The sequence below is a fragment of the Sorghum bicolor genome, chromosome 9 (assembly GCF_000003195.3).
Source record: "Sorghum bicolor cultivar BTx623 chromosome 9, Sorghum_bicolor_NCBIv3, whole genome shotgun sequence".
NCBI classification, from domain to species: domain Eukaryota; kingdom Viridiplantae; phylum Streptophyta; class Magnoliopsida; order Poales; family Poaceae; genus Sorghum; species Sorghum bicolor.
The window spans coordinates 6335571-6479749 of NC_012878.2; the positions used below are offsets into that span (position 1 = coordinate 6335571).

Here is a 144179-nt window from a genome sequence, read left to right on the forward strand (position 1 = left end):
GCAATAAAAGCCAACATTTCTTAATAAACTCATTGTTAAAACCATCTGGATCAGGAGATTTGTCATTTGGTAAGTCTTTTTGACCACTTTGTCAATTTCTTCCTTGGAGAAATTTGATTCTAGTTCATCAAGATTCTCATGTTGAATCAACGATGACAGGGCACAGACATGTGAGCAGGAGGCCGCCTGACGCCATCGCCGTAGAGCTCCTCCCTGTGTCCGGTGATCCCTGTGTCCGTAGAGCATTCAGGCAGCCAACGGCGTCCTAATCCTGCCACAAGTCCTCTACCCTCGCTGTGAATTCACAAGTTTCTGTTGGGCCTGCCTGAGTGCTCACTGACCTATGTTGTTGCGCATTGTCCTCCATGAAGGAAATAAGCAGAACGCAAGTTACTGTTATTTACAGTTGGAGAATTCAGGAAACAGCACTCGAAACTTGTGAATTCACAAAACACCACTGGTTTGGCCAAATGATGTATCAAACGACACTTGAGCTACCTTTTTTTTTCCATTTTTCTTCACAATAGAAATGGACCAAACTGTCTTGATGTTTCGGTTAGTTGGACTACCCAGTGACACCCTTTTGGAATCTGATCCACTGGTGTCAATGAATGAGGCTAGCTGAAGAGTTCATTCAAGGTAATGATTCTAGGACACAAAACCCTTGTTTTCTGAATCCATAACAATCTACTGATTGATAGAGTTCAGTGCATCATAAGCAAACCAAAACTTGTTTCCCAACCAGGAACCAGAGATACCAAATTGAGAAAAAAGAACACCAAAATCTTCTGTGTCCATTTTATTCTTTTCTTCCTTGCTGCTTGCTCCAATTCCATGCATTCACTCTGATCAGTTTATAGCGGACAGGCGCTGAACAAGCAGGTTGAACACATTGTCCCTGTCCAGCATGTTGATCCTGACGCACCGCGCGTCTCCTCCGAACTGCTCCCCGCCGCGAGCCACGATCTTGTGGCCGGCGAGCAGCTTGGCGCAGTCCTCCACGCCTTCCTTCTCACATCGCAGCCACGCGAACGCTACAAAACAAGCCAAAATCCAAGAAGAATTCAGAGTTTCACACCTTGGTTGCAGCCATCGATCTGTTGAATTATGCAGTGGCAAACTGGCTACGGTAGTTTGTTATTACCAGGACAAGCTGTCAGGTTTTGCTTGGCGAAGTTGCAGTAGCCGGAGGTCTCCTCCGGTAGGCTGAAGGTGCCGGAGGCCGCAACGGTGGCGCGCAGGATGCGCCAGCGCTCCTCCATGCGCCGCCGCGCGAAGTCAAAGAGGCGGGGCACGGCGACGGCGCTGCCGTCGCCGGCCGGCGGCGGCGGGACGACCTCGTAGGCGTCGGAGACGACCCCGAGGATCTTGGTGGCGCGCAGCTGCGACTCTTTGGACACGCCGATGGTGCTGCGGTCGACGAAGTAGACCATCTTCCTGGCCACTTCGCGGTCCTTCACCAGTGCCCACCTGAAGAACCATCGGCCATCGCCGTCGTTGTCACAAATGCTGCTGCTGGCGTTCCGGGAATTGGGCATCTTTTACGTTGCATACGTACCCGAGCCTCGTGCCGGCGTGGCCGGTGATCTTGGACAATGTGAAGAGCATGATGTCGTGGGCGGCGCGGCCGGTGATGGGCGTGTGCTGCGGCCAGTAGTACACCAGGTCATGGATCGCCTTGGCGCCGGCGGAGCGCACGACGGCCTCGCGGATGGCGCCGTCGGGGTTGTTCGGCGAGCAGACCAGCTCGATGCATTCATCGCCGGTGAACTTGTTGGCATCGCCGGCCCAGCGGTACAAGTCCGAGAGCAGGAGGTCCGTCTGGGGCGGATACGACTGGCATGGATGGATAGAGAACAACAAAAACAACAAAAGTTTCGCATCGCATGCATCACGATAGAATTGGAGCAAGACTGACACTCTTGCGTGCGTCGTGTGATCTTACGGAGTAGTACGGCGCCGGCGAGACGACGGGGACGGGCTGGCGCTGGTCCCCGCGCGCCGACGAGCTGAGCGCGTACATGGCGGCCTGGTAGAGCTGGGTGGCGCCGGTGCCGACCACGAGGTGGTAGCCGTCGTCCACGGCGTTTCCGACGACGCGGTGGAGTCGTCGCACCTCGCGCTCCAGCTCTGGCTCGAGGAACCAGCAGAGCGCGGCGGCGTCGGAGAAGTAGCTCATCACCTGCCACCCGCGGATCACGGTGGCGCCGCGGTCCCCGACCTCTCGCCAGAACGCCTCGTACATCGTCGGATCGCCGCTGCACACGACGCAGGCCGAGCTTAACTTCAGTTCTGTCCAAGATTGAGTTACCTTTTTTTTTTTGCTTCGAGCCTGCGGCGCGGCGAGCCGGCGAGAAGATGAACATGAGTGGTGGGTGGGCGGGGGCACGCACAGCTCGAGGTTGAGGACGGCGTCCGGCGCGAGCGCGACGTCGCGGTCCAGCGCCTCCCCATCCTCCTCGCCCTCCTCCACCCACTGCGCCGCGACGCCGCCCGCGCCCAACCTCGCCGCAAACCGGCGCGGCCGCCGCCCGTCGACGCGGCCGCCGCGGAGGAAGAACACGACGCAGGCGACGTTGCACGCCAGCGTCGCGCACGCTGCGAGCCCGGCCAGCGCCCCCGCCCCCGCCCCCGCCCCCGCCCCCGATCCGCTTCCGGCCATCGGCGCAGCCTCCGCGCTCGCAACGGGAGCCTTGTTGGAAGGGAACACGAGGACCCGACACTGACGACGACGACAACGAGGACGACGACGGCTGGCGAACAAGAGCCAAGAGCAGGAGGCGGCCCGCGGATTTAAAGCCACGGCGGGCGTTAACGACACGTCGGCCGCGCATCTCATGCGGCCGGTGGCGTGCGCGTGCGGCGCGCTGCCGCCGGTCGATGATGACGAGGAGAGACGCGACGAGGTTTCTTGCGGCCGGGCAACTAACTTTGGATAGGTCGATGGTGCACAAGCACAAGCGCAAGGCCGGCATGGCTCGTGCTCGTGCAGAGCAGAGCTGGGGGCTCGTGCTGTGTGGTCCTGGAAGCTCTATCCAAAAATCCAAGTACCACCTGCTTTGCAAAAGGGTCTCTGATCCGGTGGTAACTGGTAAGTCAGGGACTCAGGGTTCAAATCTTGGTGTTGTATTTTTTTTTTCTGGATTTTTTCGCTGGCTGATGTGGCGCTGAGAAAGAGTAAAAAAACAAGCTTGCTGATGTCACGCTGACTAGGGATGAAAACGGTACGGATATTTTCCGATCGTATCTGAGACAGAATTCATTTAGAGAGGTTCAGATCTGTCCGTATTTGAGTCCGAATATTCAACATCTGATACTGTATCCGTATCCAAATACTTAAATCATATATTTATGATATCGTCATACAATCGTATCTAACATAATTGATATTATCTGTATTCGAATCCGAATCCGACCAGAAATATAAAAACAAATATGATATCGATAATATCCGTCTGTATGCTATCTGTTTTCATCTCTAACGGTGAGAAAGAGTAAAAAAATAAAAAAAAAATGTTTGTAGCATTTGTAGGCTCTATGTATTAAAGTTTGGAATAGATGAGACTGTAAGCTTTTTGAGCAAGCGAGCCTAGTAATTTCTCTATGGCTAGTGAGTTGCTTTTCAGCAATATCTTTTCTCAACATTAGACGCACGGTGATGTGAGTCATGATTTTTCTATTGCTAGCGAGTTTTTTTCAGCAACATCTTTCCTCTACGTCGCTAATCTGTTAAGGATGGCCTAAGGTACACACGCATACGTGTTTGAAAACACACTAGAGCCTAGAGAGTCCTCTCAATATCTCCTTTAGGCCTTGTTTGGATGTAGTCGGATTCGCATCAATCCACATGTGTTGGGGTGGATTGGAGTAGAATTTGAAATAAATTCCACCTCAATCCACTCCAACACATGTGGATTGAGATGAATCCGACAACATCCAAACAAGGTCTTACGCGTGGATACATACGCGCACGTGTGTGCATGTGGTCATTGGAGATTAGAGTCGCTCAATCTCTTCCGTGTGTGTGGCGTGAGTGTGGAGTGTGTCTATTTTTATTCAATGTATATGGACATGTACACATATGTGTGCATGTGGTCAGTGGAGGTTAAAGTCTCCCAATCTCCTCTTTACGTATGGACGCGCACGCGTGTGTGAGTGTGCAGTGTACGGGTTGCTTACGTCCAATTGTACCGATTAAAAGTACCATCTATTTTGGTAAAATAGCTTTTGGTCTGCAAACTGATGCTGACAAAGCTATCCAAATCCAAGTACCACACATTTGGAAAAATGGCTTGGTCCAGGGGCAATGTAGTTCAATGGGACGCTACCTATCACGGTTCAAATTCTCACGTTGCATCACCAAGGGCGGATCCACAGGGGACTGGGTGGGCTGCAACCCCCCTATAAGCATGATTTTCTACCTTAATCACTATTACCTAGCTTTAAAATCATCACTAATCTCTAACTTTAGCACTAAATCTTTATTGTCTAGCCCCCGTTTTTCCTTATCCTAGATCCGCTCCTGTGCATCACTAGAGGTTAGAGAGTCTTCCAATCTCTTCTACGTGTGGAGTGTGTGCGTGTTTCCCGCTCACTAGAGACATGCGTGTGTGTGTGTGCGCGCGCGCTTGTGGTCCACACGCATGCGGTGTGAGTATGTCATTCATTTTGATTCATGGCACAAGGAGATCCAAAACTTACTGTTTAGTGAAAATTAGGTATTAACAAATAATAATATTTAGTTGCATATAATAGCAGTTCTACTTAGTGATGTACAAGCTACCCTCTCTTGTGATAGTAATCCCACCACGTCAATTCTAGATGTGAATACTGCGATGCTACTTATGTCACCTTTAGTGAAAATTATGTATTAACAAATAATGATATTTAGTTGCATATATTAGTAGTTTCACTTACTAACGTATATTTAGTTGTGGTGCCTCTCTCGTGATAGTAATCCCACCATGCCAGATCTAGGTGTCAATATCAACATAGTAATACTCATGTCTTCGCCCTTGGTTTGCACGTGTGGTCATTAGAGACTAGAGAGTCTTCCAATCTCTTCTACGGTTGGAGTGTGTGCGTGTTTCACGTGCACCAGAGGTTAGAGAGTTTTCAATCTCTTTTGTGTGTGTGCGTTGTGTGCACGTGTTTCTTGTGTACTGGAGGCACTCGTGTGTGTGCCTATGGTCTGCATGCCTGTGGAGTGAGTATGTGGATTGTGTGCGTCCTATTGTACCCGATAAAAAAGTACCACCCATTTTGATTTGTGGCACAAGGAGATCCAAAAGTTACTATTTTAATGAAAAATAGGTATTAGTAAATAATGATATTAGTTGCATATATTAGTTGTTTTACTTACTAACGTACGACCTACTCCTTTAATACCACCACATCAAATCTAGGTGTGAATGTCGACGTAGCGCTACTTATATCTCCTTTAATGAAAATTATGTATTAATAAATAATGATATTTAATTGTATATATTAGCAATTTCACTTACTAATGTACAAGCTAGGCTCTCTCATGATAGTAATCCCGCCATGTCAAATCTAGGGGTGAATACCGACACACTGATATCCATGTCTCCACTCTCAGTTTGCACGTGTGGTTACTAGAGATTGGAGAGTCTTTTAATCTCTTCTGCATGTGGAGTGTGTGCGTGTTTCACGCGCACTGGAGGCTAGAGAGTTTTCTAAATCTTTTCTACATGTGAAGTGTGTGTGTGTGATCTGCACGCGTGTGATGTGTGTGTGATATGCACGCGTGTGATGTGAGTGTGTGGGTTATGTGCGTCCAATTGTACCTAATAAAACATTACCACCCGTTTTGATTCATGGAACAAGTATAGATCCAAAACTTTTTAGTGAAAATTAGGTATTAACAAATAATGCTAGCCACGCGCTCCTCTTCTTCCTCCCACCCGCACGCTTGCATATTCTTCCTCTCGTGGTCCCACTGCCCTGCCATGGGCGAGCTAAGGTTTCACCAGAGCTCCGCGACCACGGCTAGCACGACCGCTACGCCCCTGCTCCGACCTGGCCCTCGTCTCAACCACCGCCAAGGTGGCAAGGCTCCTAACCACCCTCCAGCCATCCCCACTGCATTGTTGGCTTCCTGCCCTAAACCTTTCTTTTCTAAGCCCGCCAGAGTTGAGGAAGTTGAGAGGAGGAGCTCGCTAGAACCCTATCTCGTAGATCCAAGAGGAGGAAGCCACACCTCACCGGTCCTTGCCATCAGAACCCGTTGTTACCGGCACCAGAGGGAGAGAGAGGGAGGAGCCGCATCATACACATAGGGAGGAGACACCACCAGAGGGTGTGGGGAGGGAGATAAGCGCGTGGGGAGAGAGGAGCCACAATGCGTGAGTGAGTGTGCATGCGGCTGGATGAAATACCCATTGTGCGTATTAAAGTCATTACCAAATTAATATTATGTTAGGTACAAATTTAGCTAATAACAAAAGGACTCTCCATGTTAACTCTCAAAATACCTAGAAATTACCATATTAATCGGAATAAAATCAAAGTATCCATAAATATGTTGATAATTTAACTATCACTATCATTATGCAAAAGATAGCCTAAAATACCCCTAACATATTCCTCTATTACATATTGATGTCGTCATATTAAGAAAAATACGAAGCTGATAAAAAAGAAACAAAAACATAAAGCCAGCCACATATGTATGTCTTACTTAATACATTTGCATTTAATTTTGAAATTCAAATGTCATAATATATATTAAAATACAAACGTGATTGAATATAGTTTTTAAATACACAATTCATCCTAAATTATAAGACGTTTGACTTTTATGTCACCAAGTTTGACCACTCGTCTTATTCAAAAATTTGTGTGAAATATTATTTCATTTATCGTCGCTTGGTTTATTAATAAAAGTTCTTCAAGAATAACTTAAATTTAACTATATTTGCACAATTTTTTTGAATAAAATAAGCGATCGAACTTGGGATCAAAAAAGTTAAATATCTTATAATTTATGATGGAGAGAGTATAAAATATAGTAAACAAATAAAAAAAGATAAAATCCTGTAGAAGAGAATACTGATCTCTCTTATTATGAAAAATTTTAACAGTTCACATTTGTCGATCTAGCCAAGGTCATTGTCCTCTTACAATAGAAAAAAAGGGAATGACTCATTTGGAGGTCAATACGCATTGACACTTATGCTACAGAGTTTATCCTAGCAAAAATTAAGACATATTCATGTACTCATATTACAATTGGCATTAATGAAACCACAATCAGGAGTTGTTTCGTTTTCATACTATATTTGAGCCTATAACTCGTGGCCACGGCATTAGTCAGGGCAAAAATAAATAAATAAATAAATAAATGAGACAAACAAATACTCTGTCCCACAATTACATAAAATTCTTGTGCCAAACTATCTTAGGTCTAATCAAGTTTGCATAAAAATTATCAAAAACTTACGATAGCAAATAAGTATAGTTATTTTTTATATAAAATATAGGTTATGGTAATATCTATATAGTGTCATAAATATTACTATTTTTCTCTATAAACTTGGTAAAACTTAAAACAGTTAGAACTGTTTGCAGAACGAAGGTAACTAATCCACATAGGTAACGGTGGCATCGTAATTCGTAATGAAGCTCAGCTGCTCAAGGCAAGCTTGCAAATCATTGAGATCTTGTTTGGATGTAGTTGGATTTACATCAATCCACATGTGTTGAGGTGGATTATAGTGGAATTTAAACTAAATTCCACCTCAACCCACACTAACACACATGGATTGAAATGAATTTGACAACATCCAAACAAGACCTGATGGTGGAACATCTACCTCAATAAAAACACTGGTAAAAACATTTTGCTAGATTTGTTCTTGATTTTGCAAGGATTGCAACAGTCACATCCTCACTGTAAATCTAAGAACCTAATGACAGGAATAACTCGGTTGGCAAGCATCCACGCGGGGTAATGGAATCATGTTGATCTCTGACGTGACCTGGATCGATTGCACGCGATCCATTGATGGTGGATCGATTATCACAAAAGCAAAGCTCTGCTCTCGACAGCAATACTGGAGCTGTCAGGTCAATACGTTTCGCAACGGAAGCGAGGGACACTCAGAAAGTCAGGCTAGGCTGCAGCGCAGGCTATCTTGCCACACCACAGACAACAAAGGCCGCCAGATTCGTCGTCGCAAGCAGTGACACGCGTCAAGTAAGCAGGCAAAGTACAGAACACGCGAGCTGGGGGCCCAGGAGCCAAGTGTCCTGGCATAACATTCCGTTCAGATCAGAAAATGAAACATGGCTATTCCTGCTCCTAACACGATTGAAATAAACAGCAGTGAACTTTTTGTGAACTCAAAGCAGAATGCAAAAGAATGGTTGTCCCATGGTGCTTCGACGATATACACAGGTTGCAGCACTCTGTTCAGGGAACTCACCGCCAGCCACGGACGGCCCAGAACAGCTCTGCTCACCGCCCATACCAGCTCCTCTGGGGCTGAGCATCGGTATCATTCATCAGCTTGTCAAGCACCACGTTCAGATCCACATTCTGCCCGTTCTCAGTCAGCTTGCGGACTGTCGCCCTGACCTGCTCTTTCGAGAACCCCATCGTGGCCACCTTCTCAATCACGTCGTCGATGGGCACTCTGGCTCCAGAAGAGCCACTGCTTGGAGTGGACCTGACTGGCGCAGCCTGGGGTAGCACCTGAGCTGTGGGCAGCCTGCCATAGCTGCCGCTGCTTCCGCCAGGAAGAGCAAAGGGTGAAGGTGGCTTCATTCCAGCGTTTCCATGGTGGGATGGAGATCCGGCGTAACCATATGATTCGGAGAAACCACCTGCAGCCGGTGGTTTGTATCCAGCATTGTAGGGCAGCGGTGGCCCAGAATTAGGCCTGGCAGCTGACACATCAAACATGCCAGGGTTCGGTCCATAGAATGGAGCGGCAGGTCCACTTGGGGGTGGCATATAAGGGGGTGGTGCGCGGACATTTGGTGGATAGCCCTGAGAAGGTGGGCCATAAGGTGCTGGTTCTTCAGGCTGCTGGGGCACTGGTGGTGGAAGCGCAGCTGTGGGGTTGACACTTGCAGATGGGGGAGGTTGAGAATATTGAGCATACTGAGGCAAGGTTTGGTAATGCTGCGGTGGTGCTGGCTGTGGCGCCTGAGGCTGCTGCGGAGCTGGTGGAGCCTGGTACTGCTGGTGGGTGGCCTCAGTCGGCTGAGCTGATGGAGGGTAATAGGATTCCTGTGGTATGGTTGTCACTGAAGGAGCCGGCAGAGCGGGTGGCATTGATGGAACCTGGGGATGTGGAACATGGCCAGGGAAGTGTGTTGGAGGTTGGTTTTGAGCTGGAGGTGGAGGTGGCGCAGTTGGAGCAGGAAGGGCAGGCAGTGGTACTGGTGGTTGGGAAGGGGGAGGGGCATGGTTTTGAGATTGAATGGTTGGCTGGGATGGAGCGGGCTGCTGCATTGTGTCCACCTGCCCAGCTTCTGACTGAACATCCTCTGCTTTCGGCATTTGGAGCTTTGCAAGTTGGATCTGGGTCTCCACAATTTCCTGCTTATCACGCAAAATCTGCACACCTGCTTGAACCTGCATGTAGCGAATAAAGAGTTAAAACTTGCAACTAACACTCACAATATGGTTATGGACATGCCCCATGAACGCCAATCATGCACATAGAATGATAGAATCATCAGATGGAGCCTATGTCTGACCAAGGGTAAAAGGGAAACACAAAGCAGAACAGTATGTAAAAGTGATATTCATACAATAAAAAATGTATGCCTGCAATAAAATTGAAGTCCATACATCCACATGCTGTTTATTGGGGTTGGGGCTGAAAGAAACCTTGTACTAATACAGAAACACAGATGATTTACATATTACCAATCCACCTTAAAATCGGCCAAATACAGCATGTCACATTCCTAGAACAGGCAAAAGTTTGCAATGTAAACAATGATGAGTGTGTGAACCAGCTGGAACCTATGAACCCCATATAAGCAAGATAAGTTCAAAACAGAGAACATATCAAAGTAAACACATAGATAAAAGCTCACCCATAATACAGATGACAGAACTAGTATTTCATTATGACAGCATGGTCCATTCTACTTGCACCTATAAAAGACAAAGGTAGAGAGGAGGAGGGGTTACATCCACAGAAGCTTACCTCACGCAGTGTGTTCTCAAATTGCCTCAGTTTTCCATCAGTACTCCCATTGTTGTTACCAATTGTCAACTTCAGCTCACCAACAGAATTCTCGAGATGGTATGTTCTGTCCTCCAACTGTGAAAGCCTTGAGCTTACACTTTCGAGTGCATGTAGAAGATTATCAGCATATTTCTTCATGGTACGATCAATATCCGCTATAGTGACTGCACTGAAGTTGCTCCTCTCTTCTTCATGATTAACTTTCTTTAGCACATGAGGCTCCAATACACCAGCACCCTGAGTGGTAAGAGAAGTTGAGCACAGGGAAAGATAAAAACAGGGCACAATACGAAGTGTGATAATGTGAAGTGATAAACAATAATGTATCTTGTGAAGAAGACAATTTAGCTGGGTTGATTATTGTAAATTACAGCTACAGATGGAATGAGTGGAGTTGGATTCTGTGTTGTGTCCGTAATCAAACTGTGGTCAATAAATTATGTGAACAGAACTATTTGTATTCAAGTTGCACAAATACATAAACTGCCTATAATGATAGTATAATGCTGACTTTGCAGGATCATGAATGCCGTATTGGAAGTTGGAATTTGGAACCTATATTCATTGAAAGTTCAACAATGCTGGAAGCATAGGCATAACTGCATAAGAAAGTTAATACACTTTGAAAATGGATATGGTTTTCCTAGAAGGTATAGCACATAATAATAGCTAAAAGAAAGAAAGAAATGTGCAACCAATCCTGACAAAGTCATATAAAATGCCATCCACATGAACTTCACAGAAAACAAAAGTCCCATTTGATAGCTAGTAAGGATAGCCATGGGCAGCACAAAGCCAGAACAAATTTTGAGTAGTTTTCAAGGACACAAATACATAGAGCACTGTTTTCAAGACAAGAATACAAATTCCAATCACAAATATGAGTGCAATAACAGGACATCAACACAGTCTTTAACATGACATTTTTCTTAAAGATAGACACAAAGAGAAGAGTTATATATGACGATATTTTTCATAATGAATAATGACAAAGCTAGATGGGCCTATATTTACAATCGTGTGTGTGTGTGTGTGTGGGGGGGGGGGGGGGGGGGGGGCGTTTAAACTATTCTAAAAGGAGTTATTAGAGAAAATAAATTAGTATATCAGATTAGTAATGTTGCAAATTCTGTCAAGGGCTTAGGGCTTTGTCAACAGAACAAGCAACAACCAATTCCTTACAAGAAATTAAAGTAATGTATCCATGATAAAGGAAAATACGCATCACAACTGGTTGACAAATCTGTAGGGTTCGACTTTACAAACAAGGGAGCCAAAAAGGCTACTAGTTATCCAGTAGCTGACGGGACTGACCAACAGTGCCAAATACGACATCAGCAACTACTAAATTCTCAACTCGAACAGATCTATCAGCGGAGTCATCAGCGTGTGAGAGATGAGTAGGATAGTACCTGGAGGTTGGGGGAGGCGGCTTTAGAGTCGAGCGAACCCCAGGCGCCCGTCGCGGGGGCCGAGCCGACGGGGACAGCGCTGGCGGCGGCGGCAGAAGGGCGGATGGGCTGGAAGTCGTAGCTGGGCAACACCTCGTCGGCGCCGTTGCCGGTGCCGTTTGCGCCGCCGTGGAGGGACCGGTGCCCGGGGCCGTGGCCGTGGCTGACCGCCTCCTCCTGCGGGTCGGGGCTCATCAGATCGACTAGCCCGCCGGATGCCGGCGGCGAGGACGCGGCGGCGGCGGAGGCGGAGGCGGAGGCGGCGAGGCCCTGGATCTGCTTGTCCATGAACTGCGACGCGTTCATCGCGGCGAGTCCGCGAGACGAGCAGACTGCGGGCGGCGGATGAGCCGATCGAAGCTGTTGCGGGGCGGAAGCGGAGAGCTTATGCTTGCGGAGGGAGGCAAGCAATTGATTAGTAATGAAATTAAATTAATTTTTTTTTTTAAAAGAGGATTGACCTCTGCTTTTTAGAAAGCACAACAGTACGATACAAGACTGAAAACAGGTTCCACATGAAAGAACATCCAAAATAACAAGCCTAATCCAACTAGAGCAAACTAGATCTCAATAACATCTGAAATGGAAATTGCATTAGGCTTGAACATCTTCATCCAGTCCATAATCATCCTTCGGACTCCTTCCATACGCTCCTGGTCTTCCTCCTTCAACAGCACAGCCCACTTCTGCAGATAGGATAAGGCAAGATACATAATGTCAGAAGGCGACTTTGGAAACTTGTGTTCAATTGACATCTTGTTCCTGGTTGTCCACAGAGCCCACGAGAATCCTGCAAATATAAACATGATCAACATCTTCGGCAAAGGCCCTTTCCCCCATAGCCAAGTCTCAGATAACGATTTCAACGAGTTCGGCATAGAGTCCCAGTTAAAGATCTTCCCAAGAAAGTTCCAGCACAGGCGGGCTAAAAAACAGTGGAAAAAAATATGATCTACAGTTTCTAACTCATCACTCAAGATACATTTCCCACTGCCTTTCCAACCTCGTTTAATCAGACTCCCTCCCACTAGGAGCTTGTTGTTAAACATCTGCCACAAAAAGAACTTAATTTTTAAGGGAATTTTGCATTTCCAAATGTAACCAGCCATCCGATTGGGGAAGCCACCATTTGATAGAAATCTGTAAAGCGATTTGGTATTAAACATACCTTTCTGATCTAACTCCAACCTTACAGAATCTATGGTAACACCGTTTAAAGGAACAGTTTGTAATTGGTTTAGAAGAATATTCCAGTTTCCAAACTCGCTCACAGATAAAGGTCTCTTAAAGTCCACAAACCATTCTCCCCCATCAAAACAATCAGATATTGAAACATCAGGCTCCCTTGCCATCTTATACAAATCATCATAAGCAATCTTTAGAGGTACATTCAGAAGCCAACAGTCTTGCCAAAACCTACAATTATCTCCATTTCCCACTTTGAAAGAAGCCCCCCATTTAAAAAGATGTTTGATTTTGTGCAACCCTTGCCAAAACTGAGAGCTCCCTTTAACCTTCGAGGAAAAAAAGGAACAACCATCCAGGTATTTAGCTTTTAAAATTCTAAACCAGAGAGTATCAGGTTCCTGGAAGATCTTCCAAATCCACTTAACTAGTAGACAATCATTCATGAGTCTAGTGTTAATAATACCCAGGCCCCCCAGATCTTTAGGTCTACTCACCATTTCCCATTTGGCCATATGGTATTTGAATTTCTACTCAGTCCCTTGCCAAAGAAAACTAGCTCTAATACTATCCATCTTCTTATGGATACCATCATGCAACCAATAAAAACCCATGCAATAAAGAGGAATACTAGAAAGACAAGCATTAGTCAGAATTTGTCTACCCCCAAAAGTTAAATGCTTGCCTCTCCAGGGATCTAATCTCCTTATCATCTTCTCAGAAATAGGATAGAAGGCACTCATATGGAGATGCTTATCACTAATAGGAATACCCAAGTATTTAAGCGGTAAATCCCCCAAGACACAGTTTAGCATGTTAGCTTTTCTTTCTCTCTCCCTTTGTTCAACCCCAAACACAAAGACTTCACTTTTATGGAAATTAATCTTTAACCCAGTGAGCCACTCAAAGCAATACAAAACAAGTTTCAGGTTGATAATAGATCTATCAGAACCATCGATCATAATAACCGTATCATCAGCATATTGAATATGAGTTATACCCCCTGGAATCAGATCACCCAAAATCCCTTTAATGTGTCCCTTGCTATTTGCCTTATGTAACATGACCCCCAGAGCATCAGCAACGAGATTAAAGAGCAAGGGGGAAAGGGGATCCCCTGTCTTAAGCCTCTATGAGTGCTAAAGAAATTACTTCTCTCCCCATTTACATTAATACATACCTTACCCCCTTTCACAGTACTCATAATCCAGGCAATCCACTGATCTGGAAAACCTCTCCCTTTCATAACTTGTTCGAGAAAATTCCAATTTACCCTATCATAGGCTTTTTCGAAATCTATCTTTAACACTAAACCCTGTTTTCTAGAAGTCCTAAGTTCATGTAGAACTTCATGAAGGACTAAAACCCCCTCAAGAATGTTTCTTCCTTTGATAAAACCAGTTTGATTCTCACCAATGATGTTCTGAGCCACTGGCATTAGTCTGTTAGTTAGCAGCTTAGTAAAGCACTTATAATCCACATTCAAAAGGCATATAGGTCTGTACTGCTTTATGGTATTTACTTCTTTAAGCTTAGGAACAAGAGTAATCACCCCAAAATTTAGCCTTTTAATATCCAAAACCCCCTTATGAAAATCTTGGAACATGGAGTATAATTCTTGACAATATATGTCCCAACTCCCAACTCTTCTTAAAGAATCCCGGCCCAAAACCATTTGGTCCAGGTGCCGAATTCTCTTTTAAGTTCATAATCACCTGTTTAACTTCCTCATATCCAAACTCCTTCACTAAGTCTCTCTTCATATTCTCAGACAATTTATAACATTCAGGCCAAAAAATTTCTCCCAAAACCAAAGTGCCAACATTGTTAGGCCCAAAAAGCTTCTTGTAAAACCCTACAATATGAGCAGTAATCTCCTGCTGTCCTCTTATCTCCCCATCATCAGAGTTTAGAACAGTAATTGTGTTTTTCCTTCTTCTCCCATTAGCAAACTGATGATAAAAATGAGAATTAGTATCTCCCTATAGAACCCATTTAGTCCTCGCTCGCTGTCTCCAGTATATATCATCATTAATAGTGATTTTTTCCAGTTTATCCTCTAAATCTGTTCTTTCTTCCCATTCTAAGACAGAGAGAAGCCTTGTCTCTGCTATAGTGTCTAAGTCCTGAACCCTCTTTGACAAGTTAGATTTAATGTTTCTTTGGTCCCCCATCAACTTAAGATTCCAACCTCTTAAGTATTTTCTCAAATTCTGTAAGCAGCCATGCTAGACATCCAAAGAATAACTTGTCTCCTTATAATTGTTTCTGGAATGATTCCACTTTTCTTGAAGCAATTGATAGAAAGTCTCTCCCTGAAACCACATATCCTCAAAAAAGAAGTACCTCGGTCGAAGCTAACCATTCTCCCCAGAATTCAGTATAATTGGACAATGGTCTGAACCAATCCTAGCTTTTGTCCAAGAAAAACAGGTAGGAAACTTAGATTCCCATTCTTCCGAAGCAAGAATTCTGTCCAATTTTACCATAATTGGATTTTTCTGTTTGTTGGACCAGGTGAAACGAGAACCACTAGTGAAGATCTCCCTCAAATGAAATTTGCCAATAAACTCATTGAAAAGATCCATCAATCTCTGATCCCCCTGACCTTGGTTTCTGTCTCTATTGCTCCTAATCAGATTAAAGTCACCTCCCATTACAATAGGTAAAGTTTCCCTGCTGCAAAAGGTAGATATTTCCTGGATAAAGTCATAAGAGTGCTCATGTTGTGCAGGGCCATAAACATTCACAATTCAATACCTAACATTAGTAGACCTGTGTCTTACCAAAATAGCCATGTAGAACTCTTCAAGAACTGAATCCTCAACTTCAAAAGTCTCCCATTTCACCCCTGTCAATAAGTCCCCTGAATGCCCCTTGGCAGGTATCCAATACCATACAAAATCTTTATTACCAGCCATTTCTTTCAACTCCCAATCCACAAAATCTGTCTTAATGGTTTCTTGCACAGCAACAACATCCAACTCCTCTTGGATCACATGACTTTTCACCAGGGATCTTCTATATGCCTTTCCTAATCCCCTAACATTCCAAAACATGATCTTCATGATGTAACTTGTCCCCCAGTCCTCTCAATCCCAGGCTCAAGAATACTACAGTCCTCATCCCCCATCGAGGTACTAGTATTCACTTTTCTATTATTGTTTGATATCACTCCCAAAGAAAAATCTTGTAACTCATCACTATTTTGAGGAGCAGTTTTATCCTTCTGTTTTTCCAAATAAATTTTATATTGGGCTTCAGCAATCGCAGCACGAGCTAATTCTTCAGCCCTAAACGCCCCTACTTGCTCCTCTATATCAGTGCACTCTATATCTAGATCTAGCATAACAGAATGTATAGTCCCAGAAGAAATAGAATTAAAAACAGCAAAAGGATTTTGAGAAATATTACCTGAGATATTGTCCCGCTCCTGCGCTCTCTTAATTGCCTTGGTAACTATTGGTACCCCATCTCTTGCCAATCTTGAGCTCATTCGAGTCGCCCCAATAACTTGTCTTTTTTTGGTCTTGTTCCTTTTTTTAGGCCGAGACAGCTGCCACCCCTGGTCTTCATTAGACATATCAGAGTCTTTACTCAGATTAGAAATGTTATCCATGAGATCTTCCTCTACTGATCTCATATCTCCTCCCTTTCTCACATCCTGATCCTCTTCTGCATCCAGACTATTTAGCTCCAGGGATGAATGAGCAGCTTGTTTCCTGCTATAGCAGTTTCCTGGGTTAAATCTCCCAAACTCTCTTCCTCCTGTGAAAGCTGCTCTTTGGGTAGTGTTAGAGTAGGCCATTTACACTTGTCCATTAAGTACCTCCCTTCTGTACTATGGATCAAGAATTGAGATTTAGATGGGATGGGATCTGATTCCAACTCCCTTGTTATAGCCAACTTTCTGGGATCCTCACTCTCATTGGTTTGTTTTTTCTTTTCCACAGCAATGTCAATCTCAGATGGCATATTCTTCCCATCCTCCATAGAAAGGCACGTAATTAAATTAAATTGATTTCTTAATGACGACAGGCCATGTGTTTTTGTTTTTGTTTTTATGAAGGCCGTGCCACTTGGGCTGGGCCGTTCTGGGTCGCGTGTCGACACTGCACGTTTTTTTTCTCTTTCCTTTACTTTATTTTTCTTTATTTATCTATATCTATCTATTTATTTATTAGAGTGGTCTGAAGAGTGCGAGTCGTTCGTGAAATTTTAGCAAAAAAAAATCTATAATAACATGTCCAGAACTATTTTTTTAAAAAATTAACACTTTTAGGCACATAATAAGCTTTTGGCGCGTGTCATATGGGTTAACGCGGCTCAAGTGCCATAGTGACAAGGAATGATTGACCGGGCCACGTCGCAATTGACGTGAAAGCCGAGTCACACCATCGATCCACGTGAAGTCACACGGAACATTAGGTCTTGTTTAGATATGAAAAAATTTAGGTCTTGTTTAGTTCACAAAAAATTTTGCAAAATTTTTCAGATTTTCCGTCACATCAAATCTTTAGACGCATGCATAAAGTATTAAATATAGACGAAAATGAAAACTAATTGCACATTTTGGTCGGAATTGACGAGGCGAATCTTTTGAGTCTAGTTAGTATATGATTGATAATATTTGTCAAATACAAACGAAAGTGGTACTATTCATATTTTGCAAAAATTTTTTGGAACTAAACAAGACCTTGGATTTCGCTACTGTAGCACTTTCGTTTGTTTGTGCTAAATATTGTCCAATCATAGACTAACTAGGGTCAAAAGATTCATCTCGCGATTTACAGTCAAACTGTGTGATTAGTTTTTGTTTTCGTCTATATTTAATGCTTCATACATGTGTCGCAAGATTCGATGTGACAGGAAATCTTGAAAACTTTTTAGATTTCAGAGTGAACTAAACAAGGCCTTAATTTGACTGAGAGCATGTCTTCAAAACTCTAAAAGTTTATAAATTTTTTTATCACATCGAACCTTTAAATACATGTATGAAATATTAAATATAGATTAAAAAATAAGTAATTTATCTATAAATTAAGAGAAAAATTCTAGATTAAATACTAATTATTAAATACAAACAAAAGTGTTACGGTATCTAAATAAAAAAAATCTAAACACGTCCTTAAGTGATTAACCACATCACAACACATGGCGCAACCGAGTTGTTATGTCACGTGGGATATGGCACAACTCGATATTTGTTGTGATCCAAAACAATTATTTTCAAATAATACTTGGTGCGATAAAGATTATCCCCTCATCCCAAAATAAGTATAGTTCTCGCTTCTTAAAAATAAGTTTAACTAAATATATTATAAAAAATATTAGTATTTATATTACATAATTAATATTATCGAAAAGATCTTTGAATTTAGTTTTTTAACAATTTTATATAAAGATACAAATATTTCGCGTATTTTTTTAAATTGAGTTAAACTTCTGGCACAAAAATCGAAAAAAATAGTTAATTTAGAACAGAGGAAGTACAACCGATGCCATTAAGCATGGTATGACTTGTCCAATCTATTGCGCTAAGTATAATTCATAATAGTTTTGAACCAAATTAAGGCTAAGTTCATCGTTTTGAGCCACTTGAGTATTGAGACATGTCATCGCCTTGGCGCGAATGAGTTGCTCACGTCAAGCGCGGCTTAACTTAACTTTGTCATCGAAACTGTTTTCCGAACAACATTTCGTGTAACACACATTTGTTAGGCCTTGTTTAGTTCTAAAAAACTTTGCAAAATTTTTCAGATTCTCCATCACATCGAACCATGCAATTTAGCACAAACTGGGCACCTGAGTCACGTTTAAGCACCTCACGTGATTCAAGCGGCCAATCGTGCCAAAAGTGCATTGTGTAACTCTATGTGGACAGTTCTTTGTAGTTTATGTTGTTTCTATTCTTCTTAAAACATTTCAAGTACCCATTGGAGTTATGCAATTTGTGCAAAGTCACATTTTTCATGTGGAGTGTTTCAACTTATACCTAAGTTGTTTATTTGGAGATGTTGCATATGCAATTAATTTACAATTCAATCGAATTTTAACCAAACAGGGTATCGTGCCATGCAAATTTGTTGTAAGAGCAGTAATCGGATCCGAGTTGCAAAGAAAGATTAGGGCTTGTCTTGATACTAGTGTGTTTTAACTTTAATCCACATGTGCTGAGCTCGAGGTGGATTAAAGTATAAGTTTCAGTTTACTCTAATTCATTCTAACACATATGCATTGAGACGGATATGAATGTATCTAAATAAGGTCTTAGTTTTTTTAGCAAAAATAAGGCCCTAGTGGCAACCAGTGGCGGAGCCACGTGTAGACCATAGTGGGCCGTGCCTCCCGTTGGAAATTAAATTTTCTTATAGATGGCAAAAGCTTATACTTAGCAAGTAATAGAGATTTTCACATTAGATTAGAGAAAAGCTTCACAGTGTTTGCCCTTGAATTCCCTTCACGCTCGCGCACTAGTGTCAACTACCGTACCAAGTCTCACATCCCATGTGACACATGATCAACAATCTAAACCCTACATTCAACTCAGTGACTCGACCCGGTTAAATTTTGAATCGACACATTTCTAGCTAACCCTGTGACTCAATAATATACGAGTTTTATTATGAGTTGTATATATATGATCCTAACAATTCGCGTAGACAAGGATTAAGGAATCATTTTGAGGCTTTGACATGTATACCATTATAAAAATTGGTACTCCCTCCATACCCATAATTGTTGACGTTTAAGACATGATTGTGGTAACCAAGGAGTGATTAATTAGAGGTTAGTTTTCCATGTCTACCCTTAATAAATACGGTTACGAGTGTTCTCTATACATAAAAACAAACTAGTTCAGCTGGTTAGTGCATAGACCCCAGAGTATTGGGTCGCGAGTTAGGAACCTTATGTGGCCAGAACGTCAAACTTTATGAAAACACTTAAGTTGTCCAGAACGTCAACTAAAACAGGTATGGAGGGAGTAATTATCTATAAGCCATTAAAAAAGTTGAGCTCTCACAGGTGCCACTGCTCTAAACTCTTTTACTCTCTACGCCACTTCCATAAGATTTGACTTAAAATGCAGGTATGAAAAGTCAAAAATACCATCATGTCTAAATATCTAATTAATTTTTTGAGCATCTTAACGATCTCAAATGCAAAAACTCAAAACTAGAAAGTCGTAGATCTCGTCAAGATCTACAATATTTATATAAAAAATATATTTATTTGATTTTGTATACAAATTTTTTTCTAAGACATATTAATCATATCAAATCATATATTTTTTTATGGAATTCAATGAAGATAATTTTTATACAAAACTTACAGATATTGTCGAGATCTATAACTTTATAGTTCTGAGTTTTTTTATTTGAGGTCATTAAGATGCTTAAAAAATTAATTACATATTCAACCTTGAGGGTATTTTTGACTTTTCACACTCGCGGCTTGACACCGTTAGAGCCAAATATGACAGAAATGACATAAAGGGCAAAAGAGTTTAGATTAGTGGCACCTGTGAAAGCCCAACTTTTTAATGACTTATAGATAATTACCAACTTTTATAATAACATACATGCAAAAGCCTTAATCCTTTTCTTCAGCATTAATAACATGGGGTTGGGTTGGGCTGTCAGCCCTGGTCCTTGATAGGCTTTGACCATTGGGCCGGCCCTGAAAGATGGGCCTATGGATGGAGCGGTCCAATCTTTTTTTTTTTTTTTTTTTTTTGTGACTGATGGAGCGGTCCAATCGAAAAGGGCGAAAGGCCTCTCGACTCAACTCTGTCGCCGACGGGCACGAACAGCGAGCCGCGCCGGCCGGTTCGTCTCCTCTTGCCTCGGCTCGGTTCGGCGGCGGCCGGACCGTCGCGCGGCCGTGAATCCAGCCGGTCCTTGTGCGGCGCAATTGGGAGGTATGTGATCTCAAGTCCCTACCCATCATCTTCTTGCGGTTTATGTGTGCAATCGCTTCGCGCTGCTATACAAATCGAAGACAAGAAACTCTGAATTGCAAGATTTCATTTGGTTGTCGACTAATTCTGCTAGTTTCGTTCGTTCTCATGAAAAAAATAAAATAAAAATACCGCTACTGTTCTTATCTTTGTGTTTTGGAGTGTGCTTTAAGTTTAAGGTGTCTGTCATCATGCACACCTTCATGATTCACCAATTCATTTCATCATACCTAATCTGGTCCTTTTTTGACTGTGCAATGGCAGCAAGCATCCTAGGATGACGCGCCCGGCATATATGTATGTATAGATAGATAGAGGAGCTGCATGGACCGCAGGTGCCATTTCAGTAGACACGGCTATCCGGCCCCCAATTTACTAGTGATTTTACACCAACGGTGAGTGTGAGTCGGTGACCATGTGCTGCAGTATTCAGTGCAAAATGCATAGTTCAGCATGCTTTCAAGGTTTATCGGAGGTTCTTGACGCGTGAGTCCTTGGTTCTGGTTTTCATTCCTTGAATCACTGCCTACTTATACTGCTGTTGGCTGTTGGTCATACAAAGTTGCAATTTTCAGAGTATCGAATATTGGTGGTTTTCGTTTTGGTTCTATGATCATTTGGTTCTATGATCATTTCTGCTTCTCGTTTTGTTTACTTTGATGAATTGTCTGTTGCTCTGTTCAATGCTAGTCAAGGAGTGGAGAGGATTGCAGTAAGGGACATATTGAATGGTGAATTGGTGATACATAATCCTGCAGTGCTCATGGTGACGTGGCTAGCAGAGAGATGAGAAAAAAAATGTGGAAGCCGTCTATTTAAGGTATATATATAGACTTCCCAAGTTCACATTCTTGCAGAAGATATACAAGTTCTAGTTAAAAAGAAAAGATATACAAGTCCTCAAATTTCTCGAAAAGATATACAGATTGTCTCAGGGTGGAAGGGCAGGAATCTTGGGCACCGGGGTCGCAGAGCACGACCTTAACAAATTCCATGGGGCCATTAGCTGCTAAAAAATTCGTTGTGTCCCATGATCAACGGTGGTCAAAGGACCCTGATGGATTCCTCTAGCTCCACCCTTGGATTATCTTGCTATATGATACAGGATCCGTGACTTAAACTTGTATTAATTCGTAGGCACATCAATGCCTATACGTACCTATAATTGCAGTCAGTGTGCATTTTCAAATATACAACATTATGAGTAGTAATGATGATATAAGGTAATTTCTAATCAACTCATGATATAAGACCACATGAAGTTGTTCGAGTCTTCTTGCTAATGCTATGTTATGGCTTATAAGTTATAACTGCATGGTTACACAGTAGTTGTTCACCATTGTGGTGTACCATACACTCAAGTAGGTACTTGGCTCTAATACGCTTGGTCAAGATTCATGACAGAAGACTCTAAACTGGTGGAGTAAGGGCCATGCTGTGAGCTGGAGGAAACAACTTTCTCATCATGTAGCATTTAGACAAATAAAAGTTCAACATGACATCAGTTTTTTCTGTCTTTTGGGCCTGGAATACTGCCTGCTTCTATCTTTCTGCTTTGCAAAAAGGTAACTTGACTAAAATTTTGTCTTATTTTTTGGATCATGGGGTCCTGCCATAGTTTTTAGTTTTGACACTGTCCAAGTTAAGTCCACCTGTACTTTTGAGGCCTTCCTCTTTAGTTGTTACACAATTACAACAATTAGGCAGGTCCCTTAATTTCAGGAAGCACTAAGAGGTGATGCGATACATCCTGCCAATTGTTACATCCCACGCATAATAATACAGTTTATATATGGTATATGTTACCAGAGTCGGTTTGTGCTGCACAGAATTGCTTCACATGAAGCGTTCAACTGTAAATATATAATTGATCATATCAACTCGTTCTGTACCTTGCCTGTTTTGTTCTTCATTTCATTCACCTGTCATTAAGATAAAGTCACTCCACTAACTGTTCCCTTTACTGGTTTTAGACTCTATGCTTGTGTTATGGCGTCCTATCAAGCATGCATGCTTTTGTACTTGCCTATCCTTAGTTTTTTTTGTTTATTTTATTGTAGAACAATTCTCTTTCGACGTCAATGCAAGAATTCCGACCTCTGTTTTGGACGTGGTATACCTCAGATTTTAGTTTCCTGTAGCATGGCATCATTTGACCATGGAACCTCACAATTACATCAAGAAACTAACAGAGGGCCATGTTGAAGACTTGAGCCAACTTAGTATGATGAATGATGATTGTTGGTGTCGAAATTTAGAAATTTCTGGAAGAACAGCGGAACCTTTGATTTTGAACAAGATCAGTGCAAAGTTTTGGAACCACCACGATTAGACATTCTAATATTCTATATATATTTCTCCAAACATGCATGTCCCATTTAATCTCGTACCTAATCTGTGCCGTCATCAATCCAATGGCATAGACATGCAGTGGAAAGCAAAGCTACTCTTTCTTGGGAATAGTTAACAACCTCCTAATTTCAGGTGAAGATTGGAGCTGACGGTGAACAAGCAACGAATATACTGCATAATTGCACTCCCTATCAGTGCAAAATGCACACAGCCAACCTCAAAAACAAAAATCAAGTGCATATGATAAAAGCTGATTAGGTCACAAATAAAGTAGAGAAAGATGTTTATAGCTGTATTATATGAATACTTTTGGTTCAATTGCTGCTTAGAGCCGAAAGAGATCAAAGGACTCCATTCCACTACCCACAGAACCCGGGCACTGCTCTCGAGATGTTCTCTAAAGAACAATTATCTTGGCTAATTAAATAATGACTAAATATGCATAGCTCGGTGTGAATTGACCACTCGCTAATTTTATATTTGAGTTTCTAATCATTCCATAGTGTGCACCAAGGAACCAATTGAATTGTATGGTCTACAGCTCTATATCTGTGTTTCTTGACTTAGCAGGTTTACAATGGAAAGCTTTGAAAGGACAGGGGCAACTGTTTTTTGCAAGCTGGTTATATATGCTGATTCACAGTACATGTCAGTGCACTGTTGCTATCTGTTATATGGTTTGTGCTTCTGAATGATACTATTGTAATGTTGTTGATAAATTCTTGTATGCATATCTTGATGAAGCAATGTTGATTGGTGTTCCCTCTATTCATATTAAAGATTTGGGGTTTTTTCTGTATAGATTAATTCTACAAAATTTGGGCTTAATCCACCATTAATGAGATTTGTATTTTTTGTTCCTCTGCATACAAGTTGAGTTTCAAGTTCCAAATTTCTGGGGTGATAGAGGACATGACATCCTATGTAAGAAGATTACTTTTAAAAAATTCATCATGATTTTTCATGCAATTTGTATCTCTGTTATTAATTTAGTAAATAAATACACTTATATGAAAGTAATTATGAAAATGCATAATATTTTTAATATATATTATGATGTCTTTTGTCACCCCACATAATCTGAGTTTAAAACAAAGCGGAGAAAGCAAAAAGGCGAATCTTTTTTCAAGAACAAAAAAGACAAATATTGTTTCGTAGATTGGAGCAATAGAAATAGTTAGGGAGTGAATCAGGATGACTTTTTTCAGGGGGTTAAGCGGACAAAGTGGACTGTTTGCAGTAGTAAAATGGATTTCTTCCTTTGTTAATTAGACATCTGAAGCTCAGCTGCTCTGAAGACTGAAGTTTATTTTATTTTCTGGAACTTCTTCTCGTAAAATGAGGAGGATTTACCTGATTAATTGATTATAGCTCCTTGAGTTTGCAGTTGAGAACGCTTCTATTGTTTTCTCAAACATGTCAAGGCTGCAAATCTGAAGAAAAAGTATGTAGTAACCTTCTACCTTTATATTGAACGGCAGGTACATATATTTTCTCTCAGTCATGCTCGATTTCATTTATTTGTACTGTATTCTTTTTCGAAGCAACCTCTGAAAAGGGCAAGGAGTTCCTGCAATTCACTATAGAAAAGAATTGACCCAGTTTGTAAGGGAAACCGAGCTTGAAAATCGTACAGCAATTCACTATACATTCTTGAAGAACTTGTGTTTGCAGTGGTAGATGGGTTCATCTGTGTTTGACAACACCACAAGCCTGGAATTTTGTTTCCTTTCTGTGAAAAAAACCCAGTAACCAATGGTCCGAATGATCCAATTTATCCTGTCTGTATCTCCCTTTGAAATGTGGAAATACTGCCGAGTAGGCAATTCTGTTTGTCTTCCTTGGCCTAGGCATCACCAATCTGACCTATTTTCTTCTATTATTTTCAGAAAGAAAAAAAATTGGAGATTATATGCCCGACTCACTCCGTGGCTCCTTTTGTTCATTGCTCTTCACCGGTTAAGGTACGTAGTGCCTTTACTTGTTTATTATTGCTATAATCCATGTCTACCCTGCCCTTAATTGCTTGGGATTAAACAAATGCCCACCTCCTCCAATGATATACTCCGTATGTGTTTATCTGTTCCACCATCACCTTCTCACATGATAACTACCCTTGTCCTTGGGTGTTGTATTCTCCGTGCCTTTAACCTCTCCATGTGTCCTACACTCCTACCCTACCACCTCCCCACCCGTCATGGCTAGATTCTCTCCTTGTCAATGTCTTATGTACGTCATCTTCATTCTTACTGTTACTTGCAAGCTAGCTTTTGAATATTTCAGTTTTTTATTCATATTCCGCCCCTTTCAGTTTGAATTTTGTCGACCTTTGCTTCTCCTTACATAAAACTCGCTTTGGCTTTTGGTTTTTAGGATTAAGAAAATTTAGCTACTCCCCAAACAAAAGATGGAGCACATGATTACCAATAGCCACACCATGTCTACAAGGGCCTAAAAAATGGAATATTGTTGGGTGGATGCAGTCACGCGGCAAGTATCTTCGCTCTCCAGTAGTCCACTGCCTCACGTGATCGCTTGATCGCTTTTGCTTAACAAAATCAAAGATAAATAGTATGTCATATGGAGATGCCTTTCAACGACTGGTCGATTTAATTACCTCTATGCGTAGCATGCACAAGCACCACGCAAAGAACAGATACATTGACATTTTGCCAACAAACCTGCCAATGCCATATGCATCAAGGAACAAACTGGAGCAGGTGAACAAGTTTGGGTCGGTAGATCTAGATCACGATGTGGTGAAAGCCTTGGAAATTGTGCATTGTGCAAATGATTGTACTTTCTTAAAATTAGCTCCACTGTCAGTATTCAGCAAGCATAACTTCCTCGCTTCATTCTGCTTCCCTTGCATGTAAAAATTGTTAGCCTTTCAGTTTGTGCCAGCTTTAAGGTTCCCTGCTGCTGCATTTTGATGCTGAGATCTCATAGATTGGTTCATGAGCACTATTACGTACTTCCGTGTTTCGAGATTTTATCAGTAGTAGTAAGTAATTTCTAGTGTACTGTACTTTGTCAGGTTCATCCATCAATCAGTGAGTGTTGTTCCTGAGCCTAGTCAGTCAGAGTTTGTAATAACTCATTGATCTCATGGACTACAAGATTGTTCTACTTCGACTTTAATCTCTGTATATGTATGCTATCAGAGCTCAGGGCACTTATCTCTGTACATCTATTCTTTTTTACTGTAAACACCGAGCAGGAGTTTGTACCATAACCTTTTCAGGTAAAACAACCAGCACTGCAACAGAAGTTCTACTTCCAATGTAAATCCCCTGCAAGTTCCATTATCTTCTACATGATCGGGATCAGTAACGCTGCAGTGCTTACTCAGAACAGCTCATTTACCAATGGGAATTTGGAATGCAGGAAGGTAGATCTAGATGCGTGTGCCTGCAAAATTTCCTGCCCTTTTGCCAGTATATATATTTGATCTGCTGGATGGCGGCTTCCTCTACATTAACACCAAGTACAAGGGGGCAGTAATTAACAAAGTACTTGACAGTGGAAAGGCAAGATTAGATCTAACCCAGGGCATGTGACAGCAACTCCATTGAGGGGTTTGGATCCAATCCTGGCTGTTTAATCTGCCAAGGAACAGGCTCTGGCATTGGGGTTTATATAATTGTTACTGCATGGAATGAACTGGTTCTTATTCACTTGTGCCATGTGTTACCACTGGGTCACCAGCTGTGATGTCCCCTTTTATTCTTCTTTTTAACTTTCAACTTTGGAGATTCTTTCTTACTATAACAACTGTTCAATTGTCACCCTGTAATGATTGTAATTACAGTGCAGAGCATACTGGTTGTTTACCCATGACTTTAAGCAATAGCCATATTTGATATGGTAGTAAACATGCATTCAGAATTCCCAATTATTCTGAAATGATCAACAAAGTCGACTCAAGAGAAATTGTTTTCACATGCATTCAATTTTTCAAATAAAATTATAACATGAATGAAAATTGCCTGTACCTGCCTCCTTGTTCAGCTGAAAGATGTTCCCTACCGTTTCAGCAAATTTTCCTGACTATTCTGAAGTGTAACTTCTAAAGCTTGCAGATATACTCAAGATATGTTGCAGGGAACGAATGACAACTTTTATGGCCCTGATGGATGTATCCTTTTGTTTCATCTCGATTTATTCCAAGTTTCAGCTCTAGTCATTCTTCTGTTCTTGGACTTCAATTGTGACCCTGCAAAGCTCAAAACTGCAACCAAGCCCTTGCTTGCTGTCAAAAAACGCTGCTCTAACTGCATGTTAATTTATCTTATCCCCCGTGACACACAGGCTTTCCATGAAGTTACTTAACTGTCTGCCTGATCGGATGCCGCCGGTGCGGTGTGGCTCTGAGGAGGTGAGGCACACTATCTTTTCCTCTGAGCATCAAAGCTGTTGCAGCCATTAAAAAACTCCCCAGCAAAGCAAATTAGTCGTTGGTGTGATCCCTCCCTACCCAAGTTTTTTTTCAAAACCTAACCTTCCAATGCTAACAGTAACCTAGCATTTAGCACCAGTAATTACCCTGCACTAGAGTCCACAAAGATGGACAGAGGTGTATGCAGTGTGCAGCACTGACCTTGGATCCTGAGATTCTGCAGGCACAAGCTGCACAGCCTCCATGGCTCCATGACCTCATCAAACTCTATACTCTTTCACCACCTCCTCCTAAGTCCTACCCTCTCAAACATAGCCTATTTAGACCCTACTCCACTTTCTTGTTCTTACTGCTATCTTTGTCCTCCCTGTAACTACTACGAGGCGAGCATATAAAAAACCTTGCACCGTCTCCCATGGCCTCTCTTTCTCTCTCTTCGTCTTCTTCCTCTGTTTCTACTAGTCTTGAGACATAAGCAAGACCAAGATTTGGGTGGGGGCGCAATTAGAAGTAGTACATTACAATTCTACCGAATTATCGTGTTCTTGGACATATACTTACAATTCAGTACAAGTGTTAGTATGAGTCTTGGTGTTATGATGAGTAGGAGAAGCAAATGGCGGGCGGCAGCGCCGGTCATGGCGTGCGCGGTGCTGGTGCTGTGCGTGGGCTGTGCCGTCGCCGTGGACGAGCAGGGGGCGGCGCTGCTGGCGTGGAAGGCCACGCTGCGGGGCGGCGACGCGCTGGCCGACTGGAAGCCGACCGACGCGTCGCCGTGCCGGTGGACGGGCGTGACGTGCAACGCGGACGGGGGCGTCACGGAGCTGAACCTGCAGTACGTCGACCTGTTCGGCGGCGTGCCGGCGAACCTGACCGCCCTGGGCTCCACGCTGACCCGGCTCGTCCTCACCGGCGCGAACCTGACGGGGCCCATCCCGCCGGAGCTCGCCGGCGAGCTGCCGGCGCTGGCACACCTCGATCTCAGCAACAATGCGCTCACGGGGCCGATACCGGCGGGGCTGTGCCGGCCGGGGAGCAAGCTCGAGACGCTGTACCTCAACTCCAACCGCCTGGAGGGCGCGCTGCCGGACGCCATCGGCAACCTCACCTCTCTCCGGGAGCTCATCATCTACGACAACCAGCTCGCCGGCAGGATACCGGCGGCCATCGGCCGGATGGGCAGCCTTGAGGTGCTCCGTGGCGGCGGGAACAAGAACCTCCAGGGCGCGCTCCCTACCGAGATCGGCAATTGCTCCCAGCTCACCATGATCGGCCTCGCCGAGACCAGCATCACCGGGCCGCTGCCGGCGAGCCTCGGCCGGCTCAAGAACCTCACCACGCTGGCCATTTACACGGCGCTGCTCTCCGGCCCGATACCGCCGGAGCTCGGCCAGTGCACCAGCCTGGAGAACATCTACCTCTACGAGAACGCGCTGTCCGGGTCCATCCCGGCGCAGCTCGGCAGGCTTAAGAGGCTCACCAACCTGCTGCTGTGGCAGAACCAGCTCGTCGGCATCATCCCGCCGGAGCTCGGGTCGTGCCCCGGGCTCACCGTCGTCGACCTGTCGCTCAACGGGCTCACCGGCCACATCCCGGCGTCGTTCGGCAACCTTCCGTCGCTGCAGCAGCTGCAGCTTAGCGTGAACAAGCTCTCCGGCACGGTGCCGCCTGAGCTCGCCCGGTGCAGCAACCTCACTGACCTCGAGCTCGACAACAACCAGCTCACCGGCAGCATTCCTGCCGTGCTCGGTGACCTCCCGTCGCTGCGCATGCTCTACCTCTGGGCCAACCAGCTGACGGGCACGATCCCGCCGGAGCTCGGCCGGTGCACGAGCCTCGAGGCGCTCGACCTGTCGAACAACGCGCTGACCGGCCCCATGCCGCGGTCCCTCTTTGCGCTGCCGCGGCTTTCCAAGCTACTGCTCATCAACAACAACTTGTCCGGCGAGTTGCCGCCGGAGATTGGCAACTGTACGTCCCTTGTCCGGTTCCGAGCGAGCGGCAACCACATCGCCGGCGCGATACCGACCGAGATCGGAAAGCTTGGCAACCTCAGCTTCCTTGACCTCGGTTCGAACCGGCTGTCCGGCTCTCTGCCAGCAGAGATTTCTGGGTGCCGGAATCTCACGTTCGTCGACCTGCACGACAACGCTATCTCCGGCGAGCTGCCACCGGGGCTGTTCCAGGACTTGCTCTCTCTCCAGTACCTCGACCTCTCCTACAACGTGATCGGAGGAACTCTCCCGTCGGACATGGGCATGCTGACCTCGCTGACGAAGCTCATCCTCAGCGGCAACCGGCTGTCAGGGTCGGTACCACCGGAGATTGGTTCGTGCTCCCGGCTCCAGCTCCTCGACGTCGGCGGCAACTCACTTTCCGGCAAGATTCCGGGGAGCATAGGCAAGATTCCGGGGCTGGAGATTGCTCTCAACCTCAGCTGCAACAGCTTCACCGGCACGATCCCGGCAGAGTTCGCCGGGCTTGTGAGGCTCGGCGTGCTCGACGTGTCGCACAACCAGCTCTCCGGTGATCTCCAGACGCTGTCCGCGCTCCAGAACCTCGTGGCCCTCAACGTCTCCTTCAACGGCTTCACCGGCCGGCTGCCGGAGACGGCGTTCTTCGCGAGGCTGCCGACGAGCGACGTGGAGGGCAACCCGGCGCTGTGCCTGTCCCGGTGCGCGGGCGACGCTGGCGACCGCGAGCGCGACGCGCGCCACGCCGCGCGCGTGGCGATGGCCGTGCTGCTCTCCGCGCTCGTCGTCCTCCTCGTGTCCGCGGCGCTCGTTCTCGTCGGTCGGCACCGGCGCGCCGCGCGCGCCGGCGGCGGAGGGGACAAGGACGGCGAGATGTCTCCGCCGTGGAACGTGACGCTGTACCAGAAGCTGGAGATCGGCGTGGCGGACGTGGCGCGCAGCCTGACGCCCGCGAACGTGATCGGGCAAGGGTGGTCCGGCTCGGTGTACCGCGCGAGCCTCCCGTCGAGCGGCGTGACCGTCGCCGTGAAGAAGTTCCGGTCGTGCGACGAGGCGTCCGCCGAGGCGTTCGCGTGCGAGGTGAGCGTGCTCCCCAGGGTGCGCCACCGCAACGTCGTCCGGCTGCTGGGGTGGGCGGCCAACCGCCGCACCCGCCTCCTGTTCTACGACTACCTCCCGAACGGCACCCTCGGCGACCTGCTCCACGGGCACGGTGGCGTCAGCGGCACGGCCGGCGCCGCCGTGGTGGAGTGGGAGGTGCGGCTCGCGATCGCCGTCGGCGTGGCGGAGGGCCTCGCGTACCTCCACCACGACTGCGTGCCGGGGATCATCCACCGCGACGTCAAGGCCGACAACATCCTCCTCGGGGAGCGCTACGAGGCGTGCGTCGCCGACTTCGGGCTGGCCAGGTTCGCCGACGAGGGCGCCACCTCGTCGCCTCCGCCGTTCGCCGGATCCTACGGCTACATCGCTCCCGGTAAGCCGTTGCCGTTGCCGTTGCCTGATCTGAAGTCGATCCTGACATGACTTTGATCAAATCGTCGCAGAGTACGGGTGCATGACGAAGATCACGACGAAGAGCGACGTGTACAGCTTCGGCGTGGTGCTGCTGGAGATGATCACGGGGCGGCGGCCGCTGGACCAGTCGTTCGGCGAGGGGCAGAGCGTGGTGGAGTGGGTGCGCGACCACCTGTGCCGGAAGCGGGAGGCGATGGAGGTCATCGACGCGAGGCTGCAGGGGCGGCCGGACACGCAGGTCCAGGAGATGCTGCAGGCGCTCGGGATCGCGCTGCTCTGCGCCAGCCCGCGCCCGGAGGACCGGCCGATGATGAAGGACGTGGCGGCGCTGCTGCGTGGCATCCAACACGACGACGGCAGCATCGAGGCGCGGAAAGCTGGAGGCGGCGGAGCCGGAGCCGGAGAAGGAGCCGAGGCCGGGGCGAGGAAGTGGGCCGAACCGAAGCAGCCCATTTCACCGACCAAATTGATGGCCCTCGCGCAACCAGCCCAGGCCCAGGTCCAGGCCCGGGCAAATTCAGGGTCTCAAAGCCTGCTCAAGAATCTTGAGTGACCGGGCCCACTACCACTGTGTGGTGTACCTTTTTGGGGGACCCGTAGCAGAGATGGATGGCACCACGGTCATACGGAGTAGGTGTGCAGTGTTGGGAACGAGAAAGTAGAGGGGGTGCGTCGTTTTGCTAGGTGCAACCTTGTGATTGTGGGTACAAAAATGGAATCTTTTAGGAATTTGTTAGTGATGATGATGGTGATAGGAGAATGATCAATAGAGGGGTCTCGCGAGTCATGAAAGCCTAATAATGTTTTGTACCATAAATCCGGCATAGTGCAATGGAGGTTAGTGTACATTGTTATATGATTTGATGATAATAATGCATATGTGGTCAATGAATATGTTTGCAAAAGGGAGTGCATGAACCCTGTGTCCCTACCGTCTCGTTTCTTTTGTTCTTGCCGGTGGTCCATGCGTGATTTGTGCAACGTACTGTAGTGCTCTTTATCGATTTGAGCTTTTAGAGTTGCGGATTCATTTGTAATAAAGTTCGTAATGGTATATTTAGCATAATTGAGTTATAGATTTATCTCATATCAAGCTTAATTAATAAATTAATGAAACTTTATTATTTTGACCTGATATTTTTAGCAGAGTCATGATTTGGTGATGTACGCAATCTATGATTTTTCCAAAATTTTGTGTCCTACAAATACATGAACAAATTAACCATAGTTAACTTTGTTTATTTATGAAAAGAGGCAACATAGTCATTTTCAGTGCAAAATAATATGTTACTGCGTGGTTCTTATCATGCAGAATATAGAAGATTTTATGGTATAATTTTGGGGCACTTATATGATTTTATATCTATTTTTATAATAGTGTTTTGTCAGACACGGTGTCCACCAACCAATTTGTCAAGAACTAGAGTATCTTTCAGAAATCGCTCAAAATAGATGTCATCACTTGTCATGTCCAGCAACAAATTTTGTCTACATATAATATAATGGGACCTGCATTTTGAGTTTGAGCAAATTAAGGCCTAGTGCTCTTTTAGCCTGCAATATGGGGTAGAAGCAATGATCAACCCACTTGGGGAAGAAGATACGGATAGTCCACTTTTAGCCTCTCAACTATTGGTCAAGTTTAATTTTAGCCCTCAACTATAAAACAATATGTTTTTCACCCTCAACTATCAAAACCGGTCACTTTTAGCACCTGGAGAGAGGACAGGGCGGTTTTGAGCCACTTTGAGCGGTTTTTCTTTTTTCTTTTCTATGGTTAAACCTGTAAATTTCATAGTGAATTGTTTGAGTATGGTAAATTCATCAAATTTTTTGGGTAGCCTTGCCATGATGTTCTCTATGCAGAAAAAATGTGAAACTATGAAAGTAAGTATTTTTTGGATGCTACAAAATTAGCTCTTTTAATTAATAAATACATGTTCTATGATTTTTGTAGGATAATATATATATATATATATATATATATATATATATATATATATATATATATATATATATATATATATATATTATCCTACAAAAAATCAGAACATACATTTATTAATTAAAAGAGCTAATTTTTAGCATAAAAACACTATTTATTTTTATAGTTTCATATTTTTCCTTCATAGAAAACATCATGACAAGGCTACCCAAAAAATTATAAATTTACCATGCTCAAACAATTCACTATGAAATTCACAGGTTTAACCATAGAAAAGAAAAAGGAAAAACCGCTCAAAGTGGCTCAAAACCGCCCCGTCCTCTCTCCGGATGCTAAAAGTGACCGGTTTTGACAGCTGAGGGTAAAAAACAGACGGTTTTGTAGTTGATGGCTAAAATTAAACTCGGTCAATAGTTGAGGGGCTAAAAGTGGACTTAATCCTTTTTAAAATCCAAATCATCATTTTGATAGGACATAGTATGATCAGAACCGAACATAATTTGAATTTCTATCAAATTTTGCAATTTGCTGATACTAATGCTGATATGTTACAAGAGAAAAACATTATTGGCTGTTCATAAAACTTTGGCTGATAAGTTCGAGCGAACAAGGCCGTCCCCAATGGTAGCAGTGCTACCCATTCCTTGCACCTGCCTCCCACCTCTATCGAGGCCATCGGTGGCAAGGAGAGAAGGAGAGGGGACACACTTTTTTTTTACAATTAAGCAGTCCTTTAGATATCAACAAATTATCGCTAAAAGTTAAAAAAACAAATTATCGCTAATATTTGACCAGGAGCTTGTTACCTATGACAGCTTCTAACATGGACATGATGACAAGATCGCCATTACGGGAGGAGGTCAGTTTGAGGTTACTTTATGCAAGGGCGATAGATGCTCCTAGCTACTCGCGTGACGATACTTAGGCTTTGTTTAGTTCCAAACTTTTTAGATTTTCCGTCACATTGAATTTTAGATACATGCATGGAGTACTAAATATAGACGAAAATAAAAACTAATTGCACAGTTTAGTCGGAATTGAAGAGATGAATCTTTTGAGCCTAGTTAGTCCATGATTGGACAATATTTATCAAATACAAACGAAAGTGCTACCGTGTCGATTTTCTAAAATTTTTTAGAACTAAACAAGGCCTTAAATATGGGCGTTGACCATATCGCGATGTCAAATCAGCCGTTCAAACTTGAAGGACCAACAGCTGAATTTGCAACCTGTGTAGTACCAGACCATTCAAACACCGATGTTTCTTCATCGATTGAAATGCATTTTGGTCTGGTGTAGGGACGATATTGCGGCTTCAGTATTTGATGATGGAGATATTTTTTTTTGACAAAAAAAAATACATCTCTCGTAATTTATCAACCAATGGGCCTATGGCATTTCAGGTTTTGAGCTTGGACCTTGGAGCAGTACGTGTGTGTCTCAGACTTTTCATTGGCGTTCGCGGAGTGCCAAAACGCACTCAGCAGGGCCCAGCACAGACGCGCTAAGGCCCATGTTTCTGTTTTAATTCAAGGAAAAAGTCCACTTTAGAACTCTCAATTTTTATCGAAGTCTTATTTTTATCCCTAAACTCTAAAATTAGATAAAATACATCTCTCAACTTTTAATTCAATCTGTAAAGCCCAAGTTTACCTTGTAATTCATTCGCAAAACTAGGCCCAGCACAGTACGAGTGAAAGTCTCTCCAAAGTGATTTTTTTTTTGTGAATTAAACATAAACATGCAGGTAGACTAAAATACAAGTAATCAGGTCTCGAAAGTGGTGAAGCCAAAATTTGAACATTTTGGGGGCATGCCGAAATACATATACAGTCAAAGTATACATAACCGAATAAATATTGTGTTATAATAAAAAAGAAAATCTAAAACCTAAAAACGAACACAAAATATTTTAGAGAAGAAAGGGAACAAACTTAATTAGCCCTAAGTCTCTAACATTCATATGACAATGGTCAATCTAATTCTCGTGCTAGAAAAAAGAATAATGATAATAACAAGAAGACTAATAATCCCAAATAATATAGGTATTATTGGAGATCAGTTCAAAAGTAAAGTGAACAAGAAAGCACTAATTATATAGCTAATTAGAGGGTTACTGTGAGAAAAAAGAGATAGAGAAAATAATAGGAAGACTTACTTCTTAATATAGGAAGAGGACAAGAAATCAAAGCACAAATAACATCATTAACTACTTAATATAAATATTGAGTAAAAACGAAGCTAGTACATATCATTGTATTAGAATAGAAATGTTTTGTATATAAGAGTGCCGCTCCCGGCTGCTAGTTTTTCTTTAACGCGCTACATTTTTCTCAGACAACACAAGCAGCACGCTGAATGTGGTTTCTATTTGTACTTCCATGGAAATAGGAGTTTCAGAGGAATTTTTGAAACTGTATATTTGTCTCGGCTAACCATTCAAATTGTTACTCTTTCTCTCCAACCGGAGCTTTTATCTCGTTGTGCACTGGGATTCGCTCTACTGGTTATGGCAAAAATACTAGAGGGGACCAGCAGAAACAAAAAAAAAAGACCTTTTTTTTTGAAAAAAATCTTGACTAGTATTTGAGAATCTGAATAAATCTCATTTGAATAGAAAATGAAATTATAGGTATATACATTTACATAAAGTCGCTCGAGCTTATCTGTCGAATCTGACAGCCATTCAGTAGTGGTTTTCTCTCATAATAAATCAGCAAACAATACTTTTAGCTATAACTTTTCTGCCAAGCAAATAAGCTAGATAGAATTGAAAATCGTGAAATTCAGTTGAAATTCCGAACCTTTGTACCAAACTCATCGGTACAAGGGCACAAACAATGAAACAAATCAGAGAAAGCTAAATTAACAAAAATTGTTAGATGATCACAACTGCATCAAATTTACATGGAGAGATTTTTTTTTAAAAAAAAAACGGAAAGCTTTCATTAGTAGTAATATAGCAATCAGCCTCTGCTATAGGTGTGCTTGAGTGAGCACGTATGTAACACACGCACAACACCCATTCCGGCGTTCCGTCGTTCCTACGGGCACCGTGCGTTCCTGCCGGGCCCACCGTAATAGAAGTAGGTGCCCCATGCGCCGCCGCTGCCGCCGGCGATGTCATAGCACCCCGGTCGGTCGGCGAGCAGCCGGAGCCCAGCCGCCGGGACGAGGCTATTATCCCAGTCGACGACCTGGACGTTGCGGAAGTAGGCGGCGCGGGCGTACCCTTCGGCGGGGAACCTGCCGGACCCCATCTGCGTGGGCGTGTGCGGCGCGCCGGCGGGGCGCGCGTTGACGACCTCGCCGCCGAACTGCACCATGTCGGCGCGGGAGCCGAGGTGCGTGAAGAGCGCGGAGGGCCAGTACCCGACGAGCCCGCCGGCGGATCCGCCGGAGCCGAGCTGCAGCCACCAGTGGCCCCTGCGCGGGTCCTTCCAGATGAGCACCGTGATGTCGAACTGGCGGCCGGCGTAGGTGGAGATGGGCGAGATGGCGGCGCCGATCGCCACGCGGCTGCTCGTCTGCACGAACCCCGAGCAGTGCAGGTTGTAGCACCCCGTCTCCTTGTACGCGTCGTCCTGCATATATATATATAACATTGCATTTATTTGATTGACCACAACATTGATCCGTCGAATCTGTCAACCATTCTCGGTAGTGTGTTTTCGGTATGACTTTTATGCCAAGCGAACAGAGGTAATGGAGTGACGATGGAGAGGTGCATGCATGCTTACAGTCCAGTAGGTGAAGAACCTGGGGCTGTTATCGCCGTAGAGCTGAGGGCTGACCTGCCAGCCGGCCTCGATGGTGTTGAGGTCGTGGCCGAAGGCGCCGGAGATGACCCAGATCTGCGACAGGCTGAACTCCGCCGGCGACGCCACCTGCGCCGGCCACACGTTCAGGCTCGCCTTGGCGCCGTAGAACTGCCCGCCGGTCACGTACCCCACCGCGTGCTGCGGCAATAAACACAAACAGAAACAGCCGCTGCTCCATCAGTGACGTTCTTCCGGCCATTGTTAACTAACGATGCATGCAGCTAGTCGAGTCTCGATCGACGACAGCATGTGCATGTGGCATGTTTACTACTGCTGCTAGTAACTTTGTACTACTAAGGGCGTCCGCAATGGTGTTCAAATTGCTAGATTTCTAGGAAGAATGTTATTGGCTCTCAATGGCAATTTGCAAATAGCTAGCTTAAGAAGTCACTACTATTAGGAAGTTGCTAGCTATTATGAAGGGTATTGTGAGAGAGTTATTTCTAGAAGATCGTGCTAGATTAGCTATTTATGAGTCGCTAGCTATTAGGAAGTCGCTAGCTATTTGATCTCTCTCCTCGATAGCCAATGAGAGTGCTACTTTTTTATTATTTTTATACATCATTTCGCTAGCTATTTGTAAAGTGCTATTGAGAGCCAATAAAATTCTTCCTAGCTAGCTATTTGATAACCATTGCGGATGACCTAAATAATTGTGTGGGCTGGAAATCAACAAGCAGGAGCGCAGTGTACGTGAGGCCTGTACCGTGTGTGCCTGTCACCTGTGCCGGATGGATTAGGCTCTCGAGCACACACACACCCCAAATAATCACGCAATTATTGGTGCCACTTCTACTTTTCCGATGCATAGTTTCTTGCATGGCCAATGGTAAATCATTGGAGTGGTGGCCGGCGCGGCAGCCGTACGTCACTGCGGCGGTGACTGACTGACTGACACTGACCTCGTGGCCGCCGCCGGTGGAGTCGCGCCGCGCGAACACGCCGCCACGGGCCTTCATCCCGAAGCGGGTGGCGGAGGAAGAGCTGGCCCTGAGCACGTCGTCCTCCGTCGTCCGCCGCACCGGCACCGTCCCATCCGGGCACGACTCGCCGGACCGCCGCCACGCCTGCGGCAACGGGTCGTCGTCATCGTCGTCCTCGCCTCGATCAGCAGCGTTGGAGAAACTGCCACTGCTGCTCCTCGGCCTCTCCGCAGGCTCGCTCTGCACGCAGAGGCATCGCACATTTCAGACACGGATCGATCGGTAGCGAACTGCTCAAAGCTCATGCTCATGCCATGAGTCGCCTTACCTACCTCTGGCTTCTGGCCCCTCAGCTTGGGATGCTCGAACGCCGGCTGCAGGTGCGCCGGCACGCAGTCGATGACATCGCCGTCGGGACTCTGCCAAAAAAACCCAAAAGTGCAAGCGAGATCGGTCACACTCAGTCTATGATGATCACCGCATTTGGAGTCGCCGGCCGCGGGGGAAAAAAAAAAAAAGGAACGAAGCATATATACGTGCCTGGATCGTCTTGACGGACGCGTCCCTGAGCCTGGCAAGCCTGGCCGTGATGCTCCGGAACCCGCGGAGCTCCTCCTCCGAGCTGAACGCCGGCCGCCGCGTGCCATTATTGCCGCGCCGCTCCGTCGTCGTCAAGGCCGAGGCCGAGGCGAGGAGGAGGAGGAGGAAGGGAACAAAGCAGGAGCAAGAAGCGGCCATCCGGGGGGGAGGAGATGGAGCAGTGGATCTCTCTTTTGGAGGCGCCTGGCCGCTTCTGATCCTGCGGCGGCGGCGATGGCGGCTTGCGGCTCTAGCTAGCTAGCTTCTAGAGGATGAGAGCTGTCTCTAGTGCCTGTGCGCACACCGCCCTTCTTGTCTGGTTGCTCTGCAGCTCACTCTTTTCCCTTGTTTCCTTCAACACGAGGCGTCGAAGGCCGGCCACCTGAAGAACCTCGACCAAAGCAGGTTAAATACACATTCTAATCTACCATGGCAGTATATGTGTGTGTATGCGCTACTGCCAAAGCCAGCAAGAAGAAGAAGAAGAAGAAGCAGCAGCAGCAGTGAAGCACGGCCGGCCCAGCCCCAGCCTGACCTCACTCGGCTTCTCTCCCTGCTTGTGTGGTGGTTGGTGAAGCACTGAAGAAGCTACGCTACGCTAAGCTAAGCACTAGCTCGTGGCCAGTGGCCTGGATCGTCTCGTCAGCTCTCGAAATACGCACCCTGCGCGCAAATTAAAACCAATTCCGGCCATGCCGAGCCGAGGTGCAGCCTTTCGATTTGAAGGTCGCTGCCACTGCCCTGCCTTCCATGTTCCGTGGAAATTCATAAGGGTGTCCGAATTCTTCGCTTGACCTTATCAACCGACTGTCTATTCAGCAGTGCTTTTATCTCACAAGAAATTAGTTAATAATATTTTCTATCATAACTTAAGCCTTGTTTAGTTTCAAAATTTTTTGCAAAATAGGAATAGTAGCACTTTCGTTTGTATTTGACAAATATTGTCTAATTGTGGACTAACTAGATTTAAAATATTCGTCTCGTCAATTTCGACCAAACTGTGTAATTAGTTTTTATTTTCATCTATATTTAATACTTTATACATACATCTAAAGATTCGATGTGACGAAAAATCTGAAAATTTTTGCAAAGTTCTTGAGGAACTAAACAAGGCCTTATCAGACAAACGAACAACAGAGTTTAGCCTCCCTGGACCCAATGGCCAATGCTTGGATTCGTGCACTGCAGTTTTGACCAAGAAACACTGCGCTGCTTCTTGCACCACTACACAATTTCAGGGGGCTTTTACCTGACAAATGTCGTTCACGGCTGTAGCGGAAAAGGGGCGAGGTGACCGAGCTCGCTGGACGTGCATCCTTCTGTAGTTCTTGTTGTTCGTTTCCTGACGACCAGTCAGGCTCAGGCGAAATGAATCCTTTTTTCTTTTTCACCGCCAGCTTTTGCTGATTGGAAGCAACACGACGCCCTGCACAGAGAGAGACTCTCCCTGCTCTGGAAGCAGCAACGTTCGCCACATGATTTCGGTTAGTTTAATTAACATCCACAGCGTGGGAAGAATGCTACTCTACTCTACTCTACTAATTAATTGGTTGGGTTTGGGGTAAGCAGAGCACTACTACCAGTGCTATCGCTGTGCAGACAGACAGTAAGCATATTACTAGCCAAAAACGCACATGTTGCCCATGCCTCTGTGTCTGTCTATTCTATCTTTAACAGTACTGTATCTTTCTTTTTTGTCGAAAAATGCTTTCTTCCCTTGTTTCTTGTTTCTTTTCTGCTCCACTTTTCAATCCTCATAGGCAAGATCCACATTGCTAGAACCATGCAGCCTCACATAGTCTTTATTGTTAGTTGACTCGGTGAAAGACAGTTCAGAATGTTCAAGGCCACCATCATTAGCGCCTTGAGTACACATCTTGATTGGACAACCTCAGCTGCAAAAAGCGCAAACGGGGAGAGGCGGAGAGCTAGACCAATCTTGCTATCAGCCAAGCAAGATCATGCATGGATGAGGGCGCTCCAGTCTTCTCTCTCAGTCGTCTTGACCACCTCTCAAGCAAAGGCACTGCTGCAGTGCATCCTGCTCTTTCGGCTGCTCTCCTGCACTACTGCACTAGTACACAGATGCTGATGGGCCACAAGACACAGGACAGTGTTGCTGCTCCCTGCTGCTGAAGGCATCCAGAGGCCCACGGAACAGCTGCCATGGCAGTGCCTGCGTTGCATGTGCAGTGCTGGTCTACCTTTTTGGTCCTGATTATCCTTGTTTGGTTTCCTCTTTTAAAGTTTATCATGCATGAGTATTTAGAAATATGCATAGAGTACTAATAATACAACTGGAGGGTAGTTTGAGAGACGAATCTTTTTAAGCTTAATTAGTCCATAATTGGATAATAATTGTCAAATAAGACGAAACTGCTATAGTACATGTTAACCTTTAACACCCCAAATCAAACACCTCCTTAGAGCAAGACTAATATAGCCAACTACTAGTTGTAAGGTTTTTTTTTGCAGAGCTCATTCATATAGTGGTCAGCTCATCACGATTAATATATGGTCCACTTGTCTCTCTCGTAAACTTATTTGGTTCTGGTAAGCTTACAACGTTTCTACACTCTTCTTTTCTTTTCTTCATTTTAGTGTTTAGCCGGCTCAGTGGCGGAGGGAAGGGGGGCGGAGGGGGGCTTGGCACCCCCAAGCTTCCCATAACTCCCTTAATACACCTCATAGATTAGATGTTTAATTATCTAATTAGCTAGTTAATGATATTATCTGTACTAAGATTTTTATTCTTATTTTACATTAATCTCTAATAGTTTCTTATACAAATAGATATTTCTAATATTTTCTTCATATCTTTTATTTTTATTATTGCCTATCAAACATCGGTTTGTCTCCTACCACACACTCTAATTAGCTAGTTAATTGAAAATCAGCGTTTTTCTTGTTTAATCCTTCTGAATTGATCTCCAACAATGGGATCTATATTATTTAGCATTAGTCTTCCTATTATCTTTCTTATCTCCTATGTTTCTATCATTATTCGTCTAAACCCTAAACAATCATTTAGCCCGTTGTACTCAACTTTTAAACACTAACAGTGGTATGGTGTTTCTGTTTAACCTTCTATTTAAATGACCATTTTTACCTGTTTAAGTAATCGTTTTGTCTAAGACTAATCGATATGTAACTGATTGTTTGTCATTTGATGTTAGGATCTAGTACTAATTAATTTTGCCCCCGTTTAACTACTTGTTTTTATTGTGATTCTTTTCTTGGGCAAAGAAATAGAATGATCAAGTGAAGGTTAAAGGCCTGAGACTAGTTAAATTTCTCTTTTTTTTTATTTTTTCTACTTTTTTATATCGCAACGCAAACGTTTATTTTGGTGCTATGTACACATTTGTTATATAATATTTTGATACACATGATTGTTTTTTGTTTACACGGCCCCCCTATGTTTAAATTCTGGCTCCGCCCGTAAGCCGGCTTACAGCATGTTATTATACTTACTCTTAGTGGGAGCATGCAGTAATTGTTGGCGTGGTCTGTGGAGCGGTAGTATATGTGAAAGACGTACAGTTCAAACAAAGATTCTGTACACGATGGATGAGGCCTTTGTTTAGTTCTAAATTTTTTTTTAGCGAAATAAGCACTATAACACTTTTATTTGTATTTGATAAATATTGTCCAAATATAAACTAACTAGGCTCAAAAGATTCGTATCGCAAATTACAGACAAATTGTGTAATTAGTTATTATTTTTATCTATATTTGATGCTCTATGCATGTGCCGTAAGATTCGATGCGACAAGAAATCTAAAAAAATTTAGAATTTTTTAGAACTAATAAACAAGGCCTGAGTTACATTTGCAAGTCTAGCCTACTACGGCCTTGTTTACTTCCAAAAAATTTTGCAAAATAGGAATAGTAGCATTTTTGTTTGTATTTGACAAATATTGTCCAATTATGCATTAACTAGTCTCAAAAGATTCGTCTCGTCAATTTCGACCAAACTGTGCAATTAGTTTTTATTTTCATCTATATTTAATACTCCATGCATACATCTAAAGATTCGATGTGACGGGGAATCTCGAAAATTTTGCAAAATTTTTGGGGAACTAAACAAGGCCTACATCTACGTACATGCTACTACATCCAATTCATTCTTTCCTTGGTCCTTTGAAAAAGACTACGGGCAGGCACTTCGTTTCATGATCCATCGGCTTGCCTGTTGCTTCCTTGCCGGCATGGCGTGCTGTACCTTCAATTGACTTCAGTATATTCCTGTCTCTTAACAAACTACTAACAGCGTACTACGAGCTACCCATTTGAAAACTCAAAGAGCATGAAATGGCATTACTCGTGTAGTATTTCAAAATATCCCCTCGATCTCCTCTCGATGAAACACGTACAGTATGTATGTTCTCGAAGAAGAAAAAGAAAAGAAACAGCCTGCTTATTAGCCACTACCTAGAGTTGTGTTGCCCAGAAACAATGGAGTATAGAACTTGGAGCCGGTAAGGCTCCATCAGTTGAGTTGATAGCTTGCAAATCATGCTGTCAAGGCAGATCGATCCCCCCCACCACCATGTTTTCTCACTTCCATGTCAGAAATACCACTAGCAAAAGTCGGAAAAGCCTTTTCTGCACTTTATGCGCCACATTTCACAAAGGGACAACTACCATCAGATCGATGTAGTACAGTACACTGGCAAGCGTCAACAATACACTACGGAGTAGTACGTACATTGCAGCTTTGACGGCCTGCTCGGCTGCTCGTGCTCGTAAAGTTCTGCAATTCCCAAGGCCAGAGTACAATGGAACAAAAGCTTGCGAAATGATTGAACAGGCAGCCACAAACCACAGTTATACGTATATGTCTCAAAATTCTCAATTAATTTGAGCAATTGGTTTCAGCAATCAGCATTTGATGCTGTAGATGTTGACATCCTGACCAGTAACAGTAAGCAACTGAAAGTGACCAAGCAACGCTTGAGGGCTTATCCAACGCTGTGACATGGCGTCCTGCCTCAGAGTTCACCTAGATATTGATAATATGTGTCATTCAAGATAGTAGCCCCGCAGACTGATATAGGCTCTTGCAGAGGCGTCTATTGCCTCGCCTGACAAAAAGTTAGGGCAGCACACCACGCAACGAGAATCTGGCGATCGTGTCCTTCGACCATCTTCCGGGTAATGCCATTCACTTCCCTGTAGTGGATGAAGTACTTAGAGAATTTTTTGCGGAAAGAAGGGTTCACATCACTGATATTCAACCCACCACTCTAGGGCAAGCTTTGGTTAGATTTGGTCATTTCATTGATAGGGACAACCTAGTGGCTCTTGGGCCGATCCAGTTTGGGGATGTCAGATTAACCTTCACTGAACATAACAAAGGAAGAAACTGGAGAAGGGCTTACTTTAACACTGAATGTTGGTTAATGCTGCTAGACTTTCTAGCAGATTATTGGGAAGATAAATATATTCAGAATGCCTTGGCTAGTTTTGGGAAGCTGCTGCACTGGCGTAATGATGGGGGCCGATTGGTAAGGCTGATTCTAAAGGCCATGGTTGTGGACTTGCAATCTGTACCTCAGTTTATTGTTTTCTCGGAAACCCAAAGCCTTGAGAGCGATTCATGGACAGTGCAGTGTGAAATCCTGCAGAGCAAGTTGTTGGGTGCTGGACCTCAGGATGAAGCCCCATTCCCTCAGGCACCAATCCCAGTTGGGTCTCCCTTTGATTTTTTTTGGTTTGGGACAGCCAGGCGCTGGGCCAGTTCAGAATGAAGAAGAGCATGAGCAAGATGAAGGTCAACTTCAAGCCCAGGAAGGTGGAAATGAAAATGGGCACATGCAAGCCCAAGGACAGCAACAGGAGGTGGACCTTGATGCCTGGGCTTTATGGCCTGAGCCACAGAACCAAGTCATTCTGGATCAGGAACCAGAAATAGAGAATGAGGTAGTAATTGATTTAAATCAGCCGGGGCACCACACTGAGGAGGACCCAATGGAAGTTATTGTCAATCCTGTCCATCCCCATGGTCAGGAGGGCTTTGTTGAGCTCAATGACTTAATCCTCCCCCTCGATGAGGATGGTGCCATCCAAGTTCAGAATTAGCAGCAACAAATAGGCATCCAGGTCGATCTGAATTTACTGGTAGCAGAGAACATGTTGGTCATAGCTGATCAGGAAATGCAGAATATTTGAGGGCCCGATGCTGATGATGGGCAACATTTTCAAGGGGTTCAGGTTCAACAGGGGTTACATGAGTTTGCACTGGCTAATCTGGTCAATAATGCTGAACTTGTGATGGATAATGATTTTAATAATGAGAATGATGGAATGATCAACATTGATGACATGAATCTTAATGAACTAGTTGGCCTTGGGGAACCTGGATTTCCAGAGCAACCTTTTGCTTTAGAGGAAAATCCTTTTGGGCCACAGAATGAAGAAGAAATACCTAAAAATGAGCATGGTCAGCAAGGAGCCAATGGGGAAATAGTGGATGAGGCACCGGGTCAGCAGATTGGGATGGAAATTGATGAAGGCCCAGAACAGCCACAGGACCAAGGCCAAAATCTCAATGTGGGCTTTGACATGATCTTAGGCCCACAGGAAGATCCAGTGTGGGCAGAGAGGCACAGGAATGCTGAAGCCACAAGACTTTGGGCCCAATTCTTTGCTATAGGTAATCAGGGAAACTCTCATGCATCAATACCTTCCCAATGGGCAAATTTCTTTACTGTCATGTTGTTGAATCCTGAAAAGTTGGATTGGGCCAAAGAGTTCCTATCCTCCAATATCTCTTCTACCTTGGGAAATGTGAATGGGGTCATTGATTTCTTTATCCCACGAAGTTGCCCTTCGCAAATTAAATGTATTACCTCTTCAGCAACCTCTGCAGAACTGGGAAAAGAGAGAGGAGAAAACATCAAGAAGTCCAACATCTCCCAGGAAGTTCAGCAGGAGCCAGAGATACAGAAAGACAGCACACCTATGAAGACAGCAGGAAAAAGAGTTGTCCCAGTGGTGGACACTGGGCTCAGAAGGAGCAGCAGAATAAAGCAGGTGAGTGGGGGATACAAAACTGTCACTTGCTCTGATAGGAGATGTTTGCACTACACTCCTAATCCACCCGCACTCTCGACTCAGGCATCAGGAAGCTGGGAACTAAGTTTGCAAACCTGAAGGAAGAACAACTCTCTGACAAAGTCCTCACAACAAAAAGAAGCAAGATAACACCGGTGGGAAGAAACTCTGTAGCCCAAAGTAAGAAGAGCAAGCCGACTGACAAAGGAACAGAAAGCAAGGAGAACGAAAGTGGAAAGGATGCTGATGATCAGGAGAAGGAAGGTGAAGATGATAGCATCAACTAAGAATAGCTATAGGCATCTGGACTGCAGAAAGTGCAGTAACCTAATCTTTTGTAATAGTTACCCTCTAAGTATGGGCAAGACTTTGAGTTTTTGTTGCTTTTGCTGGATTTCTATCAGGCTGCAACCTCTCTCAAACTCTTTGTTATATGTGATCAGCTATGTCGTGCTATTTTGTGTGTTTACTGGCCCATTTGAAGTGTCCCCGGATTTTAATCATTCTGGGACTCTAGATTCAGTTCTTGTGGTTATTAATGGATAGACAACAAAACAGAAAGTGGAAGGTGCTGAGTTGGAACATGAGGGGCATAAACTCGAGAGAAAAATGGAATGCTATTAAAAATAAGGTTGTGGATCTGTCCTGTGACATCGTTTGCTTTCAGGAAACAAAGAAGGAAACTTTTGATACAACATTTCTGAAAAATGTTTGCCCGGCTGACTTTGACATATTTGAATTTCTGCCATCAGTTGGAGCATCGGGGGGCATTGTAACTGCGTGGAAAAGCAGATTGTTTAGTGGCCAACTAATATTCTCAAATGAGTTTGCTATCTCGGTTCAACTCAACTCTATGCTCAATGATGAGAATTTGGTCCTAACCAACATTTATGCTCCTTGTAATGATGAAGAAAAAAGAGCCTTCATCAATTGGTTCAAACACATCCAAATGCCTGATGAAATTGATTGGCTAGTGCTTGGGGATTTTAACCTAATGAGAAAACCAGAAGACAAAAACAGAGAGGGTGGAGATCTTAATGAAATGTTTATGTTCAACAATGCTATCAGTATGTTGGGGCTAAATGAGATAGTTTTGCAGGGAAGAAAATTCACCTGGTCAAACAAGCAACCCAACCCTTTGCTGCAAAAAATTGACTGGATCTTCACCTCTAGTTCATGGAATATCAGATATCCTGATACCAGTGCAAAAGGCTTTGAAATGACACCATCTGATCATTGTCCTTGCCTAGTCACTATCTCTACAGAGATCCCAAAGCCTAAAGTCTTCAGATTTGAAAACTACTGGTTGCACATGCCAGGGTTCCAACAAACTCTGAATGAAGTTTGGACTGCCATTATACCACAAATGGATCATGCCAAGACTATAACTGCAAAATTCAAGAGTTTGAGAAAAGCTCTAAGAGAGAAGCAAGCTTCCATGGTCAACTTAAAATCTATGATTTCAAACATTAAGTTGATCATACTCTTTTTGGACTTGATTGAGGAAAGCAGGGATTTGAGCTTACAGGAGTGGAACTTCAGAACCATTATCAGAAATAAGTTGCTAATGCTGCTAGAGCAACAGAAAACCTACTGGAGGCAAAGAGGAACAATCAAATGGGTCAGTTTAGGGGATGCAACCACTAAATTCTTTCATGCAAATGCAACAATAAGAATGAGGAATAATCTTATCAAGCAACTAGAGAATAAGGATGGCCAAATCATAACAGCTCACAAGGACAAAGAGCAGCTTATCTGGGAAGAATTCAAGGAACGACTTGGTAAATCAGAATTCACAAGATTTGGAATTGATCCTGCTACCATACTGGAAAGGAGGGAAGATCTTGATTTTCTTGAAGAGTCATTCTCAGTCATGGAAATTGACACAGTGGTGAAGAACCTACCAAATGACAAATCTCTTGGACCAGATGGCTTCAGTAATGAGTTCCTCAAAGCTTCTTGGCCAGTAATAAAAAATGATATATATGAGTTATGCAAAGCCTTTCATGAAGGTAATGTCTGCCTCAGAAGCATCAATACCTCTCTCATCACCCTGATCCCAAAGACTCAGGAGGCAAGAACTCTAAATGACTTTAGACCAATCTCTTTGTTGAATAGCTCAGTGAAACTTCTTACAAAGCTGTTATCCAATAGATTACAATCAATCATCACAAAGCTAGTGCACAAGAATCAATATGGTTTCATCAAAAATAGAACTATTCAAGATTGCTTGGCATTGTCCTTTGAGTATCTTCACATGTGTCATCACTCAAAGAAGGAGATTATTGTCCTGAAACTATACTTTGAAAAAGCATTTGATAAAATGGAACATCAATCAATGCTGACTATAATGAGGGAGAAAGGCTTTGGGCAGAAATGGTTAGCCTAGATGAATCAGATCTTTTCTTCTGCTACCTCATCGGTTCTCCTGAATGGAACTTTTGGGAAAACCTTTCACTGCCTTAGAGGAGTTAGGCAAGGAGATCCTCTATCACCTCTTCTCTTTGTGCTAGCTGCTGATTTCCTTCAGACTCTGATCAACAAAGGGAAAGATCTGGGCTTATTAAATCTTCCTATTCCACTGGAAACAAATAAGGACTTCCCAATCATTCAGTATGCAGATGATACCCTAATTGTTTTGGAGGGAAACACCAGGCAGCTGCTATTCCTAAAATCGGTTATGAATACCTTTTCTGAAGCAACTGGGCTAAGAGTAAATCTAAAAAAAATCTATGATGCTGCCAATTAACATCTATGAAGCAAGGCTGGATTTCTTGGCAAGAACATTTGGATGCTCCAAGGGAACCTTCCCCTTCACCTATCTGGGATTACCCCTGAGTCTGACCAAGCCATCATTACAGGAATTCCTACCTCTAATTAACAAATGTGAAGCAAGGTTGGGCAGTATCTCAAGTTTTCTATCACAGGCTGGGAGACTGGAGCTAACAAATGCTGTGTTCTCAGCTCTCCCAACTTATTATATGTGCACTCTAGCTCTGCCAAAGACGGTAATCCAGAGAATCGACAAATTCAGAAAACATTGCCTATGGAGAGGAAATGATATCAATGCTAGAAAGCCACCCAAAGCTGCATGGAAGATGGTTTGCAAGACTAAAGAAGAAAGGGGACTAGGGGTAATTGACATTGAACAGCAGAACAAGGCTCTGTTGATGAAGAATTTAGACATTTTATAACAAAAATGACATACCTTGGGTTCTAATGATCTGGGAAAAATATTACAGAAACTAGGACAAGTCAGGAGAGGATCTTTTTGGTGGAGGGATAATCTGAAAAATCTTGAGCAGTTCAAAGAGCTAGCAGTCCTTCAAATGCAGTGTGGAGACACAGTTTTCTTTTGGCAAGACAAATGGAATGGGTATGAACTTAAATCAGAAATGCCTGAGCTATTTTCATTTGCAAAAAACAAGTTCATATCAGGCAAAAAGGTTCTAGGACAGGAAGATCAGACTCAACTTTTTCATTTGCCGGTCACTGAAGCTGCTTACTCACAGATGGAGCATCTTATGCAGACATTAGAAAATCTTCCACAATCAGATAACAAGGACTTTTGGAAGTACAGGTGGGGTGATAGGTTCAGCTCTTCAAGGGCGTACAAGCTTATGAAGGGACATCAACAGATCCATGACATTCACAGTTGGCTGTGGAGCTCTTATTGTCAACCCAAACATAAGGTCTTCTTTTGGTTACTAATCAAGGATAGATTGAGCACAAGGAACATTCTCAGAAGGAAAAATATGCTGCTACCTTCTTATCAATGTGTGTTATGCTTACAAAACACTGAAGAGACAAGTTATCATCTTTTTCTGCAATGCCCATTTGCAGCCCAATGCTGGCAATTGCTAAATATAAACTCACCCATTCTGCTACCATTCCCAGAAATTGCAGATCTTTTCAAGGATAGGATCAATTCTCAGTTCTTCATGGAGGCTGTTATTTTAATGTGTTGGGCAATATGGATGTCTAGGAGTGACCTAATTTTTAAGGGGATTCAACCTTCTCTTGATGAAGCCAAAGCAATCTTCAGTTTAGAGCTACTCTTGCTTAAGCATAGAGTAAAGAGAGGGATCAGTGCTCGGTTCTCTCAATGGACCAATTCCATCTTGTAATTCTTGATTCTTTCTTTTCTTGTTGTTTTCTGTTTTTTGTTTTTTTCTTTGTCCCCTGACCTCTCTTCCCTCAAAACTAGAACTCTGCTGAAACTCTTTGTACCCTTTAGTCTTTCTTGCAATATATTTTATCTGTAGGGGCCCCGGCCCCTCTAGTTCCTTCAAAAAAAATGAGGAGCACAGAATGGTGTCACTTTTCTTACTGTGCTCCTGCACACCTGACATCTTTTTGAACTGCTGGATAAAAGAGAAGAGTATGCTTGGGTTGAGAGAATGAAGGTCTTGTTCTATCAACACTTACGTGGCCTACAACTTTATATTGGGGCTAATACTCGGTACTGCCTGCGTTGGCCATGCCCTGAAGGAGACTCAGCATATGCAACCAGCATGCGTCAAGCATTCTCGTCCATCATCATTCTTTTTTCTTTGGTACCACAGGATCCTCATGATTCTTTTTTCTTTGGTAGGTATAGCACAGGATCCACAAATCTCGTGCAAGATCCATTCAGAAAATCCGAACCCAAAAAGGGGGAAAAAATGCTTCACGACGTGATGTGGTGGGACCAAGGATCACACATGTCCATATGAGAAGCAAAATAGCAGGTAGATGGAATTGGTGCAGGAACCAGTTCTTCTACAGTTTGCAAGGTGCAACAGAATCGGGCACTTCCCCATGTATCAAAGGATTTGATGATCTCTTCGAGTTCAGAAAAAGCGTGTCTTGTTGCTTGATCTTATATGTCGAATTTGACGGTCACTCTTATAATAAATCAATAAATAATATTTTTAGCCACGTCCTTTCAGCCGTGTTTCCTTATTGGATTGTGGCACCAATACGCAAAAATCTGCATAGCAAACCCTGTTTTCGTTATCTGCTAAATTATATGCTACTACTTGTAAGGCTAATGGTACAATCAGTCAATCACAACACCATTTCTGCTGGATTCTAAGTCAATTGTACGTAGTAGTACGTACGTATCAATCAAACCGGCACCATGATGAGCTCTGCCAACGCATTAAATTGGCTAAATGACCTCTGCTAATCCAGACAAAACAATCACTATAGACTGGGAGTCTTGAGACCATCAAAGTCAAAAAAAAAAGGCGCCGACCATCTTTCTGATGGAACAGAATATGGTGTTGTGATTGTACCATCATTTCTGATCGAACATAATTCTGATTTCTGAACATGCATCTATGAATCGTACGTTTGATTCAGTCACCACAACACACTGCAATGTGTACAGTAAAATGAATATGAACAGTAGTATGAGACAACATTTCTTCATAGTTCTAGTTTTGCCGACAAATTTTCTCAGGACTCCACAGCCAACCGGTGGACTGGTGTTACAATGATGAGTAATGTGTTAATCAACGTGCTATCCTCCTAGTAGGCAATAAAAGAAACGAAGATATTTCTTTACAACATGTATCGTGCCTTTCTATGAAGCAACAAAATAATATGATACCACACGCTGAACCAAAAAAGAAAAAGTCTGCTGTTAATTTTTGTCTCCCCCGTGGTCCCGCACCTTCCTTTACATTTGTGTGAACTGAAATATTCTTGTAAGGGTAAAACAATCTAAAGGCAGTTGCCCCTGCCACTATATTCATCACTTTGAAGCTATCAGTGACTGCACATCAACAAAATTGAAATTACTGTAAGCAAAGGATTTTTCTTTTATTTTATACTAAGCCAACACACAGCAAGAACTGAAAAAGAAATGACATGGACTTACTGAATCAAGAAGCTTGAGACCAGCTCCACGTGTAAACTTCCTAGCAAAAAGGAAGCAGGGTGCTGGCTTTCCATTACTTGTACACCACTCCCTCCTATTTTCAGTCTCGTAATATATATTATCGATATCCTAAAAATGAGAAGAATAGATCCTTAGCAAACAGTAGGGAACTATCATGCACACTTCTTAGTGGAAGCTTATTTTGGTATAAAATTGGCACATCAAGAATCAAAGCTGACCCTGTTACAAAAGCATCAGCCTTCGAAACAGACATTTGTTCAAGACATCGGTTATTCGATTGATGCAGTATTTACCAACACAGGTGTTACAGGTTAAAGACATTCACCTCCTTTTCCTATAAAAGGTGCTTGTTGCTTTATTCATTATATCAAATTATATGATTGAATTACTTGTCAAATTAAGGCAAACCAAAACTAAATTCAAATGGTGATGGACCCTTTGGTTTCCCCTTTAATTAAGCATAAAACAAGTCTACCCCAACTTGCTTGCGCTAAAAGCGTTGTCATTGTTGATGTTGTTTTAGCAAATATATATGTCCTAAAGGAAACAAACGTGTCCAGATTTGAAGAATCTTTATACCTTTATAGATTTTATAAGTCTAGGAGTAGCATCGGAGACTTTATATGTTACAGGATGCCACCCACGTCTTTCACGATCTTTAGAAGCTGAAAGATCCCATGCACTATGTGTTACTGATCGTCGTGTAAGTTCTTCTTCTAGACCATTTTGCTGCATTGCAGAAGAGCTCAATGATCAGCAAACTTAGTGCAGAAAAAAATTATGCAAACAATATTGCTATGATCGAGATCATTGACTTACTGCAAGCAACGTCTGAACATAGTGCTCATCTGGTATGCAGTTATGGGCTTTCCATGCCTCTGCAGGCTGCAAAAACAGAAGGATAAATGGCATTTAAACAAACATAATTATCAACTGAGCTTCCCTTGTAAAATACTAAAATGTAAACACAAATAGATGCAAATATAGAGTTTGGAAACTTGGAAAGTATTCTGATGCACAAGAATAATACTATCTCTTTATTTTATTTTGGAACTTCAAAAACAAAATTCTATAATACTTAGGAAGTTTAAATCAGCACTCATACTGTGATCCAGAAAAGTAACCATATAAAAATCTAAAAAAAAATTTAATGCAATTATTTTGGACTACTTCATATTTTGGTTCTTATGGACCTACAATTGTCCCTTCTACTTTCCTATCTCAGATAACAATTTGCATTGTCATCTAAAAAAGATTTAATAGTTTTCTTTACTTTATTTTACCAGAACCCCATTTACTCTGTCTATGTTGTTTCAACATAGCCAGTCCAAGGTGCTGGTGATTTAGTTTTTAACATAATCAGCGCACATGCCCCTCAAGTAAATCACAATGCAAGTCACCGAGCCAATCTGGGGTAGACCTAGATGACATGGTTAGAAGTGTACCTACCAGGGAGACGATTTTCATAAGAAATCTCAGTGGTAATGTAGGCACATCTAATGTAGGTTGAGGTAGCATATGGGGGTTTTGGGTATGTCTGTAGGAATCAGGAAGGACAGGATATCTTAGATAGAAGCATGCAGAAAGTACCTGAACTATAAACTAGTGTTAAGATTCCCTACTCCCTAGTATCACTAATTCACTATTATTGTCATTAATGCCCTTTTGTATTTTATTATGTTTGATTGGGATTTTTTTCCCATGTTGGTGGCTCATGCTAGGTTCCATCCGAAGCCCACTAAAACTTGTTTGGGATTAACAGGTTGTCAGGCTCTGTTGTTGATGACAATGGGATTTGATGTATTCATTTTTACAAGTAAAAACTGCTAAAATGGCAATCCATAAGTGATGTCATGCATAAGAAAGGGGGTTGTTCGGTAAGATACTGAAATGTTTCCACTTACAATGGGACGATCCCAATCCCGCCAGAACTCTGGCAAGGGTCTCCTCTGCAGTATACAGAAATATATGATTGGTCAATATTAGAAACTGAATAGATGTAAGAGCTTAATGTAAATTAAGATGAGGATTCATAATTTGAGAAATGATGCTATAACAAAATTGGATTGATTGTCACCATAAAAGGAGAGCTACAAATAATTTTATAATAGACGTTATTACATGCTGATGGTGCCACATACAGCAGTTGCCACACTAACTTTACTAGTTCTTTTGAGACTGTTGGCAAGTTATTAGCAGCTCAACCCCTGTGACCTATGCATGTTTACATAACATGCAAAAAACTACAAAAAATAATAGAAAGTTTTGAATATCTAATATCTACTCTCTTGACTGACAAATTAAGAGGTATTAGTAAACAATGTAACCTTACTACTGTTCTCAAACTTATCTTCATACAAAATTAAGATTACCCTGCAATGCTTCTGGAATTCCGGTAACACCACTTCATCATCAACCACAACCTCAGCATGCCTTTTAATTAGCACAGCCCACTGGAAACAATGTATGAATAGAAGTTCAGTGGTACTGTGGTAGAGGCATCAGAATTAACTATCAATACAATGTTCAGTACTTCAGTCTTTATTTATAATGGTGAAAGGACCACCTGTGAGCCTTTTCTCCAATTCTCCACTGGAATAACTGGGTCCATTCTTGGGTTGTATCTCCCTGCCTTTGTATCAGCAAAACTGCAACCAGCATAATACAGGGCAAAAATAAATAGAAAAAAAAAAGAATTGACCCTTCAGCTGCAAGCCTGTAGCATGCTGTGCAACTCATCTACGGGATCAAGGTACAACAAAGGAAAGGTATATCATAATTCATAAAGGGGAAAGAGCCAAAATGAATTTCCAATGACATCATAAAAGACTGGTATAACCAAGACCAGGAAATGTAGCACAGTATTTGGATATTTATACCTGTCTACAAAGCTGGTTGATGATGACATTATGTAGTCGTAAGTGTAGCTGAAATTGTACAATGGTACACAGCTGCCACAGAGAGAAGATCCTAGTAAGCATGAATCAAAATTAAGATCCAAAATTTACCAGCGATAAATAAATAAAAGAAAGTCAAAATAGGATCGAAAAAAGGTGTGGAACTGTTGACAGCAGCATACATAGGAATCAGCAAATGGATATTAGTATAGATGAAATATTTCTCTACTATCTGCAGATTTAATACAAAGTGGAGTACTATACAATATATAACAATGCAACTGAAAGTCATATAGGGTGTAGCTTATTCCACATAAGCTTTGTGGTTGTAAGACAATATTTCAAGATAATGGCATAAACATTCCAATAACTCTGGTATTACAAGTGTAAAGCTAATTACCATGAAACTTCCTCGATATTTTCAACAGTAATTTGTACTTACAAAGCACCACTAGTTTATCGATAATATTCAATATGATCTTGAATGACAAATCTTGAAATTTGCCAGTTGACATTTAGTTCCTCATTTGTACATGCAAAAAAGTTTGTGAAACTCGAAACACATCAAATGCTCAACCGCCTCTGGAACAAACAGAAATTTGGAAGGAAATGTTAATGTTGTATCCAGGTCCGTTAGCATTTTATCTTGCAACTCAGTCGTAGATAAACGGTAGGCTGTCAGGCAACAAGAAAAGGTTTGTTCCCATTTGCTCCCTAGTTTTCGCCTATTAGTGTCAGTATCAAAACTAAATATCTTCTCCAAGATGGTTCAAACTGCTTTATCAACTTTATTGCTTTTCGTGTTACTGAAAACTGGATACGAGATTCATACTGATTCAATGAGTGCATGCCCATAACAAACTAAACATGGGCAAGATACAAAAAAGTAGACCTTGCTTTAAATTAGAATTTTTTACTGTACAGCCTTAACAGATCTTGATCTATTTTTATAAGAAGATGAAGTCATTTTACTACATTAACGTCATTTTCATCCCCATTTTCATCACCATAGCATATTAGCATACAACAAATCGCAGGCTAAAAAAGAAAGACTAGTTTTAATGCTTGTCTAAAGGACTATCTTACAACCAAATCTAGAACCCAATATCACACATGCTTGATAATAGATGCAAAAGAACACTACAACTTGAAAAGTTATTGCCTTCAAGTTCAATCCCAGATAATATCCTCTAAACAAATCCTATGGCAGATTTGAGCATGGCAATCTCAAAAACGTGTTTGAAGAGCGTACCTGTCGGAGACAAAAACAAAGCGGTCATTGAGCGGATCCTTAAGAGCATGGCTGAGCAGAATGCGCTCCGCCGTGATCATGCTCGCCTCCCCCCAATCCACCTGCAGCAAAGCACGCAAGCCACCTCAGCAAGAGCACGCGTACTGACGACACCAATTGCGTTTCACCATTCATCATATTTTATGGTGCAAATGTGCCAACCTGGATGCTGTCATTGACCTGACGGTTGTAGAAGAATCGGGACCGGGTGGTGGCTCGGGTGAGCACGAAGCCCGGCCGCGAGTGCACGAGGATGGAGAACCTCCCATCCTTGTCACCCTGATCAGCACAACAAGGATACGATACATCAGCCATCGGCAGTTAGGATCCGCACAGGCATTCGGCGGCATTGTGCGGCAATGTGGGGGAAGGCAATGGCGATAGAAACAGGAGTGAAATTTTGAGTGGGGATTCGGATCCGTACGCGGAAGAAGGCATCCCAGACGAGTTCGAGCGGGAGGCGGTTGCGCGCGATGAAGAGGAAAGCGACCTTGGAGTTCCCCGGCGGTAGCGGCGCCTCCTCCACCTCCGCCTGCGGCTCGGTCACTCCCGCCGCCTTCTGCTCCGCCGCGGGCTCCAGCGGCGCGGAGGAGCCATGGAGAAGCAGGAGGAAAAGGCTGCTGAGGCAGAGGCAGAACAGCAGCAGGAGCAGCGCCGCCGCGCGCCTGCCCCGGCCGTAGCCGTAGCCGAACTTCCGCGGCTTCATCCCGACGACCGAGGAGGCTGGCCGTGGCCACCGCCGGCGTAGGCCGGCCCGTACCTGTCCCCCGCCCGCCCGCGCGCTGCGGACTCTACCTCAGCGGCATGAGCAGAGCGGAGTAAGCTCGGGTAAGCAAGCGCAGTGCGGCTGCGTAGCGCAGCCGCGCAGATCTCTCGGCTCACGGGAATCTTGCGAGTGGCGTTGCCTCGTGATCCGGGAGGGGAAGAGGAGGTGGGTGAGCAGCGGAGTCGCCGTGAGGTGGTGGTGGTGGCGGGGGATGGAGATGGATGGATCGAATCTTGGGCTTGCTTGCCGAGGGGACGAAGGCGCGCGGCACGCGGCACGCGCCGGAGTGGCGAGCACTGTCCCAGTCCCAGTGTGGTGCGGCTCGCCGACGTGCCAACTAACCACCGGCCACCGGTCCACGGGCACGGGCACGCGCACGAGCATCCGGATCTGCTGCAGGCAGGCCTTTGCTTGCTGCTCCCTCAGTCCAAAAAGGATAGAAATCTAGATCATGAACAGGTAGGCGCATCATCAACGGTATAAGCATGAATGCTGTTTTATTATAAACAAAATCTGAAATGGTACACTGTTACTACTTAGGGCTTGTTTGGCACAGCTCAACTTCACCAGTAAAGCTGTTTTTTTAGAAAATAGCTTCATGAGTGACTTTCTAGATGAAGCTGAGCTATTTTGAAAAAAGTGTTTGGCAAAATAGCTTCACCAACTACTTCATGCATAATAGTTGAGAGAGAGAAATGAGGGAGAAGCTGCAATAAGCTACTTTTTTTCAGCTTCATCCAACTTATGTCTTTGTGAGAGGAGAGGAAAAACAGCTTCACCCATGAAACTGTTTTGGAAATAAGTGTTTGGCAAAAAAAAACAGCTCACAACAGCTCATGAAGCTGCTGTGAGCTGTACCAAACAAGCCTTTACTAGTACAAGTGCCACAGTGTTTCATTCTAGAAGCCAAAACAAAATGGGCTTGGGAATGGAATTTAGGCCTTGTTTAGTTCACCCTGAAAACCAAAAAGTTTTCAACATTCCCTGTCACATCGAATCTTGTGGCACATGCATGAAATATTAAATATATACGAAAACAAAAACTAATTACACAGTTTAGCTGTAAATCACGAGACGAATCTTTTGATCCTAGTTAGTCCATGATTGGATAATATTTGTCACAAACAAACGAAAGTGCTACAGTACCGAAAACTTTTCACTTTTCGAAACTAAACAAGGCCTTACAAATATCAAGGGCCTATTTGACATAGCTCACAAGCTGTTTTTTTACCAAATACTTTTTTCTATTTTTCTCACAAAGACATGAGTTGGGATGAAGCTGGAAAAAAGGTAGTTTATCCTAGCTCTCTCCATTTCTTTCTTTCATCAATGCATGAAGTTGTTGGTGAAACTGTTTTGTCAAACAACTTTTCCAAAACCGTTCAACTTTACCTATAAAATTGTTCATGAAGCTCTTTCTAAAAAACAGCTTTACTAGTGAAGCTAAGTTGTGTCAAATAAGACCCAAGTTCAAGATTAAGAGGGGAAAAAAAATTATCGGGTCAAAATATAGGCTCGAGTCTGACTCGATACACTAGTGGGTTGGGTTAATTTTTATATTTTCTTCTTTTTGTGTTGGTTTTTTTTTCAAGTTAGGTTGGATGACCATGGGTCAAAATTATTACCCAATGCACCGGTGGGTCAGTTCAAATCAGGGTTTTTTAGTTGAGCTAGGTAGTGTTAGTTGGGTGAGGTAGTCCATGATAAGATCTATTTACAACTATGCAAAAAGTAGAGCAATGAAAAGGTGCACCGATGCGAGACTTGATAGTAGCCTAAGTAGATGATGGCAGTGGGAGACATGAGTTAGTGCCTATTTGAGATAGCTTAGTTTAGCCATGCTTTGATTTGAAGCTGGTTTACTAGGTAACCTAGATTTTATATGAAGCATGAAGAATCATACGGTTTTGCAATCCCCTGTTAAGTGAGGAGGTGTGCATGGGCCAGGGTTCGAGGAGGCACAGGAGAGGGATGGTTGTCGATGCTCGAGCGGGCACCAGCGTGTTAGGGAAGGAGAGCGAGGAGGAGCTTGATAGCACGAAGGAGCGCAACAACGTGAAGGACCTTAGCGGTGCGAGCTTGGGGAGGTGCAAAGGTACGATGCTAGAGGAGGAGGGGACGAGGAGCTTGGTGCATGGAGGAGGAGGCCACTGGCACAATGGATGTGGGAAAGAGCGGTTACTTGGAGGAGGGGAGAAGAAGCAAAGGAGTGACGAGGAAAGCTAGAATCATGCTATGATGAGGAAAAAACTCCTTTCATGCAGGCCCCGCCCTAGACGCAGGCGGCCGCCCTGGCCCCCCAGTTAGGCAGGGCCCACCCCAAGTATGCAACACACAGTAGTATTAGTATTTGGCGGTGGTTCAGGTTTCAGAGATTGAGTTATACATATAGAAGCTGAATATGCAGTTGTACACATTAGTGCAACCAGTGTTTATTTTAGCAAGTGTTTACTATGCCTGTGATCGTAGTATCAGCTAAAAGAAACTTCTCAAAACTAAAATTATTGTATGAATAAAGGGACCCATATTTTTGTTTCGCCTCGGGCCTCCAAAAAATTGAAGGGCGGTGTTGTTTCCATGTTCTATCTAAGAATCACCTCTTATGCGTGGTCATGGGAAGCGACTTAGGCCCCGTCTAGTTCTCTTGCTAAATTTTAGCTAGCTAAAATTATTTTAACTACTTTTGGATGACTAATAGAACTAAACTATTTTAACTCGTTTTAGTCGATGTGTTTGAAACTAACTAAAGTTTAGCTAGCTTAAATTTAGCAAGGGGAACCAAACAGAGTCTTAGAATCATAATAACGTTTGGTTTCACTGAGTCATAATAACGTTTGGTTTCACTGGATCGAAGTGCGCGTGCGGAAGTTGCCTAGCAGAGGAGCAAACGCATGAAGACGAGAAAAAGGGGCAGCAACAAAGGTATTGAAGTGATTTATACCTAATAAAATATATATATTGGTCTACAGTAAAATGAATTTCAATTCACTCGGCAATAATAAAACAGACGTTTTTTTATATGAGATATATTATTAGACACAAGAAGATACTATAAGTCATGATATATAATAGACCTCTATGCATGTAACTTTTTCTTTTTTTTGCAAAAAAGAGCATCCGAAAGTAGTTATGCGTCTACGACGACGACGACGTCCGTGGCAAGCCCTGCAACAAATTAAATCCTCAACCGGTAGATCCTGGATTATTATTAGCTTGCTCCTGATGATAGACGGTCTCCTTCCGGCACGGAGCCGGACCTCCTCCGATCTTGGCCTGGCTGCAGACGAACACCGTGTCGCCGCGGAAGTAGTCCATGGCCGGCGTGGTCACCTTGACGTCGAAGGCCGCCTCCCCCGCGGCGAGCTCGCCGGCGAGCTGGTCCCGCAGGAACGGCGGCAGGTCCACGCGCCGGCCCCACGCCGTGGCGCGGCGCTCCCTCACCTTGCCGTCCTTGGCGCAGAACCGCGGCACGGATCCCCCGGCGGCGGCGAGGACCGCGTCCCCGTACGACACCGCCACGGTCGACAGCCTCTCGATGCACGCCGCGTCCGACAGCCGCCCGCGGCCGTTGTCGATGCGGACCGTGACGTTGAACACCGGCGACAGTAACGACGACGACGACGCCGCCGCTGCCGCGTCCAGGCCGGCGACGCCGGTGACGGTGACCGAGTACACGGGGTCCTTGGAGATGCAGCTGAGAACGATGAGGGTGACGATCGTGGCGATCACGGCTGGGAGGAGGACACAGCAGAGCATGCACGCGAGCCACGTGCCGGAATCGCAGCCGGGATTTTCTTGCTCCTGTGCAGCTGCCATGCTTCTACTGAAGCAGCTGCTGCTGCCAGTCGAGCTGCTTTTTGCCGACGATCGATCGGCGTGCCAACGTATACGTACCCAAGTCGCGTATCGATCGAGATCGTGTGTATCTCCTCTTGTCTTTTCGTTTTTGTCAGCTACATACACGCAAAAGCCCTAACCTGATGAAAGCCCACGGCACCCTACCGAGATCTGCTATATATGGGATTGGGGTCGCCTAGGTCGACTTCGACAGCGACTTGGTGTCGTACGGACGTAACGTTTGAAGGAGTAGGAGTCGTAGGAAAGGAAAACATATCCTACCTCCGTCTTTTAAATTATATAAGATATTTAATTTTTTTCTATTTTAAATTTAATCACTTGTTTTATTAAAAAAATGTACAATTTTTTTTACAATCAAATTTAAGTCTTTTTTAAAACTTTTATTAATAAACCAAATTACGACAAAAGAAGTGATATTTTATAGAGAGATTTACTTGTATGGCTCTCAAAAAAATGTCTCTTCCTTGTATGGTAAAAAGACTATAATGCCTCTAGCATGTTTTTTTTTTCACAAAGTTTGATTTGTTTCTTGTATAAATGAAATTTTTGAGCACATATTGTATTGTACTATAATGCTGTCCAAATATTTATTATGATCCAAATATGCACTGTTATAGTATCTAAATTGTCAATTTATTTGTTTACTATTACTCAAAATATACAAGAAACAAATTAAACTTTGCAAAAAATTTTGACGCCAGGGGCATTTGGTCTTTTTACTCTCCACTTAACACCATTAAGTGCTGAAAACGAACGGAATGTCATAGAAGGAATGAAAGTTCGTTTGAGGGTTAAAAAAAAATGAGGCCATCCAAGGAAGAGATATTTTTTTTAGGACCATACAAGTAAATCTCTCTATTTTATATACATTTTTAATCATGGTTTTTTAAACCAGTGAATGGACTCTATAATTTAGAATGGATTTTTTTGACAAATATTTAGAATGGATTGAGTAGGTAGGAAACATAACAAAATGAGTCGGGACCTCAGGCCTTGTTTAGTTCCCAAAAAATTTCAAGATTTCCCGTCACATCGAATCTTGTGGCACATGCATGAAGTATTAAACATAGACAAAAACAAATATTGATTACACAGTTTACCTGTAATTCGCGAGCCGAATCTTTTGAGTCTAGTTAGTCCATAATTGGATAATATTTGTCACAAACAAACGAAAGTGCTACAGTAGCCAAAACCAAAAATTTCCCTCAACTGAACAAGGCCTCAAGAGTGGGCCGGCCTGCGCGCATTGGGCCCATTGGCCAGCCTACATGTGTGAGAACACATCTCCAAATTACTCCTTCCCGCGTCCCGACGGCTCCTTTCTTAGGTTTTTTTTTTGTTTCTTGTATGTAAAGATATTTTCTCGTGGGAAGAGATTTAAAAATATATATTTTATGCCTCCAGGATCTAAAATAAATATATTGTCAGCCGCCCGGTAGAGCAGCTTTGGAAATCGTTCGACCGTCGAAATTTTTTGCTAAAAAGGTCAGTACCGGTAAAACTGAATTAATAATTTTGTTTCACACGAAAAACAATTTTATTTTAGCAGAAGCAAAATATGATTTGTCTTTAAAATCATTTTATTGTTATAAGCTATTCTCAAAGTTGAGTATTTTAGGAGTTTGGTATAATTTTACTTGCTAAACTAATAGATCTAACAAGTTAATAAAAGAAATAGTAACTATAAATTTTATTCTTCTCTAACAGTAATTTATAATGTTAGCTTTCTAAAATTTAAAAATTTATAGTAGAGTCCATATCTATTTTTTTGTTTACTAGAGCCGATTATATCTTTTACTAGAGGAATATGAAGTTCTCTTCATTTTGTAAACTTATGAGTTGAGAAGGGTATATTTGATAACTTTTTATTTTTAAGTGTACCTCGGCAAATTCTCCTTCTTTCTTGATATTTATGTGTGCCTGGAATAGGCTTGACATTCTACATGAGAGCGCTTTTAGCAAGCTGACAATCTGATGCTTCTTCGTTGATCTCCGGAACCAGTAGAATTTTTTTTGCCAAGTCAAAATTGCCAAACACTTGAAGATGCCCTTTTTGTTCCCTCTCTATATCGTTTTGAGATTTGGTAAATAATAATATTTACCAAACAAAATTTGCAAAAGTGTTGGAGTTGCGAAGCCGCACATTCCTATCGCCGCTGCCAGCCCTCTTGCTGCCGGTTGATACCGACGGTAATCACCATTGTAATCCTAGGTGCAACTTTGATAAATGTTTTCTCATGGAATATAGCGGTGACATGCATGCATGCATGCAGTAGTTTGTACGGTATTCCAAAATTACTTTTGAAGGAGAATCTATGCGTGTGTTTTTTTATGTATATATAATTAAAGTAAATGTACCGATAAATACTGACAAATTAAACTTCAAAAAGCATTGGTAACCGGTGGGGAGTCAGGAGTGTAATAATTCATGTAAACAGATTCAGATTATCCGTAACCACTTGGCAAATTAATAGAAGTCGCTTCTTCCAAAAACCCGTTTGTTTGTCGAAGTCACCACATAGCAGCATGCGACGACGATCTCTCATCGCTGAAAGCTAACAAATATGCACCGTAGTTTAATCAGTAAAGCAATATAGCATACTGCGAGTAATAACAATTACCAGATACCAGCACTAGTACACAAATGTACTATAAAAGCGGTTCGCAACCCCTTTCTACAGGCGGATTGATGAACTGCCTGCTTTGGTGGCTTGTGAAAATAAACTTTTTCACAGTCAGGTAACTGAGAACCGTATGTAGAAATTTATTTCTACAGACAGTTCATATAACTGAACCGCCTGAAATTTATTTCTACAAGCGGTTCGGTTCAGTGTAAAAATTAAATTCCACCGCCAACGTAAAGCTTCTCTGTACTAGTTCTTCTCTCAGCAGTCACTGCAAGAATTGTTTAAGCTAGCTCTCTGATGAGGCCTTTTAACTTAAAACTGTTCCAGAATTCACAAATGAGTATGTTTTAAATGATCAGCAAGATATGTGGTCCTCTGAATGGGGAAATTTCTCAACCTCAAAATCTTACAGATTTCTAATGGGCCACAAACAAATTAACTCCTCGAGTTTTTAAGTGGTTAGGGAAAACTTTTATCAACCCAACCATAAAGTTTTCTTTTGACTGTTATCGAAGGATAGACTGGAGTACAAGGAACATTATAAGAAGAAGGAACATGCAGCAGGATTCATTTCAATGTGCTCTTTGCATGGATGCAATTGAAGAAACTATATGGAGCCTCTTTTCCTTGCATGCCCATTTGCCACCCAGTGCTGGAACAAGACTGGGGTCACGATCCATGCAAGAAATAATATCTTTTTGGCAATTCAGCAGATCAGAAACCAAACTCGGTTACAATTTTAATGTGCTAGTCCACCTGGACAGCTAAGGAATCACATCATCTTCAAGGGTATACAACAAAATCCAGAAATGGCCAAAGCTCTGTTCATGAAAGAGATGAAGATCATTACCCTAAAGGTTAGGTCTAGATTTGTTGCAACTTTTGATTTATGGATCGAAAATTTGCTATAATCCACTTAATTTTCTTTGTTTCTTTCTCTGTCTCTTGAAGTACCTTCTTCTTTCTTTCCCTCTTGTTTAACCATTTGTAAAAACTTCACTTCTTTCAATAAGGCCTTGTTTAGGCTTTGTTTAGTTCATCCTAAAAACCAAAAACTTTTCAAGATTTCTCGTCACATCGAATCTTACGGTATATGCATGGAGCATTAAATATAGATGAAAACAAAAACTAATTGCACTGTAAATCACGAGATGAATCTTTTGAGCCTAGTTACTCCATGATTGGACAATGTTTGTCAAATAAAAACGAAAGTGCTACAGTGTCAAGATCAAAAAAAATTTGGATCTAAACAAGGCCTTAGTTCACCCCGAAATCCAAAAAGTTTTCAAGATTCCCCGTCACATCGAATCTTGCGGCACATGCATGAAGTATTAAATATAGACGAAAACAAAAACTAATTACACAGTTTGTCTGTAAATCGCGAGACGAATCTTTTGACCTAGTCAGTTTATGATTGGACAATATTTGTCAAATAAAAACGAAAGTGCTACAATAGTGAAATCCGAAATTTTTTCGGAACTAAACAAGGCCTTAGTTGGAGAGGGAAAAAATTTTAGGTGTCACATCGGATATTTCGTAGGATGTCGGAAAGGGTGTTTAGTCTATCATTAGCACATGTACTGTAGCACTTAAGGCTAATCATACACTAACTAGGCTTAAAAGATCCGTCTAGTAATTTTCAACTAAACTGTATAATTAATTTATTTTTTATTTATATTTAATATTCCATACATACGTCTAAATATTCGATGCGAATGAAATTTTTTTAATTGGGACTTAACAAGGCCTAAATTTCTGTAGGCCCCCTACAGGCTCCAGTTGCGTCAAAAAAAAAAAACACACACACACACTTCGAGTAGTACACACGCATAGTGCAGAATCCAATTCCTCCCGTCTTTAGATTGCGGCCACTTTTTGCGCAACGCTCAGCTCATCCTACTCCGCAATCCCGCTGGCGCTGAGATCGGCGAACCGCGTCGCCGCGGGATCCGACTAGAAACGCCGGTAAGGAATCGGAATCCGGCCGGCAAGTGGCGTGGCGACGGTCGGAATGGGGAAGGAATCCTGAAAGACTGATCGATGAAGCACACAAACAAGGCACTTTGAATTTGTTGAGGCTCCCTCCTGAGCCGTCTATATATATACGATCTGATGATCGCCTTGGTAGTTCTCTTCTCGAAGCTGAAGTGGAACAAGCTATAGTATAGCTAGCCTAGCTAGGTTGGCCACTTGGATCGTCATCGGCATGGCCATGGCCATGGCCGGGACCGGAAGCGGAAGGAACATCGGCGTTGCGGTGGACTTCTCGTCGTGCAGCAAGAACGCGCTGCGGTGGGCGGCGGCGAACCTTGCGGCGCCCGGCGACCGGCTCATCCTCATCCACGTCAAGACCTCGTACCAGTACGAGCAAGGCGTGGCGCATCTCTGGGAGCACGACGGATCACGTACGTTATCAATATCATATATACATCCATATATACGCCACCATCAGTCACCACAATTATATTATCTCTCCGTCATCATCTGCCTCTGCCCTGTTATATATATGATCATCAATTCATCATCATCAATCAATCAGTTCATGTCTATGTCGTGTCGTCAGCGCTGATCCCTCTGGTGGAGCTGTCGGACCCGCGGGTGGGAAACATCTACGGCGTGGCGCCGGACGGGGAGACGATGGAGGTCCTGGCGCGGGCCGCCGCCGAGAGAGGCGTCCACGTCTTGGCCAAGGTGATGTGGGGCGACCCCGGCAGGAAGCTCACGGAGGCCGTCCACAAGGTGCCCCTGCAGTGGCTGGTCGTCGGCAACAGAGGCCTCAGCACGGTTAAGAGGGTTCTCATGGGAAGCGTCAGCACCTACGTGGTCAACCACGCCGCCTGCCCCGTCACCGTCGTCAGGGAGAACAAGCAGAACATGCTGCCCCTGCCCTCAGCACTCACCATGCCCACCACCTAGCTAAGATGTGTGTCTTCGATCTGTCTTCTAGCCTGCCACAGGCTCTCGATCGTCAGTCTTTGAGAACATATGGTATATCTGTTAATCTGTATCTTGTGTGTATACGTACGTGTGTCGTCTTATTTGTATATATATATGGCCGCGGGAAATGAAATGTCTCTCACTCTCTCTTCGGTTTTTCTCTTTGTATAAACATACATGTATGGAGAGGAGGTAAATAAAATACATGCTCCGATGTAGTAGATGTTGATAACAAAAGGCTGGTGCTCGATTTTTTTTTCTTTTTTTTTATGTAAGTTACAAAGATTCTAATCGAGACGGCTAGATTTTATAATGAGGTGAGCACATAAGATAAATCTAGATCTAAATCTAAAGAGGCCCAAAATGGGAAGAAGTAGAGGAAATAATATTCGAAAAGTATGTTCTAACCTTCTAATGTGTTCTCCTTAAACAAATCAAGACACCCCCCCAAAAAAATTTTTTTGCTTAATTTTTAAGGTTTTGGATCTCAAAACCCAACAAATTGGAGGAGTCACGAGGAGGAAGAAAGAGTCGCTGGTTATGCATTTAGAGCTGTAGGAACAATGGAGACGGGCAATGCAACAGAGGCCGCCTCGGTTAATAACACATTAACTGAGGTGGTCAAGTTACAGTGCCCGCCTCCAGTAAAGTATTAATGGAGACGGTTAATAACATATATATTTGCTAGTAAAATAGACACTCAAATCTTTTTTAAGAGAATCTCAAATCTTTTTTTTTAAAAAAGAGACCTTTTTTTTTGAGAATCTCAAACTTTATTAACCAGTCTGAGAATAAGAAGTACACACGCCTTTCGGCGGACTGATAAGCCAAACATGTCTACCAATTGTCTCATACAGGGAGTCTCTTGCTAGCCTATAAGCATCCCCATTAGACATCCGACCTTCATGAACAAACTCAACTGAAGTGAAACTGTCTCCTCGTGCCTTGATCTCTTGAATTACATGGCCATAAGATCCAAAGCCTTTGCCTTGGATATTTCTAACAACTGTGATATTATCACAAGCCACCCTAATTTTTTTAGCAACAAATCTGATGCGAGTGCAAGGCTCTCTCTACGCTACTGCCTCCATGATTTCACGATCAGAAATACCTTCAGTTACTACAACTGAAGCCCCAACAAACATGCCTGAGGAGTCTCTTGCCACTGCCGAAGCTGATGCCTTGCTGGTGTTGATGACTTGCCCCTGGAGGAGCTGTCTGTTTCATAAGTTCTAGATCCAACATGAAATTCTTAACAAAACAGTGCGTGGACAGAGATCTCTTAAAAGAATTCTCACTTGTCTCTTCGCGTACCAAATAGCCCACAAAGTAAAAAGAGACTTGTTCAACCAGATCTCTAAGGGGCCCTAACACAACAACGGCCAGGCCAGCAAGAAGGAACCGGGCCGAAAGCGCAGAAGGAGGCCCGAAGGCACACCATAATAGTTGGATTTTATGGACGGGCCGAAAGGGCCTAGTAATAAGCATCCAATCCAAAAAGAAGCAGGAAACACGGCGAGGGGCGATGGGCCAACCTCAACTGAATTTTCCAGCCCAACACTAGATAGATAGCCTGGCGAGTGGGGCTCTCTTTCCTCGTGTCACACCACTTCGCCACGCGGCGACCACGCCGGTTGCCGGCAATGGCTTATTGCTGCCGTGCCCGTGCCGCCCGAACGGCCGCCGCGCGCCACAGCGGGTTTCTCCCCTACCCATTCTCCGCTCGCCGGTGGTGTCCAAGAATGAGCTAGCGGTCCTGCAGTACAGTACCCTGCCAGCCAGCCTCTCATCCCGCTCGTGATTCTCAAGGTCGCCGTCTCGGTCACCTGCCACACGCGAGGTGCTCGACGTTATGGCGCTGCAGCCGGAGCGAGCCAACAACCAGCGGGGGCCATCAAGCTCCAGCCTGCCAGAGGAGCCACAGACTGTCCTGCGACCGCGACCGCGACCGCGACCCAAAGACGGCCGCCCCCTTCAACCCCGCCGTGGCATGGAAACGCAAACGGAGCAGAAGTCCACGGCTAGCTGCACATCTGCGCAGCCCTGCCTGCTGCCAACCCCCGTTGACCTCCTACGCGCAAGCTGACATCGGCTTCGGATCTCCCGCGACTCACGCGCTGATCGACACGGCAGGAGAATCAGAGGAGCGATCACTTTCAACAAAATCAGAGGAGCGAGATGGGATCGACCTCGACGACATGCAGCGTGCGCGGCCGCACGGCGAGCACGGCTCCTGTTCCAACTCAAGATGCCATGCCGAGACGTCACGTTCGTCCGCATCTCTGCCCAACTCAATCCATTGCTTCGTTGACACTCGCGCGCGCGACGTACGCCCGCCCCGCCCTCCTCTGCAGCTGGCCACAGGTTGGTGGATCTCCTTCCTTCCCTTTTCCCTCCCGCACAAGTACTGTCAATTCGTCATCATGCAAGTGCTGTCGTCGTTCCTGCAAGATGCTAGATTATTAGCTAGTAATCTGCTAGCCTACTGGTACTACTCCTGCCTGGTACTATGCTTGGGTGTTGGGTCAATGACCGCAACGTTTCACCGGCAGGTTTCAGTTCGTTCTTCTGAAAGCAGATCGGCTTTTCCAACATCTCCCAACTGGAAAGTTTGTCTCGGCAGCTGATTGTAGATTTGCAGGTGGTTGTGTGTGGCTGTGTGCTACTGCATGTCTGCATGGGAAAAGGGTTTGGGTCATGCATGCTGACACTTTGATTTGCAGACTAGAATCTCCTCTGTTGCTTGCTAAATAGTAATTATCTATTTAGTTTAGACTAGAGAAGAACCGCAGGTATCCATTTGGAGCACCATTCCCATGCATCCTCAATTAGCGCTGACTGATCATTATCTGTGGCTTGTTTTGCATTTCTATGAGTCCTTCCTCTTAATGAAACTCCCGCAGGGACATGGGACATGTTTGCTAAAAAAATGCATTTCTTTGAGTCCATGAACGAAAAACATATGACATTCAAGAGGGATAGAGCTTGGTGCCTAGAGCAATTCTGAAGAGATTTGAATCATTGTAACAAGTTTTATTTTTTTGAAAGTAAAGGTAGGAGCTCAACCGCTCAATTAAGAAAGGAATAGAGTTTTATGTACAACGGCACCAACAGTGCCCATGAACACCGGTCAGAAGACCAAAACACAAAGGTCATGCTCATGCACTTGTTGTTTTATATCCTCCTTTGCTAGATAGGAATCATGGTAACAAGTAACAACTGAAGTACAAGTACTGAACAACACGTCACTTACTCCTAATTGGATGCACAAACATAGCAGCGCACCTTTTGCACCTCTTAGGCCTTACCTATAACTTGGATGACTTGTCTAGCATGCTGTGACATTAACTACATTATCTTTTTGTGCAGTATCTTAAATTCTTTGTTTTTTTTTTCTTCTGTAGTTTGCATATGATGAACAGTTTTTTTTCCCTGTGGTAACCGCATTCTCAAAATTTCTCTTGAACAGCAAGCTGGAAGGTGAATGTTTGATTTAATTGCAACAACACGAGCCATTTTTATGATTCATTTAGTAGTCACGTAAGTGTTTCTTAGTTGAGGTTAAGGTTATGAAGGTAGCATTCTTGCGTTTATGCCTATGAGATGGAATATCAGTTCCACTATTTTAACACATGCTAAATGGACTATTCATTTGTCCAAGAATGTTTGCGCCGCGATTTCGGTTTAGAATACCTCATCTTTCAATATCCCTTAATTAAAATACATTGCTCCTTCTAGCACTGACTTAAGTATTTTATTGATACACAGCGCTCATGCGTGTTCGAGAAAAAAGCACTGAATTAAGTATTATGTTTGGAGATAAGATAGAACAGATGACACGCTTTAAACACCCACATTTATTGTCCTTTGACTCGTGTCCTATCCAACTCTGAATCATGTGGGTGAGCAGGCGAGAAACGTACAAGCAAGCCAGCAAGAATAATCACAGTGTGAAGGAGGCACAAGTCAAACCCAGATCAATCAGGCTTCAGGCACCAGTACTAAATTGTTCGGACGTCAAAGAAAGTCAATCGTGGACCAATGATGCAACCATTGCACCAGCCGCAAGTCATTGTCCTCATGTCGCCGAACGGACGGGTAGGTTGTGGTTTGGAGTCATCCGATCATATAGCCCTCTCAGTTCTTTTATCTACTTCTTATCATGCAATAAGTTCAGTTACTGCCGATTCACTTTCTCATTTTACTTTTACCTCTATATTTGCTTCTCCAAAACCTATTTCTGTGTTACTTGTACCAAAGAGACAAGGTAAGGTAACAATGTAGAGAGACCCCAACCTAATTCATATCTTGTATTCTCATAATTAGTAGGGTGTGGGTTAGCCAAATGAGTGAGTTACAAACTTTCATTGAAGTAGTTATTATTCCTTAGGATTGTGGGTTAACCAAAGCAGTGAGTGAGCAGCTGACTGAAAAATGGCTGCACAAAGCTGGCACTCCACTATGTGGTCTTAACTCTGAAAGCTGAACCAGAAAGGAGGGCGTCGTTGTGCATGATGAGAGCTGAGAAGGCCACTAGTGGATAACCAGATAGCAGTCTGTCTCTATCTGAATGGACTCGTCCCGTCTATGGAATCACTTGGGTGTTGCTGCATTTGAACTGCAGGAAGCAAAGCCAAGTGCGAGCTGGTGAGCCCCGTGCATGCTTCTGGCCAGTGGTTACTGTGGGTTGTTTTGTTTTTTCCAGTCACCTTTGTCTCTCTTTTTTTTTTGAACCAAGAGTCACCTTTGTTTCCTGTGCCCCTGTTGATTCGATTGTGTCACTGTCGATCCCCTGCAAAAGTAACTGGCTTTCCCTCGACCTGATAATTGAAAAGGCCCTTTGTGGGTCTTGCTTGTTTGATGATTGGCCTTTTCCAGCAATTTATTCAGATACATAGTAGATCCCATAAGGTGATGGTTATTATTTCTTTCCTTATCAAATACTCTATGTCCCCGAAAAGAATTCTAGTATAATAACAAGTCAAACCATTTTAAGTTTGATCAAACTGATAAAAAAATTCAATATTTATGATATCAAAAGTGTTATTGAATTCATCATGAAATATATTTCCATAGTACACCTATTTGATATCATAAGTATTGATATTTTCATTTATAAATTTGGTTAGATTTTAGCTAGTTCAGCTAAGTTAGATCTAGAATTGAATCTTTTTTCTGCACGGAGGTTGTACAAATACTTGTATTTACCTTCAATTACCTGTAGCACGTTCCCTAGCTATGTACTTTTATTTTTTCAGTTAGCTGCCAAGGAGAAAATTTCACGTCATCCATCTACTTGGTTGCATAGTCAGAAGCTTGACTTTGGGTTTGGGATGATGACCAGAGTATGCTATAGTTATTTTTTTTGTCACTAAAATTGAGCAAAGAGATTATTAAATAAAGCATGGAAGCATCATCTACTTGTCCTGTTGCCACCAAATCGAGGGGGCAGTTGAACTGTTCGAGCACGTACGCGCTGTAAAGCACATAGTTAACTAATTTCGAGCGCCTTTTTCGCTCTCGTCACAACAAATCAAACAGAAGAGGGTGAAGTAACAAGTCAAAACAACAAGATTAGCCTTTAAACTACCTGTTGCTTAGGCCTGAATTATCGAAACCTATGCTGGTCAGCCGGTCATTATTCTGATACAGTATCTGAAATTTTATTTTCTGAACTGCTTTCACCTTCTCATTTGGCTTGTATTGCATTTTCAGTATATGAATCCAACACATTCTCTGACTGTGTGATACATAGAGCAGGTATTGTTTGACAACTCTTTTTTCCTCTTTTTGCAGCTTGGGCAACTGCTCTGTGCAGTGGAGCATATAGACATCCCCTCTTCACCATAGCAGCACCCTGGAAGCTCACACTTCCTTCTAGCTCGCACAACTACATGATACCATCTTAGCAGTAGCAATGGCTATCAAGCAGAGCAACAGCTTCTCTCCGCGTGTTCATGCTGGTCTATCCCTGCTCTTCTGCATCCTGCTTGCACCTGTAAGTTTAGCCACACCAGCCACAGCTCCTGCTGCTCTCTTGGAAGTGAAGTCCGGCCTCACTGACCCTGAAGGCGTCCTCTCCGGCTGGTCACTGGAGGCCGACGTGTGCTCATGGCACGGCATTACATGCCTGCCCGGGGAGGTGGGCATTGTGACAGGCCTCAACCTGTCCGGGTACGGCCTGTCAGGCGTGATACCGCCGGCGATCAGTGGCCTCGTCTCCGTCGAGTCCATTGACTTGTCCTCCAATTCCCTCACCGGGCCGATCCCGCCGGAGCTTGGCGTGCTGGAGAACCTGAGGACGCTGCTCCTCTTCTCCAACTCCCTCACCGGCACCATCCCGCCGGAGCTCGGTCTTCTCAAGAACCTCAAGGTGCTCAGGATCGGCGACAACAGGCTGCACGGCGAGATCCCGCCGCAACTGGGCGACTGCTCGGAGCTGGAGACGCTCGGCCTGGCCTACTGCCAGCTGAATGGCACCATTCCTGCTGAGCTTGGCAACCTGAAGCAGCTGCAGAAGCTGGCCCTGGACAACAACACCCTCACCGGCGGCATCCCGGAGCAGCTTGCTGGCTGCGTAAGCTTGCGCTTTCTGTCAGTGTCTGATAACATGCTGCAAGGCAACATTCCTTCGTTTCTTGGGAGCTTCAGTGATCTCCAGTCTCTTAATTTAGCAAACAATCAGTTTTCCGGTGAGATTCCGGTGGAGATCGGCAACCTTTCCAGCTTGACATACCTCAACCTGCTCGGCAACAGCCTGACCGGCGCCATTCCGGCAGAACTGAACCGGCTGGGCCAGCTGCAGGTTCTGGACTTATCCATGAACAACATTTCTGGAAAGGTCAGCATCTCTCCAGCACAACTGAAGAACCTGAAGTACCTTGTGCTGTCTGGCAATCTCCTTGATGGCGCCATCCCTGAAGACCTCTGCGCCGGCGACTCATCAAGCTTGCTGGAGAACCTGTTCCTTGCTGGCAACAATCTTGAAGGCGGCATCGAGGCGCTGCTCAACTGCGATGCTCTCCAGTCCATCGACGTGTCAAACAACAGCTTCACCGGAGTGATACCGCCGGGCATTGACCGGCTGCCTGGCCTCGTCAACCTCGCTCTGCACAACAACAGCTTCACCGGCGGCCTGCCGCGACAGATAGGGAACCTGAGCAACCTGGAGATTCTGTCTCTATTCCACAATGGCCTCACCGGTGGAATACCGTCGGAGATCGGCAGGCTTCAGAAGCTGAAGCTCTTGTTTCTCTACGAGAACCAGATGTCCGGAACCATCCCTGACGAGCTCACCAACTGCACGAGCTTGGAAGAGGTGGACTTCTTCGGCAATCACTTCCATGGCCCTATTCCAGAAAGGATTGGGAACCTCAGGAACCTGGCCGTGCTTCAGCTCCGGCAGAACGACCTGTCGGGCCCCATTCCGGCGAGCCTCGGTGAGTGCAGGAGCCTCCAGGCGCTGGCATTGGCAGACAACCGGCTTACCGGCGTGTTGCCCGAGACGTTCGGGCAGCTCACCGAGCTCAGCGTGGTAACGCTGTACAACAACTCCCTCGAGGGCCCCCTGCCGGAGTCGCTGTTCCAGCTCAAGAACCTCACCGTGATCAACTTCTCCCACAACCGGTTCGCCGGCAGCCTCGTCCCTCTCCTCGGCTCGACCTCCCTCGCCGTGCTGGCGCTCACCAGCAACAGCTTCTCCGGCGTCATTCCAGCGGTGGTCGCCCGATCGAGGAACATGGTCCGGCTCCAGCTTGGCGGCAACCGGCTCACCGGTGCGATACCGGCCGAACTAGGCAATCTGACAAGGCTCAGCATGCTTGACCTTTCGCTCAACAACCTCTCCGGCGACATCCCGGCGGAGCTCTCCAGCTGCGTTGAGCTCACCCATTTGAAGCTCGACGGGAACAGCCTGACGGGCACCGTTCCTGCATGGCTCGGCAGCCTCAGGTCACTAGGCGAGCTCGACCTGTCGTGGAATGTGTTCACCGGAGGCATCCCGCCGGAGCTGGGCAACTGCTCGGGTCTACTGAAGCTGTCCCTCAGCGACAACCACCTCACCGGAAGCATCCCGCCGGAGATCGGCAGGCTGACGTCTCTAAACGTCCTGAACCTGAACAAGAACAGCCTCACCGGCGCCATACCGCCGTCGCTGCAGCAATGCAACAAGCTGTACGAGCTGAGACTGTCGGAGAACTCGCTGGAGGGTCCGATCCCGCCGGAGCTCGGGCAGCTCTCGGAGCTGCAGGTGATACTGGACCTGAGCCGGAACAGGCTCTCCGGCGAGATCCCGGCGTCCCTCGGCAGCCTCGTGAAGCTGGAGCGGCTGAACCTGTCGTCCAACCGGCTGGACGGGCAGATACCGTCCTCGCTGCTGCAGCTGACGAGCCTGCACCGCCTGAACCTCTCCGACAACCTCCTCTCCGGCGCGGTGCCCGCGGGGCTGTCGAGCTTCCCGGCGGCGTCGTTCGTCGGCAACGAGCTCTGCGGCGCGCCGCTGCCACCGTGCGGGCCGCGGTCGCCTGCTAGGCGGCTGTCGGGCACGGAGGTGGTCGTGATCGTTGCGGGCATCGCGCTGGTCTCGGCGGTGGTGTGCGTGGCGCTGCTGTACACCATGCTGAGGGTGTGGAGCAACTGGCGGGCCGTGTCGGTCTCCAACTCCGACGGCGAGGAGTCGGTGCACGGCGGCGGTGGCCATGGCGGTGGTGGTGGGAAGTGGGGCGACGGCAAGTACTGGAAAGTAGGATCGCCGGTGTCTTGGTCGGCGGAGCAGAAGCACAGCTCAGGGTCTGAGACCGCCAGCGTGCTCCATGGCAAGTCCACGGAGGCTGCCGCCGGAGCCGGGAAGAGCTAGCTAGGTAGCTGATGCTTTCGCCGGTGGCGGCAGTGAACGTCACTTTTGCTGCCTTGCATGTTCAAAAGTCAAAATGTATGTGTATCGATGATCGTATCTCATCTTGGTTCCGTGTGGGTTTTTCTTCGATTATTACTTGCTGCTTCCGCCACACCCGTTCTTGTGTTCTTGATTGGAGAATGGAGATGGGAAGCTGGAGCCTGGAGCTGGAGGGAAGCAAAACCGGGAAGAGTGGCACCGTGGGCTGCTACATTCCATTTCGTAGTTATGGGCCGTCTTGAAGATCCAACCGATCCCGTTGGTTTCGCTGAAATTTGACTTATGCTGATGTTTAAAAACATTGTTTGCTGATTTTCTTATTAGAGTAAAATAGTGTATAATAGCTAATAAACCATGCTGATAAGTTTAAATAATATTCTATATAATAAGAAAGCAAATGAGAGTACAATTGTTTGCTAGATAGGTCTCGACTCTTAAGAGCTAAAAACTAATATCCAAACGACATACTACCTCCGTTCACAAAAGAACGTAGTTCTCAGGTTTCAAGGAGTTAAACGATATGAACTTTGACTAAATTTATATAAAAAAATATTTATAATATAAAATAAATATCATTAGATTAGTTATAGAATATATTTTATAATAAACTAATTTAGAGATAAATGTTAATATTATTTAATATAAATTTAGTAAAACTTGAGCTTGATTGAGTAGCACAGATACCATAATTGTATTTTTTTAATGAAGAGAGTAGCAGTTATTACATTCTGATTTGTCCGGTGTCTGTTAATAGGGCTGCATTTAGTGTGAAGTTTTCTAGTCATTCCAACACGCATTCGTCCTACTCCACTTATCTTGATCTTTTAGTCTCAACCATGGTGCCACTTGGACCTAACACTAACAACAAACCTTTTGTGAAAAATGTCCTTGTCACGTGCTTGATAGACTGATTTTCCTCCCTCCATAGACTATACTCCATCCCCCAAAAAATATTGTCATAGCATTAAAACATTAACCCACAAAAAGAGTCGCTCAAGTCGAGGACTCTCACATAAATCCACCTTTATCCATTTCCTTGGCCATCCGCCTACCCCTCCTATCATGTCATCCCTCCCTCCATCCCCACTCGGCCGTCACCCCCACCATTTTGTTGGTAACACCTATTGCCCCCACACCTTTTGTCGGTGTTAGTCTCCATTGCTTGGTCGTATGTGATATCATCTTTTCGTCCACCGGCAAGAGGCTAGCGATTGCACTCTTCCCACTTCTCCACTGTAAGCTTTGACCCTGCACGTGCTGCCCTCTGTTAGCCTCGACCCCGCACATGTCTCCCTCTTCTCCACTGCCAGCCTTAACCCATCCACACGCAACCCTTCGGCCCACCTGTATAGTCGCCCTCGAGATCACACACATGTATTGAAGGAACGAGGTAGTGTCCCCACGAGGCATGGCGATGGAGGCCATGTCGGCCCCATGGGGGGACACTTTCTATAGCTCCATCGCCATCTCCCGCCTCCCCATCCTCTCCCTCACCACCATCGTGCTCTAAATCTTCACCTCTACCGCGGCCTACCAAAGGTGAGGCGGAGGTACCATGAATGCTCCACCAATGTTAGCCAGAGCACCCTCAGTGCGTTGTAACACCCTAAGTTTTGAATTTAACATTTTTCTAAAATTTGTTAGAATTAAATTTAGATTTATAATCAAATAATATCTAGAGAAAAATAATATTTTACAAAATTAAAATGTTTTTGTATCGCATTCATGTTTCATGCTTCAAATTTAATGAGTGAAAAATGATTTATTTAAAATCAAATTAGATGCGAATAAGTTTTTCTCCTTTTTTTAAAATAAAGTATTAGTTTTTATTTTAAAAATAGTTCAAAAGTTTGATATCCAAACTTCATAATTAAAATTTCAAAACTAAAAGTATCTAAAATACTTTCAAAACTGGTTTGAATTGAAAAGGGTTTCAATTCAAACCTTAGCTTGATTTTGCACAATGGAAAAAAGAATAAACCCCTCTCCCTTTCTCCCTCGATCCCAATCTGGCCGGCCCACGTCTCCCTTCCTGCCTGGGCCGAGGCCCATCTGCGCATGGAGGCCGCTCAGCCCATCGCGTGAGCGCCCTCTTTCTCGCAGTTTCTGCCTCGTGCGCCTCCCCTCTCCGCCGCTGAAAAGCGGGACCCGCCTGTCGGCGCCATCCCCTTCGTCCGCGTTCTACCCTATCTCTTCCGCCATTGCCGCACAATCTGGCCGGCCCCGCCCGACCCCGTCAGAGAGATCCCCGGATCTCCCCTCTCTCCGCGCTCCCCCAATCGACGCGGTCGCCTCTTGACCCTTCACTCCCGCGCACGCCAGAGTGCGGCCGCCATTGTTGGCATGCGGGCGGGGCTCCGTGGACCGGCCCCTACGACCCTCTCTCCCTCTATAAAAGGCGCCAGCGCCCTGCGCACGCACGTCGCATCCACCCCGCCCCTCCTCGAGCCTTCTCCCTCGCCGCAGCACATCCTATCACCGCCGCCGCCGCCGCCATTGCCGAAGGTCGGCCCGAGCTCCTGATCTCCCCATCTCGACCACCTCGCACCCGAACTCTTGTTCCGTTGGCCTCGAAAGAACACAATGCACCCACCGCACCGCTTCTTGCTGTGAATTGGTGCTCGCAACGTCGTCCGCCGTGCTCGCTGGAGCACCTCGCCGTTGCCGTCCGCCCCGCCGCGACATCCTTGCCCTTCGTGCCAGCTGCTGCCGCCGAGAACCCCTGCCCGACTGCGCGGTGAGCTCCCTGTTTTTGTTTCACAATCTAGCTCCTGTTTTTGTTTCCAATTTTCTTTATACTGTTCATTCACATCCTCTACGTAGTTTTTGTTTAATAAAAAATATTTTGTTTCTATATAGTGACGTAATAATTCATGTTGATGACATGATAAATGTTATTTTTAGTATAAAAATAATTCTGGAAAATATCAGTTTTGAAAAATAGTTTCTAAACTTTTATTCATTTATTTTAGTTCTAAATATTTTAAATTTTGGCCTTTGGTTTGTAAAAATAAATTATTTTATTTACAGAATTGCTCCTAAAACTTTAAAAGCTAAGTATGTTTATAACCGTAGCTCGGTTTTAGGTGGTTTTGGTGCTCATTAGTTCATAAAAACGAGCGTACACGTTAATAATATTTATGGTACGCCTTCTATCCATGAAAGAATCAAATCATAGAATCTGTGTCGGTCAAATTTTTTTAAGTTGAACTAACTTTATAAAAAAGAGTGATAACATCTATGACATAAAATCTTATAAAAATATATTCTATGATAAATCTAATGATACTAATCTGCTACCATAAATCTTAATATTTTTTCTAGAAATTTGGTCAAAGTTTAAAAAGTTTGACTTAGGACAACTCTAGAAACTGATTCTTTCGTGGACGGAGGGAGTATGTTTTTATAATGTTTGCTATACTGTTTTTAGGTTCCTTTGTTATGCTTGCTTGTGTGTTTCCTATATTGAAGGAAAGGTTGATCAAGGTTGAACGAGAAGTAAAGATCGTCTATCTAAACAACTTTTGAGGTACGTGTCCTTGACCATCTTGCGCCTATATTTGTTTTACTCTGAGTTAGGTAGTTAGATCATTAGTTACATGCTGAGTCATAATGTTGAATACTCTGTATTTGAGGTCGTCCTGGGCTGAAGGCCTGTTTTCGAAAAGGATATCGTTGCTCGCCCGTGGGTCAGGTTTGGACGTGATTGCCCATGGCCCTCGCCGCCCATTGCGTTCGCCAACTACTTTGCTTTACTCACAATTAATTGCATCGCCTCGTTCACTTCCTCGTCGTCCGGTCGGCTCTCGCATCAAGGAAGACCACAACACACTCGCCTCCCTTCATCTCCTCAGCATGCTCGTTGCCACCGTTCCTCAGCACGCTAGCCTCCCTCACCACCATTATTCCTCGACATGCTCGCTTCTTTGAGTTTGTCACAAGCGTTTATGTATCTAGCCTGTTTCACAAAAACAATATGATATAGTTCTTTTAAATCTTTATTTTAAGAATCTGATATCGCGGTTTGGTTGTCTTCATGTGCATCCCCGAAATAAACCGGTGACATTATATTAGTGTTCTAAAAGATCATGCCCACGCACTACACCACAACACCGAGATTAGCACCGGACAATCTGACGCTAAAAGCAGATACAACGTCATACGATCTGACGCTAAAAACTTATAGCGTCAGACTTCTGCAGACGTCGTAAGTTGTTGCCCTGAATATATATAGGGTTAGACAGTCCGCTGCTAACTTATAACATTATAACATCAGACACCACTTTTAGCGTCAGGCAAGCTGTTGCCATGTATTTATAGCGTCAGATTGTTCTGCGGGATAATATAAATATGCCAAAAAATAGAACACATTTAGCACATATAATACCCGCATTAAAGCTTAATGACATCACATAAAGGTACAAAAACACGTTCATGACATCATGGAGGTCAATACATAACATGCAATCTTATCTTGCATACTGTTTGAATCATCAAAAAGTCAGGCAATTACATAAATGCACTTCCAACAAGCTATACTAGTATTTTGTATTAAACATACTAAGGTTTGTGCACACATTCATTTGTAGGAACTCAAAAACCAAAAATAATGGCTTGCTAACACTAGAGCACATCCACCAACTGGTTATGTGGAGAACCACCTTCCAGAAACTAAAGCCAACGACTTGACCCAACACATTCGTGAAAAATATAACAACCTTGTAATTACGCAAGTGGAGGAATTATGTAAAGCTGTTGTACAAATCAGTCAAGTGTAGACAAATATTTTCCAGAAAATCAAGCTGAATGTTGACACGCCTTAACTGATTAAGATTTCGACATCTATTACTTAGTCAAGTGTAGACAACTACTAAGATTTGGGCATCTATTGCATTTGCACAGATGACACAGCCCTTAACTAAAAACCACTCACACCGACTAAAACATGATCCATCAAGCAGATAACTGGTCTTCATCAAGTAATAAAAACTTGATTGCTCAGGTGTCACCGTGTTTTTTGGCATTGGCAAAGGTGTCCACAATCACAGTAGCCGATAATACGAAACAATCATCATCATTGGATGATGAATCATCCAACTCTCTTCAAATAAGAGCATCTCCAACCATTATGCATTTGAAGTTATGCATTTTAGGCAAATTGCAAACCCCCAAATGAAAATGGCAAGGCTAAAATCGGGTGATCTCCAACCGTTATGCAAAATGCCAAGTCCATCATCTTTTTTTTTCAGGAAATTTTGTTTCGCGGCACTCCTTCCCGCGCGGCTAATCGATCCCGCGCCAAACAGCCCGCCGTCGTCTCCCGTTCACCAATTCCCGCGCCAAACAGCCGCACAGTACCGATCGTGAGCTGCGCAGTTCGTCGTTCTCGTTCGCAGTACCGATCTCCCGTTCTGTTAGTTCCCGTTCACCGTACCAGTTCGTCGTCTGTTGGCCATCAGTTCGTCGTCGTACAGGTTCGCCCCTTGGCTCGATCTCCATCGGTCCTGTTCCCCATCAGTTTCCGGTCACCGCCATCAGACATCAGTTCGTCGTCAAGGCAGGTCGCCGCCATCAGTCAAGCCGTTGCGTCGTAGATTCGTCCTATCGCGCGCTGCGTCGTCCTATTGTGCGCTGCTTCGTCCAAACGCGCGCGCGAAGCTGGCGAAGGAGGACTCGCGATGCTTCTCCTATCGCGCGAAGTGGTGGCGGCGTGATGGGAAACCGCGCGAAGGGAAGAAAAAAGCTCGCGAGGTGGAACCGAGAATCCCGTGATCTCTATTTGCATAGCCGGACTCCTGGGAGGTCTAGCCGTCTAGGTGCCTTCTTGGATTCCTTCCTGCATTTTATCTAACACATAGATAGGTTTAGTTAGGAACATTGGTCCTGCATCACAGATCAAATCAAAATGGAAATTATGTCAAGTATAGTTTATTACTTAACTGTAGGGCCATGCAATTGTCATCTTGAGAGCACTAGCCATACTCTCAATATCATATGTCCGACGCAGTATAACAAAGTTAATCACAACATTAACAACTACTTCACAATATTCATTCCCAAGAGGCTGCCCTCCTACCATGGTGTTTGGATTAATTGAAATGACTGTTCCCCTAGCCATAGCTGACACATTTCTGAATATAGAAAATAATATCACATCCTTTCCAACCTAAAATAAATAATACTCCAATAAAAATTTTAAAAGCAAGAAACTTATATGAAACTACAAAATAATGTAGGAAGACAAGAAGGTTACAAGGCCATCATGAGCAAAGCGAGGAGGACCATCATTTATTAGTTTATACTTGTCTTGTTTATAGGTGAATGGGATGCATCAAGTCTATGGCGGAGAAGCTTGCATCAGTTCTAGCCTAAAGTAAAGATATACTCATGAGAGCTGCAAAACATGGAATATATTTAAAATCATAGAGAAACATTGCTACAACATTGCAAGACTACATGTGTATCATTTGCAAAGCGAGGGAGAATATCATTTGTTATAGTAATCATGTTAGAGCATTCCAAGAGTTTGCCAAATCTCACTTGGCCAATCTTGTGATTTGGCAAGTGCCTAAACCATATGGCAAGTGCAAAAAATTGTATCTCCAATAGTTTGCCATTTGAGCTTGGTAAAATTAAAAAACTAGGCCCACTTCCAAACCAATTCAACTAATTTTCACCGTTGCCTCGCCTGGCCATGCGCCGCACGTACTCTTCGACTAGCCACGCGTGCTGCTCGCGTGATCGTGTGGAGGTCTGAGCCATCGGGGATGCCATCGTGCGTGAAGGTCTGAGCCGTCGAGGTCTCTCCTTGCGTCCATGAAGGGATACGCCCCAAATATGTCTCCTTGATTCAATTTCAATCTCTGTGAAGGGATACGTCCGTGAAGGGATGCACCCCTAGTTTCAGTTTCTTTCCTGAGGAAAGATTCCATCCGCTTGTAGGTGATTTAGATTGTTTGTATTAATTCCAGTACTTTTGTCGGTCAGGAATCATGCCTAGGAAGAGATCTCTTCTTTGAAGAGAGTTGGATGATTCATCATCCGATGATGATGATTGTTTCGTATTATCGGCTACTGTGATTGTGGACACCTTTGCCAATGCCAAAAAAACACGGTGGCTCTGTCCTAGGTCATAGAGTTCTTTACCGTGATAGAGAAGGCGACCATAAGAGGATGTATCAAGATTATTTGGCGGTCAATCCAACGTACAACCTTGAAATATTCCATCGAAGGTTAGTGTTCTTTCACTTTGGATTGACTTGTTGTTTGTGTTTAAATTTTATTGAAGTTGTTAAACTTTATTTTTGTTTTGTTTAGGTATAGGATGTCTAGGGTGGTTTTCTTACGTATAATGAAAGCCGTTGAAGGACACGATGATTACTTTGTGTAGAAAAAGAACACGACCAATGTACTTGGTTTGAGTTGCTTCCAAAAAATTACTGCCGCAATACGTATGCTCAGTTAGGGGGTTCCCGTGGATGCGATAGATGAGTACGTTCGCATTGGTGAAAGTATTGCACTTGAGAGCCTATGGAGGTTTGTTGCTGCGGTTGATGAATTGTTTGGAGAAGAGTACATCAGATAATCCCAATAAGGCGGACACAACACGCTTACTTGCAATCGGTGAGCAAAAAGGCTTTCCAGGAATGTTGGAGTCCATAGATTGTATGCATTGGGCGTAGAAGAACTGTCCGTATGAAAAACAGTGTCAGTACAAGGGGCTTGTGGAGAAGCCCACTATCATTTTGGAGGCTATTGCTTCGAACGACCTTTGGATATGACATGCCTTCTTTGGAATGCCTGGTTCTCATAATGACATCAATGTTCTTTCATAGGTCTACTTTGTTTGATAACTCAGCAAAAGGTAGAGCTCCAAAATTTAACTTTTCTGTTAATGGTCATGATTATACAATGGGCTATTATCTTGAAGATGGAATATACCCTGCATGGGCTACATTAGTCAAGTCAATCACTCTTCCTATGGGGAACGAACAAGAGGCAATATTTTGTGAAATCGCAAGAAGTAGCAAGGAAGATGGTCGAGGGAGCTTTTAGGGTTCTTCAATCTAGGTTTGCCATTGTTCGAGGGCCAGCTCGCAATTGGGACATAGATACATTATCAAAGATTATGAGAGCTTGTGTCGTCATGCACAACATGATTATGGAAGATGAAGGATTCGTGGTCGACCCTAACGAGCGCTTTGACTACGGTGGTGAAAATGTTGAACTAGATCATGGCAAGCCTACTCGTACCCTTGATGAGTTTATTGATGCGCATAGAAGGATCAGAAATAAGGAAACACATGAGAAATTGAAAGATGACCTCATCGAGCACCTGTGGAACCATCATCCAAATTTGTATTAGATTATATTGAGCTGTGGAACATGACCTCATCGAGCACCTATGGAACATGACTTCATATTTTGTCTAGATTTATATTTATTAAGTTTTTACTAATATTATCCTTGCCGTTGCTTCATTATGACGTCTCTCTCTATATCATGTGATATTATCCTTGTCATAGTGTATCCAAAGCTTCTTTGATCGGGAAAAACAGATGCATACACAGGCTTAGTGTAAATTAATTTTATAACCAGAACTTGTACTTAACTTAAGGTTTCATAACTAGAAATTAAACTAAACTTAATATAACCAGAACTTGAACTACACTTAATATAATTAGATCTTGAACTAAACTTCTCAGCATTCACGCTGCCTCTCGACAATCTTCTTCTGCATCGTCTCAAGCCATTCACGCTGGATCGGGTTGAGGAAGGACATGTCTGCTAACATAATTTCTTTTTCCTCTTTTAGTAGCTTTGCTTCTACTTTTTTTTCTTCATTTGCCACCCGCTTCTTCTCTAGCTCTAGTGTAGCCATGGACCTCTCCTCTTTGGCCTTCTCCTTTTCCATGTCCAAGACATCCTTTGCCATCAGCTTGTCCAAAGCTTGCATGCAAGCCTCACCACCTCCTTCTTTTGCCTTCTTTATTCCTTCTGGCCTTTTCCTTGGTACAATTTCTTTAGCATCAACTTCTACGACGTGATCATTATTAGTTCCTTCTTCATCCCTCAGCCTAAGACACCTTGGTGGAACTCTTTTGTTTTTTTCTGCTTGCTTGTTTGTCTTTCTCTAGCTCGGCAAGTTCTATCATCTTCGCTTTCCACTTGTCTTCCTCCTTCAATATGGTATAACAATGTAAAGACCAAATGTTTTTTCTCCTTGTCCCATTCCACATACAACTTTTTTGCTTTGTTAATCCGTAGAGAGATATTGTCAGTACATAAATCATTTACAAATAATCAAAGTTAAAGTAAAACAACACTTGTCACATACCTAGTCTTTGATAGTTAACCCACTTTCATTCCTACAAAGAATGCTCTCATAGCATGAACAAAACTTGTTCACTTGCAACTGAATTGTTAGCCACCTATGCATAATGGAACTCTCCGTCCTCGTAGCTATAGTTGTCATGTGCTTCTCAAAGTAAGCATGAACTCTTCCCCAAAAAGATGAACTAGATTGATTGGCACCGGTAATGGGATCTTTGCTTACATTCAACCACCCCGAGCATATAACTTCGTCTTCCTTCCAATGAAAATTCTTTGCCTCTTGGCTCCCTTTGTTCTGCAGGTAGCTTGCACTTCAACATGAACTTGGTTTTCTTGAGTGAATCCAAACATCATGTCATCCAAACCAGCAACTATACCATCTTCTCCATTGAGAAGAATGTCTTACAGGAAATTTGCATCCTCTCCTTGCAGCTCCATAACTCTAGAAAAAATAGTACAAAAAATACAACTCACAAGAACTAAAAAGAAATACTAGGTTGCTGCAATAAACAAAATAAAATACTATGTTGCTGAAAAAGAAAAACAAAAATTTCACAATACTTCTTTCGTGGCATATTCATGATCGACTACAATTTTATTAATATTCACAGAACTGAAGGTTTCATCTTGGCATATTCATGATTCTGAACAAATAAAAGAAAAGAAGGGAGGGCTAAAATACTAGGTTGTTGAAATAAATACAAATGTATAGTCTATGTAGTGTGTGACTGAATAAGTTAAGTCTAATGTTGTGATGGATTTCGAACAAGTTGTGAACCTAATTGTGAATTTGTCAATGATTTTGATATAAATGTGGATCTATTAAACTTGATATCTATTTGAAGAGTTTCTGTTATGAACATGTAGTAATATATTGATGACTTTCATATGTATGTGCTGTGAACATTGTGGTATGTGACTTTAATATGGGTCTGATGGCTTTCAGACGCGTCACCATTAGGATCTTATCTGAGACATGTATTATTACCGCGTGTCACTTGTTTATATGCTATCAGTGACACGTTGGGTTGACATGAGTCACTGATATCTAATTATTAGTGACGCGTATTGTCAATGTGTGTCACTCATACCTCCTTAATAGTGACGCGTGTCCTCACTGCGTGTCACTCATATACCTTTACTAGTGACGTGCATCCTTAGATGTATGTGCTGTGAACATTGTGGTATGTGACTTTAATATGGGTCTGATGGCTTTCAGACGCGTCACCATTAGGATCTTATCTGAGACGTGTATTATTACCGTGTGTCACTTGTTTATATGCTATCAGTGACACGTTGGGTTGACATGAGTCACTGATATCTAATTATTAGTGACGCGTATTGTCAATGTGTGTCACTCATACCTCCTTATTAGTGACGCGTGTCCTCACTGCGTGTCACTCATATACCTTTACTAGTGACGTGCATCCTTAGTGTGAGTCACTGATATGCCCTTATCAGTGACATGGTTTTTGAGTATGTGTCACTGCTGTACTAAAGATCAATGACCCATGTATTAAATAAGCGTCGCTTGTATCTTAACTTCAGTGACGCGTGTACTAGATACGCGTCGCTAGTATATTCATAACAGTGACGTGTTTTTAAGCGTCACTAATTTGTCCACATCACAGACGCAATAAAAGTGACGCATCCTTCCCACGTCACTAATGACCCTCTAGACACGTCACTAATTAGCTTTTCTGGCATACATGTAGTAGTGCGCACTCACAATAAGACGATTAGTCCAAATACTAAACGAAAGCTTGATTATCTCTCAACAACCACTCATTATCAAGCGATACACGTGGATACATCTCAACCATGTGTTCGCAGTTGCACAACACCACACATACACCATGGTTAGTCTCAACACTAAACCAAAACCTGATCAGCCTTTTGATAATCACTCATCACACATAGACACATTTTAAACATGTGCTCTCACTATTTTTGTTTATGATCACTTAATTATGATATTCAGAACTCCATCCTATTTTTTACTTTCTAGGTTTTATTTTCATTTTATATTAAATAATTGTCCCTCGTTATTTGCGTGCGATGAGGAGGAAACCAAGCAAAGCGAATTCTTGCGAAAGACAACCCCTCTAGTAGTAAGATAATCCCTTCAAAAGAAAAGTCAGGAATCTTAATTTGTAAAGCAGAATTATTTTATCTCTCGACTATTGAAAGCTCGAGGAGATCCTCCCTAAGGCCCTGTTTAGTTCCACACCCAAAAATTTTTCATCCATCCCATCGAATCTTTGGACACATGCATGGAACATTAAATGTAGATAAAAAAATAAACTAATTACACGGTTTAGTTGAGAATCGCGAGACAAATCTTTTAAGCCTAGTTACTCCATGATTAGCCTTAAGTGCTACAGTAACCCACATATGCTAATGACAGATTAATTATGCTTAATAAATTTGTCTTGCAGTTTCCTGACGAGCTATGTAATTTGTTTTTTTATTAGTTTCTGAAAACCTCTCCCGACATCCTTCCGACACATCCGATGTGACGCCCAAAAAATTTTCGTCCCCAATCTAAACAGGCCAAGGACAGAGCAGGCAAGGATACAGCAATCAGCAGGTACTGAAAACACACCACCTCACCCGTCCCTGAACAGTGATCACTGACCAGGTGCTGGTGCTGCTGCTACCGGGCAGGTTATCATGTGCACTCGTGCTTCCGACAAAAGATTTTAAAGAGGGGCACCTTGCCATCATCACTCATGCCTCTTCTCAAGTTCTCAAAACACCACCACAGTACCATTGCACTAGTAGAATACAGCCCTCGATGAGAGCGGTGTAGCCATTCCACTGCTCCTGTAGACTACAGTGTCTGGCCGGCCCTAGGCCCTTATAACTTGTGCTGTGCAGCTTTCTCAAATTTTAAGCCTTGTTTAGTTCACTCGAAAATCTAAAAACTTTTCAAGATTCTTCGTTACATCAAATTTTACGATACATGTATGAAGCATTAAATATAGACGAAAATAAACATTAATTGCACAGTTTGTCTATAATTTGCGAGACGAATCTTTTGAGTTTAATTAGTCCATGATTGGATAATATTTGTCAAATACAAATGAAAGTACTACAGTGTTTATTTTATAAAAAATTTTGGAACTAAACGAGGCCTCACTTAATTAAGAGAAGCCAAAAGAAAAACTTGTGCATGCCTAGGTTCCCAGCTGACCACATCCAACTAAATAGAGGGACTTTGTCAAAAAAAAAAAAACTAAATAGAGGAGAAGCCTGTTGAGTGCCTGCAATCTCTTTGTAACCCTTTCTGGAACTATATCTATATGTGTTAGACCCCCCAGTTATAGGACCATAGATCTTATGTGTTCTCTGCCCACTGTCTTTCCTGGATCAGGGCCTCAAGATCCTCAAGTTGGGCTGATGCTTGCAAGGAAAGGGGAAGATAGAAAATAACACTCAAGTCTCTTTCAAGAAAGAACCTGATGGAACATTTTGGTTTTCTTACCAAAGACAATAATATGTGGACATCATGATTTTAACCTGGTTGATGTATATAGATTGACGCAGCCAGGATGAATGTAGATTGACTACTGCCTCATAAGTCATACCAACGGTAGCTTTGTCTAAGCTAAATCAAGTGTGTTGTTGTGGATTTAGCTGAAACCCTTGAAGAGAACTTGCTCAAAGCAAGATAACCAGACGGCAAGGACAAAAAAAACCTCTTAACAAACAAGCTAGCTAGTGGAAGTACTCGCACGGAGCATTCAATCAATCTGGTGCCTGCTCAGTCTGTGGCGATATGAAGAACGAAGGAGCACACACAGCGTGTGCAACAGCGCCAGATGCAAATGCAACGTACCAGGACGCACCAAAAGCATCTCACTGCATTCACTCCTGCCGACTCGCTTTTTTCACCGCCATCAATTTCCCATCGTCTCGTCAGGTCAGGTAGCTACAGCTACAGCTTTTTTGAGTCTGCAGTTGGACGGACGTGAGATCTGATGATGGAGCAACGAGCATGAAGGCCAGCAGCAGTTTCCTCTGTTTGCACCCTGAATTCCAGGCCATGGTCATGAGCAAAGCTCGGTGGTTTTCGGCGGTCGATCATCTTTTCATCTTTTGACGCTGCTGCAGCCCTGTTCTGATTGTTAATTTTTTTTATCGATTTTGGCAAGTCAAATATTTTTAAGGCTGACTAAATCTGTAAATAATAAAAATATTTACAATACAAAATAAGTATTATAATACATCAATCATGAAACACGTTTTATATTGTATATATGTTGAGTCATAGACTTTAACTAAAGAAGTTTGACTGAATCTAAATCTAAAATTACATAGACTAGTTGGTTATAATTTTCTGCTCTACTCCCCTCCCCTTCCACCAAACACCCTCCACGGGCGACTTGAGGGCATTTGCCAACGCTGCAGTAGCGCCCCTCGTCCGCCTCCTCTCCGATCACCATTGCCGCCCTCAGTTGTGGCGGCCCGAAAGAAGGTCACAATTGCAGCCCTTGTCTTCCCCTACCCGCATTCCTCTTCCACCGTCTCAGCCTCTTCCTCGAGCTTCTCTCGTGGTCAACTGGTCGACAGGCCACCCAAGATCAGATTTGACCGCATCCTTGCTAGATCTAGGCTTGGCAGCCACGGCTACCTAGCGCATCGGGTGGCTGTGGCTCGATGGCTTCAGCTCTCTAGGGCCGACTAGTGTTGACCTGGTAGCAGCCTGCAGGGGTCCACATGTCCCACTTGCCGGTTCATCGCTTGGTGGGGCGCGGCTAGCCAATGGCGAGCTATGCTGGTCGTTGCCAGCTTCCCTAGGTAGCCTGCGCTTGTGGTGGCTAGCCAAGCGTATCCCCCTCGTCGAATCTATGATGGGCAGCCATGAATGACCAGGACCGATTAGCGTCTTCCCTAGCCCATGCGGGCCAGGTGGTGCTGACCTCCTAGCAGTTGGTCTCCCCTGCCTATCGCGGGGACATGGCTGCGTCAGCCTCAGAAAGCTATCGGCCGGGGCCAGTTGGTTGTGTCCTACTGGGGCCGTGTCTGCCAGTGACCTGGCTACTTGCCAGATCTAGCGGTCGGCAAGCTTCTTGATGGTTCTGTGGAGGCTCTTGCGGTCTTCATGCCCATATTAGCGGCTTTTGCCCTTTTCTGTTAGGGCCGCCACTGCGGGTGCCACGGTTGGCCTACACCTGTGTATATGTTCAATAGCTCGGTGAAAAGTTCCTCTAGGCCATTGGAGGTGGTCTAGCCGACGCCATTTACCTTCTTGGAGGTGTCATTAAAGTTCATATTTCTTACGCAAGGCTGTGTTTGAAAGACCTACTCGTTGCTTTTGTCGATATTGTTGACGCCTGTGGATGTCAAGGTCCTTCCTAAAGGCATCGTTGGAACACTATTGCAACCCATCTCCCGCTACTCTCGCCGGGGTCGCTCCTTCATGTGTTGTGTCTATGTGTACTTTAAGCGTGTTTCGGACTGGTCTATCTAACCTGCTTCGTGTTGCCGATGTCGATTGGTTCTTCATAGTGGATATTTTGCCACTACCTCTCTTCTTTGATGGATGTTTTGTCGTCGTTGCTGCTCGGGTGGATACTTTGCCGCCACCGTCGCATAGGACGCCCGGAAGCTAAGGGCGTGATGGCCCCCAATATTGTGGATACTTTGCCACATTTACTTTGGCAGATACTTTACAAGCCGTGTTGCTTGGGTAGATATACTTCACTCATCGCTTCTTAGTGGATGCTTTGCCACCACGGCTTTATTTCTTTTGCTGGTAGCATTTTGTTGATGTATTTTTTCCTATGTAGGTATACTTGGTTAGGTTAGTGGTGGAGGGCCTCTCCGTAATGCTTTTTCTTTCTGTTCTATTGTCATTTAGGTTTCTAACCACTTTCTCTATGGTTATGAAATCGGCGCTATGGGTTCTTCCATATCTGTGTTGCGTAAGCCATTTTTTGGCATTTCTTAATAAAAATGCGTGAAGTCAAGTCGTGTTCTGATAAAAAAGAAGGAAAAATCATACGAACAGGCGAAAACAGAGAGTAGTATGCATTTCTTTGATTGCATGATTGGACGACACAATCATTGGCTGTAGAAATGAGGCTTCATCAGAACCTCGTGGCGACCAGGCCTCAGCACTAATTTACACACATTATTGCAAGACAACAAGAAAACAAAGCAAAAGATCCTACAGCCCTGGTGTGGCTCTGCCATCTGCATGTCAGTCCATATGGCACAGTAGTTGCTACCGGCACCTGGGCACAAGAGTTCATTTGCTTTGTCCATCATGTATTCACGCAGTCCATGGCGCTTTTTTTTGGTGCAGTTTGCGCCTTTTCGACGCAGTTTCAAGGCCAATCAGGCATCAGTTCATGGTCACATCTCATTCCCCATCATCAATTTGATTTTCCACATGTACTAGGGCCTTGTTTAGTTCACCATGAAAACCAAAAAGTTTTTAAGATTCTCCATCACATCGAATCTTGTGGCACATGCATGAAACATTAAATATAGACGAAAATAAAAACTAATTACACAGTTTAGCTGGAAATCACAAGACGAATCTTTTGATCCTAGTTATTCCATGATTGGATAATATTTGTCACAAACAAACGAAAATGCTACAGTACCGAAAACTTTTCACTTTTCAGAACTAAACAAGGCCTAGGCCTGCTTGAGGTTTATCAACTAGGTCGTGGGAGACGGAGATTTTGAATCTCAGAGCTTGGCCGACGAGAACCCCGGCAACGGTGATCTGTGGCTCATGGGTCCTCTGGACGGCGAGGAACAGTCGCAGACATGGCAGGAAGGTTTGGGAACTAGGTGCTGCAGCAAGATTCCTGCCGAAGGTGATGGAAGATTTGGCAACCCTCGAGGGGGGGGGGGGGGAGGCAACAAAGAGTAACTCAGATGGGCCAAGCCGGAGGATGGTTGGCATAAGGTGAACACCGATGCAGGTTTTGATCAAACTGCTTGCACCTCGGGGGTTCTCATCAGAGATGAGGCGGGGCTGGTGGTGGCGGCTATGCCATGGTGGTTTGACGACGTGTCGGATGCGCTGACAGCGGAAGCACTGGGGGCCAATGAGGGGCTTGAGCTCGCATAGGAGATTGGTGCTGAAAGGATCGTTCTAGAGGTCGACAACTAGGAGTTGGCAAACCCGTTGAAGGACCCGACGTCACATCACTCCTCAATTGGAGGTCTTTGTTTCGATATCTTAGAGCTTGGCAGGAGTTTTAGCAATTTTGTAGTTAATTGGGTGCAGAGAGAAGTGAACAGGGTGGCTCATGTGTGTGTAGCTACTGTGTCAGCTTCTGAGCACTCTTTCTTTTGGCTTGATTTGGCACCAAATTGGCTTGCCTCGTTAGCGGCCATTGATTGTACTCCGGATATGAATGAATGAAAGCTCGAGGATTACAAAAAAACTATTGTTTCACAAAAAGCTTTATCAACTACTCTCTCAGTCTCAAAATTAGTGTCGTTCATGATTTCTATGGAGTCAAACATTTTAACTTTGATCAATATATACAAAATTAAAAATATTAATATTTATAGTATGTAATTTATATTATTAAATAGATCATTGATTCTATTTTCATAATAAACTTATTTGTATATACAAATGTTATTAATAATTTTTTATAAACCTAGTCAAACTTAATAAAGTTTGTTCAACACAAAAACCATAGCAACACATATTTTGGGACATATAGAGAGAGTAAATTTTAGTAATCTACTTTTTCTGTTCTAAATTATAAGTTATTTGTTTTTTAGATACATAGGTTTTGTTATATATGTATATCTAAACGCATACCAAAAGCTATCTAGATGCATAACAAAAGTCATGTATCTAGAAAAACCATAACAACAGAGGAAGTAATAAATAATTTTATCAAGTAGTGGACAAATAACTAGTCTCCTCAGACTCTGCCATCTTTTCTTCTGTCTCCCAGCAGGACATGCTTTGACACCTTTATGGCTTTCAGCTTCTTTTGTCCCTTAAAAATGCATCAGTTCGATGGTACATGTTTGAGTGTTACGATGGTAAGGATATTGCTGTTATTGTAGGATACAATTAGCTAGGAGTATTGGCTTATTAAAATTTGTCCTATATGGTTCCATCTTATTTATATGATTGTCTGAGATCCAAGGCACAAGGTTGAACACATATGATTCCATCTCCATGATCTACCGAAAGGGTTGCACAACCCCCATAGTTTAGAATTTGACACTCCTCTCATCTAACAGCCTGTCCACCAGTTGGTGGTTTGGGCTTATAAAGCCTTCCTCGACGTATGACATTCGGTTATAATCAACTAGATAGATAAGCGCACTTTACTGTGCTGGTTTTAGCCTCGCACATGTTCTTGTTGTTGTTTTGGTTGAAAAAAAACAATAGGCAGGAAAGCTTGGCGACTTTTCCGATCTATTCCCACTGCAATGATCTTGGACGTAGGCCTGGTTTAATTCCAAAACTTTTCTAAAATTTTTTAAGATTTTCTCGTCACATTAAATTTTTAGACGTATACATAGAGCATTAAATATAAATAAAAAGTAACTAATTGCACGAGGCCGTAGTAAGCATACACACGCGCTACTGGCTAACTCTCCGAGGACAACTGTTAGCGAGACATTAAGAGCAGCAGGGAGCAGTTCAATTGGCTTCTAGCACAGCGCGGGAGCCACACGATCATCGTATAAGCCATCCCGCAGTAGATGCGCTGGGAGGATGCCAATCCTCCATCCGGTAGAATTTTTTTTTAAATGTTACCGCGCTCACGACTATGTTCACAAAAAGGCGGACTTTAGAAACTTGTCAGCCTTCACTCTAGTTTAAGTGCAAGTGATGCTGCATTGTTCATAATACTTTGTTGTGGATGTGCGGCAAGCATCATGTCGTTCATCGGAGGTAAGTGTATGGATCTTCACGGCTTGGATATTCAAAACACTCATCAACCAAAGCGATTTATTCTGGTTCGGGCTTTTGAGCTCTATGTTCATCAGTATAGTGCTCTTCATATTAGGAATGCTTGCTGGTGCGCCTGCTTGTTCTTCTTTTTTATCTCTGTTGTAATTGTACCTGAACTGGTTCATGTTTTTTATCCTTTTCAATAAATATTTTACTGTAGGGGTTTAAAAACCCCTCCAGATTTTTCAAAAAAAAAATATTAGGAATGCCCAACTTCTGAGATTCTTACAATGATGGGAATATATAATAGAGAGAGATTGGTAGGTGAAAGCCCTAGTTTAATTTTGACTAATTAATAAAACCTAAGTACTAATCTCTATGCTAAGTATATAAATTAGATGAGGTTGCATTGGTATATTCCAAGTGATGGAGCTAGATGAAGTGATCAAGGTGATAGTGATAATCAAAAGATGATTATGTGCTCAACTTAGAAAAGAAGAAAAAAACAGAAATAAGCTCAAGGCAAAGGTATAGCCTATAGGGCTATTTTAGTTTGCACTCAAGACACCAAATATAAGGAGAGAATTGTATATAAATATTATTTTGAAAGTGGGCCTCTATATTAGGTCTCGACCTAGACCTAGGAAAACTCAGGGCCGGCGCTGGTCACCAAAGCCTGTGGCGTCCACTACGCCATATCTCTATATCACTGTCGATTCAAAAAACTCCATCACTATCGGATTGACATCACTGTCGGTTCTTATGAACCGGCACTGATGTTGAACCGGTAGTGATGTGGTTTTCAGAAAATAAGCCCAAAAAGTACAATGAAAAATAGAAACAAAATAATTATTACCGGAAGAGAACCCATTGCAGACAGCACACAATCTACAAGATAGGTCACAAATAGGTCAAAAGTCACACAATTTTCGCCCTCCTTCTTTGCATCTTTAGCCACCGGAACTCGAACCTCCAACCTCGTGCTTTATATCATCAGCCCCTAACCATCCACCTGTTTATGTTTAAATGAGATTTTCGTCCTAGCCATTTTATGTTTATCTAATTTTAAAATGAGTATTTGGAACCCTAAACAAATTCAAATAAAAAAGTTATCAACTATAAAGTTTTATAACTTTTAGAGATCCACAACTTTTATTTTTGTAGTTTCTTCATCTGAGATAATTTACAAAATTTGAATTCTAAATTTGAGAAATTCAGACATGGTTTTCCATGACAAGATGATTTTAAATAAAAAAAATTATGGGATCAACTACAAGGATTCATAACTTTTTAATATCTATATCTTTTTGTTTTTGCTATTTGTCCAGGTCATTTTAAAATTCAATTTTTTGGAAATTCAAATGTAGTTTTCTTTCACAATATTATTTCAAATAAAAAAGTTATCCATTATAAAGTTTCATAATTATGCGAGATCTACAACTTTTATTTTAGAAGTTTCTCTATCTGAGGTCATTAAAAATTTACAATTTCAACTTTAATTTTTTAAGAATTTAAACTTAGCTTTCCAATACAAGATGTTTTCACAAAAAAGTTATCAACTATAAAGTTGTCTAACTTCTCAAGATCTACAACTTTTATTTTGGTCATTTATTCATCTGATATGGTGATAGTAATATTGTTCACAAATGTTATACATCTCTCTCAAAGTTTATGAAACTGCGAGATACATGTAAATTTTGTGAACAATGTTGCCACCACTTTATTGGATGAAAATGACCAAAATAAAAATTATAGATCTTGATAAGTTCTACAACTTCTATGTTTATGACTCTTCAGGAAACCATTTAGTGTTCCAAAATAACGTTTGAAGTTGTCATTGTTCGAAATTCAAATTCAAATAGATAAAACACAATCATGTGAAAAGATAGATAAAATAATAGTTGTAAGAACAAATTACTAGAGCATGATTTTAGAAATTCTTTTGGAAAAATCATCAAATTTAAAGGGAGTATGAGGGAGAAAAACTAGTTACAAGTTTTAGCCAGAGATTAAAAATATAAATCAGAGTTCTTCAACAATTTCAAAGTTTAATTTCAAATAATATTTTAAACTATTAAATGATTTCAAATGAAAATATTATCAATATAAACTTGCATAACTTTTTTAGGTCTACGATTTTTGGTGTTTATCCATCTGAGGTCGTTTCGAAAATTCAAATTTTAAAGTTTAGATATCAAAATTAATTTTTGTTAGATAGATGATTACAAATAAATATATTTAGACATCCAAATGATCTTTAATTTAATTTGAATTACAAAGTTATAGATCTCGTCGAGTACTACAACTTTGATATAAAGTTTGTCTTCATCGAATATCGTATGAGAAACTTATGAAATGTTCTTGTAGCATCACCATCGGTTCAAGCCATGAACGGACAGTGTCGATTCTTGGCTAAAACCGGCAGAGATAATCCATTATCACCCCGGTTCTTGACTAAAACCGATAGTGTTGTGAACTGATAGTGAAGACCCGAATATCACTATCAATTAGACCTGTCACTGCTGGTTTAAGCTAAGAGCCGACAACGATATGTCATGACGGACTATCACAGATGGTTTTTAAAATCCAGCAGTAATAAAGCTGGCAGTGAAGACCAAATCTGTAGTTGTGGACTTGTGGTCACTGCCACCCAAACGCTAAGTCATCCAATGGTTAGAACTTGAGTTGCCTTATATTTGGTCTGACTATAATTTTATCTTAGCCCTTAATACAATTAAACTTCTAGCATAATCAAACTATCACATATTCAACACCTTTAGCTAATATTTATTTTAGTGGTAGGGGACGTGCCTTTTTGCAGAGAAGTGCACAACCTTTTTCACCAATCTCGCAGGATTTTGCATGCTATTTTATCCCTCGTAAGGGTAAAATGTGCATGCAAACGTTCGCGGTGTACATGTGTATATGTTTTGCAAAAGAAAACAGTAGACAAAAGTCAAAAGATAGCAAAGGGCGCACACACAGCTTAAGCAAGGGAAAACAATTAAGCACAAAGCCGAAATATCCACCATGCCTGGCAAAGATTTCCATTTCATCAGTACCTGTGAAATGGACATTTCTAATAATATGTCCCCTGTAGATAACCATCAACCGGAGGCCCCTCTTCCTCATAGCCCTGCTCCAAGGACTGCTCATCCACAGACCATAGTTGCTTCTCTCAGAGACTCAGCTTACTCCGGCAAATAAAATAAATCCGAGCTGGGGCTTTAATTTAGAGCGCTTAATTTGATGGAGTCAATGTGCCAGTTTGAGGAGTCAATATCAATGGATGCATATTGTCCTATGTATATCTCTCGGTCAGCAATGTCTCCAAGCTTTCTGCTATATTGCCAAAAAGCTGGGCGTCAGATATGCAACTTGTAACTTCCTGCAGCAGTCAACATGACTTTTATATTCCATTCTGGTAAGTGATGATAGATAAAACGATTTTTGCATGTCATCTGTCGAAAGCCATCTTTGGCCTGAAAAAATTTTGGATTTCTCTACTGTATCACTTTCGTTTGTTTGTGGTAAATATTGTCCAATCATAAACTAACTAGGGTCAAAAAATATGTCTCACGATTTACAGTCAAACTGTGTGATTAGTTTTTGTTTTCGTCTATATTTAATGCTTCATATATGTGTCGCAAGATTCGATGTGACAGGAAATCTTGAAAACTTTTTGGATTTTATGTGAAGTAAACAAGGCCTTTCATTATTTGGAAACGACATTGATGAGTTACACATATTGGTACGAACTGAAGCAACTACACACTAAAGGAAACAACCTAACCTACCTACCAACCAGAAGAAATTAACACCGAAAGACAAAGGAACAGAGCGAGAAAAATTCAGCATTTTCCAAACTGAAAAATTAATCTAGTATCTAATAATAACAAATCCAAAATGTATGCACACAAAACCGTACCAGACTACCAGAGCTAAATTAAATAAGCTGATACATACAAAGAGAGAGAGAGAGAGAAAAGAGAGAGAGAACTAATTAACTATTACACGGCTAATTTTCTGCAAATTCGCAAAAAGGCATCACCTTTGGAGCGAGCGAGGTTTTCCTACTCCAAACTGCATTTTCCTGCTGATTCCTGGATGATAATAATGCCCGCTGTATTACAAGTTGTGTAGCGGGTTGGACCCGGTCGGGGAGAACCTCTTGTCGTCCCTGAAGTCGCCGCCGAACCGCCGCTGGGTGAAGCCGCCGGAGAGGTGGCCGCGGCTCAAAACGCTCCCGCCGTTGTCGGAGCTGGAGCTGGAGCTGGACGGCTGCTCGGGCGATGCTGCAGGAATGACGTTGCCCAGAAGCGAGACTCCCCTGAGCACGAGAGGGATGAGGGATACCAGCAGGAGGATCTTGAAGCACTTCATCTTGTCTAGTGGCCGTACCCTGGTAGAGCTAGAGCTTGACTACTACTCCTAGGAAGAGTAGCAGGCCCTAGACAGGGTATGCAATGCAGGTGGCGAGAGAACTGGCTGGATTTGCCAATGGGAAAAGGCAGAGACGATGGCAATGATGCATGGGCATGGGGGAGAGAGAGGGAGAGGGAAGGGAGAGCTGCTGTGCTGGGAGCAAGAGGCCCGGCCGGTACGTACGGTGGTCACTGGTCCGTGTGTGTGATTTGACGTAGGAGGCGAGGGGAGGGGAGTGCAATGAGAAGAGAATAGCCTTTGTTGTTTTCTTGAGCTTTTCTTAGTTCCAAAAATTTTTGGAAAATTGACACTGTAACACTTTCGTTTGTATTTGACAAATATTGTCCAATCATGGACTAACCAGGCTTAAAAGATTCGTCTCGTCAATTTCGACCAAACTGTGCAATAAGTTTTTATTTTTGTCTATATTTAATACTTTATGCATGCGTCTGGGAAATCTGAAAAATTTTGCAAAATTTTTCAGGAACTAAACAAGGCCTGATATTGTACCGGTAGCTAGCGCGGTAGGCAAACGTTTCGTCCACGAACAAAGAACAGTGTTGGCATGCATCTGTATGTCCGATGGAGACGTGTGGATGATACGTGAATCTTCAATCATCGGCCCGTTACTGACGGGGATAAAAAAGGTTGGCAGTAACCGGTTAGTTACGGCGGCGATATGCGATGCACTCCCTCAGCCACGCTAGCTAGCTCTTGTGACATCATACTGTGTATATACAGTGGGTCATCATCAAAACTAAAAAGAAGAAAAAACTTTTAGTGTTGGCCTGTTGGGTTGGGTTTTTGTTTCTGTTTTCCAAATCAGTGTATGTAATGATCTGAAAAAAAAAGCAATCGGAGGGGGAGAGGCTCCCACCGTATTTCATTAAGAAAAATGCGATTCTTCCTGATTAGAAAAAACCTCCGAATCCTGGTCACGCTAGCGAGGGGATTTTTATTTACCCCTAGCCTGAAATTCGATCGCCGGAAAGCTCTAACCAATTGAGCTAAAGTCCTTTAGCATCTGAAGTGTTTGCATTAATGTTATTTTGAGATATCGCCATATATATGGGAGGTAGCTTCAAACCAAGGCACATGGATGGATGGCAGAAATTGGGAACTCCATCCATGCCTGATCTTTCAGTCTGCTTGGCCAGACTTTATATTATATTAAGCCAGCAAACAAACAAACAAGCAAACACCATGCTTGTTCAGTCTGCTCACCCCTGAATTCATCCAATTGCCTCTGCTTCTTGCCGCGCCTGCACAATAGTCTCTGTAAACAGCGCATTTGATGCGAGGATCCAGTGATCAGCGACCACATTTGACCGCATGCGAGTACGAGCCCGGCCGGCCGAATCCAGAATCCTTTTGTATGCAGCAGCAGTAGCCAAAAACCACGAAGGGTTCCATCCATCAGCAGCCGCCAAACTATCTGTCTCGCTTCTCTCTTGCATCCGCTGTCGTCTTCGATCTGTGCATCTGACTGATGCCGCGCGCGCGGGCGGTTCAGGGTCCGCAACTGAAAACTGGAGGCTAGCACCAAGGCCAAGTTCACGGTACCTAGCTGCCGCTATAGCCCGCTATAGCCTTTTGAGACAGGGTACCGCTATTTGTGTTTATATACAATTTAACCGCTATATCCCGCGTTTCCGCTATAGCCTGATTTAGCTATGCTATTAGCTTTAGCTATTTTAGACATAAATCACTAAACACCTTAATCCGCTATTTAAACCATTTGACGCTACGCTACACTACACTATGGTGCAACTGTGCAAGTACTTCATAGGAACCATCACAACGTTCACAGAAATTTACAGCCTCTCTCGGTCATGCACGCGGAGACTCTGCCCGATTGTCTGGCTGCTCTGAACTCTGAATCTCTGATGCATGGCATAGGTAATGAGCAAAAACTGCAGGCAGATGCCTTTAACATATATATGCAGCATGAACACGTGATTCATGGTTCTGAACTTGTGGCGCTTTGGGTCAAGCAGGATAGTTCATCTTGCAGGCCAGAATGCACAGAGGCAGAGACAAGGGTACAATAATATGAATGGGCTAGCTTGGCAATAATCTTCTGACAACGAATCCGCAGTCCAAGCTCCGCCACCACATCGTCGCGCCACGTTGCCCATTAACATGTTAACCGTTGGATGGATGCAGCGAGCTTCAAATATGAAGCATCCAATCTGAGCTGTGTTCGAGTCCCAGTTCACTCGCAATTCACAAATTTTTTTTGTTTTTGTCTACTGTAGCATTTCGTTTTTATTTGACAAACATTGTCCAATCACGGAGTAAATAGGCTCAAAAGATTTATCTCACAAATTATAGTTAAACTGTGCAATTAGTTTTTATTTTCGTCTATATTTAATGCTCTATGCATACGACCAAAGATTCGATGTGACGGAGAATCTTGAAAATTTTTGCAAACTAAGTCCGCGGACAGATAAAGAATGTAGGATGCTTATCCGCGGTACATCACTATATACCTGCTCTCTCTCCCATCCTCCGCCGTTCCATCTTGCTGACGCTGGCAACGCGTGCGCTAAATATTTCTCGACGCTGCGCGTGGTTACGTTCAGCCCACCATCACTCCTATGGCCCACGGCCCACCCAACAACTACCGTCACTCGCGGACTGATAAAGAATGTAGGATGCTTGACTCACACAACCGTCGCTCGCGCAATAAAGAACGCAGGGCGCACCACTCATACAATTACAAAGACATCGTGAGGGTCGTACCTAGAGAAGAAAAATAAATGAAAATATATTAATATAAAAATAAAAATAATGCATACAAGAGGTTGAACTGTATTAGAGTATTTAAATCTAATAAAAAAATATCCTACCCTCACAAGAATAATATTTTAGGTAAAAAGATATCATGTGACATCTCATGAAATATATAAAAAGCTATGTGAGAGATTAAAAATCGAATACAGTCAAAAGTAATAGAGGAAGCAACACTACTAAAAAAACGTAACAGTGGTGGGCAAAAGGCATTAGCCGAGGTAGTTTTTGCAACTGCATTGGCAGAAAGGTCACGATAAATCAATGATTTACCAAGGCGGTTGTCATGCCCGCCACGATAAATAAAATAAAAAAATAAAAAAAACCCGTGGATAGGCCCAACGAGCCCATCCATGGATCCACCAAGCCCATCACGGGTCGCCGTCGTCGCTCGCCGCTAGATCTAGCCTTAGGACCACCAGATCCAGCCACTGGAGGATGGTCCGTCGTTGTAGGTGCCAGATCCGCCGCTGGAGGTTGTCGCCGACGAGATCCGACCACCACCGCAGCACCACCACGAGATTCGACAAGGATGGCCAGATCCACACGAGGGAGGTCGCCGCTGCAAGTGAGGCCGACGCTTGGAGGTGACGCGAGTCTAAAGGAAGACCATGAGGAGCTTGGAATTGCTCACTATAAGCTTGAAAAGGCTCACTCCTTGCTCCTCGAGCAAGCTAAGAAGGAGGAAGTTATTGTGACTTATGACAAGGGCTCTACTTGTGATTTAATTAATGAATCTTTCTTTGAGCCTATTATTATTGCCTCCACTAACTCTTCTTGCAGCACTTCCACTTCTACCTCATCTACTAGTGATGGTTTCACTTGTGATGCCACATTAATAAATGAAAATGAGACCCTCAAGAAGGAGGTCAATGAGCTCACTCGCGCCTTAGGCAATGCCTATGGTGGTGAGGCCCGCTTGCTAAAGTGCTTGGGTAGCCAAAGATTTTCTCTCAACAAAGAGGGATTAGGCTATACCCCCAAGAAAGGCAAGGCGGCCTTTGCTACTCATAAAGCTAGCTTTGTGAAGGGTAATGGTCGGTTTTGCACTAGATGCAAGCAAGTTGGGCACATAGAGCAATATTGCAAGAACAAGAACAAACCAAATAATGTATCCTCAATTAAATTTGATTCTTGTTATATGCTTACCAAAAGTGTTAATGGGGTGCAAGCTAAGTTCATTGGTGCACCAATTGTGGGCTCAAAGAAGAAAGCTATTTGGGTACCAAAGAGCTTAGTCACTAACCTTCAAGGACCCAAGAAAGTTTGGGTACCTAAAAAGAATTAATTTTCTTTTGTAGGTGAATTATAAAGCCGGAGGAAGGCATTGGGTTCTTGATAGTGGGTGCACTCAACACATGACCGGTGATTCAAGAATGTTCAATTCAATCAACACAAATGATAATGATGGAATTCACAGTATAACATTTGGTGATAATGGCAAAGGCAAGGTCAAAGGGCTTGGTAAGATTGCAATATCCAATGATTTGAGCATTTCCAATGTGCTACTAGTAGAGAGCTTGAACTTCAACCTATTGTCAGTAGCTCAACTTTGTGACCTTGGTTTCAAGTGCATATTTGGTGTGGATGATGTAGAGATCATAAGTGTAGATGGCTCTAACTTGATATTCAAAGGATTTAGATATGAGAATCTATACTTGGTTGATTTCAATGCTAGTGAAACTCAATTATCAACATGCTTGCTCACTAAATCTAGCATGGGTTGGTTATGGCATAGAAGGCTTGGTCATGTTGGAATGAAACAATTGAACAAGTTGATAAAGCATGATCTAGTTAGAGGCTTGAAAGATGTCACATTTGAGAAAGATAAGCTATGTAGTGCATGTCAAGCCGGAAAGCAAGTTGGTAACACACATCCTAAGAAGAGCATCATGAGCACATCTAAGGCATTTGAGTTATTACACATGGATTTATTTGGACCAACAACATACACTAGTATTAGTGGAAACAAGTATGGCTTTGTGATAGTGGATGATTTTACAAGATATACTTGGGTATTCTTTCTTGCTGATAAGAGTGATGTTTTTGCAACTTTCAAATCATTTGTCAAGAGAGTACACAATGAGTTTGAAACAACCATTAAGAGAGTGAGAAGTGACAATGGTAGTGAGTTCAAGAATACAAGAATTGATGAGTTATGTGATGATTTTGGAATTAGGCATCAATTCTCGGCTAAGTATACTCCACAATCAAATGGACTTGTTGAGAGGAAGAATAGAACTTTAATTGATATGGCAAGGTCTATGCTTAGTGAATACAATGTTAGTCATTCTTTTTGGGCCGAAGCTATCAACACAGCTTGCTACTATAGCAACCGCCTATATTGTCATCCTATGTTGGAGAAAACCCCATATGAGATCTTGAATGGTAGAAAACCCAATATTGCATATTTTCGAGTTTTTGGTTGCAAATGTTATATATTGAAGAAAGGCACTAGATTGAGTAAGTTTGAGAAGAAATGTGATGAAGGTTTCTTGCTTGGTTACTCCACTACTAGCAAAGCTTATAGAGTTTGGAATTTGGCTAATGGTACTCTTGAGGAAGTTCATGATGTTGAATTTGATGAAACAAATGGTTCCCAAGATGAAGATGAGAATCTAGATGATGTGAGAGGTACTCAATTGGTCAACGCTATGAAGAATATAGATGTTGGTGATATAAGGCCTAGAGAGATGATTGATGTTGAAGATGACAAAAATCAAGTGCTCTCTAACTCAAATGTGCAAGCTAGTGGTTCTCATGATATATCTCAAGCTAGTACAAGTGGTGCTCAAGTGAAAGATCAACAAGTGGCTAGTTCATCATCTCAATCAAATGACCAACCAAGTGCAAGCAATCAAGTTCAAATACTCCAACCAACCAATATTGCAAGAGATCATCCATTGGATCATATCATTGGTGATATATCAAGAGGTGTGCAAACTAGATCAAGATTGGCATCATTTTGTGAACATTTCTCATTTGTATTGTTGACGGTCCTTAAGTATCAATTTTAATTATCAAATAAACAAGAGAAAGGACCAATATGCAACTAACACCTAGAATTAGGGTTTGATCTGACAGAATTCCACGAGTTTTGCTGTTTATCTGTTTCTGCAGGGGGTTATGAGGAAATAAGGAAGAAAGGCCCACATGTCGGGATTACATAGAGATATCAACGCACCGCACGATTTTCTACCATCTAGAAGACTCCAGAAGCCACGAGAAGAAGACGGAGGCCGAAAGGGGCCAGGCCCAGGGCGCCCGCCCTGGTGACCTGGGCGCCCGCCCCCTGCTAGAGTGCTCTCAGGACTCTCTTCGCACAGGATATTCCACCGACCTATTGGATCAAGAAAAACATAGTACCACCTCGCCTATCGACCCAAAAACGCATAGAAGGGGAGGACTATATAAGGAGACCCCCCTGGCCCCTGGAGAAGACATGAAGAAATTATCATAGAGACTGAGGGGTGCCCTCGAAGGAAAACCTCTTCTCTAATTAATATTTCTTTTTAGGCTTAGCAATCAATGTAAGGTAGAAATAGATCTTCTAGTTTCTACTAGATTGAGAGAGATAGAGTGGAGGTGTTGATTGGAGGAAGCCCGGCCTGTCGGTGTCTACTCCAAGCTTGTACCTGCGGGATCAAGTTCTCCTAACCCGAAGCTTGCTCCTAGGATTCTTCAGTAATTCGACTTCTAAATTCTAGTAAGTTCTTGTTTTATTGTTCTTATGGTTTATGAGTTTACTTTAATCTCTTCGCGTAGAGTTTAGAGTAATCATTGCTGGCGTAAACGTGGTGTTTAGGCTGGGGTACTCATAGATATTCCCTGACTAGCTGGACCGTGGTAGTAGTGAGGAACGTGACAATTCCGAGTTACCTTTGCAGATCACATCTCGTTAGCAGGAAGGATAGGGTTTATAGGTGCGGGTCGAACATCCTTTGTGTTGTCTAGATTCCGTTAGCCTCCCCATTAGAACAGTAGATCATCCTTACCAAGGTTAGAAGGAGACTACGGTTGCAGTCTTCTCTATTTATCACTCACATCGAAAGACATTCTTTGTGCCTAAAGGTTAGTAGTAATAGACCGGTTAGTTAGATGCACTCTTTCTCCTAGTGGTAAAAAAATAAATACGATACTCTGGATAATTTCCCGGGTGAAGTGCTCACCGATATCCGTGCGCTTGCGGATCAATTCCTTATTGCGTTCCCAAATATCAACATGTATCATCCATTGAACCAAAGAAGATAGAAGAAGCTTTGATAGATGTTGACTGGGTAAATGCTATGCATGAAGAGCTAAACAATTTTACTAGAAATCAAGTATGGGAGTTAGTAGAAAGGCCTAAGGATCATAATGTAATCGGAACTAAATGGGTCTTTCGAAACAAACAAGATCAAGATGGGATAGTAATAAGGAACAAAGCAAGATTGGTAGCACAAGGATACACACAAATTGAAGGTCTTGACTTTGGTGAAACATATGCCTCGGTTGCTAGATTAGAAGCAATTAGGATCTTGTTAGCCTATGCTTGTGCTCACAATATCAAGCTATATCAAATGGATGTGAAGAGTGCATTCTTGAATGGATATATAAATGAGTTGGTTTATGTTGAGCAACCTCCCGGTTTTGAAGATGACAAGAAGCCCAACCATGTTTACAAGTTGAAGAAAGCATTGTATGGTTTGAAACAAGCACCTAGAGCATGGTATGAGAGGTTAAGGGATTTCTTACTCTCTAAAGGGTTTATTATGGGTAAGGTTGACACCACTCTCTTCACTAAAAAGATAGGCAAGGACTTATTTGTGTTGCAAATCTATGTTGATGACATTATATTTTGCTCAACCAATTAAGAATTTTGTAAAGAATTTGGAAATATGATGGCAAATGAGTTTGAGATGTCCATGATTGGAGAGCTTAGTTACTTCCTTGGTCTTCAAATTAAGCAAATAAAGAATGGTACATTTGTGAGTCAAGGCAAGTACATCAAAGATATGCTCAAAAAGTTTGGCATGGATGATGCTAAAGCTATTAGTACACCTATGGGGACAAATGGGAACTTGGATAGTGATGCTAGTGGCAACATGGTGGATCAAAAGTTATATCGGTCTATGATTGGAAGCCTACTCTATGTGACTGCATCAAGGCCAGATGTGATGTTTAGTGTATGCATGTGTGCTAGATTTCAAGCCTCACCAAGAGAAAGTCATTTGAAGGCAACAAAAAGAATATTGAGGTACTTGAAACATACACAAAATGTTGGATTGTGGTATCCCAAAGGAGCTAATTTTGAGTTGATTGGTTATTCTGACTCTGATTATGTGGGATGTAAAGTTGAGAGAAAGAGCACATCAGGCACATGTCAATTATTGGGAAGGTCACTTGTATCTTGGTCATCAAAGAAGCAAAATAGTGTAGCACTTTCAACCGCCGAAGCAGAGTATATTTTGTAACATCCCTGATGTTACGGTTACTAAAAATGGATCATGTCATCATGAGCATTGCAAATCATATTGGTTAAAGCACATTAGTATGCATCAACTTAAAATAAGTTTATTTTGAATGTTTGAGCTTAGGGAAGTAGAGTGTGCTTCTGTGATGTGTTGTTGCCTGTGTGATTGCTAAAACCCTAGGGTGGAAGTTTTTCGATAGGCTAAGGGGGGGAAAACCCTGATTTTGAACCCCAGAACTGCCCCCTTTTGTGCAGTTCAAAAACTAAGCAAAATTTGAGGTTGAGTTCAAAAGCAAAGTTGTAGATCTTGGCAAGATGTACAACTTTGGTGTTTTGAGTTTTTAAAGTTTCAATACAAAATTCAAAGTAATTTTGAAAATGCAGATTTCCAGAAAGTGTCCCCTTTTCCAACTTAAACCCCCAATTCAAAATCCATTTGGAATTTTGAAAAGTGGTCACCATGAAAGTTGTAGAGCACAAAAAGTTGAGCAACTTTCATGTTGGGAGTTTTTCAAGTTGTTATACAAAATCAAAAGTAATTTTGGAAATTCTGTTTTGCCCCAATTCAAAAATTTGGAATTCTTTTGATTTGAGTTTGATTTTCAAACTGTTTGGCAAAATTACCCTTGATCCATTGAGAATCAGCTTGGGGCACCTAAATATGTTTTGTAGCTTATAAAATTTGGAACAACTTTCGTTTTGACACAAATTTGACTTCAGTTCAAATTTTGTTTGAATTTCACAAAATCCAGAAAAGGGGGGGATAAGGGTTGCTACAGTGACCCGATAGGGATCACTGGCTCCCTGTCCAGCGCGGCCGCCGTGCGCGCAGCACCGCGAGCGCCCGTGCGGGCACGCAGCTGCCTGCTTGCCTGCGTCGCCAGGCGACGTGGACGCCCGGGCTCGCTTCCTCCTTCCCTTAAGCACCAGCACGGGCGGCGCCGCGCGTTCTCCCCGTCCAGAGCCGAAGAATCCCGACGAGCTTCTCTCTCAAAATTCACTGTGCTTGATCCCTCTCCAGTCAAATTGAGCACCCCACCGTGTTCGCCACAAACTTGCGAGCTCAGCGCACCCCCTAACTCTTTCTCTAACCCACCCAGTCGCCAGAGCTCCTCTGTTCTTCTCCAACTCCGGCCGAGGCCGCCGCCGTGAGCTTTCTCCGTGGCCACGCTATTCCAGTGAGCAAACGATCGAACTAGCGGATGTTTCTGTTTCCTTTTTACCTCCAGTTGCTCATGCGCTCGTTCCTTTTTCCCTGGGCGCGAACAGGATCGCCGGAACGACCTTACCGGAGCCGAAGCACCCGCCCGACGGCATCGTCTTCGTCGCTAGCAGTCTCGGCTACCTCCCAGAGTTCCGCGTTGTGAGCACCTTGCTCCTTAACACTCCCTGAACCTCCCAGCCTTGCTGGTTCACGCTCTACCGAGCCCCAGTGGCCGGCCGACGGTCGGCCATGGCGGCCGCCCGCTTTTCGTGTGGCCGGAGAGGAGGGAGATAGTAGAGCACGAGTAGAGGGTGGCAGTGAAGTCGCAAGGTCAAGGCGGAGTGGATGCGCGCGCACGCGTGGGCCGAGTACTTCGCTAACGGCGGCCGGAGTCGCGGCGGAGCCGCCGCGCGCGAAGGAGGAGGAACTGACGGGTGGGGCTACCCCGTCAGCGACCGCGTGAGGGGAGAGGGCAGCGCGCGACGCCCGCATGGGCCGCGTCCAAGCGGAGCGCGCGTGGGCCGAGCAGCCAGGCCGTCCGCGCAGTGCGGATGTGGGCCGAGCACACGCATGGGTCGGCCTGCGGGCCAAGATCCAGGCCGCCTACTGCGCAAAGCTCTTTTTCTTTTTCCTTTTTAAGCAATTTTTGATTGATGTTTGAAATTATGTGATAAATTGTGTAGTGATCCAAAAATAGTGAAACTTTTTGTATAGGTTCCAGATAATATAAAGAGCATAAAAAAAAATGTTAGAGTCTATTTCCTTGATAGTTTGCCTGTCCATAAAAATTGGCTTTTTATTTAATAAATAAAACTTCTAGGAATTTTAATAATTTATTTATGTGTGCAAAAATCACCAAAATTGGTGGAGAGCCTCTGAATATTGTTCCCTGGCTCTACACAAAATTTGGTGGCATTTGGATAATGTTTAATTGAAATATTAATAAACCCTTATTTAGTACTTAAGTAATAATTCCAAAAATAATTCAACAATAATTAAGTAAACCCTCATGATTAGGGTTGAGTGACTTTGGATTGTGTGATGACCTGAGGTCATTAACCCTAATGACCTTTGGCATTTAATTGTTGTTTAGCCCTAATGCTTAATTACTGTCATTAGTAATTAATTAAAAATTAATTAAGGTAAATAGGTTTAATAATTAATTAATTTAAGATAACTATGATTTAAATAAAGTCTTAATTTACCAATGCAACCTCTTGGGTAAAGACACTAAGTTGTTAAACAACTTTATTTATTATTTATTCTGTATTGCATCAAGAAGGCAAGTTGTACTCGATTTGGTCCTTCATGCATTTTTGTCATACGCATATCATGAGCATTCATCATTTTGCGTATAGTGCACGTGACCGAAGGAGCGACCGTTGAACCGAACCCCGAGGTCGGTGCTCCGTTCGAGGAAGTCGGATCCGAGACTTGGGAAGTCTCCGAGGGTCCCTCTCTGCCCTGCAACCAAGGCAAGCCCCGGATGCATTAACCCCTCCTTGGATGTTTTAAATCTTTTATCACTTATGAATTGAAAATGCTGCATTAGGTAGTTGAGAATTGGGTTAACCTACTTGCTGCATTTACTACCTTGATATCTGTTATCCTGTCCTTGACACCTGTGTTATTTTAAAACTGCGTAGCGATGCTTAGCCCTGCTACTAGATAGGTTTTCAAACAAGAAAGTTTGAAGGGTTGTTGTGGGATACACTTATGGCCAATGATATTTCAACTTGAGACCGGTCGGTGGACTTGCTTTAAGAATGGAGTCTTAAAGTAGTGTCTCCAACTGTGTCGGTTAAGGACCGGTCCGTTGATGGCCTGCTGGGTTGAGAATTTATAGTACTAGCCACTTGCCACGGGTAAGCCCGGTCTTGTGATCCCTCGACGCGAACAGCTACTCGCGCACTGGGAGTGGAAAGATGGCGAGAGTAGTGTGTACCCACCTTACGGATCTGAGATGACCGGAAAACATCTAGATCGGCTGTAGGATGGTGGAGTACTGTGCTCTCGGGTGCCGCGAACCTGGTCAAATTTGGGGAGAGCTTGATTTGGGTTGATATATGCAAGATTGGGTTCTACATATGTCGGGTGGTTAGGAACTCCAGCTGGATTGCTAAGCGATTCGAATCGTCGTTGCTCCCCGATTGGGAGACTCAATTCCTTCGACCCTCATCGTAGCTAAATATGCAACTAAGTGATATAATGAGAAAGGGGAAAATGTCTCATGAGGTTCGGATCCCAATTCCCGGACTCATAGCGACATGAAGCTATGACCATCAATAAATAATACTTAATGATAGGGTTAGGAACTCACGGATTCGTCTGTGGGGAACAACTAGTTAGACTATCCTCGAATTCTTCTGCCTCTGCGAGGGAGGAATTCAGGGTAAAACTTGAAAATAAGGATGCACTACTAGTAAGCTTTTCCGCAAAACACTTTGGCTCCTTGCTCAGCCACACCTTGTCTACCCTAAGCCTGCATCCCTAAATTCTCCTCTTTTCCCGTCGGATAAGTCTTGTGGAGTACTCCCGTACTCAGGGTTTCAATACCCCTGTTGCAGGTGAAGCTCAGGAGCCGACTTGTTTCGGACCCTGTTGTGTGACCGTCGTCGAGGTTGACGACGAAGAAGAGTGAGCGTGACCCATGGGCAGGGTCTGTAAATTTGTTTTGTCTCTGCTAAAGTTTAAGTTGCTCCGCTGGACCAGGCTTGTAATAACACTCTACTATTTGGAAGAACTTCTTTTGTAAATTATGTTATGTAATACTTCCGCTGTTTCGCTCTGAAATACTATTTTGGTCTTGTGTCGTTGAGTTACTGCTTTATCTTCGCAACGAATGATCCTGGTGTTAAGGTGGCCACTTGCTATCCTGTAAGGGCGAGAAGAAACAGTTCTCGTTGTTTGACCATTATCAGTGGTCAGGACGAGTCAGCTTGGTACGCCACAGGTAGCAGTGGAATGAGCGCACAGTAAGGCTCATCGGACTTCTAAAGTGGGAGGACTCCCGGCATCACCGTCAGAGGTCCTTAGGACAATGGCAGGTGCCGGTGGGCCCAAACACTCAGGAGGTTCTGCCACAGCTGGTATCAGAGCATTCGTTGCTAAGATGACTGCTGAACCTTTTGAAAAACTTCAAAAATTCGTTTGAAATTAATACTATGAACCTGCCTATTTTGAGTCCAAGTGCTTAGTCCTAACCTACCCCTGTCTATAGGTTTTCTTAGAATTTTTGAAGTGGGTTAGAGGAGCAACCTAAAGTATTGCCCTATGTTGTAAAAGCTAAAGTAATATCGTTACGAATTGTTAGTAGGAATCGTAAGTTCGTGCATGCATCATAATGTATTAACTGATTAAGTTCCTTCCTCCTTGTTTGGGTTGGGTGAATAGAATCAATCCTATTCTTGCTAACCTTTAAGGCCTCTCCTACTAATCTAAACTTACCCTCTACAGGATGGCTCGTCAGAAGCAGACCCCGCGTAAGCGGACCGGTCCAAAAGGAGTTCCCCGACATCAGCTAGCTCCACGCAGTGATCAAGCCAGTAGTAGCCGCACACCGCCTCAGCAGGAGGTGGACAGGCTGTCTGCCGAGTTGACTGAGGTGATGCGAGAGAGAATGTACAATGTTATGGAGATTGGCAAACTCAAAGCTCAACTGGCCAAAGAAAAACAAGCTACGGAAAACTGTGAAGCTATGTTGTCCCGGATGGTGGAGGAGCGGAATGCAGCTATTGCCCGAGAGGAAGAAGCTAGGAGCACCCATAGGCATGAGCTAACTAGGATGAACGCAAAGTTGGGCAAGGCAAAGTATCTTAAGGATTTGTATGTGAAGATGGCGGCCACGGTCACCGCACAGCGGGATGTCGCGTGGCAACGAGAGGACCAGCTCCAGCTGGAGAAACTGGAGCTGGCATATCACTTAGATACAGTCAATGACCTGGCTATGCAATATCGTGATATTGCATTTGATCTGTATCATCAACTCCACCCACCTCCCGGCGAAGGAGAAATGGATACGGATGGCGAGTTGGCAGACGACGGAGAACCCGATCCCGGCCTCAGTGATGAAGAGGAGTCCGACCCCGATGATCACAACCCAGGGAGTAATCAAGATGATGGTAACGACGACCCGGGCTACAGCTCTGGCCACACCGATTAGTTCGGTGAAACTGAGGGCAACGTCGTTGTAGGGGTCTTAGCTTGCCGTAGTGGGGTTCGGGTTTGTAATATAAGTTTTCTTTCGGTTTGAGAAGTTGAACTTGTTTACTCTTGGTGTGTATCTAACTAATGTTTAATAAGTGAATGTAAGATATGTTCCGTGTTATGAATTTTACGTGGTAACAGGTATCTACGATTCTTGTAACAGATGCCGATGCGTACTCGCGGATCCGATGGAGCTGGGACATCCCAGGGAGGGGATGATATCCCCAACCCTCCACCTGCTCCACCTTCTTTGGCTGACGCCATTGCTGTCCTACTAAGTGCCACAACTGACAATGCTCGCTTGCTGCGCGAGCTAGCACAGCGTCAAACACACCCTGCTTCAAACTTCAGGGCACCGCGCAACGGGGACGGAGAGGCTCGGTATGTAGATTTTACCGAGACCAGGCCCCCAGTGTTCACTAAGGCCGATGAGCCTTTAGAAGCGGATGACTGGCTCCGAACTATGGAGCATAAGTTCAGTTTAATTCAGTGTTCAGAAACTCAGAAACCCTTATTTGCAGCCCAGCAGCTTCGGGGAGCTGCAGGTGCTTGGTGGGAGAACTTTTTAGCTATTCAAGCTCCCGGACACCAAGTTACCTGGACCGAGTTTAGGGACGCATTTCGCGCCCACTATATCCCCGAAGGGCTCATGGCCATGAAGGCCGAAGAGTTCCTCGCCTTGCAGCAAGGCGACAAGAGTGTTATGGAATACGTGGCAAGGTTTAATCATCTTTCTCAATATGCCACGGATCATGTGAACACTGACAGAAAGAGGAAAGCCTGTTTCATGCGTGGTCTAAATACTAAACTTCAGACCATGATGACCACATGCCAAAATGTTACTTTCTATGAGGCGGTAAATATTGCGATCGCCTCAGAGGAAAAGAATAGGAAACATAAGGAAGCCAAGAAGAAGGCTGCTTCCTCTTCTTTCTCTGGTCGCGGTCAAAAGCGCCAGAGGATTATTTATCATCCACAGGGCCACGGACGTTTCCAAGCGCCGTCACCTTATCGTGGTCCTTTCTCCCCTCCACAGTACAGACCTGGGCAGCAGGTATATTCCCGACCTACTGCCATCGCTTTTGCACCACGCCAGTCGAACGCCCCGGGTGTTCGCCCTACTGCTCCGCCCAGCCACAATTACCCTTGCTTCAATTGTGGTAAACCTGGGCACTTCTCTAAAGAGTGCCCTTTTCCTCGTCAAACCAATCCTACCTTTCCAAGGCCACCTATGGGCCAACCCCAGCCGGGCCAGTTCAGGACTGGGGCTCAAAAAGGGCAACAGATACAGAAAGGTAGACCGGTAAAGAAGACAGGGCAAGTCTTCCATACTGAAGTGGAGACAATTCCAGAGGGTGAACCAGTGATGATGGGTACGTTTCCTGTTGCGAAGCATCCTGCTTTAATGCTCTTCGATTCTGGTGCATCCCATACATTTATTAATCGCACCTTTGTGTTAAAGCATGGCATACCCATTGGGGAAACACAAGATCATTTTTATATACAGTCGCCAGGAGGACGGCTGGTGTCTAAAGAAATGGTTCACCAAGTACCCATCGAATTTGGTGGGCACAATTTTCCCACTAACATGATTGTTCTTAAGGACCAAGAAATTGATGTTATCTTAGGCATGAACTGGATGGCGCAACGAGGGGTTGTGCTAGATACTTTGCACCGAACCATTAAAATCCCATTGCCCAATGAGAGTTCTTACTTGCTAATCCAACTAGTTACTCCCAAACGGACAATTGGGCAAGTTCATGCCGCTAATGTGTCTGAAGTTAAAGATATCCCGGTAGTTCGAGATTTCCCGGATGTATTTCCTGAAGACTTACCAGGTCTGCCTCCGGACCGGGATGTACAATTCAGTATAGAATTGAAACCGGGAACGGCCCCAATATCTCGAAGGGCCTACAGAATGGCACCGAAAGAGCTGGCCGAATTAAAAGCCCAATTACAAGAATTGTTGCAGAAGGGTTTTATTCAGCCCAGTTCTTCTCCATGGGGTTGCCCAGCCCTGTTTGTGAAGAAGAAAGATCAGACATTAAGGCTGTGCGTCGACTATCGTCCTCTAAATGAGGTGACGATTAAGAACAAGTACCCATTGCCCCGCATTGACTTATTGTTTGACCAGCTAGCTGGGGCCAAAGTGTTCTCAAAAATTGATTTGAGATCAGGGTACCATCAAATTAAAATTAGGCCGGAAGATGTGCCCAAGACTGCTTTCACGACCCGCTACGGGTTGTATGAATACTTGGTAATGTCTTTTGGGTTGACTAACGCACCGGCCCATTTTATGTACTTGATGAACTCTGTCTTCATGCCAGAACTAGACAAATTCGTGGTCGTCTTTATCGATGACATCTTGATTTACTCCAAAACTAAGAAGGAACATGCTGAACACTTGAGAATCGTGCTGACCCGTCTCAGGGAGCATCAGCTATATGCCAAGTTCAGCAAATGTGAATTCTGGCTGGACAAAGTTCATTTCCTGGGTCATGTGTTATCAGCGGAAGGAGTCGCTGTAGACCCAGGCAAGGTCGAAGATGTGTTGAATTGGAAACCCCCAACTACGGTACATGAGGTCCGTAGTTTTCTGGGCATGGCGGGATATTACCGTCGTTTTATCCCGGACTTTTCCAGAGTCGCCAAACCAATCACAACCTTGCTCAAAAGTCAAACAAAATTTGTTTGGTCACCCCAATGTGAGCAAGCTTTTCAGACTCTGAAAAGGTTGTTGACAACTGCACCTGTCTTAGCCCAGCCAGATATTGAAAAACCCTTTGATGTATATTGTGACGCATCAGGAATCGGGTTAGGCTGTGTGCTGATGCAGGAGGGTCGCGTAATTGCATATGCTTCCAGGCAACTCAAACCTCATGAAGAGAATTACCCGACCCATGATCTCGAACTAGCCGCCGTGGTACATGCATTAAAAATCTGGCGTCATTATTTGTTGGGAAACACATGTCATCTATATACAGATCACAAAAGCTTGAAATATATCTTTACTCAAGCTGAGCTTAATATGCGCCAGCGAAGGTGGCTAGAACTAATTAAAGATTACGACCTTGAGGTGCATTATCACCCTGGCAAGGCAAATGTGGTAGCGGATGCCCTCAGTCGTAAGGCTCACTGTAATTGCTTAACAGTGAAGCCTAGGGATATAACTCTGTGCCAAGAGCTAGAGAACTTGGGAATAGAAATGATTTCCCAAGGAAGCCTTTCCAATTTAAAGATTGATTTCAATCTCGAGGCTCAAATCATAAAGGCACAAAAAGAAAACAAAGGCATGAGACATCTTAAAGAGAAGATTTCAAATAGAGCACTTACAGACTTTAAGGTGGATGAGGCGGGAGTAATCTGGTTCAAGAACCGGTTAGTGGTTCCCAAGGTACCTGAGCTACGTCGGCAAATCCTGGATGAAGCTCATACCACGAGGTATTCTATTCATCCGGGAAGCAATAAGATGTATCAGGACCTGAAGCAAAGGTTTTGGTGGACAAAAATGAAGATAGAAATAGCTCGCTATGTGGCCCAGTGTGACACCTGTCGAAAAGTTAAAGCCATTCATCTCAAATCCGCTGGGGAGTTGCAACCTTTGCCTATCCCCGCATGGAAATGGGATGACATAAGTATGGATTTCATAGTAGGATTGCCCAAAACGGCCAAGGGCTTTGATTCCATTTGGGTCATAGTAGATCGTCTCACCAAAACAGCACATTTTCTGCCAGTAAAGCTATTGTATCCTGCCTCCACCTATGCTAAGATTTATTTCGACCGTATCCTAAGTCTGCATGGAGTGCCAAAGACAATAGTGTCAGATAGAGGCACACAATTTGTCTCCCAATTCTGGAAATGTTTACATGAGTCCTTGGGCACTAAGCTTTTATACAGCACAGCCTACCACCCTCAAACTGGTGGGCAAACGGAAAGGGTAAATCAAACCCTAGAAGATCTATTAAGATCTTGTGCCCTGAATTTTCCAGATAAGTGGGATGACTGCTTGCCTCTAGCAGAATTTTCCTACAATAATAGCTATCAAGAGAGTATCAAAATGGCTCCTTTTGAGGCACTGTATGGTCGCCGATGTCGAACTCCGTTACACTGGTCAGAACCTGGAGAAAGATGGTTCTTCGGAGTTGACTTAGTGAAAGAGACTGAGAACAAAGTGAAACAAATCCAAAATAACTTGAAAGTTGCTCAGTCCCGACAGAAAAGTTACGCTGATAAAAGACGTCGACCATTAAAGTTCGCCAAAGGTGATCATGTGTATTTGAAAGTATCCCCAATGAAAGGAGTAAATCGTTTTGGTGTTAAAGGCAAGTTAGCGCCTCGTTACATTGGTCCATTTCCAATTATTGACCGATGTGGGCAAGTCGCTTACCGCCTTAAACTGCCCGAACGATTATCCGGGATACATAATGTGTTCCATGTGTCTCAACTGAAAAAGTGTCTTCGGGTACCAGACCGAGTTCAAGATATTGAAGATGTAAAGCTTGAACCAGATTTAACTTATTCGGAATATCCTATCCGAGTACTGGATCAAAAAGATAGAGTTACTCGGAGAACAACCACCAAATGGTATAAGGTACAATGGAGCCAGCACTCTGAAGAAGAAGCCACCTGGGAATCTGAAGATTACTTGCTAGAGAATTTTCCGGAATTTCATGCTTCTCTTCAGGAGAACATGTGATAAATAAAGAGTGTACTCTAGTAAAGGAAAAGAGTCGCCAGAGCCATGTACTTAATGTACATATATGCTTATAATGAAGTATTTTTCCCCAACTCCTTGCCTTATGGAGAAGCTGAAGATGAAAGAGTTTTGACAAATTTCCTTTTCCATTACTTACCCTAAGGTTTTAAATCTCGGGGACGAGATTTCTTTAAGGGGGAAGGGCTGTAACATCCCTGATGTTACGGTTACTAAAAATGGATCATGTCATCATGAGCATTGCAAATCATATTGGTTAAAGCACATTAGTATGCATCAACTTAAAATAAGTTTATTTTGAATGTTTGAGCTTAGGGAAGTAGAGTGTGCTTCTGTGATGTGTTGTTGCCTGTGTGATTGCTAAAACCCTAGGGTGGAAGTTTTTCGATAGGCTAAGGGGGGGAAAACCCTGATTTTGAACCCCAGAACTGCCCCCTTTTGTGCAGTTCAAAAACTAAGCAAAATTTGAGGTTGAGTTCAAAAGCAAAGTTGTAGATCTTGGCAAGATGTACAACTTTGGTGTTTTGAGTTTTTAAAGTTTCAATACAAAATTCAAAGTAATTTTGAAAATGCAGATTTCCAGAAAGTGTCCCCTTTTCCAACTTAAACCCCCAATTCAAAATCCATTTGGAATTTTGAAAAGTGGTCACCATGAAAGTTGTAGAGCACAAAAAGTTGAGCAACTTTCATGTTGGGAGTTTTTCAAGTTGTTATACAAAATCAAAAGTAATTTTGGAAATTCTGTTTTGCCCCAATTCAAAAATTTGGAATTCTTTTGATTTGAGTTTGATTTTCAAACTGTTTGGCAAAATTACCCTTGATCCATTGAGAATCAGCTTGGGGCACCTAAATATGTTTTGTAGCTTATAAAATTTGGAACAACTTTCGTTTTGACACAAATTTGACTTCAGTTCAAATTTTGTTTGAATTTCACAAAATCCAGAAAAGGGGGGGATAAGGGTTGCTACAGTGACCCGATAGGGATCACTGGCTCCCTGTCCAGCGCGGCCGCCGTGCGCGCAGCACCGCGAGCGCCCGTGCGGGCACGCAGCTGCCTGCTTGCCTGCGTCGCCAGGCGACGTGGACGCCCGGGCTCGCTTCCTCCTTCCCTTAAGCACCAGCACGGGCGGCGCCGCGCGTTCTCCCCGTCCAGAGCCGAAGAATCCCGACGAGCTTCTCTCTCAAAATTCACTGTGCTTGATCCCTCTCCAGTCAAATTGAGCACCCCACCGTGTTCGCCACAAACTTGCGAGCTCAGCGCACCCCCTAACTCTTTCTCTAACCCACCCAGTCGCCAGAGCTCCTCTGTTCTTCTCCAACTCCGGCCGAGGCCGCCGCCGTGAGCTTTCTCCGTGGCCACGCTATTCCAGTGAGCAAACGATCGAACTAGCGGATGTTTCTGTTTCCTTTTTACCTCCAGTTGCTCATGCGCTCGTTCCTTTTTCCCTGGGCGCGAACAGGATCGCCGGAACGACCTTACCGGAGCCGAAGCACCCGCCCGACGGCATCGTCTTCGTCGCTAGCAGTCTCGGCTACCTCCCAGAGTTCCGCGTTGTGAGCACCTTGCTCCTTAACACTCCCTGAACCTCCCAGCCTTGCTGGTTCACGCTCTACCGAGCCCCAGTGGCCGGCCGACGGTCGGCCATGGCGGCCGCCCGCTTTTCGTGTGGCCGGAGAGGAGGGAGATAGTAGAGCACGAGTAGAGGGTGGCAGTGAAGTCGCAAGGTCAAGGCGGAGTGGATGCGCGCGCACGCGTGGGCCGAGTACTTCGCTAACGGCGGCCGGAGTCGCGGCGGAGCCGCCGCGCGCGAAGGAGGAGGAACTGACGGGTGGGGCTACCCCGTCAGCGACCGCGTGAGGGGAGAGGGCAGCGCGCGACGCCCGCATGGGCCGCGTCCAAGCGGAGCGCGCGTGGGCCGAGCAGCCAGGCCGTCCGCGCAGTGCGGATGTGGGCCGAGCACGCGCATGGGTCGGCCTGCGGGCCAAGATCCAGGCCGCCTACTGCGCAAAGCTCTTTTTCTTTTTCCTTTTTAAGCAATTTTTGATTGATGTTTGAAATTATGTGATAAATTGTGTAGTGATCCAAAAATAGTGAAACTTTTTGTATAGGTTCCAGATAATATAAAGAGCATAAAAAAAAATGTTAGAGTCTATTTCCTTGATAGTTTGCCTGTCCATAAAAATTGGCTTTTTATTTAATAAATAAAACTTCTAGGAATTTTAATAATTTATTTATGTGTGCAAAAATCACCAAAATTGGTGGAGAGCCTCTGAATATTGTTCCCTGGCTCTACACAAAATTTGGTGGCATTTGGATAATGTTTAATTGAAATATTAATAAACCCTTATTTAGTACTTAAGTAATAATTCCAAAAATAATTCAACAATAATTAAGTAAACCCTCATGATTAGGGTTGAGTGACTTTGGATTGTGTGATGACCTGAGGTCATTAACCCTAATGACCTTTGGCATTTAATTGTTGTTTAGCCCTAATGCTTAATTACTGTCATTAGTAATTAATTAAAAATTAATTAAGGTAAATAGGTTTAATAATTAATTAATTTAAGATAACTATGATTTAAATAAAGTCTTAATTTACCAATGCAACCTCTTGGGTAAAGACACTAAGTTGTTAAACAACTTTATTTATTATTTATTCTGTATTGCATCAAGAAGGCAAGTTGTACTCGATTTGGTCCTTCATGCATTTTTGTCATACGCATATCATGAGCATTCATCATTTTGCGTATAGTGCACGTGACCGAAGGAGCGACCGTTGAACCGAACCCCGAGGTCGGTGCTCCGTTCGAGGAAGTCGGATCCGAGACTTGGGAAGTCTCCGAGGGTCCCTCTCTGCCCTGCAACCAAGGCAAGCCCCGGATGCATTAACCCCTCCTTGGATGTTTTAAATCTTTTATCACTTATGAATTGAAAATGCTGCATTAGGTAGTTGAGAATTGGGTTAACCTACTTGCTGCATTTACTACCTTGATATCTGTTATCCTGTCCTTGACACCTGTGTTATTTTAAAACTGCGTAGCGATGCTTAGCCCTGCTACTAGATAGGTTTTCAAACAAGAAAGTTTGAAGGGTTGTTGTGGGATACACTTATGGCCAATGATATTTCAACTTGAGACCGGTCGGTGGACTTGCTTTAAGAATGGAGTCTTAAAGTAGTGTCTCCAACTGTGTCGGTTAAGGACCGGTCCGTTGATGGCCTGCTGGGTTGAGAATTTATAGTACTAGCCACTTGCCACGGGTAAGCCCGGTCTTGTGATCCCTCGACGCGAACAGCTACTCGCGCACTGGGAGTGGAAAGATGGCGAGAGTAGTGTGTACCCACCTTACGGATCTGAGATGACCGGAAAACATCTAGATCGGCTGTAGGATGGTGGAGTACTGTGCTCTCGGGTGCCGCGAACCTGGTCAAATTTGGGGAGAGCTTGATTTGGGTTGATATATGCAAGATTGGGTTCTACATATGTCGGGTGGTTAGGAACTCCAGCTGGATTGCTAAGCGATTCGAATCGTCGTTGCTCCCCGATTGGGAGACTCAATTCCTTCGACCCTCATCGTAGCTAAATATGCAACTAAGTGATATAATGAGAAAGGGGAAAATGTCTCATGAGGTTCGGATCCCAATTCCCGGACTCATAGCGACATGAAGCTATGACCATCAATAAATAATACTTAATGATAGGGTTAGGAACTCACGGATTCGTCTGTGGGGAACAACTAGTTAGACTATCCTCGAATTCTTCTGCCTCTGCGAGGGAGGAATTCAGGGTAAAACTTGAAAATAAGGATGCACTACTAGTAAGCTTTTCCGCAAAACACTTTGGCTCCTTGCTCAGCCACACCTTGTCTACCCTAAGCCTGCATCCCTAAATTCTCCTCTTTTCCCGTCGGATAAGTCTTGTGGAGTACTCCCGTACTCAGGGTTTCAATACCCCTGTTGCAGGTGAAGCTCAGGAGCCGACTTGTTTCGGACCCTGTTGTGTGACCGTCGTCGAGGTTGACGACGAAGAAGAGTGAGCGTGACCCATGGGCAGGGTCTGTAAATTTGTTTTGTCTCTGCTAAAGTTTAAGTTGCTCCGCTGGACCAGGCTTGTAATAACACTCTACTATTTGGAAGAACTTCTTTTGTAAATTATGTTATGTAATACTTCCGCTGTTTCGCTCTGAAATACTATTTTGGTCTTGTGTCGTTGAGTTACTGCTTTATCTTCGCAACGAATGATCCTGGTGTTAAGGTGGCCACTTGCTATCCTGTAAGGGCGAGAAGAAACAGTTCTCGTTGTTTGACCATTATCAGTGGTCAGGACGAGTCAGCTTGGTACGCCACAGGTAGCAGTGGAATGAGCGCACAGTAAGGCTCATCGGACTTCTAAAGTGGGAGGACTCCCGGCATCACCGTCAGAGGTCCTTAGGACAATGGCAGGTGCCGGTGGGCCCAAACACTCAGGAGGTTCTGCCACATATTTCAGCTGGTAGTTGTTGTGCTCAATTACTTTGGATGAAGGCTACTTTGAATGACTTTGGAATCAAGTTCAAACAAGTGCCATTGCTATGTGATAATGAGAGTGCAGTGAAGCTCACTAACAACCCAGTTCAACATTCAAGAACAAAGCATATAGATGTCCGTCATCATTTTATAAGAGATCATCAACAAAAAGGGGACATTTGTATTGAGAGTGTGGGCACTGAAGATCAACTTGCCGATATATTCACCAAGCCACTTGATGAGAAGAGGTTTTGCAAGCTAAGGAATGAATTGAACATACTTGACTTCTCAAATATGTGTTGATGCACCCCCACAATATGACATGCCTCACCTTCGAGCAAAGCAAGGTAAAATTGTTTGACATGTCATCCATCCTTTGCTAAGGACTTGTTTAGTGCATCTAGTCATTCCTCACATATCCTAGGCTCATTTATGAAAATAAAATGAATTTGATGCTTGTATGGTACCACTATTGCTTCTTTGTTTGAAATGATCTAGTGGTAGCATATGACATGTTTGTGGGCTTGCAATCCTAGTGTTTGATCTAGAAAATGAGCTATAAGTGTTTAACTCAACATTGTCAAGATAACCCTTAAAATGAGGTGTGAAAAAGCTTGTCATTGGATCAAACCGAGTTAAATATCTTAGGCAAGTAATCTAGATTGAACCAAATTTGGGAAAATGATCCTCACATAACATGGTTTCACATACAACCTATCTAAAATTTGAGCTCACCTTTTGTGGTTATCGATGACAAAGGGGGAGAAGTATTTCACAAAGATAGGTTTAGCAAAAAGAAGGGGATCAAATTATTTTGAAGCACACAAGTAGGGGGAGCAAACTCATAAACTTGTATGTTGCATTTGGATGTGCATTACATATGCTTGCTTGCATAGCACAATTTTTTTTTCTTTCTCTTCGATACATGCTTGTGTGATGTATGCTAGTTGTAAAATTGATTGATGAAATAAAAAAAACTAGCATGTATAGGATGATAGTTAGATGTATCTTGCATGTTTTATGTTTTACAAGAGGTACAAGAGCCTTGTTCATAATGTTGATCTCACGAGGTATCTAGTGTTTATGTTTGCAAGAGCTATCTAAATAACCATGGTGCTAAGGATGGTGTTCAAATGGCAACTCTGATTGGTATCACGCTTCAAAGGTCCATTCTTTACACCTTAGCATCATTTGGTAGTCATTGTCTCCTATGTCTCCTATCTAAGCGTATGTGCAAGCTTTAAAATCCAAACTCTTAGCACATATGTAGGGGGAGCCAATGCTACCAATTTGAGTTTATGAAACTTGTCCATATCCTTTACACATGGTAAAATGCTTGGGCAAGCAACATGAATCTAAAAAGATTTTATTGAATATCTTTGTGAAAAGGTTGTCATCAATTACCAAAAAGGGGGAGATTGAAAGCCCTAGTTTGGTTTTGGATAATTGATGAAACCTATGTGTACTAACCTTTGTCATGAGCAAAATATAAAGATAGGTTGGTACACACCAAGTGATGGAGCTAGATGATGGTCCTGGTGATGGAAGTGACTAAAAGTTAATATTCAAGTGCTCCAACTTGGAAAAGAAGAAAGAGAAAAACAAAATGGGCTCAAGGCAAAGGTATTTTTAATAGAGCCAATAACCGTACTATAAAGAGGGGAAATCTTTAATTGCAATGGTTATCTAGTGCCACTGAATATGTTTCTCATTTGCATTTACCTAGCGCTTAGTGACGTTGTGAGCTGCATGAGAAAGCCTATAAAAAATATTTGTGAAAAGCTAATTTATTTTGGAATATTTTGGGAAAATTAGCTACTTGAAAAGGTGCTGAAAATTCATAGAATGTGAGCTGCTGTCCAGACGTAAAAGAACTGCAAGCTGCTGAATCAAACTGAAAGTTTTTGTAAGTAGCTGAAGCAAGTTGGAAGCAGTTGCAATCAGTTAAAACTAGTGGACAGTTCAAACATCAAGCGGGTGAACATTTTTGCAAGGAGTTGGAAGCAGTTACGACTAGTTGCAACCAGTTAAAATCAGTGCACAGCTCAACAGCAAGCAAATGAGTGTGGTTGCAGGTAACTGGAGGCAGTTGCAACTAGTCGAATCCAGTGTGCAGCCCGACAGCAGGCAGATGAAAGAGAGCTGAAAGCAGCTGCAGCAAGTTGGAACCAGTTGAAAGAATTTACAGCTATTGTCTGCTGTCCGTCTCGTGCGTAAGAAGGAAAAGGCAGGGACCATGCTTGCATACGTGCATGTGGTGGAGCTCTTGCGATGATAAATGAGAGAGAGAAAGAGAAATGTGATTTGCATGGCTGCATGCAAGTGTGAACACACCTTGATAAAAGGATGCAGCCATTGACCTTTGCTTTTCTTAGAGTGGTCCACTCAAGTACAAGGAGATACTTAATTATTTTGAGGTACTGCTTGTCCATTCAGAGTGGAGAGTAGCAGGAGTGCATGCGCTCTCTTTGCTGCTCACTCATTTATTTGGTGGAGCCCACTGCTGAGAAAATACAGAGAGTCACTCAGTGCCTGCTGCTGCCCGTTGTGGCAAACGGCACTGTTGTTTTGCCCGTTGGAGAGCTGGCTGGCCAAGGAAATATAGGCCGAGCGCTCCCCTTCCTGGCTCTCTCTCTCTGTCTCTCTTGCGAATACAGAACGTTTCACTTCTTTCTTTCCAGAGAACAGAGAACTCGAGCTCCCCTCTCCCATCTCTCCCAAATGCTAATCCTACGAGAGATTTTTGAGAGACCTGCGTGTTTGATCCAGTGAGCTCGTGAGCATTTCCTCCCTCTCCTCTCCCTCTCTTAGCTTGGTGCTCATCTGAGAGAGGATTGAGGGAAATCCTAGGTGCATTTGAAACTGCATATTCTTGTGGCACTAGGTGATTATTGTGATTGAGGATTTCTTATTACTCTTGGTGATTGCCGTCACCTAGACGGTTGTGGATTTGTTGATTGGTGAGGAGATTTGGTGATTGTGTCCGCCCCCAATCAAGGTGATATTTGTGAGGGATTCTTGGGCTTATTCCCCGGCGGAGTGCCAAAAACCACTTTAGTGGATTGCTCGTGTCATTGAGCTACCTCACTTGTGGGTAGGTTCTTGTGTCGCCCATTTGTTAGGCTAGGTTTGTGAAACACCTATTAGCCGCCGAACCACCAAGTGTTGGTCGACACAATGGGGACTAGCGTGCCGGCAAGCACGTGAACCTCGGGAGAAAAATATTGGTGTCAATATTATGATTGGTATTCTTCCGGTGAATATATTGATATACATTGTGATTGGTTCATCCTCTACACGTCGGTATAATTATCACTCATCTCTTTAGTTTCTTGTAAACTAGTTGTAACTAGTAGTACCTAGTTTTAGCTAGTTGTAACTAGCTGTTGAGAGTAGTGACTTAGCCGTTGCTTGTGCTTAGTGATCATAGTAACTAGAATTATTGAATAGGTGGCTTGCATCTTTTGTAGAGCTAGAGCAAAATTGCTTTACGCCTTTTGTTATACTAATCCTTTGCTCTAGTGTCTTGTAGAATTTTTAAATAAGCTATTCACCCTCCTCTAGCCATATTAGGACCTTTCATATGGTTGCACCCCTTCAAATTTCTCTAGCTCCGCCATTAAGCCCGTGCGTGGTTTTGGTGTGCTTATTCGGATGGTGCTGTTCCGCCAAAGGATCGGGTCCGGCCAATTCAGACTCGATGAATCCCGGTAAATTTGGTCATTTTCTTTCATCTAGCTGTAGCTAACATAGGTTTAGATTTCAATTTGATTCTTGTGTCACGCTTCTCAGTTTTTTTTTCTGAAAGGAAAGAGCTTAATTATATTAACTCTTTGTTTCAAAAAAATTATATTAAGCTACCCATACTACAGAATGAGGCATTGGTCGATGCCCAAAATCGCCAAAAACCTCGGTCTTTTTGCGGCCCGGGGCTAAAGGCCCCTTTAACACCGGTTCGTAATACGAATCGGTGCAAAAGGGTCCTGCCCAACGACTACTGACACGTGCTGTCGGGGCACGAACCCTTTAGCACCGGTTCATGTTACAAACCGGTGCTAAAGGGTCCCCTTTAGCACCGGCCTGTGCCATGGGCCGAGGCAAATCCTTTAGCACCGGTTTGTAACACGAACCGGTGCTAAAGGGTGACCCTTTAACACCAGTTTGTGTCCTGAACCGGTGCTAAAGCTCCGGTTTATAGGCCGGCTACCTCCTCCCCTCTGCCCATTCGAAACCGAGAGCACCATTGTTGTTCTTAGAGCTTCTATTTTGTTGTTCTTGCTTGGTCTTCCTTTGTTCTTCATCTCCGACGCTCATCATTGATCTTCTTCGACTCTGTCATCGTCTCTTCGTGCTTGGAGGTGACTAACTGCATCCTTTTTTGTCTTTGTCATGTTGTTTTTGGCTTGTGATTTTTCTATTATTTTTAGCTCAAATCCACTTTGTTATTTTGAATCATTCACTTGAATTAGTATTAATGTAGTTTGCAAGAATGAATTATAGTATCTTTTTATGATCTTAGAAAGTAGGATAGTTCAAATTAATTGGTTTGTTAATATCACTTGATAAGTTTTTATTACTACATAATGTCTATTGTATAATTTAAAAGATTTGTTGAAGTAACTAGACAAATAAAGGATATTATTAGGTTCTTCTTTAATCATACATGTTTACTAGTAAATGTGGAATTTATAATTGTTTAAAAATTGGGTATGGATAGTAGATGGCAACTGTGATCGGGTCTTCGGTCTCTCAACGGGTTCAAAAGCCATACCGGCCGGAACTCCCTCTCATTACTTGTGGCAAGTGTGGGCAGAATATTGTGATGGAGTACAAAGTGTCGAAAGAGGGAGTAAACAAGGGTCGTATATTTTACAAGTGTCTGGATCGTAATGTGAATTATTTTCAGACATTTGCTTATATATGTGCTTATTTTTTTAATGATATTAATTAAACTTTTGATTCTCTCTTTTAATTTCAGTGGGACGGTACCGGCGGATGTACAGGTTGGTACTAGGAGGAAGAATACATTCAACAAATCAAGAAATCTTTTGCACAGGTAGTTGAGACTGAAGGTGATGAGGCAGTGAGCCGACGAAAGGAGTTCAATAATGTTGATCAAACGAATGGTCTATCTATTATAGTTGGGATCAGACACGAACTAATTATGTTCCTTAAGTGCATTTTAGTTTTGGTTTTTTAGTGCTAGTTGCGATTGCATTTGTTGTTGCCAAGCTTGCTTGAATTAATCAACTATGTGTGTTAGACATGTTGTGCAATAAGATGAGAAACTATATGTGTGCATGGTTTTCATAATATATATGTGATATTTAATGCAGATGGTAACACGTAATTGGATGTATAAAACCGATCGGCGCTCCGAAGAGTTCATTAATGGCGTGCACTATTTCTTAAGTGTGGCCGAGACAAACAAGAGGGACGGTTTCATATGTTGTCCATGTCCCATGTGCAAGAATTTGACGGTATATTCTAATTCAAGAACTCTTCATTCGCACATATTAAAGACTGGTTTCGTACCAAACTATATTTGTTGGACCAAGCATGGAGAAAGCGGGATTATAATGGATGAAGGTGAAAAAGAAGAAGAAGAATTGGACCACACCAACATTATTGCTCAGTACGGTGGCTTCAATGATGTTGCAATGGGGGGAGATAATGAAGAAGAGATAGCGGCAGAAGATGATCGGGGCGATGATGCTTTTGGTGATGCCATCCGTGATGCACAAAGAGAATGTGAAAGAGAGAAAGAGAAAGCCAAGTTCGAGCGCATGTTAGAGGACCATAGGAAATCACTATATCCCACCGCTGAAGAGGGGCAAAAAAAGGTGGGTACCACACTAGAATTGCTGCAATGAAAGGCAAAGAATGGTACATCTGACACGACATTTGGACAGTTATTGAAGATCATAAAAAAGATGCTTTCGAAAGGCAACGAATTGCCCACCACTACGTATGAAGCAAAACAGGTTGTCTGCCCTTTGGGATTAGAAATCCAGAAGATACACGCATGTCCTAATGACTGCATCCTCTACCGTGGGGAGGAATACGAGAATTTGGATGCATGTACAGTATGTAAGGCATCATGGTATAAGATCAGGTGAGATGATCCTGGCGATGTTGAGGGTGAAGAACGTCATAGGAAGAAAATTCTTGCCAAGGTTATGTGGTATGCTCCTATAATACCACGATTAAAACGTCTGTTCAGAAACAAAGACAATGCAAAGTTGTTGCGGTGGCATAAAGAAGACCGTAAGGTAGACAATATGCTGAGACACCCTGCCGATGGATCCCAGTGGAGAGCGATAGACAGAGAATTCCCAGATTTTGCAGATGATGCTAGAAACTTGCGGTTCGCCTTAAGTACAGATGGTATGAATCCTTTCGATGAGCAGAGGAGTAGTCACAGCACTTGGCCAGTTACTCTATGTATCTACAACCTTCCTCCATGGCTATGCATGAAGCGAAAGTTTATTATGATGCCGGTGCTTATCCAAGGACCGAAGCAACCTAGAGGAAGTTTATTATGCATGAAGCGGAAGTTTATTATGCATGTGTTTCCCGCCGCGCTGCCCCATGCCGCCCGCGCCCGGCTGCCGGGAAGAGAAGGAGGTAGGTGGAAGAAGGAAGATGAGGAGAAGAAGGAGGAGGTTTGCTGGCCATTGCCTCTTGTCGTCCATCTTAGCCACCGTCTTCTCTTTGTAGTATCCCTGTCAACACACATGCCACAACTAGGTATATCACCCCTTCTCTAGTTGTCGGCCTTCGTGCCGTTGTGACTATCGACCTTCATGCCGTTGTGACTGTCGGCCTTCGTGCAATTGTGATTGTCGGCCTTCGTGTCGTTCTTTTTGTAGGTTATCGAAACCTCCCCGTGCAGGGGAGGTTATGTCGAAATTTTTAACTTATAGTTTTATGTTTCTTCCTTTGTAGAGATGAGCCCATTGGAGGTGACACGAAGGACCCTGATCATGTTCATTGTCATCGCGGGTCTGCCTGCATTGCGTCGATTCTCCACTGCCCTGCTAGCCTGACTTCACCGACACCCTAGGTATAACGCCTTTATCCAAATCATGGTCTTAGGTCGCGTATCCTAGTTAGGTGTCTCCCGTCTAAAAGAGATATGGTTGGAGGTATGCAGAGGTTTGCATAACTATGACCATATCTATTTCTGATTGTCCATGTTTTTTAGATAGCCCGCGGATGCGTAGATGGGTTAGTTTGCATGGTCCGCTCCGCTCTGAGATGGTGTTTTGGCATCACCTCTTGTTGTTCTCTAGGTACACACTCTCCCTTACCAGACATGTAACGAGAGAACAGCGGGGAGGTGCTGCCAAAATTCTATCTCAGATAGGAGTGAAGCATGGAAATTAACCACATCTACGGATCCGCGGGTGGGATTAGGACCTATCCTCACCTATTAGAGACTAGGGACACCAGGTAGATGCTATTGATGGTCACTCATATGTGTTGATACGTCTTTAAAGGATGGAGTACTATGAGTTTTTGTACATGCTTCAGAGAGACAAGCATGATTACGACTTGCTATTTATAGTCAAGGTCAAAGAATTCTTGGAGCATGCATTTGGTGAGTGTGCTGTAGGCCATTCTCTAGTGCTTTGAACCTGTAGCGGTTGTGGCAATAGAAGAAGGAAAGATAGATTAACCATGGGTAAACATATTGTGAAGTTTGGATTTACTCCGGGCTACCACCAGTGGATCCACCATGGTGAAGCCGATCGTATCAGGGAGGAGGTGGTGAGACCATGGCTCGAGGCTTTTGATGATGATGTTGTTGGTATTTTTAACATCACCTCATATTATATTGTCATCCCTAACATGATGCCAAAAACCAAGGATAAAAATAATCTACACGCAATGACTCTAAATAGAATATATCCGCAAGCCCACATATAATTCTCCCATCGTATCATTTCACCCAAGAAGTATTCCGAGTATCATTGATTTATTTTATGCCAAAAGGATAAAGCAGCATTCTATTCATTAGGCTTAGGTAATCTTATAAGGATTAAAGAAATTATAATTATGTAAATCTATCATAGCTAATTGCACTAATGCTTTAGTGATAATTAGTCAACAGTATGATAAATGATAATTGAGTAAATGAGGTAATTTGTATTCCAGAGATAGAAAATAGAGACTCACTAATGTAGTAAAGCAATCTCGAGATTCGGTTAGAGTAAAGAAAACCTATGTAATTACTAATATAAAGTCTACAGCCTACGCCATGCTACACATCTTCATCTATAGTGTAATAAACTTAGAAGACATCATAAGGAGCATCAACTAATGAGGATATTAAGACACAAGGGTCACCTCCTTCGCGACTGTGCTCGGCTAGTCCTACATACGGGGGGTGGACTACAGAGGAACCAACACAGCTGTCACCTGCGTGGACTACCACACGACCTGGCACATCAGGGTGCCTCCGTAGGTACACAATATATCTTGACACCATATCTACATAATGTGCACCACCTAACTCACTCGAGTACTGAATCACGCGCTTTACGATTATATAACGATAATCATCATAAACCACATCTATATCGGATATGCTACTAAAATAAACTAAGAACTAAATAAGTAGCAATATATTAAAGTAGACCAAAGTCATAATGAAATACAAGATAATATTACCAATTTCTTGAAGACAGGTCTAGAATCCTGAGCGAAGCGCCCGATCTCTACTTGAATCTGGCTCGACGCCTATGCTAAGAACTTGAAGAACTAGAGCTCTACTTCTAATCTCTAGAAACCCTAATTTCTGATTAGTCTTGACGCATGAAGCAGGAGGAATGAATTGGTTCCCCTAGGGGGGACTACCCATGTATTTATAGTCCGGTGGGATGCACGTGCGTCGTAGGATCAAATCGACTTAACTAAGGGCCGAGATGCATCAGAAGAGGCGGTGGAGGAACATTCCAGAAGGGAGAGGCAAACCCTAGCAACAGGGGGCCGATCGACGTAGGGGTGGGGCTGGTCGGCCCCACCTAGCATGGTCTTAGCCCCCGGTTGCTTTCGATGTCTTCTGGATCCTTCCCATGTCCCATTTGCGATATTTTTGTGGCAGATATGTTTTGTGTTTATTTTGCACTTGAATCCCTCTTTTCAGCCTTTTTGAAATAAACCCTAAAAAACATAGAATATGCAAAACTCGTGGAAATTGTTAGTTAAAACCCTAGACTAGTGTGTTTTCATGTTTTCTTTTGGGTTTAAAGTTCTAATGAAGGTTGACGTTAACCACTGTCAACAGATGCCGGGGGTACCTGACATGATGGATGACTATCACCAGGCTCAGTTCGCTGATTTCCGTGATAAGGAGATAGAGTCTGCCTCACGTGCCTTCTACTAGATGTTGGACTCGGCACGAAGACCCCTTCATGATCATAGTAATGTTTCTTAGTTGGATGCTATTGGTCGTATAATGGGGCTTAGGCTGAGTTAAACCTAAGTCGAGAAGGCTTTGACAATATGTTAGTTGTGTGGAGTGGCATGCTACCAGAGACACACATTATGTCGCCTAACTTGTATGAGTCAGAGAAGCTCCTTCTTGCACTGAAGATGTCGTATTTCAAGATACATGTGTGTCCGAAGGGATACATCCTATTTAGGAAATAACACACAGATGCAAATTAGTGCCCGAAGTGTAAATCCTCTAGTTTCATGGAGGTAGACTTAGGCAACGGCCAGAAGAGGTAGCTTACGATCCCCATGAGAGTCCTACGACACCTTTTGTTCCTGCCAAGGCTCCAACAACTATTCATGAATGAGGAATCCATGAAATAGATGACATGGCACAAAAACGGCACACGGTACAATCCTGAGAACATGGTACATCCATCCGATGCTGATGCATGGAAGTACTTCAATGCATGGTATCCTCTCAAAGTAGAGGAGGCTCATAATGTACATGTCGCACTCGCAACAGATGGGTTCAATCCATATGGTATGATGGCTGCACCGTACACATGTTAGCCCGTGTTTGTCATCCCCCTTAATCTCCCCCGCGATGTCTCCCTTCAACGACATATCATGTTCCTGTCGTTGATAATACTAGACATCCAGGGAGTCATATGGGTGTCTTCATGGAGCCTGTGATAGATGAGTTGATCGAGGCTTGGGTCAAAAGGGTGTGGACATACGACCGAGCTATGAAGACAAGCTTCAAAATGCATGTGTAGTACCACTACTCCCTGCAAGATTTTCGAGAGTATGAGTTAATGTGTGTGGGGGTATAAACCCCTATACCCTTACGGCTAGACTTCGCCAGGAGGCTTGGCCCATTACGAGACGAGTTCAAGGCTTGATCCGACAACCTGGAGTTTCGCGCAAGGAAACAAGATGTGGAGATCAAGTAGGATTCTAGTCGGTTAGAATAGGAATTGATATCGAATTATCCATGGCAATTGTAACCGACTAGGATTAGTTTCCAGATCTGTAACCCTGCCCTCCAGACTATATAAGGAGAGGCAAGGGACCCCCCTAGGACATCATATTCTCTCAACACAAATCAATACAACCAGACGCAGGACGTAGGTATTACGCCAACTCGGCGGCCGAACCTGGATAAAAAGCTTGTCCGTGTCTTGCGTCACCATCGAGTTCGTAGTTTGCGCACCGTCTACCGACAAACTACTACCGTGGGTATACCCCAAGGTAGACTGCCGACCAGCTTTCGTCGACAGTGGCGCGCCAGGTAGGGGGTGTGCGTGCAACTTTTCCGGCGAACAAGATGGTCACGATCCCAGCTTCCGCGACCGTGCCTGAAGGCCTCACGTTCACCGTTGGCCAGATCACGTGGACGACGTGCAGCGGCGGCCTCACGACCACGGTTTCGAAAGAGATCCAGATCCAATCTGAGATCACGCCGTCTCCGACCACACGCGTGACGGCACCAAGCGCCCGACCACCGTTCCCGCTCTACAAGGGAAAGAAGATCGACTGCTCGGACCTTCTCCAAACGCTTGATCGCGCTGACTCCAAGCTACTCGAAGTTTCCCAACTAGTAGACGGAGTTCTGCGTCGGCCCGACCAAGCTGCTCCAGCGGGTTTTTTCAAATCCCGCCGGCCAACTCGTGTCGCCACACACGAACGGCTGGGAACGTCTCTGACGATAACCTCAACCCCCTCAGGATGATCCGTCGAGCTCAAGAAGGAAGATTATCCTTGCGGCCTGAACAACTCGGCCTCTGTCTACTCACAGCACACCCAATCCGTTTTCAGCAAGGCGGGTTGGTCGCCGACAAGGAACGATCGTCACTACGTCAACATGGTGACAATCCGAGAACTACGGGACGGCCAGGTTTCCAGCACCAACTCAAGCACCGGTTCCATCCCCACCGAGGTTATAGACACCGAAGACGAGGACTACGACCTGGATTTTCCTTCACACCCTCCGGGTTTCAACCGACTCCCGATATTTCCCCCCGGCGAGGGGATATTGTGTTCAATGTCAGCGCCGACGAACCGGTCGTTGATGGAGAAACAGATGACCAGAGGCAACTCCGCGAACAGCGCAACGCCGATCGCGCCCGACGACGCGCAGACGAGCAACAACAAATGCCACCAAATAATCTCAACGATGTCTTTGACATGGTCGGGGACCAGCCAGTCTACAAAACGCCAAGCGCCAACGTGGCTGTCGCCATGGCTAACCTAGATCGGCTTCCTGATACCCCCGAATGCCAGGGAGTCCGAACCAGCATCCGAGCACACCTGATCGCTGCAATGGGACAGACAGCCACTCTGCTCAAGAGAGTCCAGGACGTCTCTTATACGGAAGCCGCCTCCGACCAGACTAATCGTAGCCGGGCCTCACCGCCTCCCAGCAGGCGTCACCGTAGCCGCTCCCCCGACAACCGTCGAGGGGACTCACGGCGCGACGATGGTGGTCGGGACGCCGACGGTCGCCGCAAGCAGAACCGCGTACGCGGCCAAGAAGTAAACCAGCACAGGGATCTCCGCCACAACATCCCTCCCAAAGATGCCCGGGACCGCATCAACAGGCGCGCCGCAGAGAGAGCAGTCCACGAAAACCTGCGCCGCATCGAGTACGATGCAACGCACGGTCCTCCGGGCCTAAGACAGTTCTCCTCACACCTCCGCCAGGTCGTGTGGCCCCGCAATTTCAAGCTCGAAAAACTTAAAAAATACGACGGCAAGGAAAATCTAGAGAACTGGATCACCCTCTACGAAATCGCTGTCCGATCAGCCGCAGGAGATGAGCACGTCATGGCTAACTACTTCCCCGTAGTCCTCGATCAGGCTGGTCATCAGTGGCTTCTTAGCTTGCCCGAGGACTCCTTCGACTCTTGGGAAGAGCTGCGCCAGGCTTTCATCGACAACTTCATCGCCACATGCGAGCAGCCTGGAAACAAATATGACCTTGAAAGGATAAGGGACAGGAAGAACGAACCTCTGCGCGATTACATCCGACGATTCTCGGATATGCGCCTCAAAATCCCGAAGATTTCCCACGACGAGGCCATCTCTGCCTTCATCAAGGGCTTGCGCTTCCACGAAGCGCTGAGGAACAAGCTGTTACGTAAACGACCAGCAACGATGGCGGAACTCCTCGCCACGGCCAAAAATTACGCCGACGCCGACGACGCAGAAAAACTAATCCGAGACGACGCTAGAGGTCCCGACCAGCCTTCCCGGCGAGATGACGGTCGCGGTCGTCACGACAACAGGAACCACCGTCGCCCCGACAACCGTGACCACAGAGACGGTTGGGATCGGCGGCGCGACAGCCGCGACGACTTCAGAGGAAAGCGCTCTCGCGACTACGACCACGAAGTAAACACGGTCAAACGTCCCAATGGACGACGGGACTACCAAGAAGACTACAACAAAACGTTGAAGGGACCATGCCAACTACATCCAAAGTCCAATCATACCATGGAAGAGTGCCGCGTCCTCAAAAGTATCTATACACGGCGGGCCGCCCAAGACGACTCCGCCAAGAAAAATAACAAGCGCGACGGGCACGACCACGAAGATGAGGATGAGGACCAAGATAGGGACCCCCGACACCAATACGTCAGCCCCACTAACGTGGTCCACTCCATCTTCGGGGGCAAAGTCTCCACTGAGTCCAAGCGAGAAAGAAAGTTGTTAAAGAGAGCCTGCCTCAACATAGACAGCACGGACGGGCTGATCGCAGACCCGAAATTTCTCACGTGGTCCCACAGGGAAATCTCATTCAGCAGGAAGGACCAGTGGGCCGCTATCCCAGAGCCGGGTCGTTTCCCTCTGATTCTTGACCCCTGCATCAACAGTATCAGATTCGAGCGCGTGCTCGTGGACGGGGGAAGCTCCATCGACATCCTCTTCCGCAACAGCCAGCCCGCCCTCAAGATATCCCCTGCACAACTAAAACCTTACGACGCCCAATTCTGGGGGGTTTTGCCAGGTCAAAGTTCAGTGCCTCTCGGACAGATAACATTGCCTGTCCAATTCGGCACACCCGACCACTTCCGGATGGAGTTCATCAACTTCGTAGTCGCGGATTTCGACGGGACCTATCACGCCATACTGGGCCGACCATCGCTGACAAAGTTCATGGCAGTCCCGCACTACTCATACCTAGTCCTTAAGATGCCCACGGAGAAGGGTGTCCTAACCGTCAGAGGCAACGTCTACACGGCGTACACCTGCGAAGAAGAAAGCTTCAAGATCACCGAGACAATCGACCTCTCAATCCGCATGGCAAAAACAGCAAACCAAGCCGCACAGCTGCCTCCCGACCAGCTCCGACTACCCGAACAGGAGACAGCCAGGAAGAACTCAAAATCCAAGGAGTACAAAGAAGTGCAGCTGGTCGAAGGCAGCCCCGAGAAGACAGCCCTCATCGGGGCCAACCTGGATCCAAAATAGGAAGACGCGCTCGTCAGGTTTCTAAGGGACAACGTGAGCGTTTTCGCATGGAAACCCGCAGACATGCCCGGTGTCCCACGAAACCTGATCGAGCACTCCTTAAATGTCTCGAAGACCGCAAGACCAATCAAGCAAAAACTGTGACGGTTCGCTCGTGACAAAAAGGAGGCTATTAGGACAGAAATAACACGGCTTCTAGCAGCCGGATTCATAAAAGAAGTGTATCACCCCGATTGGCTCGCCAATCCGGTTCTTGTACGCAAAAAGAATAATGAATGGAGAATGTGCGTTGATTACACCGATCTCAATAAACACTGTCCTAAAGATCCTTTTGGTCTCCCTCGCATCGACGAGGTGGTCGACTCAACGGCCGGATGCGAACTCCTCTCTTTTCTAGACTGCTACTCTGGTTATCACCAGATCTCGCTAAAGGAAGAAGATCAGATCAAAACGTCTTTTATTACACCTTACGGCGTGTACTGCTACACGACCATGTCTTTCGGACTCAAAAACGCCGGAGCCACTTATCAACGGGCCATCGAGCAATGCCTCCACGACGAGATTCGCGATAACCTCGTCGAGGCCTATGTAGACGACGTGGTCGTAAAAACAAGGGACGCGAGCACCCTAATCGACAACTTAGACCGAACTTTTAAGGCGCTCAATAGGTACAAGTGGAAGCTCAACCCCAAGAAGTGCATTTTCGGCGTTCCTTCCAGTCTACTGCTCGGCAACGTCGTCAGTCGCGACGGCATACGACCAAACCCTTCAAAAGTCAAAGCCGTACTCGACATGCGACCACCGAAGAACGTAAAGGATATCCAAAAGCTAACCGGATGTATGGCCGCCCTCAGTCGCTTCATCTCAAGGCTAGGAGAAAAAGGCCTCCCTTTCTTCAAACTATTAAAAGCGTCGGAAAAATTTTCTTGGACAGAAGAAGCCGACACCGCATTCAACCAGCTTAAGACCTTCCTCACTTCACCACCTGTCCTTACAGCGCCTCAGCCCAATGAAGACCTACTCCTCTACATTGCTGCAACCGACAGGTTTGTTTCCACGGCAATAGTGGTCGAGCGAGGCGAACCAGGTCACGCCTACAAGGTCCAGAGACCAGTTTACTTCATAAGTGAAGTCTTAAACGAGTCCAAGGCCAGGTATCCACAAATACAGAAGCTCATATACGCCATTCTAATAACGTCAAGAAAGCGGAAGCACTACTTCGACGGCCATCGAGTCCTGGTGACAACCAGTTTCCCTCTCGGGGACATCCTACGCAATAAAGACGCCAATGGCAGAATCGTGAAATGGGCAATGGAATTATGTCCATTTTCCCTGGAGTTCCAAAGTCGCACCACTGTCAAGTCCCAGGCCCTGGTCGATTTCATTGCTGAATGGACGGATCTCAACGAGCCTTCCGTTCCCGATGTCTCAGACCACTGGTCAATGTTCTTTGACGGGTCCTTGAACATCAACGGTGCCGGCGCTGGGATACTGTTCGTATCACCCAACAAGGACAAACTGCGTTACGTCCTTCGGATCCTTTTTCCGGCGTCAAACAACGTCGCCGAATACGAAGCATGCTTGCATGGCATAAGACTAGCCGTTGAGCTGGGAGTCAAGCGCCTCTATGTTTATGGTGACTCCGCTTTGGTCATCAACCAGCTCAACAAGGAGTGGAACGCAACCCACGAGAAGATGGATCTCTACTGCAAGGAAATTCGCAAATGGGAAACCAACTTCTACGGCATAGAGTACATCCACGTGGTCCGGGATAAGAACCAAGCAGCAGATGCGTTGTCGAAGTTAGGCTCATCTCGGGCCCAGATCCCGCGGGGTATTTTCGTCCAGGACATCCACGAGCCAAGCGTAGGCTCCTCCCTGGTCGACAAGCAACCCAACGAGGCAATGCTCATAGACGACGCCACTCCGACAACCGGTGGGCGTGACTGGCGTACCCCGTTCATCAAATACATATCGGACGGGACAGGCCTTCAGGACAAAACAGAGAACGAGCGCCTCATTCGACGATCAAAGAACTACATCCTGGTCGACGGCAAACTCATGCGGAAAAATGCAAGCTCCGAAGTACTGCTCAAGTGCATACCCCAAGATGATGGTATCAGGCTCTTAGAGGACATACATGCTGGATCCTGCGGCAATCACGCCGCATCCAGAACACTGGTCGGAAAGGCTTTCCGAGCAGGTTTTTATTGGCCAACCGCGGCCGGCGACGAAGAAAAACTGGTTCGACATTGCGAAGGATGTCAGTTTTTCGCTAAGAGGACCCACGTACCTGCCCACGAAATTCAAACCATCCCGTCATCTTGGCCCTTTGCTTGCTGGGGGCTTGACATGATCGGGCCATTTAAACCAGCCCCGGGCAATTTCAAGTTTGTTTTCGTGTTAATCGACAAGTTCTCCAAGTGGATTGAATACATGCCTCTGGTCAAGGCAACCTCCGAGAAGGCTGTGGAGTTCCTCAATCAAATCATACACAGATTCGGCATCTCGAACAGCATAATCACCGACCTGGGCACTCAGTTTACTGGCACCACTTTTTGGGACTTCTGCGATGACAGAGGCATAGTCATAAAATACGTGTCAGTGGCACATCCACGTGCAAACGGTCAAGTTGAACGTGCTAACGGAATGATCGTCGACGCCCTAAAGAAAAGGTTGTACACCGAAAACGACAGAGCACCCGGTCGATGGATGAAAGAATTGCCGGCAGTGGTCTGGGGCCTCCGAACTCAGACCAGTCGAAACACAGGGGTGTCTCCCTACTTCATGGTGTACGGTGCAGAGGCGGTCCTGCCGTCTGACATACACTTTGGATCTCCCAGAATCGAACACTTCGACCAGGCGACCGCTGACAACGCCAGAGAACTCGAAATCAATTGCATGGAGGAAAAGCGTTTAGATTCGTGTCTCCGAACAGCAAAATATCTCGCGGCAGTCAGGCGATACTACAACAGGAACGTCAAGGACCGTTCCTTCATGGTCAGCGATCTGGTACTACGATGGAAAACAAGCCAGGAGGGAATGCACAAGCTATCCACTCCCTGGGAAGGACCCTTCGTGGTGACCGAGGTCACACGACCTACGTCCTACAGATTGGCATACCCAGACAGAACACGAGTGCCTAACTCTTGGCACATAGACAAACTGCGACGTTTCTATCCATAAAGTTTTAATAACTTTCCTTTGTAAGTATCTTATAATTGTTGATAATGAAATTCTCTATTTTTTGCCTATACCTTGTCACAGCACTCGGCAAAACTCCTGCAATGGATGCTCTTAACGACTACCAAGACGAATACGGTGACACGTCACTCAGATAATCTTACAGCGCTCAAAACAACAGTCATGACAAAAAGCAAACTTTATTACAAACTTTACATACAAAGTTTACAATAAATACCCCTGACGGGCAGACACTAGTCTATTCCTACAGACTACTCTATTGGCCTAACTGCTCGGGCTGATCACCCGCCTGGCCCTGCTGCCCGGACGAAGGTGTCGGGGCCACCGGCGCCTGGCTGGTCGAGACCGCAGGCGTCGACCGCCCATCTCCCGCAACGGACGCGCCCGACAACTCCCTGGCCGACCTATCTGAACTCGGCTGGTCGGGGGGAGTGGCCGTTCCGCACAGATTGATGTCGCCGATCACTGTCGACGACAAGTCCAGCAGACTACCCCGAAGCTCGTCCGCTTCCTGTGGGCCGACCTCCTTCGGGTACCCCTTCTCCAGCCTGCTCAAGTCGATCAGGGGGTAGTGGGCGCGCACCATGCTGAGGACGTGCGCGCCGGCAAACTCCCCGGCGTCCTTCACGAACTGCTGGAGCCAGTCCCACGCCCGTTGCGCCTTCTCGACCGGGGTCAACTGTGGCGCGCGGGGCTGGCTCTCCGGGAGCTCGGGACTGATCAGGTCTAGGACCGGGGACACTCCTTTCCAGATCCTGCAACAGTTGACCTTCCAGGAGTCCCGGTCCTTGATCAGATCATCCAGGTGCTTCTTGGCGTTCACCTTGAGCACTGCAAACGAAACAAAGCGTTATTTTCGGCATACCAAACAAACAAAGGGGTGACAAGCAGCAGCTAACAAGGCGGCACCCATTACCAGATAATTCTCGGTCCTTTCGACCCAATTCCTCTCCTGCTCGCCGCCCGGACTCCAGCGCACCGGCGAGCTTTTGGCTGAGCTGCTCCTTCTCTTGTCGGAGGCGCGCCACCTCCTCCTCCAAGTCTGCGTGAATCATAAACTGGTCAGTAAAGCAAACTACACAAGTACGCAAAGCTGCTCGGAGCGTGTGACTAACCTTCTCGTTGCCGGTACTGGTCGGCCAAGCGACGAGTGAGGTCGAGACGACGCTCCTCTTGGGCGCTCATCTCGGCCACCTTCTCCCCGACTTCCGATCGCAGCCGGTCTACCTCCGCGGCCAGGGCCTTGTTCTCGGCCACGACTCCTTCTATCTCGTCAAAGCACCATTTCCGGTACTTTGCCGTTTTCATTGCGCCCTACAAAGCGAACATATAACGACCATGCAAGACAAGGCATAGAATGTACAGCAGTACAAAAAGTCGCTTACCTTGACTTTGTCGACGAGGCGCTTGGCCGCGCGCTCCACCCTGGCGGCCTCCTCGGTCTCGGCGAGCTCCTCATGCCCGATAAAGTGATCCCCGCGTTGGCGCCACACATACACGTGTTGGCGGCCATCACGGGGACGACCCTCAATCTCTTCCACCTCGTCATCGGAGGCCGCCCGGGTCTCCTCTTCCTGCGCTGCGTCACCCCCGGTGGTGGTCCCAGGCATTACTAGCCCCCGGACCAGACCCGGGGAGCCTGCAGCCGAAGAGGTTCCTGCTCGGGGCGGCGTGGGGACTCCACTCCCCCCGGCAGGAGGAGGGGTCGGGGCTCTTCCCTCCTCTTCTGTGGAGCCAGCTGGGGGAGCCTCTTCAGCCCTGGTCGGGCTGCCTGTCGTAGTCGGTGCCGCGGTCGGGAGCCTCCCGGTGCTCCCAAGCGCGGCTGCAGCTGTAGGCTGCTCAGTGGTCTGGGGGGCCGTATCTTCAGCAGCGCGGACAGGCTCGCCCGTCCCCTGGCTGGCAGCCTGGCCGGGGTCGACATCCGACGCCGCACTACAGGAACAAAAGTGTAATTTAAAAAAAAAAGGCAAAGAGGAGTCCAAAAATACGTAAGTCGAACACTTACAGGTCTGATCGACGGTGGGTCGCGGTGAACCTCCTCCTCGCCCGGCCGGTCGGCACCTGCGCCCCCATCTCGACAACTTGCGGTGCAGGGTGGTCGCTGGCCACTCGATCAGTAGCGGCCGGCGCATTATCTGGGTGGCTCCGAGGCCGTCGGACTAACGACGGTGCAGCCTCCTCGTCGTCGCCGTCGTCGTCAACGATCCGCACGAGCCGACGACGCTTCGGCGCTTGGCTGCTCTCCGCCGGTAGATCTGCCGGCAACTTCGGTGTCGGCAAGGGATCTGCCGGCAATGGCCTTTTCCCCGCTACCCTCTCCTCGGTGGTCGGGACGGGGCGGGCTTGTTCCTCCTCACTGCTGGTGTAACGAGTACACCTAGCAGCATCGTCTTCTGGCAGGTCTTTTCCCGCAGGATTCTCCATCCCCGGTGCCAGTGATACATACACTGTGCACCGGTCGACATCGCCGATCTGCAAAAGCAACAAAGATGAGTCAGCTACAGACGATATACGAATGCTAAAACAAAATACTCTGCAACATACCTTTGGTGCTGGTCGGCCTAACTTGAAGGCTTGCACCCGATCACTGCCGCGGATGAAGCCTCCGTCCGCAAAGTTGAACAGCTCGTTCAACAGCCGTTGTACCTCCGCCTTCTCCAAGATCTCCGGTCGCATCCTGGTCGGGTCCACGCTTCCGGAATACTCGTACGCCGAGTGCACCCTCTTCTGGCAGGGCATCACCCGACGACAAATGAAGTTGCCGACCACGCCAAGCCCATCCAGGCGCGACCAGTCGATCAGCTTCATCAGATCCGCCACTTGACCGTCGAACTCTGGGCGGTCGGTCCAGCTTACCCTCTTCTCGGGAATGTACCCCACGTCGCAGAACGTGGAGCTGCCCGGTTCCTCCCTGACGTAGAACCACTTCCTATACCATTCGGTCAAGGAAGTGTTCCATGGACAGTGCAGGTAGTGATTCTTCATTCCATCACGAAGGTTGAGGTACACTCCACCTGCAACCTTGGAGCCTCCAACTGCTCCCTTCTTCCTCAAGCAGAAAAGGTAACGGAAAAGATCGAAGTGCGGCTCTATGCCAACATAGGCCTCGCACAGATGAATAAACGTGGAAATAAGGAGAATTGAGTTCGGGTGCAGATTGCAAATCCCGATCTCATAATACAGAAGAAGACCTTGGAGAAAAGGATGAACCGGAACCCCAAAGCCCCTCTTAATGAAATCTTCGAACACGACGATCTCACCGGCACGAGGGTCGGGGAAGCTTTCTCCTTCCGGTGCTCTCCAGCCGCCGAGCTCCGAGCTGTGCAGGAGTCCCATGTCGACGAGGTAACCGAGGGATTTGGTGGTGCTACGGGACTTCTTCCACTCCTTGGCCATCAGTTCAGCCCTCTTCTTGGCGTTGCTCTTCGCCATTGGAGGTGAGAAGTGGATTTGGGTTACGAAGATGCAGGTGATTGAAGGAGGTGAAAATGGAAGGCTTGAGGGCAATGGCAGGGTAAGGAGTACAGGCGGAACTGTCAGGTTTTTATAACCCGCAACTCCACCTCTCCCACTTCCCGTATTCTCGGAAAGTGGGCGGGTCATGCGGCGGATGCGGCGTTTCGGTTTATAATGATTATAGACAATTAATGCGGCGGAGTTTTCGTACCAATTGATGGTTCCTTTTTTCTCAAACCACGCAAAGGGCGGCTGTACAGTTGCCAGGCGCAACTTTTCATGCGTCCATCTGACAACCCATCAGGAGGTCTCGTCATGACAACTTTAACTGAAAAGATCGTTTTCAATAAAAAGAAGACAAATATGCCAGAGAGTCAACAATCCGGGGACTGCACCGCCCACCGAGCACTTGATGCTCGGGGACTGGTCGCCCAGTCCATCAGCTAGGAACTTCAAGGACTGCACCGACCACCGAGCACTTGATGCTCGGGGACTGGTCGCCCAGTCCATCAACTCGGAACTTCAAGGACTGCACCGACCACCGAGCACTCGACGCTCGGGGACTGGTCGCCCAGTCTATCAGCTCGGAACTTCAAAGACTGCACCAACCACCGAGCACTCGATGCACGGGGACTGGTCGTACAGTATAGCAACGCAGAATCCTAAGGAGCGCACTTGGTGCTTGGGGACTGGTCGTCATACTATTATACACCCGGGGACTGGTCGATTAGTCTATTGCAGACGGACTGGTAAATTCAATTTTTTAGACCTTGCTACAAGGCTCATACTTCGCCTTCCAGCAAGCTCGGGGACTACATCGGTACGATGCATCTGGCGATGCATCTCAGTGACAGAATTTCTTTGAGGACTTTTATTTTGACCCTGGCACCACGTGCCTACGTCACCTACTACCAGGCTCGGGGACTAAGTGGGCACACTTCACCTTGCGGTGAATATGCTTGCTTTTTTGATGTTTATTCATTTCAAAAAAGTAAAGTGGGCACACTTCACCAGGAAAGAAATCTTTTTTGATTTAGAGCACCATGCATTCTTCGAACAACTCGCTTCTTCGATGTCAATATTGATCAACTGTCTTTTGAGTTGGTCAAAGAACCGTTGCAACTGTTTGGGCGACTTTCCCACTTATTGAAGACGTCAAGTCTCACTGATCGAAGAAGCTCAAGACGGCGTGTTACATCACAATACATGGTGCTCGGGGACTAGCTGTGGGGGTATAAACCCCTATACCCTTACGGCTAGACTTCGGCCAGGAGGCTTGGCCCATTACGAGACGAGTTCAAGGCTTGATCCGACTACCTGGAGTTTCGCGCAAGGAAACAAGATGTGGAGATCAAGCAGGATTCTAGTCGGTTAGAATAGGAATTGATATCGAATTATCCATGGCAATTGTAACCAACTAGGATTAGTTTCCAGATCTGTAACCCTGCCCTCCAGACTATATAAGGAGAGGCAAGGGACCCCCCTAGGACATCATATTCTCTCAACACAAATCAATACAACCAGACGCAGGACGTAGGTATTACGCCAACTCGGCGGCCGAACCTGGATAAAAAGCTTGTCCGTGTCTTGCGTCACCATCGAGTTCGTAGTTTGCGCACCGTCTACCGACAAACTACTACCGTGGGTATACCCCAAGGTAGACTGCCGACCAGCTTTCGTCGACAATGTGCGCCTGGTGTGTTCAGGGCAAGTTCCCATGTCCAATATGCAAGGAAGCTATGAGGTTCACATGGTTGAAGAAAGGTGGCAAGAATTCATCGTTCGAGAAACATCATCAATTCATCTCTCTTGACCATCCATTTAGAGAAGACATAAAGAGTTTTACAAAAGGTGTCAAAGTGACAGACCTAGACCGTGCTTGAGGACTAGGGCCGAGGTTCATGCTCATATAGATGCTCTCATGCCAATGAAGAAGGTGGTTTTGTGGGATATGGTGAGCAACATATGTGGACTCATAAGTCTAGTTTGATGAGGCTCCCCTATTTCGATGACCTCCTACTGCCCCATAACATTGATGTTATGCACACTAAAAAGAACATCGCCGAGGCACTTTGGGCAACACTCATGGACACTAACAAGTCTAAGGACAAGCCTAAGGCTAGAGTAGACCTAGCGACGTTGTGTGATAGGCCAAACCTAGAGATGCGGCCTCCCACAGAAGGAAAAGCAATGGAGAAGGCCTAAGGCCCCCTATGTCTTGAAAATCAATCAAAGGAGGGAAATGCTTTGATGGATCAAGAATTTAATGTACCTTGATTGGTATGCAGCGAATCTGAGCTGGGGTGTGAACTTAGACAATCTGCAAGTCAAGTCATGACTACCACATACGGATTGAGCAGATATTCAGGGTTATGTTTCTGAGCATGTCTGGCTAGTGCTGGCAAAGTTGAGCTACTTCTTCTGCCAACTTTGTGCCAAGGAGCTATCTAAGACCGTCATTACAAAGTTGGAAAAAATGGCACCTGAGTTGGTCTATGAGCTAGAGAAGATCTTTCCACCTGGCTTCTTCTTGTAGATGCAACATCTGATTGTGCACCTCCCAAACGAGGCACAGTTGGGGGGCCTGTATAGGCCCGTTGGTGCTATCCAATCGAGAGATGTCTCAAGACAATTGGCAAGAAATGTACAAATAAAGCTAGAATTGAGGCTTCCATTGCAGAGGCAAGCCTTTGGGAGGAGGTTGCAAACTTCATGACATTGTACTATAAGCCAATCCTTCCTAGCAAGCATCATCCACCCCCTCATTACAATGCTGGTGAAGTTGAATCGACCCTCAGCCTTTTCAAAGGCCAACTAGGCAGCGCAAGTGGATCGACCCCCAAGAGATTGGATCCAGAAGAGTGTTGCAAAATCACACTATATGTGTTCACCAACCTTGTCAAGGTTGCTCCATTCATTAAGTAAGTTCTCAACAAACTTGTTTCAATATGACATCATTATTCCATATCAAACCCCATTTATTCTCTTTGGTACAGGGAATTTGTTTGTGAAGAGTAGCATCAATCAAGGGATCCTACCCTGCACGAACATGATATCCTTCTTTCAGAGAGTGTGGAAGCGGACATGCCTAATTTCATTTCTTGGTTCAAACAAAAGGTACTTTCCATGTTGGCTCATACATTCATTGATATTCCATAGTAGCTCATACATTCCAGTAGTATAATGATGTATCCTGCTTGAGCTTACAGGCACAAACCAATGCGTCCATGAGTGACGAGTTGAGATAGGTTGCAAATGGCTTCAAGTTAAGGGTGAAGTCATATACCGGTTATGACATGAACGGATATCGCTTCCACACATCAAGACACGAGCAGACTCAGCCTAGTCAGAAAGCCACCAACAGCCAAGTCTTTACGCTGAGCACTAATGGGGTTGAATACTATGAAATAATTGAGGAGATCTATGAACTTGAATATGAGGGTCGAGTACCTCTTACTCCTATCATATTCAAGTGCCACTGGTTTGATCCAGGATGAGCAAGATAGACCCGTCATCTTGGGCTA

The 144179-nt window shown here is 44.4% G+C and overlaps 6 protein-coding genes and 2 long non-coding RNA genes across 19 annotated transcripts; 5 read left to right on the plus strand and 3 right to left on the minus strand.

Annotated features, from left to right (window-relative positions):
- Positions 477–12080, minus strand: LOC8080940. The gene is made up of 7 exons (XM_021447564.1): positions 11642–12080; positions 10188–10466; positions 8493–9604; positions 1946–2258; positions 1559–1836; positions 1145–1470; positions 477–1034 (listed from the first exon to the last, which is right to left on the minus strand). Exons 1-7 carry the CDS (start codon positions 11984–11986, stop codon positions 850–852), a joined length of 2838 nt encoding a protein of 945 aa, XP_021303239.1. The 5' UTR covers positions 11987–12080; the 3' UTR covers positions 477–849.
- On the plus strand, positions 20651–27063 carry LOC110430157. 10 transcript variants are annotated; one of them, XR_002447451.1, is made up of 6 exons: positions 20651–20786; positions 21090–21645; positions 22886–24658; positions 25067–25141; positions 26215–26461; positions 26565–27063. It is a non-coding gene; the product is annotated as an uncharacterized LOC110430157 (long non-coding RNA). The 10 variants fall into 10 exon arrangements; XR_002447454.1 differs by having other exon boundaries at positions 26215–26421; XR_002447456.1 differs by having other exon boundaries at positions 26215–26329; positions 26422–27063.
- On the plus strand, positions 27750–31972 carry LOC8072699 (probable LRR receptor-like serine/threonine-protein kinase At4g26540). Its single transcript, XM_002439314.2, has 2 exons — positions 27750–31026; positions 31097–31972. Exons 1-2 carry the CDS (start codon positions 28158–28160, stop codon positions 31618–31620), a joined length of 3393 nt encoding a protein of 1130 aa, XP_002439359.1. The 5' UTR covers positions 27750–28157; the 3' UTR covers positions 31621–31972.
- LOC8080941 lies at positions 35763–39080 on the minus strand. Of its 2 annotated transcripts, none has more exons than XM_021447207.1 (5): positions 38297–39080; positions 38089–38175; positions 37736–37996; positions 36772–36971; positions 35763–36596 (listed from the first exon to the last, which is right to left on the minus strand). In XM_021447207.1, the coding sequence occupies exons 1-5, from the start codon at positions 38492–38494 to the stop codon at positions 35936–35938; spliced, it is 1407 nt and encodes a 468-aa protein (XP_021302882.1). In that variant the 5' UTR covers positions 38495–39080; the 3' UTR covers positions 35763–35935. The 2 variants fall into 2 exon arrangements, with proteins under 2 accessions (XP_021302882.1, XP_002440685.1); XM_002440640.2 differs by having other exon boundaries at positions 35778–36596; positions 36753–36971.
- On the minus strand, positions 50762–56600 carry LOC8080942. The gene is made up of 11 exons (XM_002440641.2): positions 55894–56600; positions 55632–55748; positions 55431–55531; positions 54161–54232; positions 53848–53929; positions 53654–53734; positions 53186–53230; positions 52101–52166; positions 51861–52010; positions 51261–51389; positions 50762–51155 (listed from the first exon to the last, which is right to left on the minus strand). Exons 1-11 carry the CDS (start codon positions 56173–56175, stop codon positions 51135–51137), a joined length of 1146 nt encoding a protein of 381 aa, XP_002440686.1. The 5' UTR covers positions 56176–56600; the 3' UTR covers positions 50762–51134.
- Positions 64679–65889, plus strand: LOC8072702 (universal stress protein PHOS32). The gene is made up of 2 exons (XM_002439316.2): positions 64679–65125; positions 65284–65889. The coding sequence occupies exons 1-2, from the start codon at positions 64927–64929 to the stop codon at positions 65634–65636; spliced, it is 552 nt and encodes a 183-aa protein (XP_002439361.2). The 5' UTR covers positions 64679–64926; the 3' UTR covers positions 65637–65889.
- Positions 67329–74849, plus strand: LOC8080943 (LRR receptor-like serine/threonine-protein kinase GSO1). The gene is made up of 3 exons (XM_002439317.2): positions 67329–68021; positions 69568–69755; positions 71454–74849. Exon 3 carries the CDS (start codon positions 71575–71577, stop codon positions 74509–74511), a length of 2937 nt encoding a protein of 978 aa, XP_002439362.1. The 5' UTR covers positions 67329–68021; positions 69568–69755; positions 71454–71574; the 3' UTR covers positions 74512–74849.
- LOC110430118 lies at positions 76704–88142 on the plus strand. Of its 2 annotated transcripts, none has more exons than XR_002447357.1 (3): positions 76704–77287; positions 77981–78079; positions 87260–88142. It is a non-coding gene; the product is annotated as an uncharacterized LOC110430118 (long non-coding RNA). The 2 variants fall into 2 exon arrangements; XR_002447358.1 differs by lacking the exon at positions 87260–88142 and adding an exon at positions 78186–78565.

What these genes read in the sequence shown, in the direction of transcription:
- LOC8080943 (XM_002439317.2), top strand. Translation starts at nt 71,575, where the DNA reads ATGGCTATCAAGCAGAGCAACAGCTTCTCTCCGCGTGTTCATGCTGGT.
- LOC8080941 (XM_021447207.1), bottom strand. Translation starts at nt 38,494, where the DNA reads ATGGCCGCTTCTTGCTCCTGCTTTGTTCCCTTCCTCCTCCTCCTCCTC. An exon ending in CCACCGGCGGCGGCCACGAG is followed by an intron (nt 36,972 to 37,735) that starts GTCAGTGTCAGT and finishes TTATTGCCGCAG; the next exon opens with CACGCGGTGGGGTACGTGAC. An exon ending in TACGGCGATAACAGCCCCAG is followed by an intron (nt 36,597 to 36,771) that starts GTTCTTCACCTA and finishes ATATATATGCAG; the next exon opens with GACGACGCGTACAAGGAGAC.
- LOC8072702 (XM_002439316.2), top strand. Translation starts at nt 64,927, where the DNA reads ATGGCCATGGCCATGGCCGGGACCGGAAGCGGAAGGAACATCGGCGTT. An exon ending in CTGGGAGCACGACGGATCAC is followed by an intron (nt 65,126 to 65,283) that starts GTACGTTATCAA and finishes TCGTGTCGTCAG; the next exon opens with CGCTGATCCCTCTGGTGGAG.
- LOC8072699 (XM_002439314.2), top strand. Translation starts at nt 28,158, where the DNA reads ATGAGTCTTGGTGTTATGATGAGTAGGAGAAGCAAATGGCGGGCGGCA. An exon ending in CTACGGCTACATCGCTCCCG is followed by an intron (nt 31,027 to 31,096) that starts GTAAGCCGTTGC and finishes AAATCGTCGCAG; the next exon opens with AGTACGGGTGCATGACGAAG.
- LOC8080942 (XM_002440641.2), bottom strand. Translation starts at nt 56,175, where the DNA reads ATGAAGCCGCGGAAGTTCGGCTACGGCTACGGCCGGGGCAGGCGCGCG. An exon ending in TCTGGGATGCCTTCTTCCGC is followed by an intron (nt 55,749 to 55,893) that starts GTACGGATCCGA and finishes TGTGCTGATCAG; the next exon opens with GGTGACAAGGATGGGAGGTT. An exon ending in TCAACCAGCTTTGTAGACAG is followed by an intron (nt 53,930 to 54,160) that starts GTATAAATATCC and finishes TGCTGGTTGCAG; the next exon opens with TTTTGCTGATACAAAGGCAG.
- LOC8080940 (XM_021447564.1), bottom strand. Translation starts at nt 11,986, where the DNA reads ATGAACGCGTCGCAGTTCATGGACAAGCAGATCCAGGGCCTCGCCGCC. An exon ending in GCTCAGCCCCAGAGGAGCTG is followed by an intron (nt 2,259 to 8,492) that starts GTATGGGCGGTG and finishes CGTCGTGTGCAG; the next exon opens with CGGCGATCCGACGATGTACG. An exon ending in AAACCTGACAGCTTGTCCTG is followed by an intron (nt 1,035 to 1,144) that starts GTAATAACAAAC and finishes CTTGTTTTGTAG; the next exon opens with CGTTCGCGTGGCTGCGATGT.